Source organism: Pelodiscus sinensis, chromosome 1, assembly GCF_049634645.1.
Source record: "Pelodiscus sinensis isolate JC-2024 chromosome 1, ASM4963464v1, whole genome shotgun sequence".
Lineage (NCBI taxonomy): Eukaryota > Metazoa > Chordata > Testudines > Trionychidae > Pelodiscus > Pelodiscus sinensis.
In genome coordinates, this window is record NC_134711.1 from 291,335,145 (window position 1) to 291,448,940 (window position 113,796).

General features: G+C 42.6%; 1 protein-coding gene across 3 annotated transcripts; it reads left to right on the forward strand.

Annotated features, from left to right (window-relative positions):
* Positions 1-322: 322 nt before the first annotated feature.
* On the forward strand, positions 323-112,662 carry WDFY2 (WD repeat and FYVE domain containing 2). Of its 3 annotated transcripts, none has more exons than XM_014574504.2 (12): positions 448-769; positions 54,789-54,856; positions 66,232-66,305; positions 76,406-76,460; positions 84,643-84,793; positions 87,767-87,879; positions 89,054-89,180; positions 91,765-91,870; positions 96,040-96,141; positions 98,089-98,219; positions 100,795-100,903; positions 102,113-112,662. In XM_014574504.2, the coding sequence occupies exons 1-12, from the start codon at positions 633-635 to the stop codon at positions 102,140-102,142; spliced, it is 1,203 nt and encodes a 400-aa protein (XP_014429990.2). In that variant the 5' UTR covers positions 448-632; the 3' UTR covers positions 102,143-112,662. The 3 variants fall into 3 exon arrangements, with proteins under 3 accessions (XP_075775209.1, XP_014429990.2, XP_075775210.1); XM_075919095.1 differs by lacking the exon at positions 448-769 and adding an exon at positions 47,346-48,059; XM_075919094.1 differs by lacking the exons at positions 84,643-84,793; positions 87,767-87,879 and having other exon boundaries at positions 323-769.
* Positions 112,663-113,796: the final 1,134 nt, after the last annotated feature.

Consider the following 113,796-nt stretch of genomic DNA (forward strand, 5'->3'; position numbering starts at 1 on the left):
CTGCTCCCCGCGCGGGGCGCGCCAATGGAGGGAGGGGGGGGCGGCAACACCCCCACGCCCAAGGCAGCTGCTGCGGCGCTGCAACAGCGGCTCCACCCAGCCCCAGAGGCGGAGACAAGGGGCGCGGCGGCCGTGGAACATGCCCTGGGCTCCCCTCTCCCGCACATCAGGATGGTTCAGCCCCGCGCCGCCCGGGAGCCGTGGCTGGCAGACTGCGGGCATAGCGGCACCTTTACTGCCCCATCTCACTGCGCAGCCGCAAAAAAAGCCGTCGGGACACGCAGAGGTGCCGGCCACCTCGACCGTCCTGCGCAGGCGCCCAAGACAACCCGCTTGCTCTCCCAGCCCCCCTCCCCCGTTCCCGACTTGTGAGCATGCGCAGCGGCCTTGCCGGCTTGCCGCGCGGAGGGAGGGGGCGGGGCTCTCGGAAGTGCCGCTGGCACATTGGCCCGGCGGGGCGGGGCTGGTGTCGTTGCAGGGGCGGGGCTGCCGCGCCAGCTGCTGTTTTGGTTCCTGGTTCTGTGGGATTCCACGGGGCGCGAGCCGCAGAGCCCCTCCCCCTGCTCTTGCTGCAGGCCGGCACCGCCTCCCTCCCTCCCTCCCTCGCTCGCTGCAGGCAGCCGGCGCTGCCCATGGCCGCTGAGATCCAGCCCCAGGCGCTGACCCGCAAGCCCGTGCTGCTCAGCAAGGTGGAGGGCTCCCAGGATGTGGTGAGCATGGCCGCGATCGTGCCCAAGGAGGACGGGGTCATCAGCGTCTCCGAGGACAGGTACTGGCCGGGGGAGGCGGGCCCCTCGGTGCCGGGAGTCGCTAGGGAGCGTGCGTGGCTCGGCGGGGATGCTGCGGGCGTGTTGCGGGCTGGCTGCACTGGTCTGCTGTGCGCTAATGCTGGGGCGGGGATTGCCCCGCGTGCATCGATCCTGCCCTGGGGCTAGCAGGGCGCTCCCCTCCCTTCCCCTCCGTGCCGGGCTGGTCCGTGTCTTGCACGAGGAGGCACGGACGTGCGGCTGGGGCAGAGCACACGCTGCGCAGATGAAATATTGATCAGGCCTATTCGGTGTGCAGGGCACAGCGCTCGCTCTGCAGCGGAGCTCGCCGTGTCGTGTTCTCCCCGTTGCATCTGTGCTTGCATGAGTCAGGCTACGCAGACAGAAGCCAGGCTCCCTTGTGGCTGATGCCTAGTCACAACCCATCCCGTATCTTAACTTTTGTATCAGGTACTTTAAGGGTTTTGTGCTCACACATCTTAAAAGGATCTGTCCTGAAAACTAAAGTGAGTTTTCCCTCATAACACGCCCGTGTTACCGTAGTCCAGAAGTGGTATGCACTTCAAGGTATGACCCTTTATCATAAAATGACCTGGAGGATTTCACAAATGATGCACCTTGAGAAATCATGTCAGTAATATTTACAGAAGCCCAAGCTGGGTTTTTTTCAGGCCAAAGTTGTACTTTTTTTTTAGGAGGCTTTTAAAACAACAGACCTTGCCTGTGTTTGATGTAACTTGCTAAGAAGGAGCTGTTAAATGTTTGTAGCAATTTGTCACTCAAACTACTGTAGTCTCATTCAATTTCTGTTAATATTGTCACTTCAAAAACCAGCATTTAGAAATGTCAAACTCAAAGTTGGTAACAGTGAGCAACAAATTGTAGCACTCAATAACCGTTTGTGCATTTTAGTCTTATTTTCAGTTAAGTAAAACTGCTAGATTGGGGAATCAACCACCCTTTGGCCTTCGATATAAGCAGTTTATATTACTCTTTAAACTGGTTTGAAAAATTCCATATTAAATACACTGATTAATCACATACAGCTTTTGACAAATCCATGTGAGGTCTATTTTACACTGGACAGAAGATGCCAGTGTTGCTAACTAAAACACTACTTTTAGTTTTTACCTAACAAAACATTTCAGTCTAGTTTTCTTTAATAACATATCTAAGTATACGAGAACAGTCGAGTATCTAGTATTGTAAATCTGGTAAAGTGTCTTGTTTCTTTTATAATTTTTAGTAGTTTTACTCCACAATATAAAAGTCATCCAATGATGCTTTTTTCTTTTCTGAAACAGTTCAAATTTTATTTAATTTATTGGCATTTCCCCTTACATCTAGAGTGGTTTCATTCTGTGAACTCTATAGGAATGCTTTCACTTCTAATAAAAATTGCCCTAGGATCCTAACTGGAATCCATAATATAATCATTCTATAATGTAGTTTTATCATCATTCAAGCAAAAGTGACTGACTTATTTGCCCCTAACAGGATGTTTAAAGAAATGTATCCCCTTTTTTTTCAGTGTACCGGAAAAAATCTAAGTCCTACTGTAAGTTAATTTCTGGTTAGCCCTCTGATGAGTGAACTATGCAAAATCTCATTTAAGTTAATCTGTGCAGTGGGTGCCAATAAATCGTAGTGTATATTATGGAAAGAACACACTTATGCTTCTAAGATGCAGAGATATACAGTGGAATTGATAGTAACTGAAAATGTGAAATCTATTTTTTAAAAGTGATTATGACCAAATTTTGCTATGTGAGACACTGAGTAAAGCATGAGTGTAATGGGAGTTGGCTCATAGTGAGGAGCTGGATTGATGTACTTGATGTTTTGAGGTGTTTGAGAAGTGTTTTCTTACATTGTTTACGTCAATAGAATGAATGTACTTGTTGTTTTTCCCCTTAGAGAAAGAATTGTTTATTGCACTACTTTTGACAAGGTACAAAATCCTCTAATTTTGAGGTGCCAGAATAATAGCATGTATTGCACTGTAAGTCAATGTTTCTGCACTCCACTACAAGCTTATTTGAATAGAGACTCTCTCAATGGAGTGAAAATCTGGAGAGTATCACTAAGGAACACGGTACTTCAGAATCTCCTGGTATGATGATTAATCTGCCTGATGGTAAAACTAGTTAAGTGTTTCTTTTGCTATTTACTGTTAGATGTTTGAAGTGCTGTTGGGGGATCTAGCAAAGCTAGAGGCACTTTGCTTGGGCATTCTGGAAACCTCTTCACCCTGCTAGTTGATGGTTTCTTTTATTAACCTTATTTAATTCATTATTTTAGGTAAAAATGGATTTATGCACGTGGATGTTAATTTCTGGGTTAATAGCTGAAGTAGGGATATTAGTAGCTAATTGTTTACTTTATAATAGGGTTGTGAAAGACTAGTCGACTATTGATAAGCAAATGCTTATTGGATAGTTGACACGCTAGTAAGGATGTTAAATACCAGTTAATTTACTAGTTGAGTAGTCGATGGAATTTCCATCGACTGGTCGACAGGCATCCACGTGGAGCCCAGAGTCAGTGGGACTTTTCGCTGGCCCCAGACTGCACGCGGTGTGCCAGCTTTGAAATGTACAAGAGTCCCCAGTGAGGGCTCTTGTGCATTTCGAAGCGGCAGTGCCTGCCCTGCTGACCCCGGGCTCCATGTGGCGCTACTGCTTTGAAATGCCACGTGGAGCCGGGGTCAGCTCAAGACTCCCCAGCTGACCCCAGGCTCTGGGCAGCATTTCCAAGGAACCCAGGACTGTTGCTACACTTCAGAGACGGAGGTGCCCTTATTGACTAATCGAATAGTTATGCAAATTGCATCAACTATTCAATTAGCTGATTAATCTAAATTTAACATCCCTAGCTGGAGTGCCAGCATGGGCTCCCCAGTGCAGTGGGGATCCCTAAGCCTTGGGAGCCAGATTCAGGCAAGTCGGAGGCCAGATGCGGCCCCCGAGCCTGAAATTTCCTACCCCTGGTTTAAGTGACTATGCTAACATCCCTAGCGGCTTACACTCTTCAGTTATGTAATTGCTTTTAGCGATAGTTGGAAATTATAAAAAACTTCCTTGTAATCAATGAGGAGAGTTCATGCCTGTTTCCTAACTTATAGAAGGAAGGTATTGTTTTGGCTGAGGTGGGACCTGTTATGTATAGAGCTCTGCATATTTGAGGATATCTGACTTATATCTGTAGTTATGGACATCAGTGGACCATGTTTGTGGATTGCAGATTGAATGTGGATAGAATTTTTTTTATCTCTATAGGGCTCTAATTACATATATCAGTTGTATGTGGGAAACTCTAGAATTTATTAATCAGCTTCAATCTTGGAAGGACTTGTATCCAATATTTGGAATTAGGAATTTTTTCATGAAGGCTAGCAAGTAGTCAAGTAGCTCTTTGATTATTCCTAACCTCCACAGTGTTAAAGTTTGGCTTTAAGGTGGGTGTGTATTTTGCATCATCTGGCTCTTCATTTCATAAACTATTTACAACAGGGGTTTTGATGTCTTTCTGTATTGTGTGCAATGCCCAGACTCCTGCGTTGGTTCACTGCTTTGTAAACTTCTAAGGATCATTTTAAACAATAACTAACAATACCATCATGAATGATGCAATATGAGAACCTGAACAGCATGTACTTTGTGTAACAACAACATTCTTAAAGTTTATCTTTAAAGTTCTTGAAATTTTTGGTTTTATTTTGGAAAAACTTGTAATCTGATGACCTCTGTACTCTGCAAAACTGGTTTCTGAATTCTGATCATAAAGTGGAAGTATGGAGATTAGACACTCTAAAAGATATTTAGGTTTAGCATAGCCCCTGAAATGTTTGAGTTGATGCTTATCATGGCATAGGATATTGAGCAATGGTACAATATATTATATGGATTGACATAGGAACAAATAATTGTTTAACATTTTATTTGGACTCATTGCTGTAGAAGTGAGTATATGTGTTCAGGCTGGTGAAAGCTAAAACTTATCTGAGAAAGTTTAAATCTGATAAAGTTCTGAGAACAAGATTATAAGATTTCCTCCCTACTGCCCTGCCTACTAACAAACTACTGGAGCTGACTGGTAGCACTTGAATGGCAATACATAGAATTGTGTATCATGTGTGACTTTGTTTTGAAAGTGTGCCAAAGCTTTTACACTTAAGACAACTTTTTGGAGTTTATTTGTCTTACATTTCCACTGCACGCATATTGGCCAAATTCTTACAGGTGCTTAGCATTCCTACATCCCATTGACTTGACAGGAAATCAAAGTGGATAGTATTTAACTTTTTTAAACAATAAAAATTTTTTCCCCTTTACATTTTTTTAACAACCCATTTAAATTGACAGCTAATATTCTGGCCTAAACTTAATATCTATTAAAATAATTATAAAAAATATTAAGCAGTACATGTTGGATGCCATATTTTAAAGAAAGTCAGATCACTGAGCTCATGGTAAGCACTTGGACCTACAGTTTGATGAGGTGCTAATCCAGCTTTTGACAGCAGTAGTCTTTTCTGTAGGTGAGAGAATATTTTCTTTTTAGTTTTCTTTTTTGTGGGTTCATCTAGTTAATAGTTCAAAGTTAAGAAACCAATGAGGGTTGAAAAAGCAGAAAAGTGTGTTCTCCTTTTCCAGTTTATGAATAAAAACAGCTGAGAGGATGAGATTTGCTAGTTCTGATGTGTATTTGATCACTATGCTCTTCAGAAATCAGTTGAATTTTCTAAGCACAACTTTTGTGGTTGTTGAATAAATCCATTCGTTTTAAATGCAGAAGATGTTTTGGAACCATTTATAATAAATGGATTTCTTATATCTAGCCATTTTATTTAACAAAACAATTTTTAAAAGCTGTTTTTAATGCTTTAATTGATTTTGAATTTCTATCCCATAGTTTAAATAGGTGAAGATCCCTGAGAGTTTGCATTCTGAGTTCATATTGTCCTCTTTATTCATTCCACATCCAATGAACTGTAAAATTAACTTGCACAACAGCATCAGAAGTGCAATTTGAGGTTTTAAAATTTAGGTTGGCATAGTTTGTCTTAGCACATCTATCTGTAGACTGTCTTCTGGGCATTTTTGCCATACAAATTCTCCAACAGAATCACTGACTAAGGGTTTTGAGCTATAGAAGGAATTTTAGATTTTTACATGTTAGTTGTATTGCTCAATATGGTTGTAGGGAAAGCACACTTTTCAGGGTAGTTCTTAACTCTCTTGTGAAATACACTGTAAGGCCGTGGTCACCAACAGGTCGATCGTGATCAACTGGTCAATCGTGAGGCCTCGACCAGTCGATCGCGAGTCGTCCTGTCCGCACCACCCCCATTTCCCTCCCACCCCCGAGAAGCCCTACTACCTACCTCCAGTGAAAATGGAGGTAGTGTAGGCTTTCCGGGGATGGACAGAAGTCTCGCATCTTAGCGCCACTTCCGGTGCTTCCGGAAGTAGTGCTAGCTGCTCTGCTGGGTGTACTGCGGGAGGGAGCATCGGCTCCCTGCACCGCATGGGAGGGGTGAGTCAGCCCCAGGGGAGGCGCGCGTGTGGGGTTTCCCTGTGCCGGGGGAGGGGGGGGGTTGGCCCCGGGGCAGGCGTGCGCTGGTTTCCCTCTGGGGGTGGGGGAATCCTGGGAGGAGGCAGATACAGGGGACTCTCTGCCTCCACTGGCACCCCACTCCCTAGCTACAGAACTCTGTCCCCACTCCCTGAATTCTATTCCCACTCCCGTGTCCCCAGCCACAGAAGTCTGTCCCCACTGCCCTGTCCCAGCTGCAGAAACCTGTCCCCACTGGCGCACTGTCCCCTGCTGCAGCACCCTGTTCCCTCTCCCCTGCCCGCAGCCGCAGAACTGTCCCCACAAAATGTATAATTATAAATGCTTCATTTTAGATTTAAATAGCATGAATAAGAAACAGACCATTTATTTCATAACTATAAACACCTGATTTTAATTTTATACATTGCATAATTTAAAAATAAACTGTTTTTCAGAGTGTGTAAGTAAGGGCTGGAGGTAGCAAATGATGGACAGGAGGAGAATAGAAAGGGGCAGGGCTTCAAGAAAGGGGCGGGGCGGAAGATTTTCGCCTGTTCGGAGATTTAAAAAGGGATCTTTGGTCTCCAACCTTTTTACACCACTGCTGTAAGGTATAGAAATTGGGCCATTCAGCTATTAAATACTCAGAAGAAACTCTAGTTCCTTGTAGGGACGTAACCAACTAGTCATCAATAGGGTAAGCATAAGCTTATCGGACAGTTGAGTAGTGACTCGACTAATTGCTTTCCCCTCCTTGCTGCCTCTGATGGACTTAAAAGCCAGTTCCCTTGAGCACCATCCAGGTGCTGGGACCAGGTGCGAGCCGGGACAACTTATTCCCAGCTTGCTTTGATCTCCCCTGCTGCACTTCAGCCTTTTAAATGTAGTAAGAGCCTGCAGGTAATACATTTGAAATGCAGAGGCACAGCGGGGTTAGCTTCTGGGGCCGGGAGCTAACCCCGCTGCAGCTCCACAGTTTCCCTTGCTTATTGACTAGTCAATGGAAATTCCACCAACTAGTCAATTTTTATTTTAAATCCTACCTAGGAAGTATTTTTAGGAAGAGGTGAAAATTCTGTGATCTGAATGCAGCACCCCAAAGAGAGGATGTGGTGGAGTGCGATACTGTGTAGCTTAGTTCCTGAATCCATGAGTACAGTGGGGGTGTTAGTCTCAAGATAGTTGATCATGGGTTCACTGTAGAAGTTGAGGGACTGTGTCATCAGTGCAAGATCTGAGTGTGTTGGCAATGGGTGTTTGAATGTGGAATGTCTACCCTAGAAAACTTCGTATGCATTCTCAAACATAGTTGACTGCAGAAGTAGTTGTTACTTAAACAGTACCATAGCTGTGGATACTACTTTAAACAGTGCCATAGTTGTGGACAAATAGGAAGAGTCCAGAGAAAAGCAACAAATATTCAAGAAATGTGACCTATGAGGAAATGTTAACAAATGGGATGTGTTTAATATTGAGAAAAGAAAACTGAGGAAGGACCTGATAATCTTCAAATACATAAGGGCTTGTTCAAAATAGGGATGTTAAATATCGGTTAATTGAATAGTCGAGTAACTGCATGAATTCTTATCTGTTAGTCGACGATTCTAAAGTTCCCAGGTGCAGCCAGTGCACTCTGGCTTTGCTCCTAAGGAGCCCCCTGTCACTCCGCACAGCTGCCTCTGTGTCAGCTCTGAGCCTCTAACTGAGTGGGGCTAATTAATCACCTGTGAAGCTCTGCTGCCGTGCTTCTCAGAGGGAACACTGTCTGCGAGGGGAGCCAGTTTAAAAACCAGCTCCCCTTGTGGACTGGCTGTCTGTCACCCTGTACTGCTGCTGCTTCTAATAAAGAGGCAGCAGTGCAGGTTGTCAACAGCCCCTTTTCAGGGGGCGGTCTGAGCTCCCAGACTCTGCGCAAGCCGGAACTGAGCTGGGCTGCCTGGCTGCGAATACAATTTAAATGCAGAACTGCAACAGAGGTAGATCCCGGACCCATCACAAGCCAGGACTGCGCCAGGCTGCTGGCCAGCCTGCTAAAAAATGTACTGGCAAGGGTGGGGGATGGAAATGCACGTAGTCTATAGCATTAACCTGTAAGTTTTTGCTTATTGATTAATCAACTACATTTCTACATCCTTAGTACAAAAAGGATGGTTATCAGTTGTTCTGCATGCACAGTGGAATGTGGTAAGAAGCAAGTGGCATAGCTGGCAGCAATAATGTTCAAATACATGCTATAAGATGCCTTCTAGCTAAAAGGATAATTAAACTCTGGGATAGGCTGTGCAATCCGCATCAGTAGAGGTTTTTTAAGAACAAGTTAGACAAGTCAAGGAAAGTCTAGATTTGCATGGTCCTACTCGGATCCAGTCCCTTGTGCTGATGACTTCATTGGTCTTTTCCAGCCCTCCATTTAAATGTTTGTATGAAAATGGGAAACAATGTATAAGTCATCCCTGGATGTGAGAAGGGACTATGGAGAAATTAGGGTTACAGTTACAGGTGTGAGTTAATGAGATACTTATTATTATGGACATAATTGTTTCATTTGGGATTTTTAAGCTTATTGATAAATTAGAACATGGTGAAAAGTATCAGGGGGTAGCTGTAGTAGTATGTATCTGCACAAACAATGAGGATTCTGTGGCACTTTAAAGACTAAGATTTATTTGAGCATGATCTTTTGTGGGCAAAGACCCACTTTGTTGGCTGTGTTGAGGTGGAAATTACAGAAGCAGGCATTAATATACTAGCACATAAAAAGAAGGGAGTTAACTTATGAAGTGGAGGACTAGTACTAACTAGCCCAATTCAGTCAGGATGAATCTGACCCACTCCAAACAGTTGACGAGATGTCAATACCAAGAGAGAGAATTGTTTTTGTAGTGAGCCAGTCATTTCTAATCTCTATTCAAACCCATATTAATAATGTCAAGTTTGCAAATGAATTGCAGCTCTGTGGTTTCTCTTAAAGTCTGTTTTTGAAGTGTTCTTGTTGAGGATGGCAGCTTAAATCCCTGGTTTAAAGGTGAGTAATTAACTACCTGATGACGCAACTAGGCTTAACTACTCTATCAGAGGCAGCAGCATGGGGGGAGGGCCGAGGAGACTGCTGTGAACCAGCTTCTGCCCACAATGGGCCCATGCTGGCCACAAGCAGAAGATGTTCCAGCAGCAGCTCCATCTGTGTCCGCCTGACTCTTACTACTTTTAAACTGCAGAGCTACAACATGGGCAGCTCCCAGACCTGGCGTGAGCTGGGATTGAGTGCCTTTTCCTATTGATAAACATTCTATCGAAATCACAATTAGTTAAATACCCACTTCTTAACATCCCTCTCTTAATTCTGTTACTGAGCTTACAAAGAGATTGAAACATTCTACCATTTTTTGTATGTTACTGATCTTGATGTCTGATTTGTATCCGTTTATTCTTTTGCGTAGAGACTGTCTGGTTTGGCAAATGTATATGGCAGAGGGGCATTGCTGTTAGTACTGTTACAGGTTAGGGGTATAATAAATCTATCTGATCATTAAGAATGACCTTTTCCATTGCTGCGACAAGGATACCTTGCATCTTATTCTTTACTATCAAAAAGGGGCTCTATGCTGAAAACTAGCCTTTTACAACATCTAAAATGGAATTTAGAAATTATGAATTGTGCCTGTATACATTTCCCATTGTGCTCAAATATTCTATATGTTTCTGTAGCTACAAAGAAGACTATTAGACTCGCTGATTCAAGGTCTCTCTCCTTGAAGAGCAAGAATTTGTCTAGTAATTCCCAAGTTTCTGTGGTTCCCTTGCTTTAGGAATTAGGAGTAATATTTCTTTTGCTGAAACAGCTTTTGCTGCTATTAGGTAAGAATCAATATTCTTCACTCTTGCTAGATGATTCTGCCATGTGACAGAAAGATGGGATAGCTCTATGATTAAGCAATCCACTCCCATGGTGGAGGGAGGCCACTGTAATTGTAGCAATATGATTCTATAAGGAGAAACAGTTGCATAACCTAGGGACTGTAAAGTACAGCCCTTAAGTACAGGGAAGTGAATCTGACTTCATACACAATAAATCCTTTCTCTTCTCTCTCTCTCTTTCTCTTTCTCTCTCATTTAATAGAACACTCAGTAAATTAATGGGAACTGATTTATCTATCCTGCTCTAAGATGATGCTCCCAGCCTGTAAATAATCTTACTGGATTTCTGCAGGGATTTTAGCTCAGTTTGTCTGACTATTTAATGTAACCTATCAGCTTCATGTTCTAATTGTTTGGTTTTGATTATTTTAAGCAAAAAGTGGAAGCAATTAAAGACTGGGTTAATTTGTTCACATTTCTGGCAGCTTGACATGTTGACCTATTTTTTTAAAATGGTCGAGCACATTGAGTCTGATCAGCCAATAATGGCGAGGTCACTCTGATGGTACCTGCAGAGATACAGATTCATGCTATTCTCCATTATCCATAGAAGCTGGATGGGAGGGGGAAAATATTGCAGAGCATTAACTTGAATATGCGTGTATCCTATTTCCCAGAGAACCTGGTTTGAGCCCCCCCCCCCCCCCCCTCCTGCATTTCTTCCTCTTGAGGTGAGTTCTTTACTTGAGTGTTCTGTGGTCACTTGACATTTTGGATGAGTATGTGGTCCCCCAGTTGTCAGGAAATCTCCTGGAAACTTTCACCATGTTCCATATTCCAAAAGCTGTAAACCAGAGTACAGCATAAAGAGGCTAAAACTACAAAAGTCAGCTATTTTTAAAAAGGACTGCTTCTCAAATTAACTTCATTCGTATTCCCCTTTTGCTGTCACTTAAAATAAATGCTGCTTTTCTTTGTAAAAGCTTAGGCTATGTCTACACTACACAGATTTTAGCAATAAGTCCATGTTGACACAGCCTAGTCAGACTAACTTTCTGATTCTTTTTGCATAACACAGTATTGCATCATTGGGCTTAGAAAAAAATATTTGCGCAGTATTTGTGTAACTTAGAGAATTTCTTCCTTGGACTGTCGTTAACATGTACCAGTAGGGAAACATTTCACTTGTTGTTTGGTTTCATAAAAGCTTTTTATAGATCCAAATATTAGGTCAATTTATGTCTGATTGTGTTCCTTAAAACTCTTGAGTAAACTATTTGAGTACTTGGGAAAAAAATCTTAAGTGAAACAGAGGTCAAAAGTAGTCTGTTTTGGGGAGGGTAGAACACAATTGCACAATGAAATAATATAAATAGTGTGTTAACTTGCTTGGATTAATATGTAGAGATAAACATCTTCAGTTCTTTAAACCCCACATTAATACCCTGTAAGGATTTCTTGATTGCTTGCATGACATTATATAGAAAGAAGAAATTTTGTAGTGGGTAAAAGACTAGAGACTAATAATTTTAGATGAAGGTTATTGTGCATGAGTCCATGCACCTCCTAGCTGGTGAAAGCCAGCTGAGTACTATGCCTATTACTAATTTAAGCAGTTAATGCCTCCTTCAGAGAAGCAAACGTCTATTTAAAAAAGCCATCGATCATTCAGTCCTGGAAAAAAAATGCCCCAAAGCCCTGTCCAGCTACTCTCGTATTGGAAACATCCTATTCCTAGGCAAAATAATTGAGCAAGTACACCAAGCTTCATCACATGGCAGCCAACATTCTGGGGCTTGAGGGATCAGACTTCCTCACAGATACATGTCTAGAGGGTCTACAACACCAAGGTGTTCTTGCCTGTTTCCATGGCCATAACTTCACGGTTGTGCTTCTGGACCTTTGCAGCCCTTCTGTCAGTATAAATCACATAGTATTACTCATAAGCTTTACCTGACACAGCAGGAGGACGTAGTCTAGCACAAGTGACTCCACATTCCCCAACAGCAGAGCTCAGGGATTGGTGACGGGCAGCTTCTCCTCCTCTTGAAAGGCCTTTACTTGTGGGATCCCACAGGGATCTTCTCTGGAGAGAAGCCAATGGTTCATCTCCCAATAATATGTTGACACTGTTTCTAGGTGATATAGATATACAATTGTTTTCTGCTGATGTAACCACTATCTCTACGCCAACAAAAACATCATTTCTTAAATGGAGAACAACTAAGCTGTTGCTTTGAAGAACTAACAGACCCTGTTTCCATCTTCTTTGGAAGGCACACAACTTGCAATTCATTTGCCAATGTGCAAAGCTTCATGGTACTACCTGACTCCTCACTAAGCTTGAGTGACTAGGTAGCATCAGTTTCCCAAAATCCTTTCTTTCACTTCCAGATTAAGAAACTAGATGCCATCCTCTGGGACAAAGACTTAGCCACAGCGATCCATACATTTGTCATTTCCAGGCAGGATTATCGTAACTGGTTTTCACACTGACCTTCAGATAAAACCAGACACCTACTCCAGCTGTTATAGGATGTTCCTGTCTTTCTCTTTCTCTGTTTTAAGCCATCATTAGCACTGCTTACCTGTGCTCAAGTCCTTCCACTGGCTACCCACCTGCTTCTGATGCTAGTTTAAGGCTTTGGTCTGACTTTTCAAAGCAATTAATGGATCGATACCCAGCTACATTAAATGTTGAATATTAATCTGTGAGTAACAAAGAGAGCTGTATACTTATAGACTCATAGACTTTAAGGTCAGAAGGGACCATTATGTTCATCTAGTCTGACCCCCTGCACAGTGCAGGCCATAGAATCTCACCCACCCCTCCCAGAATAATCCTCTCACCTATATCTCAGATATTGAAGCCTTCAAATACTTTGAAGACCCCAAGATGCAGAGAATCCTCTAGCTGTGATCTGTACCCTATGCTACAGAGGAAGGTGGAAAAACCTCCAGGGCCTCTGCCAATCTGAGACAAAGTAGACTGTAAATTTCCAGGATGAGTTGCTGAAGGTAAAGAACATGCGGTCAAGGTGATTTGGCTATAGAACAAACTCTTGAAGATCAAGTGAAGCTAGAGACTATCTGAGAGAGATTCTACAAAATCTCCCTCTTCAAAAAGGCTTTTCAACCATAAAAATAACACTTCTTTTTCTCCCTAAAACACTAACCGACTTACAAAACCCCTGAAACAATGCAACCTTAAAAAATGAGGGAAAGAAATTCTTAACATCCAATACAAACTGTCTTTCTTCCCCAATGTGGGAGAATTCTAGAAGCTCCATGAAACCCACTAGTGACTTCTAGGCATGTTAGATATCAGGTTATTGAACAGTCGTGTAAACACATCAAAACTTTGTGGTTACATGACTTTTCGATAGTCCCCCGGGGTGGGGCTGGCAGCCAGTGCACTACCGGCCCCACTTCTGAGGAGGCCCTGTTACCTCACGTTGCTATTTCTGTATCTGAGGCAGCAGCGTGGGGTGGTAGACAGGCGCCAGTCTGAGGGGAGTCACTTGAGAGAACCAGATCCCCTTGCAGACTGGCCACCTGTTGTTCCACACTGCTGCCTTTGATATAGAGGTATCAGTGCAGGGTGGCAGGAGGCCCTATCCATGGGGGTTCTTCACTGCCAAAGCCTTTCAGTGTGGTGAAGAAACTGTCTCCACCTGTCAGAGCACAATAGCAGTGAGAAGCACTGGGACACCATATCCCTAAAAATGGCTGTAGATGCAGTTGAGGGTTCAGGCATGTAGGACACTCTGCTGTACTGTACTTGCCTAAGGTGTGCCTCACTGTCTGTCTGTGCTGCTCTTTATACCTGTGTTAGCTGGGCATGCGGTTTCTATATTTTATACACCACCATAGATAGATTGCATCACAAGGTTGCACTGTCTCCATAAGAGGCAGAAGCAAGTGTGCCAGCGATGGAGCAGCTGACCCATAGTGGGTTTGAGAGGGGACCAGTATCCCAGACTGAGGAGACTACGTCAGTCAGGCCTAAAGTCACTCAGGAAAGGATTGCAAGGAACCGACGCTGCCTGCTGCAGAGAGCAGAAAGTTCTGCAGGTCCTCCTGTGGGAACAGGATCATAGGCTTGAAGCCAGAAGGGCTGGGTAGTGGGAGGACAAGATTTGGGAGCAAGAGCAAAGGCCAAAGGTATGCCTGTGGCCACTGTCCTATACAAGGGTCAAGGACCTTGGAAAGACCCAAGAAGGTTGAGAGACTTTTATTATGCCCAGGGAAGATGGACATTTTTTGCATTATTGCGTTGGTGGTTTGAAAATTTCAGTGGGGACTCTGGGTGTGAGTCTGAGAACTCACTAGTCTGAGGGGCAACTGGGGTGAATGAAGACCTGCAGTCTCACAAGGCAGTGGAGCTTGAATGTTTATTTTAAGTTTTCAATTTATTATGAATTCCTCCATGACATGATGTGACATTAATTCAGTCTCATGGTTCAAGAACTATTCTTGAATTGTGAGAAGGGGAACAAAAGGTTGTCCAAGATGGTTATCCTATGACAGACGGATACAAGATAAAGAAACTTGTGTTCTTGGCATTATTACAGAGGAACTGAAAAATGGAAGTAGAGTCAGCTCAAACTTATACCTGAAAAGCCCCAAGTAAACCACCTTCCTTTATCTTCCTCCACTATCAGTTTCCGCCATTATTTTAGTTTTCTGCTGGTGAGTCCACCTGGTGTGTCATGCTGATGGATTTAAAGTTTTCCCTCTATTGTTCTGCTTAATGTTTCTAGAAGACCTTTTTTTCAGGTGGTGTCCTCATTACCACTTGGTTTGGAAATCATGTCGGGAGCATCCTTAAAGCAGTTTAAATGTGTTCATTGTCTTCATTTTACCATATTGGATGCTTATATTCATTTTCTGCTTTAATTAAAAGAATGTCTAATGTTTCAAGAAACTTTTTTTCCAGTAGACACTGGAAGACTAGGCATTTACTTCGAAACAAGTTGATATCTTGATCAGTTTCTGTTGTAGATTTCCATAACTCTGCATCAGAATAAGAAAGTTGTTTATTGCTTTTTATATATATTGTTTGATATCTTGCAATGTGTCCCTATCATTGCACATCTCATTCCTTGGTAGGTAAAATGACTGACTTCTTTTAGTGTGTTTCTTCATCTACTCTAATGATTACTTTTGGAATATTGATAACCATTTTGTCTTCCCCTTGTTGATGAACAAATCAACTTGATTTGTAGTATTTACCAAAAACAGGGTCTTTCTTTCCATTTGAACTGAGCAGGACAATGTCAGCAGCAAAACTGAATCCATCCAATTCTGCTTTCTTACTTGTCCATTCAATTCTTCAGTGGCCTTCTGCAGTTACTTCATTGACTTTTCTGAGGAATACAGCTAATCTTAAAGGATATAGAATTAAGTATGCTTGTCAGTATAATGTGTGTGTTGTATTTGTGGCAGGATGATTAACATCAGTTACCATCTGCCCCTAAAAACCCAGAAGTTATTACATTTCGGACTCCATGTAGTCTGGACAGGTGTAATGGGACTGGTACAATCAATACTGAATAAGCTGCTTTTGTTTGTAATGTGTATAACATTCCACATCAACAATAGTTTATCCTGTATTTATTTTGCTAGTCTTATTATGCCTATCTGGACTATATAGAATCTGATATGTGCTGGTAACTTCTGTTTTCTTAGGGGTATGTGGTAATTAGTGATCATCCCTCTACAAAAGGAATGTCACTTTAATCTCACATGCCTTCTTTTCATGATGGTTCTATGTTTTAGCATCTGTTTCTTATTCATACAAGCTCTGCCACATAATTGTTTTTGTTTTTTCTCTTATTGTGTTTTATTTCAGGCTTACATTCTTTTTTACCAGTCTGAGTATACATAGTTAGCTATATGTGCAAGAAGGATGAACTGAAAGGGTTTGGGGATACTTTTCTTTGAATAAGACTGACTGGGAGGGGAAAAGAAGTGTAAGTAACTTGGTTTTCTGGCTTGTTACAATTTTGTTTAATGCTTGTTTGTTATGAAAAGTCTGGTCTTGGTTCAGCTGTTTGGGGTTTTGCTATTGACTTAATTGTGAGCCTGCTCAGACGTGTTCTTTCTGAAGTGACTTGCTTTTAAACTTCAGCTGTACACAAGTAAAAATTGGTTTTCATTGGTTTCTGTATCAAGATTGCCAACTCCACCTCCCACTTCTGGCTGAGGCAGAAGTGTAAAAGTGCTAAACATTAGCCTAAGTCTGCTTCTAGTGATTAGTGAGATTTTTATCAGTGTATTTTTGTTGTACACTGTGGCTGTGTCTACACTTTCAGTGCTAAAACTTTAGTCATGCAGGGTGTGAAAAAACATCCCTGTGAGGGATAAAGATTTTAGCTCTAACGCACTAGTATAGACATGCTAGTATAGCTGCATTCCTCAGTGATAAAGCTATCTCCCCCCGCCCCCCAACCTCATTCGGGGTGGCTTTTTAAAATCTCTGGGAGAATTCTCCCCCGATGATAAAGTATAACTATGCTGCTTGTGTCATAGTGCTGCAGTGGCCATGCTGTACTGTGTGCAGCATAGAAGACACATCCCGAGTGACTACTTAGCCCCATGTACGCAAAGCCCTTGTTCAAAAGTAAGGTCTTAATTATTGAAAACAATGAAATGCTACAGAAAGACGTCACCCAGCCAAAATCATCCCTGGTTTAACTGCGGAATAATTTGAGCCAAGAACCTAGAGCAGTCAGAGTAATATGACTGTCCTTTCTTAGAATAGATACTAGGAAATTTGGAACAGTGACAAGGAATATCTTGAGAGTTGTGTGTATTTCAAAGTATTGAGAAGACTCGTTTCTACCATAGCTTTGTAACGTGTCTCCCCCCCCCCCCCCCAACCTGTTTTTCATTCTGTAATATAGGGTCATCCTTCTGCCTTACTCCTTGCACAAATGAAAATTATGCTTTGTCTCCACTGCATCAAATCTAAGGAAAGCAAAAGTTTAACCGGCGCAATGATTGAGACAGAACAACAAACATGGCCAAATGCAGAACAAAACCATAATTCCTGTAGGGATGCCAGTTGTCCAGAAATAATGTGAAAATGTACTTCATAGAGGATTTACCTGTTATTGCTCAGGTCCCTAACTGAAATAATTTTTGTCTTTTGTTCACTTAACTCATTGCTCTGGGGTGGGGCTGAGGATGAGGAGCTTACTATATGGGCTGCCCCGTGGAAAGAGGACAACCCTAGCCCTCTCTCCCGTAACAGCACGTAACAGCAGCTTGGGGCCAGATGAGAAGTGCCTGTCCATGGTTGATGCTGCAGTGGGCGCTGCTGGGAGAGAGGTGCATGTCCCCTGGCAGGGGGAGGGACACACACAGACACGCTCTGTCTCTGTCTCTCTGAAATATATAGTAGGTAGTTGTCACTTTCTCCACCCCTGCCCTCCGCTGCCTAAATGGAGCTATAACTGTCCTGGCCCCCATCTCTGGCCCCTTGCTCCGTCTCCTCTGTGGTCATTATACAGAATAACTGTCCCTACTAGCAGACCCCCACCCTTTCCTTTTTATGAGAAACAGTCAAATTCCAGGCATATCCCATTGTCCTGGCACAACCACGCCTTTACCTTCTTTTATGGTAAGAGGAACTGCATATCAAATTTAGTGGTCCTAGCTCTTACAGTTTAGGAAGAATTATTGAACAAACAGACTTACAAGACAGATGGACATACAGACACACAAACCCCCCCTAAGTTTTGCTGCTAATTTGTTTTTTTGGCCCCGGTCAGTTCCTTTTTTGGCTCAACAGGTTTTGCTGCTATGGGGGTGAGGCGTAAGGGTTTCTCAGAAATCAAAAAGGGGGCGTGATGTTTAAAAGTTTGGGAACCACTGGACTAAGGGGTCAGCTACCAGAGACTGCAGCTTGTTTTTCTCTTTTTTTCTCTCAAGCATTTTTGGGGCCACTCTGGGGGTGGGTTCAAGTGTTCACCCCTGGTTTTAGGGATAAAAAATCACTTGATGGTGGTAGCTTGTTTGTTTATTTCTCTGAGCCAGGGAATCTTTGATTCTGGGAAGTTTTGGAAACCAGTGTGTGTAGAGGCAAGGTTTTTAAGCACATTTGCCGGTGCTCACCTTCTGCACTCGGGATGCCAGAGTGGGGAACAGCACTGACAGGGACCATTCAAAGTGGAGTAGTCCATTGTCATGTCTGCTGTCATAGGATGAAAAGAAAGAGTTAATAGGATCCAGGTGTTGAAATAAACCATCAATACAATATCTCTGTTTAGTCCATAACTTTTGTTGCCTGTGTAAAAGATTTAAGACAACTTGGAATCTTTTTTTCTACCAACCTTATTATCTACTATATATTTGAGGGAGTGTCTGTGTCCAAGAACTCCTCCTAATCAGAAAGATAGGAACATCAAATTTGGTAGACAGCTTCCTCTTATCATAACTAAAGCAAGGCAAGGGTCTGGTTGTGCCGGCACATTGGGATGTACCTGGAATGGGGTTGCATCTCTTAACCATTCTGCCTCTCTTCTGTATGGTTTTATCAGGTGAAAGGGGCTGGGTACATCTCCCCTAGTCCCTGCCCTGCATCCAGGACTGCTTCTGTCCCGATCTTGCCTCCCACCTACCAGGTGCCCTTTTGAGAGGGTGGGGGGAGAGCCCCCATCCGCAGATTCTTATGGGGACATTGCTAGCTGCTCCTTTCTCAGAGCGAGGTGAAAGTGCACATAGTTTGTTTCATTCCTCAGTCTGGCTCAGGAAATGCAGGGGGCAGATTAACCTGGATCTGCCCCAGCTGGGGGACATGCACCTCTCCCTTTGCTGTGCCTGCTGGAGCTGCAGTGGCCATGGACAGGTGCTTCTCACATGGCCCCAAGCTGCTATGTTGAGAGGACTGGGGTAGTCCTCTCTCGTTGGGGCAAACTGCATATTGTACCCCTTGTCCCCAGCCCCACCCCAGAGCAATGATTTAAATAAAGTATGTACACTTTCATTCTAGTTTGCCAAAAAAAAAAAACCCAAAAATTAATTGACCCAGGCAACACCAGGTAAACCTTATAGTTATTTCATGTTAAGTTATCTAATTTTTGGTGTGTGTGTGTGTGTGTGTGTGTGTGTGTGTACACTAACTCAGTCACTAAGCTAGTCTGCTGCTATTATAATTACCTCCAATCCCATCAATCTTTGTCTTACAATAAGACCACAATTGGATGCAGCTTTTCAGAATGGATAGGACACTCAGTTTTTTCCAACATTTTAAAATCTAAATGTACCTTAGTGCATAAAGAGGACAAAGCTATGAGGGCGAACACCATTTTCAACAACTGAAATTATTTCCTTGTTAGGTTTTGAATACAGAAGGGTAAAATGACAAAGGCCTGAAAAAGCCTATTTTAAACAAAGAAGTGTCAAAGACAAAAGAAAGTGAAAAGCTGAGATGTCAACAAAGGATACTGCCTCTGCGCTGGTGCGGTACCCTCCGAGCTGCTGCCCACTCTCCGAGCAGTGCTATGTGAAGTGCTTGTTCTGCCCTGTGCTCAATACCCACTCCATCTCCAGCACAAACAGAATCCTCATAACCCTGCCTTGGTGAGCTGGAAATCAAGCAGAAAATGTGCACACAAAATAATGAAGAGGTCACTCATTTGCTATCCACCCCCCTTCCTCCTGCGCACCGCTCCCCCCACAAACATTAATCCCTTCCCACCAAACCATTTCTAGAATCCAATACCTGTAATCACAACTGATCTTCTAATGGGATTGGTTATGTGATTGACTGCATAGGTAGGGGGTCCACTCTTGCAAGCACTGTGGCTATATGATACAGGAGAATCTCTGGGTTACAAACCCTGTTGTTACAAACTGATCTGTCAGTCACATGCACCTCATTTGGAATTGGAGGTATGTCGTCAGTCAGCCGCAGCAGACATATGCATATTAAAGTGCAGGGGGGGTCAAGGGAGGACTATTAGAAGCAGCAATGGAGGGAGGTTCTGTGGCTACCAGGAGACTTACAGATTGTGTGTTCTACTGTGGGAGCCCACTGTGGTATGATTTTTTTTATGTTACTAACTCCTATCTAAGACATAAGAACTAGTCAGCCAATTAGGATCGAGATTCCCAGTATTCAGTGATTTTTCATTAAAGGCTTTGTTGTTTGAGACACAGTTATAGCGCCATAGATCAAGCACTTGATGCCCTTCCATGAAAGTGTTTTTTCCTTCAAAACATTCCATACAACTTAAATCTCTCAGTAGTCCCTCAGCCTATGCTCCTCCTACAAAATAAAAAGTGCTTGTGGCACAACAAATCAAATTGAGATATAGCTAGGCTGATTTAATGTTGACCTAACCCCTGGTGTAAACGCGGCTAGGTTAGGGAAAGAATATTTTGGTTGCCCTAGCCACTGCCTCTCAGAAAGGTGGTGTAATATTGACAGAAAAAGCACTGACACTACAGTGCTGTAGCAGCATGTTCAGCTTTTTGTTCAGCGATTGCATGAATTAAGGATGCATTTACTGCTCCCTGGATAAGCCCTTGAGGATCCATTTGTGGAATGGTTGGGTCAGTATATTCTCAGGCACTATAGCTGGCTCACATTTGTCTTCTACAATAGCAATCATGAGGATTCTTGTGTAGAGACTGAAATAAGTCATTTTTTCCCTTTAGCATTTAGGATGATAATTCAGTCTCCCCCCCCCCCCCCCCCCCAGTCAAATGGAACTTTTTTTACCTTTAGTAACAAACTTGCTGCACTGATTGTCTGCTTTAACGAATACAGACTTTTTTTTTAATAAAAGAACTATCAAGTGCATGTGCCCAACAATGTATTTCACATTTACTTGTATAGCTAGATGTAATTTGCTCATTAGAGTTGGAAAAGACTTGATTCTAGTCTTTCTCTCTGGAGTGCTTCAGTAAAAATTTTTATGCCTAAAACTCTAATGCAGAAAAATGTAAAAATGGAAATAAATAACAAAGCATAATCTTACTGTATATTTTAGAAATGTGCCTCTATCTATCCATTTGTTTATGAACTCTTCCTAAATGGTAAGAGCTAGATACGCAGTTTTCTCTTCTCATAACTTAAAGTAAGGTCAGGGTTTGATTGTGTCAGTATAATGGCATGTGCCTGGAATTCGATCTTCTCATAAAACGAAAAGGGAGGTTTCTAGTAGGAGGGAATTATAATGTAGAATGACCACAAGGGGGCAGCAAGGGGCCAGAGATAAGAACTGGAACAGCTATAACCCCATTGGGCTAGCAGGGGACAGGCGTGTAGAAAGGACAGCTATATACTACATATTTCAGAGAGTTTGTGTGAGACATGCACCCCCCCCCCCCCTTGGCTGTGCCTGCTGGAGCTGCAGCAGCCATGGACAGGTGCTTGTCTCCTGGCCCCAAGCTGCTGCAGTGAGGAGAGGGCTGGGATTGTCCTCTCTCCCTGGGGCAGCCTGCAAACTCAACCCCTCATCCCCAGTTCCACCCCAGAGCAATGATTTAAATGAAGGAAAAACAAAATGTTTAAGTTAAGGACCCAAACAACACTGGGTAAATTTTCTGTTATAAAGTTATATTAAAATAAACTGGGGCTTCTAATCTGTGGGAAGCTAATCTCTTGACCCTGGTAATTGGACCAAATTTGGTATACCTTCTTTTCTTTAGTGACTTAGCTGTCACTATTGGCAGGGTGATCTATGTCTCTCCTCATGCACTTCCCCCTTTTCCCCTGCCACCCTCCAAAAACTTGTACAGTAAAACTCCAATTGTCCGGCATCCAGTGGTCCGGCACTTCCGATAGTCCAGCACCAACTGGAACCCAGAAGTGCTCTGGCCAGCCGGACAATTGGAGCTGCTGGCGGTACCAACCCGGCAGCACCCCAGCTGCTCTGCTCCGCCGCTTGTCAGTTTCAGCAGCGGCAGCAGTGGACTTGGGGAAGTGGCAGAGCAGAGCAGCTGAGGTGCTGCCGGGTGCTGAGCAGCGGGGTTAGGGGTGGCACTGTGGGACCCACCTGGCAGCACCCCAGCTGCTCTACTCTGCCACTTCCCCAAGTCTGCCGCTGCTGAAACTGACAAGCGGTGGAGCAGAGCAGCTGGGTGCTGCTGGGTTGGTCCTGCAGCGCCGTCCCTCACCCCCCTGCTTGGTGATAACTACTGCAGTCTGGGAGGTGGGGAGCCCGCTTCCCTCCCGGAAACTCTCAGCATCATGGGGCTTCCCCCGCCTTCCTGTAAAACGGCGGAGGGTTTGCCCCTTGCTGCACCGTTCCCTGCCCACCCCCTGGACACAGTGCAGGTCCCAGCAAACCCGTCACAGCCCCCTGCCAGAGTACCTCCCGATACTCCGTCATATCCGATAATCCAGCACCACCTAGGTCCCAAAGGTGCTGGATTATCGGAAGTCTACTGTATAAGAAGCAACCCTGTTGTTCTGTGTCAAATGCCACAAGCCATGAAGACTTCAATTCAGTTTTTCCCAACGGATTAATTCAAGAGCCAGTTGAAATATAAAGAACACCCCTTATATCCAACCTCCTTTCCCCACATTTCATGTCCTCCCATTCTCAACAGATACTATGAGCTGTTTTTATGGACAAGGAATTTCTACTCTAGAAGGTGCTTCCTAACTGTGCTGTACTTGAATTAGTGTTTAAAATCTGATGCCAGCTGGGCTCAGCATTTTAATTACAATCTGCCTCTAGTAACTACTGCCAACCTATCGTTTCAACAGACTGTGAAGTAGCAAGATGATTGCATAGGTAGAAGAAAGCTCTTCTCCCGCTCCCCATTCAGTCACTGCCCACAATGAGTGTAGAATGAATGAATGAAGGTTGCAAGCCTCTATCAAGTAATACAGTCCTATATTTAAACTTTGCAAAATGCATCACTCCCACTTCACACAATCCATTGTGAACAGAAGGTCTCAACTCTGACAAAGATCCTCCAAGTAGCTCCTTGAGTAACCTTGTGTTCTCAGCCTTTATAATAAAATAATTGAAGTCATCCTGTTTGTTGGTCTTTTTTTCATCAGACGTTTTGGAGACATTAAAATGTCATGTAGGGAAAATTGTATCTTGGCTAAGAAATAAGAGGTATAATAGCAACCTGATTACAATTACAGATGACTTGGTATATTTACACATCAGCCAATGTGCATCTCAAAGAATTGTATAATGGATAATGTACTTTGCATCTTTGCTTAATACACTGAGGCAATAGTTCAAGCCAACTGTGTAGTACAAGGCATAAAACGGAATTCATCAAATGCCAGCACTTCATACAAATTCTACAAGGCATTTATTGTAATACTCATTCATCGTCTTTATATATTCTTTTAATATATTGGTTCTGAGTTAACCTGTTTGTCCAGAACTAGCTGGGTACAATCCAGCTTGCTTACATGGTAGGTCTCTTGGGTTATTGATACCATCTTACTCCATTCTAGTATGAATTGCCCTAATATGGAAAAATAATCAAGCTAAAACAGAAATATTAAAAACAATCATTTTAAAAGTGTCTCAGCTTGAATTTCTGGCTTTGGATCTATCTGAAATACGAAAACTAAGGCCTTGTCTGCACTAAACCTTCCTGTTGATATACCCCACTCAACTTCAGCTATTCAAATAGTGTAGCTGAGGTCAGCATACCATGGTGTCTTCCACAGGTTATGGCTGGTGGGGACTGCTCTCCCATCAACTCCAGCCAGTCCTTTGTCCTGATGAAGTACCAGAGATGTGAAAAATCCAAGCAGATATGATAGACTACTAGTGGATCAATCACTGCAGCATCAATCCACTGCATAGTGGAGGCAAGGCCTAAAAATAGCCATAGCTAGGTTAAACAAGAAAAAGAGACTGTTAGGACAATTGCTTGCAAGGAAGTAAATGTGGATTGAAGACTTGTTTAAGATAGTTCAAAAGTGTATTACAGTAAAATTCCATTGGTCCGGCATCCAATGCTCCAGCACTCCTGATGGTCCGGCACCATCAGGAACCTGGAAGTGCTCTGGCTGCCGGACAATTGGAGCTGCTCTGCGCCCGGCTTCCCCAATTCAGCTGCTGCTGAAACTGACCAGCAGCTGAATCGGGAAAGCTGGGGGCAGAGCAGCTGGGGTGCTGCTGGGTTGGTCCTGTAGTGCTGCCCCTCGGGGCTACGGGACCAACCCAGTTGCTCTGCCCCAGGCGTCCCCGATTCAGCCGCTGCTGAAACTGATCAGCGGCTGATTCCAGGAAGCCCGGGGCAGAGCAGCTCTGCCTCTGGCTTTCGGGAGTCAGCCACTGATCAGTTTCAGCAGTGGCTGACTTGGGGATGCGTGGGGCAGAGCAGCTGGGGTGCTGCCGGGTTGGTCTCACAGCGCTGAAGGGCGGCACTACCGGACCAACCTGGCAGCACCCCAGCTGCTCTGCCCCAGGCTTCAGCAGCAGCTGAATCGGAGATGCCTGGGGCAGAGCCGGACTATCAGAAGGGGGTTATGAGAGGTCTGGGGTTGCATCTCCCCACCCCACCCCAGATCCCTCATAGCCCCTCCTTCCGATAGTCCGGCATATCTGATAATCCAGCACCCCTGGGTCCTAAAGGTGCCGGATTATCGGAAGTTTACAGTACTAAGATCACTTGGTAAGTGAGGTGCAAAAAACCAATGCGTTTTTAATACATCTAAATGCATGCATGTAGGTCATACTTACAGAGTGGGAGACTCTATCCTGAGAAGCAGTGATTCTTAAAGATTGGTCAGCAGATTATTCACCACAAATATGTGTCCCACTGATCAGTGGGATATTGTGACCAAAAGGGCAAATGGGATCCTTTGGAGGCAGAAACAAGAGAGTGTTGAGTAAGAGTAGAGAAGTTGAATTATCTCTATTTGGCACTGGTGCAATTGCTGTTGGAATATTGCATCCAGTTCTGCTGTCCATAATTGAAGATGTTGATGAATTGGAGAAGGCTCAGAGAAAAGCCATGAGAATGACTAAAGGATTAGAGAACATGCTTTATCTTTGCAGACTCAGAGCTTAACCTCCTCTTTGTTAAGATAAAGCAATTAAGAGGTGACCTGATTATCCCTGTAAGTACCTAAATATTTGTTCCTTATATAATAATAGACTCTTCAGTCGAGCCAAGAAAGGTATAACATATTCCAGTGACTAGAAGTTGAAGTTAGACAAATACATAATGAAAATAAGGAGAGAATAATTAACCAAGCAATCACTGATCATTTAAATCAAGATGTAAGGAATTTGAAGGAACTCATATATGAAAGTGCCAAACCGCTAGATTCGGTATGTAACGTATTGCCTAAATTGGTCTTTTTGCTAAATGGCTGCAGGGTAGCTTATGTGAGGCAGTTTTTCTGTTCTCTTTTGTTTTTAAAGAGGCAATTACAGGTTGATAAGCCTAACTTCAGTACCAGGCAAATTGAATGCTTGAAACTATAGTACAGAATATAATTCTCAGACATGAACATAATACGTTGGGAAAGAGTCAACACTGGTTTTGTAAAGGGAAATCATGCTTCACCAATGTGATATAATTCTCTGAGGAAATCAACAGGCTTTTGGGCAAGAGTTTTCTAGTTGGTAGAAAGCCTTCCACAGGGTTGCATTCCAAAAACTATTAAGCAAATTTAAGCAGTTTGGGATAAGAAGGAAGGTCCTCTTGTAGATAGGTAATTGGTCAAAAAGCAGGGGGGAAAAGATAAGGAGCAAATGGTCCATTTTCACAATGCAGGGTTTCCACAAGGACTTGTACTAGGGATGTCAATGTGTAGTGAGCGGCGAGGAGTCCTGTGGCACCTTATAGACTAACTGAAGTGTAGGAGCATAAGCTTTCGTGGGCAGAGACCCACTTCGTCAGATGCATGTGATGAAGTGGGTCTTTGCCCATGAAAGCTTATGCTCCTACACTTCAGTTAGTCTATAAGGTGCCACAGGACTCCTCGCCGCTTTTGCAGATTCAGACTAACACGGCTACCCCTCTGATACTTGACACAATGTGTAGTGGAGTACATGATTAACCTATAAGACTAGCTTTATCATTTAATTTGATCAACTACGTGCATTCCCCCTCCTCCCCTTGTGCTCCTCTGGGCATGTGTACACTGGGGATTTATTTCAAAAAAACAAGGCGAGCATCCACATTACCAAGCAGTTGTTTCAAAATAATGGGCTTGTGTTTTCTCAAAGTAACTCCTGACTTGTGAAGAGATTTAAGCTTATTTCAAAATAGCTGTTTCAGGAGTTAATATTTTGAAATAACCTTGTAGTGTAGACACAGCCTCTGATATAAAGGGATCTCAAAAAAGTGAATGACAAGACACAAAAATGGGCAAATAAAATTAATTGTTGACAAGTGCAAAGTAAAGCTGAAAAACATAATCCCAACCAGTGGTTTTTTTTGGTGATAGTACTGCCTGGTACACAGTACCGGCACTTCCGGTCATAGCTGAACAACTTTTCCCCTGGAGTACCTGCACTTTTTTTTTTTTTAAACACACAGAAAGCACTGAAACCAATTATACATATAAAATGATTGGGTCTACATTAGCTGTTAGCACTTAATGATTCCAAGATCTTTCTTGTGGATTGTTCTCCAAAAATATCTGCTCAATGTGCAGAAGTAATCAAAGCTTACAGAATTCTAGGAATCATTAGGGAAGAGAGAACATAAAGCAAAATATCATGTTCCCATATAAATCCATAGTATGCCCATACCTTGAATAGTGCATGCAGTTCTGGTCATTCCATCTGAAAAAGAAATATACAGAGCTTGACAAGCGGTGGCGAGCCCCTCTTACCAGCCGCGCAGTTTGGCACACTTCGCATGCACAGACCACACTGCACATGCGCAGATCATGCTGCGGCGCCGTGCCGTCTTAAAATCTTCTCACCCCAGGAGAGTAGATTGACTAATTTGTCAAGCCCTGTGTGTGTGTGTTTGTGTATATGAAATGGAAAAAGTACAGAGATGCACAATGAAAATTATTGGGATTATGGAACATCTTTCAGGTGAGGAGAGCATAAAAAGACCAACTGATCAGCTTAGAAAAGAGGATAACTAAGAGGCAGGGTGACCATATTTCCCCATGCCAGATACGGGATACTAAGGGTAGGGGAACTGCTGGTACTTGGGGCTTCAGCCCTGTAGCGCAAGGAGGGAGGGGGCAGTGTTCGGGACTTCAGCCCTGCAGTGGAGGTGGGGGGGAGGAAGCCACTGGGGTTCAGGGGGAGGGGAGGAGCCACTGGTGCTCAGGGCTCTAGCCCCATGGTGTGGGGAGGAGGGAGCTGCTGGTGCTCGGGGCTTCAGTGACTGAAGCTGGGAGTGCTGATGGCTCCTCCCACCCCCTGCTCAGGAGAAATACGGGACAATGTGTCCATTTAAAAAACAAAAACAAGACACCAGGAACAGCCCTTAAGTACGGGACTGTCCTGGTAAAAACAGGACGGATGGTCACCCTATTAAGAGGGGATATGATAAAGATCTATAACATCACAAATGGCTTGGAGAAAGTGAATAAGGAAGAGTTACTTGCCCCTTCACTACACTAGAAGCAGAGGTTTCCCAATGAAATTAATAGGCAACAGGTTTAAATCAAATGAAAGGGGGGGGGGGAAGGTGTCTAAACTTTTTGGGGGTCAGGGGCTGTTGAAAAATGTCGGGGGAAGGGGACTCCACACAAGTGGGAAGTAAAAAAATCCAGCCAAATAAATCTTCACTGATGCGGCCCCTGACTGGTGAAAGACACTTCCTACATACCGCTTCACATATCAGGCTAGAAAATTGTGTGTACTTCAGCCCCGTGGTGGGATGGAGCACTAGCACAGGCTCTCCGATGTTGGGTGGAGCTCTGAGCCTCAGGGGCCAGATCCAGGCAAACCGGGGGGCTGCATCCGGCCCCCAGGTCTTAGGTTCCCCTCCCCTGAAATAAAAGGAAGTATTTCTTCTCCCAGTGCACAATCAAGCTGTGGAACTCCTTGTTGGTGGGTGATGTTAAGGCCAAAAATATAACTGGATTAAAAAATGATGTTAGATAAAATCAAAGGGAAAATTTGTTTGTGAGTTTCTATGGCTTTGAAATGAGGTGTTATGGGGGGAAAATGTAACAAGAGGCTGAGCATCTCTGTAGGACAGGATAACAGCCTATTTATCTGCCTCTAACCTTACAGTAGGAGGATAGGTCCATTAATAGGTATTAACCAAGATGATCATGAAGACAGAACCATGCACCAGGTATCTGGAAATCTCTGCCTGCCAGAAGCTAGAACTGGATAGATCACTCAATAATTGCCCTATTCTCTTCATTGAAGGAGAGATGGACCATTGGTCTGACCCAATATGGCCATTCCTATGCTCTTAAATCTGTAGATTAGATTAGTAAAACAAGCCAAGATAACTGGGATTTTATTTTGAGGGAGTTCTATGGCCTCCTTTATACAGCAGCTCAGACTAGTTTATCACAAGTGTCTCCTTCTGGACTTTAAAAATGAAAGTAACGTAAAACTTGCCAGCCAAATAGCATAATTAATTTTATTGGGTTTTTTTTTATGTGCCTTTGTAATTGCCATGTAATATTAAACATGCAAGCACAACTTGTTCTGATAGTCAAGTGGTGATGTCTGCATTTCGCAAGTAGTTGGTTCTCACTAAAGTCCTCAAAGAAACTGCTCCTTGCAGGTTGAAAGAGAGAGTTGGCCATCCATCTCCAGTGAACTGAAACTTCAGATCTTTGAGAATTAAAAAAAAAAATTGGAGGCTGTTTATTCATCTCCTCTTCAACGAAACTCCAAACGGAAAGGTGGACAAATGAGACGGAAATACAACACTGAGAAGCTTTAATAAGGTATAATGGATTCACCATGACCTTAAACCCTTGTCTAATCATAAAGTATCTCTTACATGCAACATATCAGGTAGAAAAAACAACCACTGCAGAACTAGCTATTGCTACATAGTTGGTTGATTTGATGGGGGAATAACATCTGGTTTCCAGTCAAAGGAATGTTTCCTAGAGACCATCACAATATTCTAATATACCACCAGGTGGTTAGAACACTTGAAATAACTTCCTACTATGGTATGTGAGGAAAGGTTAATTTTGTATTTGTCTACAATTGCATGTTAAACTTGGATTTTTTCCTATTTATCAGGTCTGGGGAAAGTCTGATAGGTAGTGCAGGTTTTATTATAATGCTGGTGCATAATCACTTCTGTTGCATTTCTATTTTTCTTGTGATTGTGGTGTGTTTTTGTTTTTCTGGACACCTCCAGTACATGAATTCTGGGGTTTCCATTTTATCTATAATTAGTGAAACTTCTCTTCTGCTGGTAAATTCTGGGCCTTTCTTTTGTCCCAATCAGAGGCTAAGATAATGTAAATTAATCAAATCTAGAGATGATTGAGGAGGTGTAGAAAGACCTAATCAAGGTAGGTTAATGGACAACACTTCAGCAGATTAAACTCAGGAAAGTAATGCATACTGGAGGGGGGAAAGTTGATTTGCTCATATACCTTCCAGAATTCTAAATAACTTCCATCAACTTGGAAAAGGAATTATGGGCTCATCATTGTGGAGCTGTGATCACAATAAGAAAACAATCTTAAAATGAATAAGCAATAGAGTGGAGAATAAAATACAAATATTACATAAAGAAATGTTTACCCTCCCATGGCGTACTGTGTTCCGTATGGATCAAGCCATTTCTGAAAGGATACTGAAGAATGAGAGGGGTGTCAGGAACATAAAATGAGAATCACTAGTGGCATGGGAAAGACTTTCCAATGAAGAGAGATTGGAAAGATTGGGATTGTGTACAAATTAGAGGAGAGAGAGTTGAGAATGGAAGTGATATAAACATGTACAAAATAGTGAATTGTGTAGAGAAGGTGGTTGGGGAAGCTTTTGTTCTCCCTATGTCATAGCCTTCTTTTAATTGTTCTTGATAATGGGCTTTTTCACATAGCAGTGAATGCCATGGTATTGTGGGATTTTGTTTAGGGGAAGAATGTAACTAGATTCAAAGAGGGATTTGACACGTACAAAAAGAAAATCCAGAATTGTGGTAAATTGTTTTGTATGAGAGAGATAACTTAAGATCTGAAGTTTGAGTTTTTCCTATTAGGATTGAGGAGACTTCCCCCCCCCCCCACCCGGGGTGGGAGGTGGAGAGGAGCAAGAAAATTCCTCACATGCCTGCTAATGATGAGGAAGTAAACTAGATGAGTCATGGGTCTGCCTTTCGGTCATCTCAATTGAACTAATTCTGGGCTCAGGTTTCATTTCTCTTACTGCCACGTGAGTGGTGGCAGGACTGCAGTGTAGTGGTGGCAGGGCTTCAGTGAAGTTTTTGTTGAAGCGCTAGCTGCTCAGAGAATGCTTTGGTTTGAGCCATCTTTTGCTGTTTTATTTAAAGGAGCTTTGTTATTTGGTCTGCGACCTTCAGAGAGGATGCTGGTTGCTCCCCAGCCTGACTCAGCCTCTTTACCAGGGCACAATTGCTACTTGCCTCAAGTGAATGGGATTTTTCTGAGCCTTTCCGATGTGTTTTGTTTCCTTTAGGGAGAGGGGTTAGTACAAGAGCAGTGGAGGTTTGTTAATCATCTGTTAAGCACAGATGATGAAGACAAGGCTGAGTCATGTCAAATCAATCTCCTTGAAATGAAAGTCAGCAGTAAAGCCAAAGGAATCCTTTCTACTCCAGCTTATTCATTGCTCACATTGAATGGCCAAGTTGAGTGACTAGATATGGGACTGTCCACGAGAAAGCCCTGGTGCCCTAGTTAAGGAGACAAGCACTTTTAACTAGAAGAACGGAGACTTAAAGAGTGTGGTGCGGCTACCGAACAGTCAAATGTGTTAAGCAACTGGCAACGAATACATCCTAAGTTGATCTCATACTTTTTTTTTGTACTAAGGTGCTGTGCCTCTTGCTCGCTATGCTCACCAACCCCCCCGCCCCCCCAGGCATCCCTGGCTCTCCAACCAGCTGCTGGAGAGGGCCAGGCCAAGGCGTGGCAACCCTGGTTTATCCTCTGCCCCTCAAGGGCCAGCTCTTTCCCGTTCCCCAACCTGGCTGGCAGGTCTGAGGCCATGCCAGCCCCGACTCTACCCTCACCCTCTCCCCCACACCTCAGCCACACCAGCCCTGGCCGTCTTCTCACTCTCCACCGCCGCTGAGGAGGACTGAGGCCGTGCCAGCCAGAATCCCCCCCCCCCCCCCATTTGCTGGGGAGTTGGGGTCGGGGAAGGAGGGAGAACCAGGCTGAGGCCTCGTCAAACCCTGCGCTCTTCCCCTCCCCCCCCGAAGGGCAAAGGGGGCTGAGGCCTTGCCAGCCCTGGATTTCCCCCAAGCACCAAGAAGGAGGGAGGCTGCTATTTGGCAGCCCCAACTCCCTAGCACTAGGGAAAGGGGAGGGTGGGAGGAGGCAGGTGGGTCACAGAGTGACCTGATGACCTGACTCTGTTGTCCCTCAGGAACAAATAAATGGAGAGGGAAAGAGCTTTGCAATAGTTTCAGTGAGGCTTCTATATTTTCCATATCAAAGTTCTAGAAAACTGGAAGGTTACAAAATGGTAGTCTATCCTGAAAAGACATTGTGAGGCTGCACCCCCATAATATAATTTGAATATCAATATGCATAACTCAAAGATGCTCTAGTCCAAAATAGGGCATCTGACCTAGCATTCAAGAGCTTGTAATCCCCTGAATGTGTATATTCTGTATGCATGTATCATGTTTTATTTTAAGTTTGAAATGTATAGTATAAATCTATTCATCAATCTAGGTGAGCTAGTGAAAACTATTGGTGGAACTTAAGGAACTTGATGGCCTGTGGCTCCAGACAATAGTCTTGTTTTTCATGTAAGCCTGAACTATGCATGGTCCTACAAAGACATGTGACTATGCCACCTGGTGTTGGACTCCATCCTGAATTTTGTACTTTTCCACAGGGGTGGGGAGAATTGAACAAAGGATTCCTGCCCTGGAGAATTTCTATATAAGGGACTGGAAGCAAATGATTGTTTTCAGCTGGCTTGACAGACTGCTCCCAACCTTGGCAGAATATGTGAGAAGACCTAGGAACAAAAGAACTCTAATGACAAGGGTGGGGATGAGCTACTGGAGCCAGATCAGAAAACAGCTCTGGCTTGAAAAAGTTAGGGTGTGCTTTGTTTTCTTTTAGCTGACTAAGTTACTTTGATCTGTCTGTTATCACTTCCAACCACTTAATTCCTACTTCTTTATACATAATAAAGTCACTCTTGTTTATATTAAAACCAGCGTATACAACTGTTACCTGGAAGAGGAACAATAGCTGTGCATATTTTTCTTTCATTGGTAAAGGGGGTGAGCTTCAGGAACTTCCTTTGTGTAACTTTTTCATAGGATGGATTTATCTGGATTTTGATCCTCTTGGAGTTGTGTGCAGGGTGCTGTGTCAAGTCCCATTGACTGAGCCTTCTACAAGCTGAGCTGTTCTCAGTGTCTCTTGTGGGCTGTAACTATAATTTTGTGCTTTGCTGGGGAAAATCGGAGCTTCTGGCTCAGCAGGACAGGGTGGTGGAGCACCCCAGAGAGCAGGTAAATGGGCTCAGTGGTATGATCAGCCCGTCAAGTGACATTCTCAAGGGGATCTCTGTGAACCAAACCATCACAGACATGTACGCTGCCAGCCATAATCTTAAACTGGGTTGTAACTATCATTTATAATATTCCCAAACAGGTGTGGATGGTGCACAGCATAATCTACAAACACTAAAATGAAAGAAAACCATTTCAGGGTTCTCTTATTAGCATAATAAGTGTTTGCAAGACTTTTGTGGAAGAAGAGTAGATGGCCTTCAGAAGTATAAAAAATTTCTTTTTTCACACAGCTGTTTATGTAAGAGTCCAACCCCAACAAAGCCCTCGTATAACATCTTTGAGTATCCTTCTCTAGTGTCTAACTGTATTAAGAGATGCAATTCTATTTTTCCTGAACCTACAAAACAATCAGAAGATATAGATCACTAGCAAATTTACATGGCGTTGCTTGGTCTTTAACTCAATTTTGTTGCCCAAAAAATAAAGGAACATGTACATGCTTTATTTAAATGATTTATATTTTTTTAAAGTGTTATTTTATTAAACTAGTTTTAATAGAAAAAGATTGTTTAAAATGTATCTGTTGAATTTTTTAGTACTCTTTTAAAAAAATGGGAATTCCATCAAGTGTATTTCAAAAAACAGAGAAATTTGGAGTATTGCTCCATTAACTCTTCTCTGTAAGGTTTATTGAGAAGCAAACCTATTTCAGGTTCGTCCTATTTTTCTGGCTCAGTCTCTTTCAACATTTGCTCAGCTATGTCAATGTTGATTTGATTATTCTTTTTTTTTTCCTGTTTGGTTTTATGAGAAGCAATCCCATTCCAGGAATTTCCCACGTTCCTGGCACAACCAAACGCTTAACTTGCTTTAAGTTCGGATAAGAGGAAATGGCATACCAAATTTGGTGATCCTAGCTCTTACTGTGCAGGAGGAATTATTGATCACAGATAAACAGACAAACTTTCCAAAATATATAGTAGATTAGTTATAGTAATATATTGCATTAAATACTCTATATTCTTTGGTATCTAAAGCAAGAGAAGTAAACTGTTTATCTTTTTAATATAAGTGAATAGATTAACAGACTGTTATCCTGTCCTACAGAGGTATTTAGTCTCTTCGCATTTTTTTTCTTATAACCCCTCTTTTCAAAGCTGTGGAAATACACAAACCATTTTTGCTTTGATTTAAAAAAAAAAAAAAATCTTTGTAACTTGTGTATACATAGATGTTTACTTACCACATATAATTTCAGAATTTTACAAAACATGCATGTTCCTCATTTTTGTTTTGCATTGCAAGACCTTATAAAGACGGTGATCCTTTCTAAAATACTCATCACTCTAAGCTATTCAAAAATATTCATAATAAAGTAGATGCCAGATTTAACATAAGAGTCCCTTCATCAGCCACTTTCAAGAAGTCGTGTGAGATGGTGTAATACTCTGTATAATAACTCTTAGCTATGATATTGCAAATCTTTTGTGCTCATGAACAGAGAGTAGGGACTGAGAAGGGATGTTTCCCATGGTTGTAGCCCAGTGAGTGAGTGTGTAATGTGATTCCTAGTGTTCTGAGAGGAAAATCTAGAAAACTGTGGGATCTGAAGCAGTGTTCCCTCTAAGCTGTGGGGCAGCAGAGTGTCACAGGTGATGAATCAGCCCCGCCCAGTCAGAGGCTAAGGGCAAACTGCTGACTGACTGGGCAGAGCTGATTAATCACCTGTGAAGTTGTGCTGCTGCACTGATCTGAAGGTACATTTGCCTTTGAGATCCAATCTCTTATGCGATGCAAACGTTAACGGGTGATGGTTACCAGGTAACGGTTAACCATTACCCAAAGCTGCCCATGGCCTGCTGCAGACAGAGGGCTGCTCCAGCTCTCCCCCCCCCCCCCCGGGGCTGCTGGCTCTACCCCCTGAGCTCCCATGCATGGGGTTGGAGCAGCTAACTGGTTAACGTATTAAATGGGATTTTATAAGTTTCTTAGTTTCCTTAACTTGCTAACTTTGTGCCTCTGCTCCCACATCTCTTCCAGCATGGTGTGTATCTTCATCATTGTGTCTAAACCAAAAATTGGCTTAAAAGCCAGCTCCTGGGGAGCCGGCTGCTGCCCTGCGTAGCTACCTCTGCATCAGAGGCAGCCATACGGGACAGAAGGTGGCTCCTCAGGAGCAGGACAGCAGGTGGGAGCTGGGTTAGAAGCTTTCTGCTAGTGCACACTGACTCCCTCAGATACAGAGGTAGCAGTGCGGGGCGGCAGCTGGTTCCCCGGGAGTGGGACTGCAGGCAGGAGCTGGCTCCATGTGTGCACTGATTGCAGGCCCCACTCCCAGGGAGCTGGCTATGCTGTGCGTTGTGCAGTCTAAGCTTTATACTGCAGAGCCCACAGTGTGTAAGCGCTAAGATATTTAATGATTACACGGTTACCTAATTAGCTGCTTTTTAACGCCCATAGTACAGACCAGTCTTTGACTTCCCAGTTGTCACATCCTAGAAATTATAATAGAGACTTCCAGACCATTGATTGTGATAGCCTGACTAGCACAGGTATAACTTCAATCTCAGAATAAGTACATCTGATAGTAACTAGCATTTGCCTTTCCATCTTAAAATATTGGCCTCCATCTGGCATGTCTTTTCATTACATAAGAACAGTCATATTGGGTCAGACCAAAGGTCCATCTAGCCCAGTATCCTGTCTTCTGACTATGGCCAATGCCAGGTGCCTCAGAGGGAATGAACAGAACAGGTAAACAAGTGAATCCATCCTGTCAACCATTCCCAGGTTCTGATGACCAGAGGCAAGGGACATCATCCCTGCTTATCCTGGCTAATAGCCATTGATGGATCTACCCTCCATGAACTTATCTAGCTCTTTTTAATATCATGATATAGTCTAATAAGCAAAGGGAGGTTATAGGGTATGATGTGACTAGCTATAACACAGCATTGGTCATGACCAGAAGACAAGACTCCTATTTGTGAAGCATTCCAGGCACATAACTTGACTTGGTGGATCTTTATAATGACACAATCTCTAGAGCATCTTCTAGCTGAGAAATAAGTGAGGGGGCAGTTGCACACTGTCATGGAGTCTAAAATTGTGTACATCTTAATACCAATATATTTAATTTTCCTTCCATTCCCCACTTTGCTACACAGTATCAGAACTGGTCAAGTGCAATCAGTTCTCTGCCACTGTTTCTCCTTCTCCCCCCACCTGCATAATAATGAGTTGAGCTGGAAATCTCAAACCTAGCACAAATAATAGTAGTAGGAAAAATATGGACAACTTTCTCTTCTTGCAAAAGTTAACAGTTACAATGAAATATTATATAGTTCTTAAAAAAAAAAAAAAAAAAAAAAGTGTTTGACCCATGCTGTCTTTGATCAGAGGCTGCTTTTTGAATGTATCTGGATGATATGTGGTGATCTCTAGCCTTGATAGGCAGTGTCTGGTTGCCAATGTAATAGACAAAGAACAATGATCATGATTTACATTTCTCATTTAAATAAAAATTTTTGGCACCAGTTGATTGTTTCAGTGGAGAAACTTGAGTGGAAAAATCAATATTTCATCCTTTTTTGTCTAGCCAGAAGCACATTGTTTAATAAATAACTGAATTGAGGGAGCGTGTCTCTTGTGTTTGCTGGACAAGTAAAAATAGTATTTTGTGATAAGCTGTACTGCAGAACGCAGAATACAGTGGTCAATAATGTTTGTTTGGGATATTCTATAGTCATTTTAAGGAAATTGAGCTTGGAAAAACAACTTGTTGTGAATCCTTTTGTACCCTTCCTGTTTCCTAGAAATGTGATAAAGAAGATAAATACAGACGCCTCACTGAAACTATTGCAAAGCTTTGCACTTTTAACTAAAAAACAAAGTATGAAGGAGATACAGGATGTATTTTGTTGCTAGCCACTTAACACTTTTGATTGCCTCCTTTTGAAGGCAAAACTAACTTTACCACAGCCTTCCTGTTTTGGAATGTGTTTAGCACATGGAATACCAGGGTAATATGCTGTGAATACTTCAGCATCTGAAACTTTTTGTGGCCACCACTTTGCAGGGCTTTACAAGTAGTGGCTCAAAATCTAGACCTCACTCTTGTGCTCTAAGGTAGGTTAACAAGAAAAACTTAAAGTAATGAATAGTTTACCAGCACTTTAGAGATTTAAAAAAACATGAAGATGGTATTATGAGCTCTCATGGGCACAACCCACTTCTTCAGATGAATGGAGTTACGAAAGGTCCAGTTTCTAAATAAATAGCTTATTTATTTTTCTAAATGAATAGGTTAACAATTTATTTTGTCTGCTCTCCAGATTAGGACATGGATGCAGGTGTTTTATAATGTGCTTCAGATTCTATGGGAGGGACTGTATTACAGCCTGATTAAAAAATTGGAAGTTCCCAACTATTGATTCTGTGTCTAAGTAACAAGTGTACCAGACATGCACTTCAAATAGAAGTCCTCCTTTTTGTTCTAGTGATCATCCCAGAAAATCTTCTTCTGTTCTGCATCCCCAGAAAAATAACCAGAGAAACTGAGATTGTTCTATGCAATTTAAAAACTGTCATAGCTGTTGTGGAGGAATGTGCAATTTTTCTGAGCTGTTGTATAACATACATTGTGGGTCAAGTCACTATTTTTGTGTGTTGGCCGCTTTTACTATGGATGTTTGTTTCAAAAGCTGTTTCTTTTCTACATAAAGATTTATTACTTAAATATAGGAATGTCTATTTTTTTTAAATTAATACAGGGAGGAGATGGCCATGCTTGGCAGTAGAAAATTATCAAACTTCCTGGTTCTAGATACTGAAACTTTTCCAAGTCTTGTTTGGCTGTTGTGCAATCTGCAGTTACATTTTAGTGTACAGCAGCATAAATTGGATGAGAAAATATCTTACACAGCAAGACTTGAGTTAGAGTGTTGTGTAAGCTGAATGTGAACTTGCAGCTGCTTCAAAAATAGAATTTGAGCACAACAAAAAATGACAGAACAGCATGTTGCTTTTACAGTGTCTGCTTGGTGAATGTCCTGTTTACATTTAGAATGTTTGTATTAGTAAAACTAATATGAAAACTTCAAATTATATGAAGTAGTTCAACATGACTTAAAAACTAGAATTCTCAGTCCTCATCTTAAGAGTGGACAAAGTAACTTGTTAACCTACCTTAGAGCACAAGTGTGAGGTCTAGATTTTGAGCTGCTACACGTAAAGCCCTGCAAAGTGGTAGCCACAAAGTGTCAGATGCTGAAGTATTTACAGCATATTATTTTTCACATTATTCACAGCATATTTAGTATGTGATATTCCATGTGCTAAACACATTCCAAAACAGGAATGCTGTGGTAAAGTTAGTAAAACTCACTGTCCATACAGCATTGACATTCATCCCTCCCACCACACCATGCCCAATTTAAAATAGATTAAGCAGAATAAAAATGAAGGAAGTAGCAAAGTGCCTACTGTGCAAACAGAATTAATCTCCTTGACCTTAGTCTCAGAGGGGTAGCTGTGTTAGTCTGTAACTTTAAAAACAAGTAGTCCTGGGGCACCTTAGACTAATAATATATGGATAGTATCATGAGCTTTTGTAGGCAAAACCCACTTCTTCAGATGAGCAGATGACCTTAGTTCAAGGATGGGCAAAGATACAGACTAGGAGCTGGATACAGCCTGCCAAGCCTTTCAGTCCACCCTACTGGATCCACAGACAGGGAGCAGCCCCAGGCCTCAGAGCGGCTGGCTGTTCCATCTGTGTCTCTGCACTGGGGGGGCTGAGGGAGAAGCATTGCACGCTGCAAACTGCCTCCTTCACCCAAACTCCATCTCCGTCCCCATAACATCCCCGGTACCTCAGTCCCCTACCCCAAGCTCCCTTCTGCACCCAACTGCTGTCCCAGATCCTCCAACCATAGAAAAGAGTGACCCTTGACCACTTACCAAAATCTTGGAGTGGTCCCCCCAGCAAAAATTATTGCCCACTCCTGTCTTAGTCTGTGTAACTTGACATATTGGGTCCCATCCCCTTTTGTTTCTCCTTCTGTTAAATCATGTTGGTCAGTGACTTCAGTTGGGGCTACTTATGTGTAAAACAAAGTGTGTGTGTATATGTGGCAGACTTGGAGGGCCTTGGTTAAAATCCTTAGGGCAAAGAGACTATCTTCTTATTCTTGAGGCGCTAATCATGCTTCTGATACATAAGTTGCTAGCTCCAGCTATTAAAATTTTTGACTGCTTTTGATAAAACACATTTACACAAGAGCTTCCATTTTTATCCAGGTTTCTTTTTTTTCTTTCTGTGCCACTGGAAGGCACAGCCTAAGACCAGTGTCCAACATTGTAGCTGCTAGCCACGTGACTATTTGGCTGGTTGAGTGTGGCTAATTTCCTATAGCAGTAGCCACTAAAGTAGCTACTGCTTCAGAGCTGATTGGACACCACAGGCCTAAGACAAAGACGGTGCCATTGTCCTTAGCTGACTCACCAGCAATCTCAGGCCTTTTTGCTGCCAGCTGGATCTACAGGATATGTTGCAGGAGAAAGGGTCATCTCCTAAACAAAAAAACACTTGCTGGAATGCGACAGTCAAGCTTTCTGAGGCTGACCGTCTCCTGTACAAACTGCTTCTGGAGAGTGATGTTTCAGGAACAGCTATGCAGGTTCTATCCATCTGAAGTTCCACACTCTAATAATTAATATTAGAGACACCCGTGTTTGAAGGGGTACGCTGACCAGAAAAAGACAGAGGCAACTGTTGTCCTTAACGTTAATTTCCTTTATGAAATAGACTTTTTAGGACCAAAGCCAGACCTATGTCTAGCACACCACCACAGAAGACCACTTACTGTGCTGATCCAGGTTATTTTAGAACCACACAAACTGCTGATACAACATTGTTATTTTCCTCACGTATGCCCTCTGTTCCAGTCTCCCTTCTTGTCTCCTTCCACAAACGGTGAACCACAGCCAGTGGCAGCTGTGAGGTTCCGTGCTATGGATGCTTTAGATCAGCGTTTCCCAAACTATGGTCTGCAGCCCGATACCAGGCCTCAGAAAAAAAATGCCGGGCCTCAGTGTGCCTGGTGGCTGCCGGCCTTTAGGCCGATTCGACCCATTCAGTCGAATTGAGCCCCACGCCCCTGAACCCGGAAGTGCCGGCGAGTTAAGAGCTGGGGCCCTGCTCCACCACTATGTGGAGCTGGGTCTCTCCCCGGCTGTGCCTGGAACGAGCCCGGGACTCCCCCTCCCCTGAGCGTTCCCCTCGGCCCCGGACATCCCTGCCGCGTGCAGCTCCTCCTCGCCGCCCGCCGCCCGTGCGCGGCATTGCATGTGGGCGGGGAGAACGCCCGGGCGTGACATGACGTCACGGCCCAGGGTTTTGAAACCCGCGGGAGGCACGTTGCAGGGCCTGGCGGGCTTCGGGTTTGGCCTCCGGGGCCTGAGTGCGGACTCCAGCCCTGCAATGTGGAAGAAGGTAGGGAACCGACTCGTGTGGCGGCGGAGGCGGGGGGAGGGAGGGAAAGGCACCAAGGGACAGGGGTGCAGGAGAGAGAGACAAATGCCAGGGGGCCAAGTGCAGACCATGAGGAAAAGGGCAGGAGGGGAGGTGTCAGTGGGAGGGGGGACAGGGTGATGCTAGGAGAGGAGAGGGGGAAGGGCATTGGGAGCTGGAGTGGGAGGTGCTGGGAAAAGGCTTGAAAGAAGGGGTGGGCATGAGGAAGGTCAGGATGGAGCAAATTGTGTGTGAGGGCACAGAGGGGCAGGAGGGGAATGGGGCAGAGACTGGTGAGGGGGTGGGTATTAGGGAAAAAGAGGGCAACGGGAGTGTCAAAGTCAGACAGGACTCACAGATTTGTCAGACCGCTCTGTTTATTAGCAAAGCTCTGCTAAATGCACCCAGAAAATGTGAGCACCATACAAGGTTCAAACCCCTTGATTTATACAGTCAAAAGAAAGCCTAGTTAACAGGATTAAAAAGAGGGGCAAAACTTCACATGATTAGTGTGAGACTAGTCAAGTATCTTCATTTCAACATCAAGCACACAGCAATCTCCTGTCCATGTCTCCCTGGTTATCTCAATTGCTTTCTGCCTAACACCTAATGTCTTTTTCCTGTTAACTCAGGCCCACCTGGCTAGCACGCTGATCTGCATACCTACAATCAACATTAACATACTTTTCTTCTTCCTCTTAAAAGACCAACAGTATTCCTTCAACTTATTCAATTATTAAAGCACAATTCATCTTTCTCTTACAGTATAATTCTACTTTCACAGGACGCACCAGGAGGGTGCAGGGCTAAGGGAAGGTGCAGGTGCCAGGGGATTCTGGGGTGAGGAGGAGGGGAGAGCTGGCCACCGGAAGCAGAACTGGACGGGGGAATCAGGGGGTGTGAGGTTGGGGGCAGGGAGCTGGCCGTGGAAGATGTGGGCAGGATGGGAGAAGCGGCCGCTGGAAGCAGGGCTGGACGCAGGCAGCGGGGCTGGCCAAGGGAGATTGAGAGGAGAAGCGGGGGAGAACTGGCTGCCCGGGAGGGGGTTGGGGAAAGTGGGGCTGGCCAGAGACGCAGCAAGGGGAGCAGGGGAGAGGAATGAATCGGCCTGCAGGGAGTGGAACTGACCCGACCCCGTTCCCCCTCTCCCCCTACCCACAAAGCACGAGTTAGTCCGGCACAGGGATTCTACTCCCCCCCCCCCCCCCCCCACGCCCCTTGAGTAGTTGCGAACTATCTAGCTGGTAGACACACTCATGCAGCCTGAGCACATTTACCAGCCAGGCAGTTCGAAACTACAAACTGATACATCTAGTGATAATACAACTTACCTAATGAGAAAATACCAGACATGTTATATGTCTGGTATTTTCTCAGTTTGTTTTTCATGTGTTTATATTTTTGGGCTGCAAAAAGCAGAACTGGAAAAAAAAAAAAAAAAAGGATTCCAATTAAAGTAAAAAGTTTGGGAAACCCTGGTCTAACCAGCTTTCTGTCTGTCTTACAGCCCATTTATCCAATCCATATTCCTTAACTTGCTGGCAAGAATATTGTGGGTGACCATATCAAAAGCTTTGCTTAAAGCTGGCACTGGGAGATTTGGGACGACCAGAAACAACTTATTTGAATATTCATCATTTGATTAATGAATATGCAAATTAGCATTACTAGTCCTACAAAAGTTCGTGAATGGATTTACTGGTCCCTGTGTCAAAAAGTTTGGGAACCCCTGCTTTAGATAAAGTAGCATGGGCCCATCATCGGCTTATGCACGCAGACCTGCAGCCCATTTTTAGAAATACTGTGCTACAGCATTGTTCCCTCTAACTTGTGTTAAAATAGACTAGGTCTCATGCATCAAGGAATGCACTCTACTTGACTTCTGTGTACTCTAATGCGTTGGCATTTCAGATGTTCTGAAAGGATTGCTTATGAACAAAAATGTTATTTTTTTTCCTCAAGAGAGATCAATGATAGTGGGTTTCCTTCGGAAAAGGCTGTTTCTCTAGCTGAGAAACAGCACCTAACATTGAAATTGACATTCAGCAACAAACTTTTCCTTCTGTAATAGGGAACTTCACAGATTAGGGATGTATGTGAGTAGTCAGCTAAGCGATATGCCTAAGCTTATCACAGTGTTTCCCAATTTTATTTGGCTGAGGAACCCTTTTCAGAATTTCAAGGAACCCCTAAGTTTGTCAAGACAAAAAAATCCAAAAAAAAAGGGGGGGGGGACCCACCAATGCATGAAAATCACATTCCTTCCCCAAGACCCCACCCCACTCCCCTTCCTTGAGGCCTCATCCGCTCTGTTCCCCTCCTCTCCATCACTTGCCATCCCCGGCCTTATACACTCTCATTTGGTTGAGACAGGAGGTGTGGGGTGGGAATGAGGGATTTGGGTGTGGGAAGGGGTGAGAAGTACAAGCTCTGGGAGGGAATTTGGATGCAGGAAAAGGGGATGTTGGCTCAGGGAGGGGGCTCCAGGCTCGGGAGTGTTGGGTTCAGGTGGAAGGTTGGGGTGCTGAGCAAGCCATGGGCTTGTGGATGTGAGGGTGCAGGAGTTTGTGCTGGTTATGTGAGGGACTCAGGAAGAAGGTTGCGTATGACTGGCTCAGGACACAGATTTGCAGAGTGTGGATGGTGCAGGAGTGTTGTGGCAGAAGACTGAGGATGTGGGGATACAGGAGTTTGGGAATGTAAGAGGCTCAGGACAGGGGGTTCCAGTGTATGATGGGCTCAGATTTGGGGTCAGGTGGTGCAGGAGTGTTATGATGCTGCAGTGAGATGGGGGTTTGGCCCCAATTGGGGGCTTGTTGGCCAGGCTTCATTTTTAAATAAAATATGTCAAACTCAAAAGGTTTTAGCATTGTCTTCATTTATGAGAGGGGTAAGGAACCTGTTTTGAGTCAAAGGTCACTGACCCACAGGAGAGTCAGTTTGGGTCACACATGTGAGATGCAAAAAAAACCCCTCCAAAAACCCCCAAGCCTCAGTAATGTGGTCCCAAATGTGCTGGTGGAGTCAGGAGACAGAGTGAAAGTGGGTGCTGGGGCTGGAGAGAGAGTGCTGCTGGATGGAAGGATGCTGGCTCAGGTGGCGGGGTGCTGGAGTCAGGGACATGGTCCTGCTGGACACTAGGGTGACTGGCAGGATGCTGGGACAAAGAACAGGGTGCTGCTGGGTGCTAGCGTGGATGGCAGGGTACTAGGGCCAGGGTGGTGCTGAGTCCTGGGGTGTGAGGCAGGGTGCTGGGGCCAGGGACAGGGTGGTGCTAGGGTGGATGGAAGGGCTGCCAAGGAGCGGGATAAGGATGGGGTGCAGGATCTGGGAAGGAGGTGGGGGGCGGAAGGGGGCAAGGTCTGGGTGGGAGGTAGAGTGCAGAAGCAGGCTTGATGTAGGGTGTCTGGCCAGGGGGAGGGAGCAGGAGCAGATTGGAGGTAGGGTGTCTGGCTACGAGGGAGGGTGCAAGGAGGGGACTTGGGTAGGAGTTGGACCTCCCTGATCTGGCACCCTCTGGACTTGACTGGTCCCAGAAGAGGGATTTTTGGACCAGGGGAGGTCATTTCAGGGCTCCTGGTTCCTCCCCCGCCCCTTCACTAGGCTTCTTTGCACCTCTATCCCCTCCAAGCCAACTGAGCTGCCCACCCCTGCTGATTCCCTGCACCTCCCCCCAAACCATCCCCCACAATCCAAGGGAGTGCAGCACCAGTTCTCTGCAGCCCCTCACAGCCCAGCTGAGCTGCCCGTCTGTTCTGTATGCCCTCCTGCATCCACCTCATCCCAGCTGAGCCCTGCACTGGTTCCCTGCATGCCTCCCCCACAGCACAGCTAAGCCCCGTTTCCCTGCACCTCCTCTAAGCCCCGCAAAACTGCTGAGCCAAGCGCTGATTCCCTGTCCGTCCCTCCCCCTTGAGTCTAGCCCCGGTTCCCGGCATCTCCCTCCTCCTGCAGCCAAACTAAGCCGCACGCGCACACACCCTCAGCTCACCTCCCCAGACCTCCCCACTCTGCAACCCAGCTGAGCTCAAGTTCCCTGCACCTTCCCCCTCACCATGCAGACATGCTGAGCCACTGCTGATTGCCTGCTCCTGCCTCCCTCTCTCCCTTTCTTTGGCTGTGTCTACACTGGCGTGATCTTGCACCAAAGCGGCCGCTCTTGCGCATAAACTTGCTTCCTATCTACATTGGCCGTGTGTTCTTGTGCAAGTACACTGACGTTTTCATGTATGAAATCAGGGCTTCTTGCGCAAGAACTAGGATGCTCCCGCTCAGGAATAAGCCCTTTTGCACAACTGTTCTTGCGCAAGAGTCCAGTGTGGACAGGCAACCTGAATTTCTTGCGCAAGAAACTCCTATGGCTAAAATGGCCATCAGAGCCATCTTGCGCAAGAGAGCATCCACACTGCCATAGATGCTCTTGTGAAAAAGCACAGCTCGCACATGACAATATGGACGTGTTCTTGCACAAGAACTCTTGCGCAAGATGATCTTGCACAAGAAACGGCCAGTGTAGACATAGCCTAAGAGTTTCCTCGCATGAGGAAAATGAATTTTGTGTTGTGCACCAGTACTGAGTTTATGGGGCTTGTTTGGATCTGCCACTGTGGCACCCAAGTTATTAATAAATATTTTTAAACCTTTACCTTTTCTCTGCTGCCATGTTTCCTCCCCTTGTTCCATCAGCTCCCCTGGTGTCTGCTGCCTCCCAACTCCTCACTCTCCTCTGCTGTCCTGACTCCTGCCTTTATCACTGTCCTCAGCCCTCCTGCAACCTGCCCCCCCTACATCAGCCCTTCTCTCCCCCCTGTGCCCACTCCTCCAGTAGCCCCACTCTAATCATGTGAGCTACCCCTCCTCGTCCCCTCTTCTAACACCTCCCTCTACACACCTGCCCTGCCTCTCTCCTCTGGTGCTGGTCCCTCCCCTGCCAGGTGTCTGCCCTTCTGCTTAACCCCCAGAATCCCTTGGCACCTGCACCTTCCCTTACCCCTGCACCCTCCTGGTGCCTCCCCCTTCCCTCACTGTTCCAACCCCCTTTGCCCTCTTTCTCCCTGATGCTCACCACCCTCTGCCCCCGTTCCCCTCATGCCCCTCTGTGCCCTCACATATGACTTGCTCCATCCCTGCCTTCCTCATGCCCACCCCTTCTTTCAAGCCTTCTCCCAGCACCTCTCCCTCCCCCCTCAAATCCCCAATACCCTTACCCTCTCCCCTTCCAGCATTACCCTGTCCCCCTCCCACTGACACCTCCCCTCCTGCCTTTTTCCTCATTGTCTGCATTTGACCCCCTGGCATTTGTCTCTTCTCTACCCTGTCCTTTTGGTGTCTTCCCCTCTCCCCTCCCCCTCTGCACAAGCCCCTTCCTCTCCCAGCCCTTTCCCTTCCCCTACCTTCTGCCTTCCACTTTGCGGGGCTGGAGTCTGCGCTCCGGACCCGCAACTCAGCCGCGCGGCGCAATGCAGCATCCAGCAGTTTTAAAATCCTGGGCCGTGACATTACATCAAGCCCTGGGGTCTCCCCGCCTACCGGTTTGAGCATGCCACGCAGAGCAGCAGCAGCGAGCAAGGGGGAGCTCAGTGAAGGTTGCGCATGGCAGGGACAGGATGGGGCTGAGGCCAGGGGAGAGACGCGCTGGGGCCCGGGTAGGAGGATGCACGGGGAGCCATGGCCCGCTCCAGTTTCAAATATTGGTGGAGCATGGACGCCACGAGCCCATACAACTCGCTGGCCATGCCTCTGCTGGCTAGCCAGTTCTCTCTCTCTTTCAGAGGGGGCAGGGGAGTGCTGGCTACTCACGGAACCCCTAGTTTTGCTTTGCAGAACCCCAGGGTTTCCCGGAGCACCAATTGGGAGACACTGGATTATCAGGTAGTTGAGTCAACTACTCATATTTCCCCTCCCCAAGGGGGAAACAGGAGTTGGTGCTGGGGGAATCTGGCTTAGGTCAGTTCCCCCCAGCATTGTCCTTGCATTGCTGGGTGTGGGGGTAGGAGAGGCTGGCCACGAACAGAGGCTGCTCTGGCATCAGCCCCTGTTCGTAGCCGACCACAGACAGGGGCTGTTATGACAGCTGCTCCTGTTCACAGGCTGCTGCCAGAGTAGCTCCTGTCTACATGGGATCCTAGCTCCCTGGTGGAACCAACCATCTGTGGACAAGCAAGCCCGGCTCATTCCCGACTCACACCAGGTCCGGGATCTATCCCTGCTGCTACTCTGCAGTTTACATGTATCAGGAACCCCAGCTCTTACTATATTCAAACTGCAGACCTGTGGGGGAGAGAGGGGGAGGAGGGGTAACTCCAGAGGCTTCCTCCCTTATCAACTAATCCATGTAGTTGATAGCTAATTGTGTAGCTGACAGAGATTGTTTACTGGCTTCTTAACATCCCTATTACAAATCTGATGCAGTGGTAATTAATCAAACACATTCCTCTTTCAGCATGTGAATGATTCTTGGTGTAGAGCTATTTCCTGGCTCATTCTTTTTCTCTGAATTCTTCCTACTCTCCTATCCAGCCCTTCCTCATGTTTATCATCAGGTGTTAGTCTGCCTTCTCTTTCCTAATCTCAGTAGTCTTTTAGCAACTGCTTTGTCCATATTGATTTTTTTAATGTAATAAACTTTGTGACAATTTTGTGATCTAGGAAGGCATTCTCTGGGACAGAGAATCTGAAAGATATTTGATGGTTTCTAGAATTTCCATATGATTCCTGCATTTAGGAATGGTAACAAGTTTCTCAAAGAAACAGCTCTCTGGAGCACTGTTAAAGGATAAGAAGCTTTTTACTTAAGGCTTAAAATCTCCTCCAAAGATGGCAAAAATCCAACCAAAGACTTGTTGGGATTAGGGGGGAGATTTGAATGGATAGACTACAATCAATTGCAGTCAGTTTGTCACTACAACAGTTTAACAAAAGGGAAAAAATGACACGCACTGCAGTTGACAGAATAAGCAATTTTGTAAAGTTTAGATATCCTTTATATTTACAAAGCTGTCTTGCAACAAAATAGCTTGTGGGGTGGCTGTGTTTAAGTTTGTTTAGTTACAAACTTAAACAACAATGGTCCTTTAGTACCTTATAGAGACTGTACAAAAAGTAGATAGATAATATCACGCGCTTTCATCGCCTGAATAAGTGGGTTGTGCCCACAAAAGCTCATGATACTATCTATATATTTTTTTGGTTAGTCTGTAAGGTGCTACAGGACCAGTGTTGTGTTTTAAGGGTGTTTTTTGCAATAAAATAGGAGCTCTGATATTCCTGCAGCTGTTTGAGGAAATATTTCAAGTCTCATCTCCACAGAACTTTAGTCATCAATCCATTGGTAGAGGGCAAGTAGGGGTTACTCATAATTACGTAGTGACTGGAAGTGGTGGTGGGTGGCTCTGTGGTTTAGAACCTTTGTGGGTTGTTTACCTACCTACAATATAGAATCCTGGGTAGTTGCCCTCATACTCCTTTTCCTCATTCCTCTGTTTTCTCCTAGTTTTAAACTGCAGTATAAACTTTCTAGGGCAGATGCTGTGTTAATAAAACATCCAGCACAATGGGATTTTTAATACTGACAGGAGCCTGTGGGTGCTACTAAAATTTAGAAGTTGCATATTTGAATGTGAGGACCAATAACCCTCGAACAGAAATATATGTACATTAATTACTTATATTTATTCCTCAGTGAGTCCCCTCCCTGTTGTTGGGTTAAATCTTTGCAGAAGCCACTGAAACACTTCAGTCCATATTTCTCAGGAGAGAGGGTTGAGATTCATATAATTCTTTTATGGGTAATTTTTTTTCTCAAATTTTTCCATTTTAGTTGCTAAAATATTTGATGAAACAAGAATTTCTCTAATCCATTTATGCAATATCCTTTTTCTAGGGAGGATACTGTAAGTAAAGCAGATAGAACATTACTTTCTGCTGCAGGAGCCTGACAGATATTATTGCAGTCATCCATAATACTTTCCCCAGTGGTTTCTTTGAAACTTTTGCCAACATAAGATGAGTGTATAAAGAATGGCTGACAAGTTTATCGTGTGTGTGTGTATAAATATATATTTTTTTAAAGGAGGATTCACACATTTATCTCCTGGTAAACCTATGACTAGCAATGTTCAATACCTTCTGTCCAAAAAGCTGAAATAGAAGGCATAGGAAGAGTGATCAAACTTTGCAGAGTGTTTTGAGTGTTAAGTTTAAAAAAAAAAACTTATTATTTATTATGTGGAATTGGTCTGAAGTGAATGAAATGAACTCTTCCTTGGCTTGTGGATCATGAACAAATTTGGCAAGACATAGGCCCTCTTTTAGAAAGTGTTATACATAGTTAGCAATAATAAAACTTGGTAAGCTCTTATCTACCATGTAGTTACAGAATCTGACTCTGTAGCAATGCATTCCGAGCACTAATATCTGTAAATTTCCTGATACTGATATCTAAGATAAATAGAGTTGGTTACAGCGAAATTCTGATTGACATATAGAAAACAAAAATTTTCTGTGCAAGAGCATCTAGAAAATCATAGAATAGTAGGATTGGAAGGGACCTTGAGAGGTCACTGAGTCCAGTCCCCTGCCCTCATGGCAGAACCAAATACTGTCTACTAGACCATCTCTGATAGACATTTATCTAACCTACTCACACATTTGAGAATAGTATTTCCCATTTTGCTGGATCTTGAGGATAACTCAGTCACCTATAGGCGGGGCTTTGCATATCTGAGGATGGATACACAGCCTGCTTACCTACCTACCATTCATTGAACTGGCAAGATCTTGCAGGTCAAAATAGAGATGCCCTGATAAAGATAACTAAAGAATTTTGCTTTTTGCCTGTTTGCGCCAGGTTCCAGACATTGCTTTTAGTCCCTTAAATTTACAACCCCCCCCCCCCCCCCACAAATTAGGATCTAACACAGGGGTGGGCAATGATTTTTTGATGGTGGGGCTGACTCCAAGATTTTGGTAAATGGTCCAGGGCTATGCTCTACTCTGGAAGCGGTGTGGGGTATGGGACAGAAGTTGGATGCAGAATGGAGCTTGGAGTAGAGGACTGAAGTGCAGGGTATGGGTTCAGGAAAGGATTCTGGCCTCGGGAGGAGCACAGGAGGGTGTGCAGGATCTGAGAGTTGTGAATGGAGATGCAGAGGGTTTGGGTAGTAACCTGGGGCAGGGAGTTGTGGTGCAGGAAGGGGTGGGGTGCCAAAGGCAGGATCAAGCCAGAGGCACTTACTAGGCAGCTCCTAGCCAGCAGCCCAGGAGGACCCTCAGGCAGGCTCTGTCTCAGCAGCCCAAGGCTCAACACAGCTGGCTGTTCCATGTGGCTCTCTGTATCACACACCAAGGAGGCAAGGGAGAGGCTTTGTTGGTTTCTGGCCAATAGGATCTGAGAGATTGTGGTGGGGATGGGGGAGTAGTTCACGAAGCCGCCTCCACCCCCAGCAAGTAGTGCAGAGAGTCACGTGGAACAGCCAACTGCTTTGAGCAGTGTCGAGCTACTACATGCCAAAGGGTCCTGGTGGGGTGCACCATGGATTAAAAAGCGTGATTAGCTGAATCTTGCCCACCCCAATCTAACATCTGGGAAAAGTGTTTTTGTCAATGGTCCAAAAGTATTAAGTGTAGCTTATTGAGTAACATTATGTAGTAGTTTGTCAAACAGAATAGTTGGACTTGCATGCATGAACACACACACTCCTTGAAGAAACTAGAAGTAGAAGAAGAAAGTAGAAACTGGAACAATTTTGTATTTAAAAAGTGGCAATAAAATAAAGAAGTAATAAGATTATGTACTAAAGGGATACAGAAAGTGCAGTGTCACTCCTTGGGTGGCATAATTGTTCACTTTATGCAGTTTTTCTGTCTCTAGACTGTACAAAGATCTGTTGTGAAAGAACGAGAGAAGTGTCCATTGATTCATGGAGCACGCCCAGAAAAAAGTTTAAGTTGCTTAACTGGGCACAAAATATGACTTCTCTTTCAAAGGGACAGTTCATTTCCATGGTAATGTGACTTGCATTGTAGAGCAGCTGAAGAATGGATTTTCATGTGGGTGGGTGCTGTGTTACACTTCAGTAACTAAGCTACCAGAAGAGATACTCTATGCTTTATTACCATAATAAATCCATTTAAACTACTTTTATTTGTACTTCGCTTATGAGGTTTTAAAAATTCTGGGTTGAATTTCTGGCCAACCATATTGTACCAAGAGATGTAGAAAAATGTGCAGAATGTAGGCTGAAAAAGAGTCACTGTACAGAGGATAGTTGGCTTCTTCCATGCCCTTAAGTTCCTGATGTTAAATGTTTATTCTGCTTCCTGAATTTTGTAAGCAAATTAAATGTCTATGGAAAGATTAAGGGCCCTGCTCAATTTCTGTTCTATTCAGAAATGGCCAGCATCACTATAAATAAAAATAATGTGAATAAACCATCTAATAGAGATGGTTATTACCGAAGTTCTTAATAAGGATCCTGGACTCTTCAGGACTGTATTCATCAAAAAAAATGTAGCCTTTCAGGAAAGTAATGCAGCCTTGAAGATGTGAGAGTTCATTGCATTGTTTTCTGATGGTCTCAGATGGACTGAGTGCGTTCTTCGGTTCAAAGGATATTAAACTATAAACAAGGATTTATCATTATTCAGTAGGTCTCTAAAAACTAATATAATTATTTTCACAATACAAACTTAAGATGTAAAGAAAAAATAAGATTAAATGTGAACTTAGTTTTCTGCTGCCTGATTTGATGCTGGAGGTTGAGAGAGGAAGTTTGGAGCACACCATTCAAATAATCCATCTATTCTAATAATCTAGTACTGTATATTCTAAAATTTTCTATAGAACTTTCCATTTTAAAATCTTCGTGGAATAGAGTATGACAGTCTTCAGCTAGGGTAGCAGTGCTAACAATGGTAATTCTGGATATTTTGGGGACTAGCCAAAAAATTAAAATATTTTGGGAGATGATAAACTCAAAGAAAATTAGGTTAAAAAATTCATCTGAACATAGCCACCTAGTTGCTGGCAGTTAATGAATTTGCAGATGAGGTATTTTTTGGCAGGTTTAGTCTAGACTGCTGCTTGTCTTTCTATTGCTGCAGGCTGGTAAAGGCTTTGTTCCCATACTGTGGTAATAGTACAGCAAAGTGTGTGATGTTCTGGTTGCAAAGAAGCATACAACATTGGAAATTTAACAACAATAGGCCATACTAGTATGATGCAGGGATTGGCTGATTGAATGGATTACAGTGTTGCAGGTCAGATTTTGTGAGGAGATCATGGATTATTTTGCAGGACCCAGAAACAGATAGTTTACTGGCCTTCTGGGAAAGAAGTCTGGAGAATCAAAATTGGAAGTTCTTGGGTCTGGGAGTAGTTTAGCAGCTTAAATGCTATATTACAAAAACTCTGCACCTCAGAGCTAACATTACTACTAAGATCAGTGTTAAGTGAAGACTGAAGACTACTGTTAGTCTGGGTTGTGATGCTGGTCTGTTTGCTGCCTTTGTTTAAAGTCTTCTCTGCTCTGTAGAGGAGGGGAAAGGAAAAACAACAGCATTCACTGCCTGTTTGTGTTTTACATTCACCTTGTTCAGAAGAGGGGAAACCACTGCATCTCTGAGCTCACTTGGAAGCTTTGCTTTAACTCTCTCCTGGAGAAAAGTAAAAAGTTGGTTTGTTAAATAAGAGAGAGCAGTATGCTTAAAGGGCAGAAGTACTTGTGACAGCGGAACAGGTTTGCTTCCCAACTCCAAAGGACAGGGGGATTTTGGAGTTCGCTCACCTCAGTACCGAGAGAGTGCTAGGGGATCACCCTGGGTATGTCTACCCAGAGAAGATCAAAGCTGCTGCTGTCCGTCTTCTAGGGTTCAAATTAGTGGTCTAGTGAAGACCTGCTAATTCGAACTGACGGGGTTCTCCAGTCAATGCTGGTAGTCCTGCTTCTACGAGGAGTAAGGCAAGTCAAAGGGGGAACGTGCTCCCTTTGACTTCTTGCAGTGTGGACCCTGCCAAAAGTCGAATCAAGGTACTTTTGACTTCAGCTACTAGGGTTGCCAGGTGTCTGGTTTTGAACCAGACATTCCAGTATTTGAGCTTTCTGCTCGGAAAACAAATGGAGAAAATATAAATGTCCAGTATTTTGTAGATTATGATGTAATGCCAAGTGTGTCCGGTATTTTTGTTGAAACTATCTAGCAACCCTATCAGCTACACAATTGACATAGCTGAAGTTGCGTATCTTAATTTGACCTTAACCCATAGTGTAGATATACCTCCTGTGACTACTTGGTGAACCATTTATTAGACCTAAGAATTTTATTAAACTAACCAACCTAATTACAGATGAATTTTTGTGGGGGATGCCAGCATGCTGGCATACTGACCTTATTTGTCATTGTCTAAATTTACACTGTCTTAGCGTACCCGTTGGGTTTCTGTACTGGTGCTGTTAATAGTTTCTACTTGGTGGTTTGTTCCCATTTAAGTATACTGAATATTATGTTAGCAGCGCTATTAACATTTTTCATGTAATGTTAATAATTTGTATTACCATAATGCTGAGGAACCCTAGCCATGGATCAGGACCCCATTGTGCTAGACACCGTAATAACACAGGAGAACGGAGTTCTCTGCCACAAGGAGCTTAAATCTAAGACCATGTCAGTGCTACTAAGTTTTACTAGCAGCAGTTTTGCCAGCATGTAGCAGCTGGCACAGCTATTTCGCTGGAGGTGTGTTCACGTTTGGCTGCCTTTGCTGTTGCAGTGAGTCCCCATGATGCCAGGTTGTCTCAATGGCAGCCACATAGCACCGTGAAAAGGCGCCTCATTATCCCCATCACCACCATCTGGCGCATTGCTTTGTGGGAATGTTTTCAGGAATGCTTGGTCATACTTGGGGGGGGGGGGGCGGACTAGTGCTCTCAAAGAGTTAAGGGAATTTGGGGTCAAGGTCCCACAATCCCCTCTGATCAATCTATTTTCTTATGCCAGTTTTCAGTCTTTCCACCTCACTGGCAAACATGCCTGCCAAGGTGATTGGTTGAGCTCTTGTGGCTGCTTCAGAAGCTGGGTGACTGATTTTGTTTTGTGTTTATGAAACCACAGTGTAGCTGCCTGTGCGACGCTACAAATGAAAGTACTAAGGGGAAGCGGATGTTGCGGATACTGAATGAAACTTGGCCAGTTCTGCAATTGGTTACTGGCAATTCTGTGCCCATGGAGCAGGTATTGAATGGTGAGAGCAGATTGTGAGGCAAACGTGGGATGGCCAGCAGTGGCTGCATAACTTTTGGATGCAGAAGGCCATGTTCCCAGAACTGTGCGCTGAGCTCACCCAGCACTGGAGCATCAAAATGGGATCTGCTTTTGCAGTGGAGAGAATGGAATTGAGACAGGAGACAACAGATGGCTATGGTAGAGGGGTGGAGGAGTACAAGGAAATTGTGACTTTTGGCATGCATGATAGACTGCAGTCTCAAAACACAGTTGACGTGTTTTCCTTAAAATCTGCTGAGGGGTATTGAACCTTTCACTTGCTTGTCTGTAAATGGCAATTAAACCTAAAAAGGTGATTGTAACTAACTCTTTCTTTTTGAATAGTGTGAACTGAGTCTCCTAGTGTTGACACTGACAAATCACCTTGGGTTTTGAGTAGCATATATTCCCAAGAGCTACATAAGGAGTGTGTTTTATTAAACCATGAAAGAAGTATATTTCTATAAAGACTCAAGTCCGTAGCTCTATGAATTATCTGACTTTTATGAATCCAAGGTGCACAAGAACACTGTGAAGCATTTCCAACCTTTGAACAAGAAATTCTGAAATTCTGTTTGCATACTACAAAATGTCTAAGTATCTAAAGGATGAATAAGAAATAATTGGATACAAATTCAAATAATATTGGACTATGATCCATGTAACTTCCACCTCCGTACAACATGTTCTGCTTTGCTAAATATGCTCTTCAAATTAATTTTACAGATGGAAAGAGGTGACATTGGCAGTAGTATGGACTGAATTCTGCTTTTTTCTACCACAAGGGTACAGCAGCAGCACTGTAGTCTTTTCCATCTCAGCCACCCAGTCCCATGCCTTATCTATGAGCTGGAGGGAGATTGGTCTTTCTTTGGCCTCTTTTTTTTGGGGGAGCCCATTTGGTTAGAATGCAGTTCATGTTGCTAGTAATTAGTTGTCATTACTAGCTATTATATGAAATGTGTCAGTGGCCTTACTCTATTTTTCAGTGGGAAAAATTCAACATCAAAAATTCTACCACAGATACCAATAGATTCTGTTGTGGCATTCAGCATACATGCCACGGATTGGGATGGTCATAGACAATTAAATTGAACCTTCTCCTTAGGTACTGCTAGTGATTGAGGCAGGCTAGTAGGAAGTCAGAGAGATTCTTGTATTTTCTGGACAAAACATTCTAATTTTAAAGGCTATTTATCTAGTAACTTTCTTTAGCGCTCACTTGAAAATTAATATGACTTACTTTCCCTCTACAGAACTGTCCGTGTGTGGCTGAAGAGAGAGAGTGGACAATACTGGCCTAGCATATACCATGCAATGCCATGTAAGTAGTTTTGGATGTTCTTTGTTTACTGTGTATTCGCCAACTGACTTCTTTGGGCCTGGACATGTACTTCTGAGCTTGTGACCTTTTGGAGAACTCACCATGTGTGCTAGATACTATGCCTGAGCTGAATGTCAGGATTCTCTGAAGCTTATTTACCAAGTTGTGAACTGTTACCAAATCCTCTATCTTTCTAAATGTTAATTATTTGACAATTTGTAAAATTTCTCCTTTGTTTCTGTTACTAGATCAAGTCCTAGTAGTAACAATTTCTTTTCTAAAAAGTAAAAAAACACTATGTCTGTGCCCTGAACAGATGACAGTCTAGTTCAGATACATGTGTATGAGTTGCAGGTGGCACATGGGAGTGCCGCAGATCAAGTGAAATGTCTTTTATTGAGAGATGTTCTGGAAGATGAAGGTTGTCCACTACGTGAGAAGCAGGAGGACATTCCCAAAGAGGTAGTATCAATGAAGAAACAAAAAGGAGAGTAGGAAAGGGGATGCATTAGTTTTGGATTGGAAGGCAATTTGAGATTAGCTTAATCTTCTGGCATGTGGGTTCTGATAGCATAAAGAACTGGGAAAGTGATGTGACCTCTCTCACAGGAGTTGCATCTGCAGATGTCAAGCACATTTGTCTACCGTCAATGAGCTAAATAAAGAATAGAAAGCAGGAGGAAGTGAACAGAAAGTTATAGGCAGGAGCAGAGTTGTCTAAAGCCTTGAAATTAAGAGGAAATCAGAAAAATGAAGTAATATGGTATGAAAAAGGCAGTGACCTGATCAGAGTAGTGGGGAAAAATGCTTATTTTTTAACAGCTTCTTGGAGGGGCAGGAAGGGGGAAGTTCAGAGAAACCAGAAAGGAAAATGTTATAAAAACAAAGGGAGGGGGGAGATGGCTATATCATTTGTCAGAATTAAGCAGTAGTGTGGGTTCCGTAAATGCTGATGTAGAGGAAGATCAGAAAAGAGATCTCAGCATATCCTTGGATACGGGTAATGGAAGGAAGAGAAAAGGGATGAGAGACACTAAGTTTGTGAACTGAGTCAATGGGGGAAGCTGGTGGAATTTGGCTCCATTAGAAGAGAGGGGCAAATTGAGGGTGCAATATCCAGGCATGGAAGTGGTAAAGACAACTGGAGGTGAGTGAAGGATGTGGGAGAAGTTATGAGTAGAGGGGAAGATCTGTGTGCAAGAGAGTGGAGGATGGTGCACAAAGTTCTGAATGCCATTGAGAGTACCAGAGAGGGGAGATTACAGTGCTGCAAGAAGAACCTAGAATCACTCTGTCAGGTGATTTATATATGAATGTGATGCAAATCAACAAAATTCAATCCAGTATAAAACTCTGTCATTAAAGGGAGGGCGGGGTCAGTCAAGGCTAAGGAAGGTCCAGTAAGGACCTTTCAGATAACCTTTAAAATGCTTACTGGGCAAAAATCTGGTATTGCCTACTGCAGGATACTAAACGTCTGAGCCAGTGGTCTTCTCCAGTGTGGCAAGTCTATCTTGTTGAGAAGTGTTGCATTAGTTGTAGAGGGAAGTTTATGAATGATAAACCCAATGGGTGCCATGCACGGTCATTACAGAGAAACCCTGTGCGCGCTTGTCCCGGCGCCAAGCCCCCCCCCCTCCCCCCCCGCACAGGGAAGCCTCGTGTGCAAGCCTGCCCCGGGGCCAACCTTCCCCCCCACGCGCGTGCGCGCTGCGAAACCCCCTGCGTGCCTCCCGCGGGGCTGACTCATCCCTCCTTGATGTAAGTAGTGGGGCTTCTTGGGGGTGGAAGGGAAATGGGGGGCAGGGCAGACAGGACGCCTCGCGAGCGACTGGTCGAGGCCTCGCGATCGACCAGTAGCTCGCGATCGACCTGTTGGTGACCACGGCCTTAGGGGCACCTGGCATTAGCCACTGTTGTAGGACGGGATAGTGGATCTTTGGTCTGACCCTGTATGGCCATTCTTATTTAATCGGCTAGAAGGAATTCTTTCCTGATGCAGCATGTTTAACCCCTGACAGGATGCAGACTCCTTAGCAGAAATGGCTCCTTAAGTCTGTTCATACAGATGTAAACATATGTGGGGAGTAATTTTATATTTTTTTTGAGAGGCTAGTTTCTGCGCAGATATTTTAGGGAGAAAGCTTAAGCCAAGGCCGTTTTGCATTCTGCTTATGTGTTACCAATACAGAAAATCAGGAAGTGTGAGAGGGTTAAGTCTGAGCTGTGTGTGTGAATTCTATTGACAATCCAACCTGCTTATAGTGTACTGAAAATCAGTGGTACTCTGTGAATTGGAGTTACTATCACACAACACTCCTCTCACCTGTCCTTTCCTTCCTGAGGCTTGCTTTCCCAGCATGAGAATATTTTGTACGTTAAAAACAAAGGTTTCTCTGTTTCAGTGTACATTTTAAGACTTGCTTATTGACAGGCCCATCTCCTTACTGGGAAATGTTCTGTACCTACTCAGTATTTAGTGCCACAGCGATTGCTTGTAAGCTTGGGACCTTAGCAAAGCATAGTTGTATTGATGGGTTTTGAACATCCTGCAGCATTTTGAACATACATATCAAATACATGCTCAGCAGGGGAAACAGCCCAATTATCCTATTTGAGAAGGATTCCAGAGGAGAACGTAACTTAAATTTCTTATTGATATTGTTGTATTGCAACCCTTCTCACCCCGGCTTAAAAGCCAGTTCTCCCCAGCACCACCATCTCTAAGGGAGAGGGGGGATGGGGTGGAGGCAATGGAGGAAGAGGCATAGCAGGGGACTGGTTGTGAGCCAGGAATCAACCGAGTCCCGGCTTGCACCCAGTCCCCCACTACCATCTGCCTTTTAAATGTATTAAGAGCCTGGCAGCTAAGGGCTGGGAGCTAATCCTGCTGTGGCTCTGCAGTTCCCCACTTATCGACAAATCAGGTAGTTGATGGAAATTATCGATTACTCGATTATCTGATTAAATGTTATTTAACATCCCTAGTTCAGGAGTCAGGGCAAAGGATTGCAGGGTGTGAGGGGGGCTGAGAGCAGGGGTGAGAAGAGTGCAGTTGATTTGAGTGGGATGGAGGCACAGGACTGGGGGTTGTAGAGTGTGGGGGAACCTGAGGGCTGGAAGTGTGTGGTCTCCACACTTCACAGTCTGCTGGGTCCCCAGTGCTGGAACATCCAGAGCCCCACGCCCAGCTGGCAGTCTCGTAGCTGGTGCACTCTGGAGCAGTGCATGGGTTACTTTCACCTTGGTTTCCAGGTGTCCCTGGCAGGCTGTTTCTTCTTAATCCCATTTAGTGTCCAGGAGTGAGCTTGTGTGTGTGTGTGTGTGTGTGTGTGTGTGTGTGTGTGTGTGTGTTTATTCAGTATGTTGCTCAAAAAAATACTGGGCACATCCTCTGCTGGGGTACAGCTACGAAGCTCCAATGAAGCCAGTGAAGCTGTGACTTCCAGTAGCTGCACTTCTGTTTAATCTCTCCTGAACAGTTGTGTTCCCTTAGCTAATGCAGTGCTGCAACAGATGCCCTAGCAGTATAGCATTCATCTCTCTTTGATATTTTTATACATTTTTGTTTAAGATTTTTGCTCTCATCTCAAATCCTCTATTCCTAATGGGTTTGGGTTTGGGTTTTGTGTCGCTGCAAATGTCAGGTGTCCTGAGAAAATATTAGTTCTCTCACATCAGTTCTGAGCAGGGAAACTTCAGATTTCTTTCTGCCTTCTGATCTTTAAGCCCAATGGACCAGTAGCATCTGAATTGTGCTGCCTACATCACTTGTCACATTGTCTGAAATGGCTCACAGTTGCCACTTTCAGGTCAGACTGTCACATCATACTCACAAAACTGGTTGTATAGTCTACCAATTAGATTTTGCCAAACTAGTAACAAATGTTCACTCCATGATCAGCTGGCCTTTGTTATATTGGTCACTATATCAAATATCATATCTCATTAAGTTACTCCCAACCTCAAAGGGTCCCTCGCTTACTATGGGTCAATGGATATTCTCTACATCACAACAAAAACCATTCTGGCAGCCAATTTCTCTAATAAAGTAAAGATTTATTAATTAAGAAAAGGAAATGAGTTATTGAGAGGTTAAAGTAGGTAAAATACATTTAAGAGCTGAGTCAAAGGTTATAAATCTACAACTCCTAATGTTTTAGTAATTAGTTAAATTACCAAAAGTTCTTCAGGGTTACTCAGAGTAATTCTTTGGATTCCTGTTCACTTGTTCAGTATTCCACCTTATTAGCAAAGAAAACCTTTCAAAGATAAATGTTCGATTGCCTTCCCTGGAAATATATTATTAGAATAGATCCTGCACTCTGGCAGATGCTTTCATTCACAGCATGGGTTCTTCCTTTGATGATTAAATGCAGTCTGTGAATTTCCATTGTCAACTACAATGCATCTTTTGAAGTTGGCAGTCTTGTACATTTCCAATACTCCAATCTCATGAGATGAGTAAACGTAACATGCACACAGTGTGATACTCAGGTGCAGTCCTTCATTAGTTTTCGTCAAGTTTACACATCAAGACAATTCTCATCTTTATACTCTCACATACTTTTAAGTGCATACAAATATTATCAGAAGTGGGGAACCTAAGGCTGGGTGTGGCCCCTGGGTGTGGATCCAGAGCTTCAGGCTCCCCCACAATGAGAGAGTCAGCATTGGTGCGCTAGTCTCTCTCCCCAAACATGCTCCCATGGTGCTGGATAGGGATGTAATAGTGTAGTTGATTAACCAATTGTCAAAAGCTTATAGATTAATGCTGTAGACTACATGCATTCCCTTTTTTTAGCAGGCTGGCCAGCAGCCTCGCTTAGTCCTGGCTTGCGCTGGGTTGGGACCTACCCCCCGCTGCAGCTCTGCATTTAAAGTGCAGCCTGACTTGGTTCTGGTTTGCATTGGGCTGTATCAGAGGCAGTAGCACAGGGCAACAGGCAGTCAGTCCACATGGGGAACTGGTTTTTAAACTGGCTCCCCTCGTGGACCAGCTCCCACCTGGCACCTTTGTGCTGCTGCCTCTGATACAGAGGCAGCAGCGTGGAGTGGCAGGAGGCTCCTTGGGAGTAGCGCCAGAGCACATTGGCTGCTGACCTGCCTGAGTAACCGATAATTCATGAGGTTAATCAACTATTCAATTATCTGATATTTAATATCCCTAATGCTGGATCACATAATCTTCTAGCCTGAGCCTGCCAAGCTTTGGGGTGCGAGGAGAATGTGGGAAGTGTGTTTCTCCTTCTCAGTCAGGGGCCATGTCAGTGACGGTTGGTTTGGGTTTTTTTCCCCAACTGACTTTTCTTTTTTTTTTCTTCTGTGGGTCAGCAGCCCCCAACCCAAAAGCGGTTCTCCATTCCTGTGAACCTTACGGTTCTGGGATATTGGCTGCTGAATTGATACACGTTGTGTCTTTTCTATATCCTGAGTCTGAAAGCTATTGGATAGGACACAAGTGATAACTCCCAATGCCCATGCATCTCTTACACCAGGAGTGACCTTGCTGCCTGAGCATGGAGTGGCATTGCTGTTTTCTTCAATACAGTTGCCCTTCACTTCTCTAGCCAGGAGAAAGCAGCATTACAGCAGCAAGTATCTAAAAAGACTTGTTAGGGGTACAAGTGGTGGAAAAGATGTCTCTTTGGGTATGTCTACACATCAAAGTTCATTCAAAATAGCAGCCGTTATTTTGAATTAACTTTACTGGCATCTACACAGCCAAACCACTATTTCGAAATAAATTTGTAATAGTGGAGCACTTATTTCAAATTTGGTAAACCTTATTCTACGAGGAATAATGCCAAATTCGAAATAGCTAATTCGAAATAAGTGCTGTGTAGACACTTATTTCGAAATAGGGGGCCTCCAGCCTCAAACAAGAACACTCCTATCCCTCCCCAGAGCCCTTAAAGGGATTGACTCTGGCCACAGTGCCTGTGCCAACTCCAAGCCTGCCAGCCCAGAGCCAGCAGTCACTGCCCCTGACCCAATGGCCCCAAAACGTGAGCCAGCAAGCCACTGGCAGCCAGCCCTCCACCGCTCCCCAGGTGCAGTCTCCCAGTTCCCAGGAGCCTACCAGGGCCTGGAGAAGCCTGGTTCAGGATGGAGATCAGGGTGGACCTTACTTAGGTTTGGGGGGATGCTCCCAAGGTCCATGATCTCTGCACTAGACGGAGGAACGTGGCATTCTATGGCAGGATAGCTGCCAGCCTGGCCACCAAAGGCCACATGCGAACCCAGGAGCAGGTTCTCATGAAAATCAAGTTGGTCCGGCAAGACCCCCAACCCTGAGCCTTGAGCTTCCTCTCCCCCTTCTTCCCCTTGCTTCCCCCTTCCTTCTCCCTCCTCCCAGGTTTCCCCCTCCCCTTTTCCACCCTCTTTCCTTCTCTCTCCCACCTCCTTTCTCCAGTCTCACCAGTTTCATTCCCCCCCCCCCCCCAGTTTTGTTAAATAAAGAGAGTTTGTGTTCATGAAAATACATGTATTTTATTTGACATCAGGAAGGGGGGCTGGGAGGGTAAGTGGAACGATGTGGAGGAGGAATGAAGCACAAGCCCCCAGTGGAGCAGACCAGGGAGGCTCTTAGAGCTCCTTAGGGTGGAAGCTCTCCCGCAGGGCCTCCTGGATACTGACAGGCCCTCCTGGATGACAGTTTGCAGAAAGTTCAGCCAGGCTCTCATCAACACAAGAAGCACCAGAGTGCCCAGAGGCAGCTCCGGCTCCATGTCGCAGAGTGCTGTGGTGTCCCGAGTGAGGGCAACCAGAGCACGCAGAGATACAAATGCTTTGCTGTCCCTCATCGAGGTAGGCAAGCAAGCAGGGAAGATTGAGGACTGGCTGCTCGGGGTGGGGGTCCCTTTTAGCACAAGCCTCAGATAGCCTCAGGCAGCAGCCACACAAATAAACTCCTGACCTGATGACCTGCTGGACCTAGTTCCGGCCGGCCTTCAATGCAATTCAGTGTCCACTCAGTGTGGACATGCTATTTCGAAATAGCAAAATGCTATTTTGAAATGCATTTTGTGTGTAGATGTGTTACTTCAAAACAAGCTATTTCAAATTAACTATTTTGAAATAAGGTCTTTCAAAATAACACTGTAGTGTAGACATACCCTTTGCTACCAGAATGTGCTGAAATTCCAGCTCCCAAGCATAGCCATCCCACTGGCATCACTACTCCAAACACAGACATACGGGATTCTTATTGGTGCCTGTTGCTTGTTAATATGCTGGGAGTGGCAATGTGAGGAAAAGGGGAAAGGAGGGTGAACTACAGGACTAAGCCAGATGTCAGCTGTTTGAGTTACTTTTGTACAAGGCCAACAGAAAGTCATTAATACATATTGAAACTATCAGAATATGAAATCAGATATCAGAAGATGCATTGAAAGCAAAATAGAGCTCAGACGTGGAATGAAAACAAAATGCGGGAGAGCATTGGAATGAAATTTTTGAATTGTTTAACGGGGGCATGCTTTCCTAACTTTGCTGTGTGAAGTTTCTTTGAATGGACAAATTGCCTATCAGAGACATTGCTCTCAATCATCAGATGATGGATGTCTGGTAACATGGAGCCAAATAAAGAGCTGTTGATGAGCCTAGCTTTTGGAATGGCACCCTTCTCAAGCTTGATAGATGATTACATCTGAGGAAATAGACAGTGAAAACTCACAAACTTTTAAGGGGGCACTGCTGATGTGTATGGCTAACTGGGGAGAAGTGAAAAACAATATAGTTGTCATGTTCACTACATGTCTTAGCAGCAGCATTCTTTAGCTATCTTTCAGAGGTCCATTGTAAAGGCAGCTGATCCTCCTCCTACACATTCATGAAGACTTTTAGTCCTAAACATTTGAGCACTGTTCAGTTTTACTTTTTCATACAAGTGGTCTTAAAATTATGAAAAGGAAACAGTGTAGTGAAGAGAAATGTTAAGAGTGCGGAATGGGATAGAGCACTTACTTTAATGAAAGAGAGTGGAGTTTCCATTGGGTACAAGGAGGTACAAGGTACAAGGAGGTACAAGGAGGATGTTAGCTTTAAATAAAATCAGTATTGGTTATATCTCATCTCAAAGGATTATTAGGGATTAGTAACAGAGAATATATCATAAGTGGAATATAGAACACATAATTTGTTCATTCCCATAGCATAAGAACTAGGGGTCATCAAATAAAATTAATAGATAGCAGGTTTAAAACAAACAAAAGGAAGCTTTTCTTCACACAGCACAGTTAACCTGTGGAACTCCTTGCCAGAGGATGTGGTGAAGGCTGGAACTTTAACAGGGTTCAAAAAAGAGCTAGATAGATTCATGGAGGTTAGGTCCATTAATGGCTATTAGCCCGGATGGGTAGGAATGGTGTCCCTAGCCTCTGTTTCTCTGGAAGTGGGAGACAAGGGAGGGATCACATGAGGATTACTTGTTGTGATCCCTCCCTCTGGGGCATCTGGTATTGGCCACTGTCAGCAGATAGGATACTGGGATGGATGGACCTTTGGTCTGACTCAGTCTGGCAGTATTTTTCAATTTTATTTGGCCACTGAACCCTTTTAAATTCGAAAGAATTTTGCGGGACCCCTAATAACAGTAATATATGGACATCAGTGCTGAGTAGTGACATCATTGTCCCTGCTCTCTGGCTAAGCTGGCATTACACAGGGACACTTAACGTGGCAAACACAAATGAAAATTGTTTTAATTAAAATCATAATTGCTTAAATATTAATTAATTTTTTAAAATTATAAAATGTTGTAGTGGAATTTTCTCATGGAACCCTTTTGTTTTTGCGGAACACCATTTGGGAAGCACTGCAGCATGGCCATTCTTATGTTCTTAATTTATAGTTTAAGAAGGTGAAAATGAGCACACTAAGTGTGAGTCACTTATATCATATTTATAAGTAAATGGTGTATTTTCTACGGTGGCAGAAAGGTTAATGGATCATTCCTTAATCAGATTAAAGGAGATGGCTTAAAGAAAATGACTGGTCCTGTGGGTAAAAATTTCACTAGCCTATAAATATTTTGCCAGTTTAAGTACTATTTTCAAAGCATTTATGTCAGTGAGACTCAGACAGTTTCCCTGGGAAGCAAGCACTTAAGGGCTTGTCTGTAGACAAGCAGTAGCACTTTCTACTAGTACAGTTGAAGCCGCTCAGTCATCTGTGATTAACATAAATAAACCAATAAAATAAGTGCTTTATGTGGGTAAGGCAGTAAGTTGTTACAGTATCTTTGTAAACAGATATAACTGCATTTACTCTAGGGTGGTAGCAGTATAAGTGTAGTTTTAAAAAAAAACAAAACCAAACCCTGAGAAGTAGTTATACCAAGTCTTATGTTGTTTCAGTGCTTTTGAATAACTTATCCAAAAGCTTTTTTTTAATTGGGGTGGGGGAAAGAGGGCACCAGCTGCATTACTGACACATTATTTAGTCAAGTGTGTATTAGGAAAGAAACACAATTTGAAAAATAAGTATCTTGTAGGACCCCAGCACTTGACTGATTTTCTGTGAACTGTTAATGGTATTTGCAATTGTAGTAAAGGTTCTTTAGGTTAGTCACTATCTAGTGCTGGACCTTAAAATGTAGGGTGTGGGTGGCATTTGTTACCTGGTATGATATAAAAATACAAATGTTTTCCATAATTTTTTTTTAAGAGTAAGCATTTTCTTTACACTGCCCTGCAGTGTTAGAAACCCAGGCATAACAGCATTGTGCCTATGCACCAGTCATGGAAATGACCTCTTACCAGAAGGTCAGACTGACCAGATAAGTTTCACTGCTCTGAAATTGCTTTAAATCCACAGAATAAATGGCAAAATGGTGAAAAGTAAACTTTTCTATTTATTAAAGTGAAATTGGTGATCTCTGATGGAGCTAGTATCATCAACAAAGTACTTTTTTACCGTGACATCTTCCTTTTTTTAACTGAAGCCTTTTTTCCCCTGTTCATTGAACATCAAATTAAACCATTCAAAAATAGAGAAAAAACAGCAGAGCCACTCTTGATCTATTTGATTGTCTGTTGTGCACTTGGAGATTTGTCATAAATTATTCTGAATTCTCCCTTTGATAAATAAATTAATAAACTCATAAACTCATGTAGTGGTGCAGTTTCGGTTAAATGTCCAACAAAAACTGTTTTGTACTGTCTTTCCTTCATCTGATTATACCACAATCTAAAGAACATGTCAGATCCAGTGAACTGATGAATGTTTTGATACCAATCTAGAATGTTTGTTTAAAGCAATTGAGAAAACAAGTTGAAAATATGTAAGGTATTCACTATTTATAAAAGCAAGTGCACATACCTGGCTGGGGATGGCTGTGGTGGGAAGGGGAGGGTTTACAAGAAACAAAATATAATAATCCAGTGTATAGCAAAACTAAAAATCTTTAAGACATTAATTCCATGTTGATCACAAGAATAATAAAAATCAGAGGGAGCAGTAATTCTTAGTCCCTCTGCTAAGATTGTCAGTTGTAATCTTGAACCTGTCCTGCAGAAACTTGAGACTTACGGCCACCAGCTGCAGTATTAAGAGGCAAACAAACAAAACAATCACTGCACACCTCGATTGGATTAAAAAGACTATCTATTAACAGTGAGCAAACATTACTCTAATTCTTAGTAGAAAATTTTGATTGTCTACACCAACATGTTAACATCACCAGATTCTCAAGCAGCATAAGGAATTATTAAAAAGTAAGCTGCGAGATTATAGACAGAAAGCATTTGTAGTGTGGTAATTGCATAGGGTAATGCATTCTAGGGTTTTATATTATTATTTTGATCATGCTTTTAGTCATTGGTTTCAAAATAATCTAATTCTAATAGAAGTGATAGTCCATAATGTAACTACACTTGTCTATCTTTAGTTTTGTTGCAACTCCGTGACATTTCAGTCCATAGGAGTTTAGTCCATTCAGGAATTTTAAATGATGGGATGTAAACCTGAGAAATGCTATTATATTACTTTATAGCTGAAGATCAGAAAATGTAGAAAATTAACTTCAGCCATTCTGTTAAATTCAGACCTTTAAAACTGAAATGTGGTGTTAAAAACCTCTCAAATAATATTAAAGACAACTGCTTTCGTATAACATTTTTCTGTTTTAATATCTTCATGGTGTGGGGAGGGGGAATCGTGAAGTAAGGAATAGTTGTATAGCTTCTCATTTATTTCCTGATGTAACAGGGTTTAATGAATAGCATTACAGGAAGAGTATATTTATGCTTTTCTGTCTTAAGTAAAATAAAGAATAGCACCATAAGTGTGTTAGCTAGATAGGTGTTCCAGAGATTCAAGATCAATGAGAATCATGGTTTTGTTAACTTCATCAACATGTTCATTTTTTTCAGCTCCATGTTCATGCATGTCTTTTAACCCGGAAACAAGAAGGCTGTCCGTAGGTCTAGACAATGGTTCAATCTCAGTAAGTACATGTAAATAAGATTTCCCGTTGAAATACTTCCCTTTTGAGAAGTATGTATACATTATTGTGATGAGGAATTTCAATTAGCATTGGCTAAATGACGGAGATTAACATTGACCCTAGCTATTAATGAAACTGACAGCTTAATTGCTGAAAACAGTCAACCATAACAAATTTCAAACTGCTATCTAAACTTGAGCTGGGTTTAGAGGAATTAGGCAACTAAACAAATTGTATGGGTTTACTTGTCCAGAAACAAGTTCTTAATTTGCCAACTTTGATCAAATTATTAATCGCCTGTGCTAAGTAGGGATGTAAAAAAAGTAGCTGATTGTCAACTACTTACATTCTCCCTCCTTTCCTCCCCTCCCCTCCCATGCTGCCTCTGTATCAAATTGTATCAAGTACACAATTAGTCATTTACTTGCTACTTAACCTCCTGGGTGCTAAGCTGGTTTCTGAACACAACAAATAAACATAGTGTTACTTCCAGATCCATATGATGTGTGGAACTGAAAGTACATACATTTTAGCTCTTTATACACAATTTATAGCGCTGTTCCAGAGCACTGTACACAAAGACTGGTTTTGGTTATTCTCTTGTTAACACAATGTGACTCGGGTGTAATTTTCCCTATGAGGAACAACTTCCTTCTATGGAATCCATTCTGATTTATAGCGGTGTGAATGGACCCATTCTCCTTTCAGTAACATCCGAGATATCCCCGTGTATGTAAAAGAGCAGAACACTGAAGCAGAGATCTGCCATGTAGCTCAGGGGGGCCCTGTAATTATTATGTAAATTCTTACTTGGGGGGCTGACAGAGAGCTGTGTTCAGAGGACAAGCACAGTGTCCTACAGAGAGCACATGGGGGGCTCCCTGGGCTTTGCCCTGCTTACCTGTGAGCTCTCTGATAGGTTTTAAGGTGCTGGCTTTGACTTCTAAAGCCTGCCTGAAATGAACTGGGAACATCCTGTCTGAAATTTTGTCTCCCTTTTTTATTTTGCTACAGCTGCAGGTGTTAAAATCCTCATTGATATAATACATAAGTGGGAGCTATAAGGGCTTGAGGGAAGCCTTCCCTCTAGTGTGATTTCTGCCTTTGTTGTCTTTCAGCACACACTGCACTTGTTTTGCCTGTCCTTTGAGGAGAGAGACAGGATTGAGATAAAGGGTGTCCCCCCGCTATAAATTGCCCTGGTATACATCCGTTGTGCTCTAAAGTCGTTGATGCTTGTGGTAACTAATGCACTAAAAGTCCTCCCATTCCCCACTCTTAAGTCACACAAAAAAAAACCCCAATTTGTGCAAATGAAAGCCAGCTGCATGGAAACAAATCCCCACTTTAAGTTGTTTTGCTGTAAGTCTGAGTTTTTTGGAACATATCTTGGACTTAGAGCAAGGACGGCCTGTACTAGTCAGGATATAGAGTGTTGGTATTTTTTGCTCTTGCTTATGGGAAAGGGAAAACTGATTGAACCGTGTCTTGAGTTTGTAATTCTAAATAGTTGACAAGAGACTTGGATCCTCTCTGAGGGCACGTTATTTATTCTGAAGAAAGTAAATTGAGGAAAAAGATGCTGGTTGCATGTTGTTAGATTTGTTGGTATAGGGCAGGGGTCTCCAAACTTTTCAGCCCGAGGGCCGCATTAACTATCAAACAGCAGTTCGGGGGCCGACTACACACTTGAGGTCCAAATAAAAAACAATCAAAATATGGATGTTGTTTTTAATTATTTATTTAATATTATTTTATTCAGTTATTATTTAATAACACATTGATACACTACTAAAAAGTAAGCAGCGAATAAGGTTTTGCAATGTAATGATCGGTTGGAAAACATAACGCACTACTGCGTGCCTCTATTTTAATTCGGTAAAAACATAACATCCACGTAAGCGGCGGCTGATCTTGGCAGGATACACGTAAATTTCCGTAATTTTTTTTCCGTAGACAAAAAGGTCTCCACGGGCCGGATGAGAGGGCCTCGCGGGCCGCATCCGGCCCGCGGGCCGTAGTTTGGAGACCCCTGGTATAGGGCTACATCGGCATACAGATTCTGTCCTACCAGGCTGTTTTCCCTTGTTTAGCCCTTTAAATGCTCTGAAAGTATCAGCATGGAACAGGAAAAATCACACAGCATACAGATGTTTTAGCATACAGATGTTTTGTTATATTCCTCCAACTTCTGAATCAAAGGAATATCTGATTACTAATAGTTCAGAAAGCTGCAGTTATTCTCTAAAATACTTGAAGATACAGAACAAAATTTTTGGAAATATTCCAAGAGAGTCAAAGCTTAGAGTGAAAAGTTGGTTATTTCAAATGCATCAGCACAGGACAAGGAAGAAATGTGTTTGAAATACTCTCTCTACATGCACTTGTAAAATAAGACTGATTCTAGTAATATGTCTGGCATTTTGGTGAATGGAGTTTTAGTATTGTAAGAAGCAGGATGTTTGTATCTAAAGAGGCTGACAATCAGTAGAGAGACATATGTTCCACCAGAGCTGGGGGGAGAGAGCTGGTGGCTGAGATGAATTACTGTTGTTTCAATTTAGCTTAACCTCTAACTAAAAGTTAATTAGAACAGTTCATCCATTTGTCACTGAGTAAAATCGAGTGGATGATGAACTTCTCTCCTTTTGCTCCTAGAAGTGTCAGAAGTGATTATTCTCAACCGTTATAACTTGTCAGCTTGGAAGCTTAAATTTATAAGCAGAACATGCAGACAAGATGACCGAGTGTGCCTTGCAATGATTGATTTTAATCTCCACTGCCAGATTTCATATGTCCCTAGGAAATGGTGGCACTTAAAACAAAATCATGTTGTTGGGGGTTTTTTTCTTGTGCTCCCACTCTGCAACACCTTCCCCTAAACCTGGCCTGAAGTTTGGGAAGCTGTCTTTCAAGAGTCCCTCTTGTTCCATTGCTTACTCCAAATCTTCAGGGCTTTTTCAGGTCCCTTAGAAGCCAAGGGACTCTTTCCTCAAAATCAAACTCTGTTCCAACATGAAGAAAAAATAAGCTTTGTAGAAGATGTCAGTGTCCCACTCAAGTGGCTGTGAAGAAGAAACCTCCCTTTCTATGAAGGTATCTTAAAAGCTCTGCCTCCATTAATTGTAAGGACATTTATACACTATCACTATTCTTCTGTTGTTGTAAGCAAAATTTTTGCACATCCCAGAACTTGTCTTCATGAGCACCTAATGCATGGCACGCTAACGTGTGGTAGACTTCCACTCCAGCTTGATGCAAACTGGGTGCCAAACCCATTGAGTTGGGTCTCAAGAAAAAGATCCATCCCATCAAACACCCCATTCAGAGCAATGACACTTCACTATCAGGAAAAATTGATTTTTCTCATCTAGCAAGAGCAAGTGCTAGAATTTAGTCTGTCATATACAATGTCTGTAACTGAGGTTGGCCTGCTCACCCAGATTGTGGCCATTAAACTGTCTTTTCCCTAGAGATAAGAAGATTAAATGAAAGTTTACGTCATCCTCCTAGCCTCTTGATCTGATTCATATTCTGTACAGAATGAGTTGCTTCAGAACTTGAAGAGCTCAACTTTGTTTTGCTTCTAGGGTATGCCCTGTGAAGTCTGCTCTGCAAGCTAGATAGAGGAGACTGGTTTAAGCCCACAATGAAAATCTTACTTGAAATCCAAACTCCATGCAGTGGTCCCAACTTTTTCTGCACTTTTTTTTTAAATATTTTAATCCTTAATAGCTTTAATCCTGAGTAATATTTCCCAGGTTATGAAAGATGATCAAACTTTTTTTAAATGCCTCTTGGGAAATAAACAAAACCTTACTGTTGACTATGTAACTGCAATTATCTTTTAAAGAGCCTTTTTTTTCTGATCCTGAAGCTAATCTGTTCTCTTCTGGGGTATGTACTCACTAACGCACTCCAATAAGGATTTGTCAGCCACCCTTTCACATAAGAGCCCAAGATTGTATCTATCTTTGGATTTCTTAGTATTCAAACTATGTAATCTGGTCCAGAAGGATTGTAAAATCCTTCGGCCAAAGGCATTTTTTTTCTGCCTCATCTACAAGGCTGAGCACTGTGTTAGCAGTTAACGTAAATAGTGTGCAAAGATAGTAGACTTAGTCTGCTCAATAGTTGTCAAGAGAGTACTGGAAGAATGCCTGTGTGGCCAAATTTAATATTTTCAGGTGGGAAAAGATTAAAATGAAATTCCCAAAGGATGTTACTTGAATTTTTTTTGAGGGAGAATATTTGTCTGTCTCAATTATTATCTGGAGGTCTATACACAGCAATCTTTATCCCCAAATAAGACATTCTTGCTTACTCGAGATTCACCTCGCCTGTTCGTAAAGGCTTTTGTGGTGAATCCAACACTGGAATAGGCTCCCAAGGGAGGTTGTAGCTCTCCATCATTAGAAGCTTTTAAAAACATGTTGGGTAAACTTCTTATCAGGGATTGTCTAGGGCAGTGGTTCCCAAACTTTTTGGCATCACACCCCCTTTTCGATTTTTGAGAGACCCTCATTCTCTTCCCCCCCCCCCTCCAAGAAAAAGCAGTAAAACTTGTTGAGCAAAAACAAACACACACACACACACACACACACACACACACACACACAACTGACCAGGGCCGAAAAACAGTCATCCCCTTTAATTCTCGGGACCAGTGTTTATTTAAAAAAAAAAAAAAAAAAAGTGCCGGTGCTCCAGGGGAAAAGTTGTTTACCAAAAAAAATTGCTCTTTTAAGAGCAGAGCAGGCATTACCCTTTTAAGGTGGCCATTTTAAAATCTGTCCTGGGACGCTCCATCCTCCCCACCCCCCCCCAATCTCCACCAGCCCAAGCTGCCAGCGGATGCCCAAGCAAGGAAAAAAGGAAAATATCGGACGTGTCACATGGTATTTTCTGAATATATATTTATATTTATATTTATATTTATTTAACCGGAGGGACTGGGCGCTTTCTTGGAAGGATGGGGGGGGGGGGGGAAATTAATGGGGGAGGGGGCTGGGTCGCCTTGCGCCCCCCTTGGAATTTCTTCACACACCCCGGGGGCGCGCCCTCAGTTTGGGAACCTATGGTCTAGGGTTCCATGGTCTTTCTTTAGTGCAGGGGGTTGGACCTCATGACTTCTCAAGGTCACTTCCAGCCCTACATTTTTATCATTCGGTCACTGACTAAATGTAGTGGTTGAACTTCTGGCACTTTATGGTCTGGCAACATCTGGGGTCTGGCATGATTTTAGTTAGCTGGATGTCCATTTACCATGGGTGTGGCCGTGTTTTCCGTGGACCCATAAAATTTGTTTAGTCACCAGTCCTGGTTCCCAATGTTCTGGACTGTTGTTTGGCTCTAATGTACCCCAAAATGTCTTATAAGAGCCCAATAGTAATAGAGAGGTAGTCGTGTTAGTCTGATTTTGCTAAAACAAAAGGAAAAACTATGTAGCACTTTAAAGACTAACAAGATGGTTTAATAGATGATGAGCTTTCATGGGCCAGACCCACTTCCTCAGATCATAACTTTTTTTCATTTGTATTCTTTTGATATATATGGTCATGCCAATTCTCTTCCAGAATATGATCTGAGGAAGTGGGTTTGGCCTATGAAAGCTCATCACCTACTAAACCATCTTGTTAGTCTTTAAAGTGCTACATAGTTTTTCCTTTTATTTTTTCTAAGAGCCCAGTAAGCAGTGGAAGTGTTGGTAATGTTGCTAGACGCTATTGAAATCTTGTGGTCCAACAAATTCTCCCGTTTGACACCAGTCAGGTCCTGAGGATGCTGGACTAGAGAGGTTCAGTCTATATCTAGAAACAAATCAGACTGAGGCTTGATCATTGTAGCTAAAATGTAAATAAGTAGAGTCTTAACAGACTTCTGAAGAGCCCATACTACCTTGCCAACCAAAAATTTGATTCCGATAGCAATTTCCATCTTGATAGGCAGTGTGTTTAATCAGATTCATTCAGAATCAAAAGTCTACCTCGGAATCCTCTTGGACATCCTGGCAGTTTTTATACTATGAAAAGTACTAAGTAGTTTAATTAAAAAAAAAAAAAACCTTTTGTTTACAACCCATTATTGCTAGCCACAGAAGAGCAGCTGGCAGCTATCTTAGGATCCATCTTTGCCAGAGGTGTCCACCTCCAATTTAAGTAGTGATCGGTTCAATCCAAATGCATCTCCCAGCCTACACACATACTCCCCGAGTGGTCTGCTAATTCAGCAATCTTACCAATGTAGTCACTTTCCAATCCCTCCCCCCCCCCCCCCCCCCCGTAAATCCAAAACTCCTCCTAATTTCAATTCCTGGGAAAAAGTACTGTGGAAATAGCCTTTCCAGTTTGTAACAGATGTGTTCTGATCTTTGTGGGTGACCTCTGCATTTGTGATGGATAGAGCCAAAAAGTTGCCTAATAAGAACTGGAAAGAAGTTGCTTTCACAGTGGAACCATATTCCATGATCCAAGGTTATCAAAGTGGAAACTAAACAAAACACATAGGTGCAGAAGGTGTGAACTTCCTGAGCATAGTATCGTTATATTAAAATACCTGTGCCCTGGAGCAACCAGTTCAATCATTTTTGACAAGGACAGGGTAATGAGAACCCAGTAAAAGAAAACAATGGTCAAAAGGGGGAAGGGGAATCAGAAAAATTATAAAAAATGTTGGGGGAAACAGCCAAGAATGTATAAAAAGGAGAGAATACAAAGCAAGCATGAGATGTAGCTGTGGAAAGGAAGAAAAGATTGGAGGTGGGGGGGACATGCAGATGAAAATATGGATTGTGTTCAGGTTAATGGAACATTCTTCCTTATACATTCCATCTCCTTTTTTTAAAGAAAGGTAAAAGGGGTTGACATTTGTGTATATAGATGTCAGTTTTATATCTCTGTTACACACTGGGTAGATGTTTGCTAGTATTAAATCATAACTATGATGCATTCATAATTCTTACTCCAATTTCACCTTTGCTAGACAGCAACCTTAGTATTCCCTATTCAATAAGGTGTGATAGTCTGTTACAAAAGCACTTGAAAAGTCTGTCGTTGAAGACTAGTGATTAACAAGATGGTTACATAATTATCAAGGTAAAATTAGAACTAGCTAGGAGTGTCCACTGTATTTATAGTATCTTACTTTCTTCTAGAAAAATGGCTCAGGTTTATTTAATATGGGTGGAGACAGTGTTGAGACAAGTTCATGAGTTGTTGATGGTTACTGTTAGGTAGGTGACTGGAGTCATAGTTGCCACACTAATGTAGCTACTTCTGGTTCTAGAATCCATGCATCACGGCAGTGTCATATGGGGTCTTAAAGGTTAATAAGGTAGGAATGTTTAACTGTTACACATTGAAACAAGTAAAACTAAGTTATTTTTTTCAGGTAACATCAGGAAAGTTAAATAATACTTCACATCAAGGAATCTTGGTCTAAATTAACATTAATGTAAAGCACTTGATGCTGTGGTTGAATTGCTGGGATCTTTAAGGCAGTAACTAATTAAAACCTACCCTCAGTGGTGGAGCAGTTTCTTCCTGCTCTGAGAGTGAAGGTGTCAGAGTGACCTTGGACTAGAAATTCAGCTTGCTTAATAGATTTGTTACCGCTGTTAAAACTGAGCTCTATTGTAGTTTGTTGGTGCCAGGGGATGGCTAATGTGAAATGATTTAGAATAAGAGAACAGCAGGATGAAGTAGGGCAATTCAAGAGAACACAATTATAATTAACTTGCCAAGGAAACTTACAAACATCAGACACTTGCTTTTGTACTCTGTTGCTGCATGAACTGGTAAGACAAACAAGTCACATTTGATTTCACAGTCCAGTGTTCCTAACCTTTGACTGACAGGCTGATATTCATTAGTCTGACCTCAATTTTAGTGGGTCGTATCCACTGTCTTGGTATAATGGCCTCTTTTTAGAGAGAGTGTTCTGTTACTGTAAAATGTGCAGATGTCAGAGTAATTTTATTGTAGGCTGATTTTTGGATTAAAGTGGCCACAATTTTAAAGAATTAACATGTAGGCCTACAAAAACAATGAGAAGTCCTGTGGCACCTTAAAGGCTAAGAGATTTATTTGGGCATAAGCTTTCATGGGTCAAAGCCACTTTATCAGATGCATGGAGTGGGAAAAGGTACGGACCTATAGTTACTTCACAGTAAGATCTGAGAATACGCTGGTTATTCCCCTAAAGATGGAGCTATAGAGAAACATTGTCTTTTTAAAATAACTACCAAGTCTCTAGTCAAAAAATGGCTTTTCCTATTTTATATACAATGCACTTTGCTTTATAAATCAATTATAGTACTTCTCTGCCTTTCATTACCCACATACTTTTATTGTGGCTTTTAAAACTTTATTTTGAACATTTTTACTTGATTTCATTCCTTCCCTTCTTATTCTGTGCAACCTTTGTGATTTCCCCCCCCTACCAGTGTCACTGTTGCTCTTTTCATCTTGTGAAGTCTCTCAACACTTACTGTCTTGTGCACTTTCAGTTTTTCTCTTATTTACTCCAGAGTGTCAAGTAAGCCTGTACCCATTCCATGCACCTATTTCCCCATGAAAGGACTCGTTGAGCTCTCGCCCCAACGTTATGCCATGCTACTTAAATATGTCACCTTCGCTTATTTTTTTGTTTAGTCCATTATAAGTATTTTCTAGTGTCTGTGCCCACTATGAATTTGAGAATGAATTTATGCAATCCTACCATAGAGCACAAAATCTGAGATCTAGGTATTTGGTCATTGCAATCTAGTATCACCAGACTTCTATCAAATTCTTTTCATTGGGGCCAGTTAATTTCAGGTGTTTTGATCTGTTGTTTCTCAGAAGTCAGACAGATGAAGGATGCCTCTACTCGCAGTAAAAACTAACTTGTATTATGATGTTTGTGGTTCTGTGTTCCAAAGTCTGGAAATGGTCCCATGTGTCGTCTTGTGTGCTGATACATTAATAGTTTAATAACTATGAAAATAACTGCTGCTTTTTCAAAATGAGCACAAACCTAAGCAGCACTGGGAGGCTGACAACCTCCTCTGATATGAATGTTTCTGTAAGTGACAAAAACAAGTGCTTGAGACCAAGAATCCAAACTACACCTCTTTTCCCATTGAGAGAGCTTGCAATAATTCATAGCATCCCACACATTGCTATAGCTGTTCACCAGGCTCACATCAGCACTAGAGAAGGAAAAATATTGTGTTTTTAGGATTGTGTGATTATAAAGGGCATAGATTCACCATGGACTGAAATAAAGCAATAGGAAACATGGCCTAGATATCTATGAAAACTTCCCAAAACGCAAATTTGTTGAGATTTAAAGCTCGATGGAACACAATGAGGAATAATTCTGCATTGTTAAGGGGTTGGATAGGATGCTTTTGTGCTTCTAAATTGAATGTCAGGTACTCGGGCTCTGATTTGTTTTTAACCAGGAGAGGGCAGTAGTACACAGACACACACACACACACATTGAATTGAAGCCCCAGCTGGCTTGAGAAACTAAAGTACTTGAGATGCATTTGAGCTCAGGTTTCCCATTGTGTGGCTTGTGTTTGGCTAATAGCTAAATGATAGAAATGTAGCCCTGTTAGTCTGGTGTAGCTGAAACAAAAAACAGGACTAACAAGATAGTTTATTAGGTGATGAGCTTTCGTGGGCCAGACCCACTTCCTATTTGATCTGAGGAAGTGGATCTGGCCCACGAAAGCTCATCACCTAATAAACGATCTTGTTAGTCTTTAAAGTGCTACATAGTCCTGTTTTTTGTTTCAGCTAATAGCTAAGTGATTAATGTGGCACAGTTCACTCTAAATTTGTTGGTTGCTGCTTTTTCCATCTCCGTTTTGTTCAGTCATTATTGTGAAATCACTTGTTGGGCAGATTGCTAAGGTGAAGCACTCTGGTAGGAGAGGAGTTTACTAGTCATTTATTTAAAAGGAAACTTTTTATTGTATTGGAGAATAAAATTCTAGCCAGTGTTTGATTTTTAACATGGGAGAAATTTTACATTTTCTGTACAGTACATTCAAATAGAGCACCGACTTATTTGTTAATATTTCACTCTAAACATTGTTTTTATTTTTACAGGAGTTTATTTTATCAGAAGATTACAACAAGATGACACCAGTCAAAAGTTACCAGGGTGAGAAATTTAATCTGTGTTAGCAGAGTTATATATTTGCATTTGTTTTAATATCATTGATTGGGTCTGAAAAAACCCCACAATTTTTCTCTTTTGCAGTAGGAGTAAAGTAGTATTTCCCATAATTAATTTACTAATATAAAAATTTAATTTGTCATTTCATTAATACTATACTGTGTTATTGCGAGATTACAAGACTGAAAAAGCAATGAGTTGTTTAAAATGTTTGAGTCATACTGTGTTTTTTCTGGGTAAATTCCTTAAAATCTGGTCTTTCTATTTGAATCTTTGGCAGCCCAGCATATCTAATGAAGATATAAAAATCCTGTCCCCTTTTATCTTAAATGCCCACATCTATTTAAAGAGACCAGATACTCATTACATTTCAAATTAGATATATTACTACAAGATTAAATACTAATTCATACCTTCCACCTAATAACATTCTAATGTTCACTAATGAGCTCTTCTAAAAGACCTAGCTGTCCCTACTTTTGCTTGTGAGATCACAAAGGTGTTCATACCAGTATTCATCATAAATTCAGTTTCAACTGATGACTAGTGTGTAGTCCTTCTCCCCCCCTCCCCCTTTGTAATCTACATGCCTGAAAGGAAGAGAGATACACTATACTGAATGGTATAAGTATGGTGTTTCCACATAGAAACCTTGAGCACTGATTGATGTTCAAAAGATGAATGTGAATTATTTCAAAAGTTCTATGCTGAGGTTCTAAATGTGACCACTGTACTTTCAAGAGATGATGCCTGGGGGTCATACCCTTGAAAGCTTAAAGAATCTTGATCTTCACGAATGAAAATGAAACACATTTTTGCTTTTAAAAGTCTTACTTTAGATCACTTTCACTTAAGCTGCCTGGTATGTTATAATATCAAGCAAGAAACAATAAGTAAGTTTGTGTTAATATGTACTCTCCAGAAATAGACTTAAAGTAAAATGTACGTGCATATCTTAAAACTCTAGATTGGTTTTAAATATACAAAAACAAAAAAACCCTTTACTATGTCAGAGTTTCTGACTGATGTGCTGGAAGGCCCTGATCCTCTTACACACGTCTTAGTAGATTTGGGGGGGGGGGAGTCTCATTGAGTTTTACATGCATGCATTGGAGGCTGCAGGATCAGAGCCTAAATGAAATTCATTAGTGGGAGGAATGAAAAATGGACTAAAACCTTCCTTGTCTTTTTACCCTACCACTTTTCTCAATGCTTGTAGGTGTGTTTAATATGTACACACAGATTTCTTGCTGTTGCTGAATTAGTATTTGAGTACTGCCAATGCTTGAGAATTCTGCAATATGATGCAGGGTAACCAATGAATGACTCTGATTTTCACCCCACCCATTGTAGCAGGCTTACCAGAGGGGGACCACTCTCTGTAGTTCAATGAGATCCTAGATAAAAGCTGGCTGTTATGCTTATAAGAAGCACATAGGACCTTTTTCAGGGGAAAAGGCAATAACTATGTTTATTGAAAATATATCCTGAAAAGCAGAGTATTCATATGCATACATGCTCACACATACGTCCTGCAGATGGTCTTTTATAGTTACCAATCTGTAGTGCCTTGAGTCTGTCAAGGCTAGTTAGGTTGAACAGGAATGAGGAGCTGGGCTCTGTTGGTCATGATCTGATGCTGCAAGGCTATCACCTGTGGGGGAAGAGGTGTTTCCTGTCATTATCCTTCATCAGCATTTTGAGGATTCTCCCACATCTGGTTTTACCTTTCTCTATTAGGTGCTTACTGGATAACAGTTAACAGGTACCTGAGAAGTACCCCCCCCACCCCCCTTGCAGCCCTGCCATGGGAGCTGGGAGTCAGCAGCCCCACATGGGGCCAGAAGCAGCCAGGCTGAAGTAGCACCCGTTAATCAGTTAACCAGTTGTACTTAATGTTTAACCAGTTAACCAATTAAATGGAATTTTACATCCCTATTATCTGTTACCTTGCCTTCAGGGGTATATACTTATGCTTTAGGGACATGGATCTGCTTGCTTGTTTAGCAAAACCCTGGTACCTCCAATTCTCTCATTCCTTCTTGACCATCTGGACATTTGTGATGGCTTTCACACTTACCTTATCCACTGTGCACACATCCTTCACTCTCACCAAACAATTCTACAGAGAATTTCAGACAAGATTACATTTTAGACAGGATTATAGCGTTATTAAAGAAATTACCAAAAAAACCACCTTACACAACTTAATTTGTATTGCAGACAAAGACGCACGACTTAATTTGGACGCACGACTTAATTTGTAATACAATCAAGTAGTAAAACTTTATAGCAAACACTGTAAAACGAAAAAAAGTCCTAAGATAAAAGAAATGGCTATAAAAAGCTATAATCTCTCTTCCTGCCTTAACATCAGGATATGCACGTATCAGCTTACCCGATACATATCTACCAACGGCTCAAGCCATTCCTTCTCGCTAACCATAAAGGGTGGCTAGCAGGGTGCAACAAAAGCATGCAGAACTTATACACAAATATATAGGACTTGTTGCCTTCATTATACTTATGCAAACGGTAAGAAGCTACATTTTGGGTATATAGTGCTTCTGACCAATTAAGTACAGCACAGATTGGCTTTAAAATAATCAGTAGTTTTGTGTGCTATCAATCCCACTTCCATGGTTATAAAACAGGGTTTGGAGTAGGGATGTGAACGTTTAACCAATTAACCAGGCCTCACCCCTTAATGAGTGAAGCTTACCGACTAAGATTAACTGGTGCGGGCTGGAGCAGCTCCCAGTCTGCTGTTGGCAGAGAGCTACTCTGGCCCCATGAGGTGCTGCTATGGACGGGCCTGTCCCATCATCTGGAGCAGCTAGACTCTAGTGGCCTCCCCGCCTACCCTCTCTTTAATATGTTAACCAGTTAAACAATATGGTGAACTGGTTAACCAATTAAATGGGAACTTACATCCCTAGCTTGGAGGTGTGTAGGAACAGGAGTGTTGCAACCTGTTTTGCAGATTAGCACATATGCAGCTGGATGAGATATGTACCTGGCACAACTTAAATTTTAGTCTAGTAAACTGGCTTGTTTACTGTAGGGACACATCTATACAGCAGGGCAAAAGTTGAATTAAGCTATGCAACTTAAGCTACACAATTAATATAGCTCAAATTGAAATGGCTTAATTCAGCTTTTGGCACTACCTCCACAGAAGGAAGTTGAAGGAAGAACACCCTTCTTTAGAACATAAGAACATTAGAATGGCCGTACTGGGTCAGACCAAAGATCCATCTAGCCCAGTAGCCTGTCTGCTGACAGTGGCCAGCACCAGGTGGACCGAAGACAATGATCAAGCAATTTGTCTCCTGCTATCCTTCTCCTGCCTCTGACAAACAGAGGCTAGGGACACCATTTCTATCCCCTGGCTAGGGACACCATTTCTATCCCCTGGCCTTTTATGGACCTGACCTCCATGAAATTATCTAGCTTCTCTTTAAACTCTGTTTTAGTCTTAGACTTCACAGCCTCCTCTGGCAAGGAGTTCCACGGGTTGACTACATGCTGTGTGAAAAAGAACTTTCTTTTATTAGTTTTAAACCTGTTACCCATTAACTTCATTTGGTGTCCTCTAGTTTTTCTGTTATGGGGACTAATAAATAACTTTTCTTTATTCACCCTCTCCATAACACTCATGATTTTATATACCTCTATCATATCCCCCCTCAGTCTCCTCTTTTCTAAACTGAAAAGTCCCAGTCGCTTTAACCTCTCCTCATATGGGACCCGTTCCAAACCCCTAATCATTTTAGTTGCCCTTTTCTGAACCCTTTCTAAGGCCAAAATATCTTTTTTGAGGTGAGGAGACCACATCTGTACACAGTATTCAAGATGTGGGCATGCCATAGTTTTATACAGGAGCAGTAAGATATTCTGTGTCTTATTTTCTATCCCTTTCTTAATAATTCCTAACATCCTGTTTGCCTTTTTGACCACCGCTGCACACTGTGTGGAAGTTTTCAGAGAACTATCCACGATAACTCCAAGATCTCTTTCCTGATTTGTCGTAGCCAAATTAGCCCCATCATACTGTATGTATAGTTGGGGTTATTTTTTCCAACGTGCATTACTTTACACTTATCCACATTACATTTCAGTTGCCATTTTGTTGCCCAATCACTGTTTGGTGAGATCTTTTTGAAGTTCTTCACTGTCAAGACAGAAGCAGATGGTCTTAAACAGTTTAGTATCATCTGCAAACTTTACCACTTCACTGCTTACCCCTTTCTCCAGATCATTTATGAGTAAGTTGAACAGGATTGGTCCCAGGACTGACCCTTGGGGGACACCACTAGTTACCCCTCTCTATTCTGAAAATTTACCAGACCTTTGTTTCCTGTCTTTTAACCAGTTCTCAATCCATGAAAGGACCTTCCCTCTTATCCCATGACAATGTAATTTACACAAGAGCCTTTGGTGAGGGATCTTGTCAAAGGCTTTCTGAAAATCTAAGTATACTATATCTACTGGATTCCCCCTTGTCTGCATGTTTAACACCTTCAAAGAACGCTAATAGATTAGTAAGACATGATTTCCCTTTACAGAAACCATGTTGACTTTTGTCCAACAAATGATGTTCTTCTATGTGCCTGACAATTTTATTCTTTACTATTGTTTCGACTAATTTGCCCAGTACTGAAGTTAGGTCTGTAATTGCCAGTATCACCTCTAGGGCCCTTTTTAAATATTGGTGTCACGTTAGCTACCTTCCAGTCATTAGGTACGAAAGCCGATTTAAAGGATAGGTTACAAACCACAGATAATAGCTCAGCAATTTCCCATTTGAGTTCTTTTAGAACCCTTTCAACTTCCCTTACTCCTCATAAAATGAGGATTGCAGGAGTTGGAGTAAGAAGTCCTTCATCTTACCATTATTTCAAAATAATGGCTTTCAGCATAGACACTCTTTGTTATTTCAGAATAACATCAGTGGACATATTCATGAAGTTTGGATGCCACTGTGAGAGCCACGTGTATGTGTTGAGTTACCATGGCATGAAGAAACTGATACTGAAAAGAGGGGGCTCTAATAACAGATGTGTATGCAAATTTTACACCATTAATTAGAACTAATTCCTCTATAAGATTCAATAGACAGTATACATATATTTGTATGGCCAATGCAGCAACAAAAATATACCAGTCTTCATTTTAGCATTGTGTTCTGAGTAATTTTGCTTTTTAAAAAAATATCAGAATACTGCTGCAAAGGTATTAGATCTCTTTCCAGTGTTGGGTTTCACATAAACCGATGAAAGCAGTCTACTTTGCATAACATATGTCTCAAGGTCCCAGAACTATAATAAAACAGTAGGTTTGTGTATTGCAGAATATAGCATTTACTGTTATGAAGCAGTTGGGAATAATTCTGTAAGCTATTTTTCAAACCTCTTTATTTAAAACCATTCAATCAGAACTTCACAGTTCAGCCTAGAGGCTACTGACTCAAAGAGCTAGTGGAAGATAGGGCTCCATTTCTTACGTTAAAAGCTCTTTGTAGATTTTATTTATGTAGAAGTAGAAGTCTATTTGTTCAGATGTTTTATTGATATTGACCAGGTGTGATCTTTATATAGCATTTTTTCATCATCCTGTTTCCAATAAGTTATCTGTGTGCAAATACACACATACAACATCAAATGATTGGACAGATTACCTAACATTGGCGTCCTGGACCAGCCCCTGCATTACTACCTTTGAGTTTGCAATCATAGCGGGGCAACTTGGCTGGACTGGTAACCTTGCATATTCAGACGATACAAACTCCCCAAAGCCATGTTTTGTAGACATTTGAAAATGGGACAGCTTGTGCTAGGAGGCTGATGAAAGCAATATAAACACAGGCTCAAAGCTCATCTAAAGGCAGACCAGGTCAGCCTAAATTCAGTAGAAACTGCTGCTGTCAATAGATCATTGGTCCTCAATAAAGCCATCGAATAGCAGACCAGAAAAAGCCGAAGAGAGGTGTCATCAAACAAAGCAGACTCTGGCAAAACCATGCAGCCATGTCTGTCCAATGTGCATGTGCATCTGGAGATTGCTCATAATTTTCCATTCACTCAAGGAGATGCACTGAAACAATCGGACTCTGATACGTTATCTGTGATTTAAGTCTCCAACAATGTGTGTTCAGTGCTAAAACTCAGGTTTAAGACAGTTTATGCTAACTCTGCAGGAAATCTGACTGCAGTTTGACCTACTAATAACAGTAATTGTGGGAGTGGAAATGTAGACAGGGCATGATATTTGTACCAGCCTGCTCATTAGATCTAAAAATCACAGCCTTGAGCCCTGCCCATAGAATGCTAGATCTGAAAGGGGCCTTGAGAGGTCATTGAGCCCAGTCCCTGCCTTCATGGCAGAACCAAACACCATCTTGATCATCCCTGATAGATGTCTGTCTAACCTGCTCTTAAATATCTCCAATGATGGAGATTCCACAACCTCCCTAGGCAATTTATTCCAGTGCTTAAGCCCCCAGATATTTAGGAGGTCTTTCCTAAAGTCCAACCTAAACTTCCTCTGCTGCAATTTAAGCCCATTGCTTCTTATCCTATCAGAGATTAAGGAGAATAATTTTTCTTCTTCCTTGTAACACTTGAAAGCTGCTATCATAGCCCCTCTCAGTCTTTCTCTTTTCCAAACAGCCGCTTTTTTCAGTCTTCCCTCATAGGTCATGTTTTCTAGACCTGTAAGTATTTTTGTTGCTCATCTCTGGACCTTCTCCAGTTTCTTCACCTCTTTCCTAAAATGTGGTGCCCAGAACTAGACACAGTACCCCAGTTGAGGTCTAATCAGTGCAAAATAGAGGGGAAGAATTACATCTTGTGTCTTGCTAACACTCCTGCTAATGCATCCCAGAATATTTGGGGTGTTTTTTTTTCCCCAACAGTGTCACACTGCTGATTCCTATTTAGTTTGTGGCCCACTATGACCCCTACATCCCTTCCTGCAGTACTCCTTCCTAGATAGTCACTTCCCATTCTATTCTGTATGTGTGAATCTGATCATTCCTCCCGAAGTGGAGTACTTTGCATTTGTCCTTTTTGACCTTATCCTGTTTACCTCAGACCATTTCTCCAGTTTGTCCAGATCACTTGCAACCCCTCCCAGGTTAGCATCATATGCAGACTTAAAAAGAGTACTCTGTATGCCAAATCTATACTATACTAAATATACTGTACTAAATTTTTGTTCAGTATCTTCGTCAGAACTGGACCCAGAACTGATCCCTGCGGAACACCATTTATGTCCTGCCAGCATGACTGTGAACCATTAATAACTACTCTGAGAATGGTTATCCAGCCAGTTGTACACCCTCCTTTATAATAGCCTCATCTATGTTGTGTTTCTCTAATTTATTATCATGCGAGACTGTATCAAATACTTTATTAGAGTTTAGGTAGATCGCATCTAACACTTCCCCCTTATGCACAAGACCTCGTTTATCCTGTGAAAGGTAATACTAACATTACCAGTGCTGATATTGCAGTGATGGGCATTTTTCTGAAAAATGCAAGTGTAAGCAAAAGTATATCTTAGTAGAATTTCAGAGCTATGAATGCTTCTGGAATAGAGTTAACTCTGAACAAACTGTTACACTGTTTACAATTGAACATGGACTTAATGCCGCTTTGGAACTAGTATGAAGAAATTACTGTCCCTCTCCCCACCCCCCAACCCCACCCCTCTTTTTTTTTTTTTTTTTTTAAATGGTTTATATTTAACACCGTACTCTATTTGTGTTTCTCTGCTGGTGCTTGGTTGCATACTTCTGATTACAAAGGAGGTGCATGTGATTGGTCAGTTTGTAACTGCGGCGTTTGAAACCTTGAGGTTCTCCTGTATCATGTGGACAAAAGGCTTCCAAGATTGGATGCATGTAGTCAGTCACATGACCAAACCTATTAGAACTTTAGTTGGGATTATGGGCGGGGATAAAGTCTTGCAGAATTGGACATTAGAAGCTGTTTGGTACGAAGGGATTAATGGTTGTGGATTTTTTTTTTTATAGCAAATGAGTGACCTCTTCTTTATTGAAACAAAAAACAGGACTATGTAGCACTTTAAAGACTAACAAGATGGTTACATTTCTATCGCTTTTCTTTATTGTGTGTGTGTGCATTTTCTGCTTGATTTCCAGCTCACCAAGGCAGAGTTATGATGATTCTGTTTGTGCTGGAGATGGAGTGGGTATTGAGCACAGGACAGGACAAGCACTTCACATGGCACTGCTCGGAGAGTGGGCAGCGACTCGGAGGGTACCGCACCAGCGCAGGGGCCTGTGGCCTGCAGTATCCTTTGTTGATATCTCAGCTTTTCACTTTCTTTTCTTTGGCACTTCTTTGTTTAAAACAGGCTTTTTCAAGCCTTTGTCATTTTACCCTTCTGTATTAAAACCTGGCTAGGCTGGAGTAGCTCCCGCTGCCCACCACGGCTTGGCTGGAGCCTCATAGATTTCTCCTTTTTATACATTGAGGTATATTTAGATTTAAACACTTTTGTAAACTCAGTGACCTGTCCATTCTTAAAAGCTGCATCTGATTGTGGTCTTACTGTAAGAGAGAGATTGACCTTCATTTAAAAAAATGGGACCTTAAATGGGACCTTCATTTAAAAAAATGCTTCTTTTGGGGGAATTCTAATAGCAGCTAACTAGGTTAGTGATTAAGTTAGTGTGCTCATGCACTAGGCAAAAATTAAATGACTTAATATGAAATATCTAGATGATTTACTTAGTGATGCTCAGGTCCTTAACTCAGTTTTTTAAAAATAAAATGAAAATGCACGTGCTTTATTTAAATCATTGCTCTGGAGTGGGGCTGAGGATGAGTGTGCAGTTTGCAGGCTGCCCCAGGGAGAGAGGACAAACCCAGCCCTCTTTCACCACAGCAGCATGGGGTCAGGTGAGAAGCTCCTCTTCATGGCTGCTGCAGTGCTTGTCCCCTGTCTGGGCCAGGTCCAGGTTCATCTGCCCCCCAACATTCCCTGAGCTAGAGTGGGAGATGCAGCAAATGATGCACTTCCTCTTGCTCCTTGGTGAAGAGGAACAGCCAGCAATATTCCTCCATACAAATCTGTTCCCTCTCCCCCAACTCCCCAGGAAAAAAGCACTTTTGGGGGGGAGGCTAGAGGCTAAGGCAGTCCCCAATCCCAGCGGGGGTTGGGGAGCATGCCCCCAGCCAGTCCCTTTCACCTGCCCGCTGATTCTGTCTCTTTTCTGTATGGTTTTGAGATTCAGTCCCATCCCAACAATATCCCAGGCTACACTACCATTTTTTTGAGGAAGAGGATATGCAAATCGTGCTCACATTTGCATATCTTCTTCCTATTCTTTTTGCGGAAGAGGTATTGCCAATAAGCCCCATGTAGACGGGGTCATTTGTCGGGGAAAAAAAACTCCTCTTTCACAAGATCCCTTATTCTTCAAAAATCGAGGTTTACAGGATCTTGTGAAAGAGGGTTTTTTTCAGATAAATAGCCTCATCTACATGGGACTTTTTATAGGCAAAACCTCTTCCACAAAAAGAATCAGAAGAAGATATGCAAATGCGAGCATGATTTGTATATTCTCTTCCTCAAAAAAGTGACAGTGTTGCTGTAGCCCCATTTTCCTGGTATAACCAAAACCTTGCCTTGATTTAGGTTATGATAAGAAGAAGCTTTATCCTGACTTTGCTGGTCCTCGTTCTTTCCAATTTGGAGGGGCTCTTGAATAAACAAACAAACTCTTTCAAATATTTAGTAGTTCATATCCTCTACCTTGTACTTGTGAAATATGGGCTCAGCTGGAGTGTAAATTATTCCTAAAATGTTACTCAAACAGGTTCATTTTCCAAGATCTGCCCCTAGATGCTTCACGCAAGAAATTTCGACTCTTGTTTGATCTGTGATAAATTGTGAGTTTAAAAATAATCTTTCCTAAAAATTAAGACAATGGAGAATTCAATGCGTTGTTAAAGTTTCTGCAGCACAATCAATTTCCATTTTACTAGTTCATCATAACCTAAAGATCGAATCGGCAGGAAACCAACTTCTGTACAAACAAGTGAAAATTGACAAGCTTGTGCACCCTGTCCAGGCTGAGTGAAGTGTGAAAACAAGTGTAAACAGTGTAAGTAGTATCAGAGGGGTAGCCGTGTTAGTCTGAATCTGCAAAAGTGCCACAGGACTCCTCGCCGCTAGTGTAAATAGTGAATAACTTCTACTTCTAAAATATTTACCATGGTTAGTATAAAGTATTGAGTAACACAGGATCCTGTTGTCCTTTCCGCTGCCTAGTTCCCTTGAGGGTTTCAGGATTCTTTCTCTACCACATGGTGACCATTTGAACCGGACCTTTACATCATGTCAGAATGGCAGCTCCTGTGTTTCTGTTAACCCAAACAAATCAAGTAATAGAGTGGCAGTGCTAACAACCTTATTACCTTGTTAATTTCTGACTGTGTTCCCTGCAGTGCTTCTTGAGTTCAGAGTCCATAGTTCTTCGGTTATGTCTACGTTGTTTAACACACAGACACCGTTTCAGACCATGGCTCTATAGACTCAGGTGTGTAAGGCTTGCTCTGTGGTGTGCTAAAATAGCCATGCAGACATGGTCATGCTCAGGCTGAGGTTTAACTCTGAAATCCATATATCCCTCTTCTCCCCCATTCTTCACAACCACACCGCAGAACCCTAGCAGAAAGGTGTATGCAGCCAAGTTTAGCACCATAGCACGAGCCCAGGTCCGTACCCAGCTCTGAGACTCATTGTAATGTGTTTGCCATGTGAAGGTTCCCTTTGATTACAGAAGACTTTAGTGCAATGCAGCCTCAGTGCCAGTATCCCATTCCTCAAATATATAAGGTGCAACTAAAATTAGATGGAAGAGCTATAACCTGTCAGAATTGATTATTCCAGTAATTGGTTGTAATCTCAGCATATTTGGACCACACTTCAGGAAGCACCTATTCAAACTGGCATTTCCTCCAAATATGTCATGAGACACTAACAGCCACGTACTAGAAACTATTTTAAAAGGTGGGAGGAGTCATGCATCTTTAATCACAGAGAGCACGGTGTTACTGTGAGGGGAATGTCATAAATGCATAATAGTAGTTGCTGCAACCGGGACTGCAGTGCAATACAATAATTACTCCGCTTTTTGTTTAAATATGAACTGCTGTGTAACTGTTCATAAAAATGTCACATGTTCTTATAAACATCCCCGTAGTTCAGAGCATCTGTTGAGCCTTTCCAGAAAATTCCTCAATGCTGTCAATCAGATTTGATGTTGAGACCCGACATGTGTTTATAGGTGACCATTCAGGGCAGGTAACCATTCTCAAACTAGAGCAAGAGAACTGCAGCCTTGTCACCACGTTTAAGGGACATACAGGTAAAGTTTAAGGTTAAATAATCCCCTCTTGTTCTTCATATAGCCTCTGCGTTACCATGGGATGATGCTTTAAAATTTTAAAGTAGCTGTGGTGATTTGAAATGTCTGTATTTTCGGGGGCACAGTAGTTGAGCTTGAACTGTCAGCAAGGGGAAGGGGGTAATTTGGTCTCATTATACACAGGAGGGGAGCCAGATTTAAATGATGAATGTTCTGCACTTTAATTACATTACTTGGGTAGGAAAGTGCTACAACTAATGCCCAGGTAGATAAGACCCCAATCCTGCATCTGACATGTGCATCTAGTAGCCATATTTGTAGTCAGTTGAACTGCTCAGGGTAGGCCATACTCTGTGCTGCATTTCCAGGATATAACAAAAAGCATGTAAGGAGTTGAAGTTTAAAAGTGCATACCCATTGCAGGAGCTGACGGGTCACTTCGCAGCTGGAGCTATCTTACAATAAATATACTTTAAAGCATTACCTTATGGTTGGTGTGTGAGTCCACCATTACAACCTGTGCTTATGGAGGGGGAGAATGATGGCTCATTCTTTATTGATCAATTTCTTTTTCCCCTGTGGCAATTCACTGGCCTCAGTGGACCTCCACGTTATCCTACCGCTCTAAGTCAAACCAGTCATCTGATGCTGAGTGTGGAAAGTGTTTTGACAACCCACTGACATACTAGCCCTTTGAGGCAAGGCTGCTCAATCCGCATGCTGCAATTTTTATGGTGACATCACTTCTCGTTATTCCCTGATGTCTCCGCGATCCGTCACAAACTCTACCTCTAGGATGTGGAGCTGGGTGGCTACATAACAGCAATTTGACTACTCATGAGGTGACTTCCTATCCTGAGATATGTTCACCATTCTCTGGGCTCAGTCTCATGAGCTAGAGAGCTGGGATTAGACTCTGCGCCAACAGAAAATCAGGATTTGAAATTGGCTCTGGTTTCTGAGATTTTTCAGTGAGGCTCATTCTGTGCCAGCCAGAAAGTCAGCATTGTGGGCAGTGCACATGCAGGGTGTGTTGGGTGCGTTTAAACTAAAGTCTCATCTCTTTAAAAAAAAAAAAAAAAAAAAAAAGTGAGTCTCAATGATTTTATTACGTTCTTCCCTTTGCCCTTTTAGTGGTAATAAAAGAACTATAATGTTGTTCTTCTGTTTTTAGGTGGTGTCACTGCTCTTTGTTGGGACCCAGCGCAGCGAGTTTTGTTCTCAGGCAGTTCAGATCATTCTATTATTATGTGGGACATAGGAGGAAGAAAAGGAACAGCCATTGAATTACAAGGACACAAGTACGTTTGAAGAGTTTTTCCTTCTCCCGTGTTCAGGGGAGAAAAACTAAAAGCAGCAGTCACACTTGGAAGCTGAACCAAAGGGTTATATTCTAATGTCTGCATGGGATGTATGTGGGACTCCCTGTATCTTGAGTATTACTGAAGGTGGTTTTCCCTCATAGGGTTCAATCTCCTTTTTTTGGCATCAGAATTTTTCTTTTCCCCCTTTCAGGGAGCACAGTGTACCAGACACTTTAACTCCACACTCAGTATATTTTAAATGTGAATAGATGTAGAACCCAGGCTGTACTGAAGTGCTCTAATTAGCCAACCTTTTTCAGCATGTTAAATGTATGTTCATAAATATCAGCAACTGAGCAAGGCAGAACAGATGTCTGCTGTTGTAAAGGGAAGTACTGTACTGAAGAGGCCTATAGAGGAAGGAATGAGTTGGTGTTAGACCATTAATAAAGACTAATGAATGTTTTTCCAGTCACTGAATTACTATGACCGTGCATACTGACAGTTCAGAGGGACCTTCTGTTTGACTGTTTGGTCTTCCTTGATTTCATGGTTCTGTACCACTTCAGCTGTGCATGCTTGGGACTTCCTAACTGATAGTCAATCTTTATGCCTATTTATATTAAAACCTACTGCTGCATGCCCTGCTGACACTCACTGCTGTACCATCAGAGCATCTACCGTGCAGGCAAACCTCTGGATCTTATTTGCATTATGTTGATATTGGAGAACGTGCTGGTTCAGTGATATAATGCATTAAATTAGGTAGAACCACAGTAATGATAACATTTCCACAGTGTCCTGCCTTTGGAGTTGGCAAACCATAGACACACAATAGTCTGGAGCTGTTCTAAATTGCTTTCTAACAGCATTGCTACAGAGAGAAACATCTGTATACAAGGTAATGGACCAGTATTAAAGCACTTCTGAATATGAGCCTGGCTTGGTGTCACGCAGTGCTGGTGCCAAAGTTAGGGATGTTAAAAATCATGTCATAGAGAAAGTGTAACTGCTGAAAATCTCAGCGATTGAATGCACTGCTGGCTTTACTTTATACTAAGGATGTTAAATTGCGGTTAATTTATGAGTCGAGTAGTCGATAGGCATTTCCGCATTCCTCCTTTAAAATGTACATGAGCCCTTGCTGGCGCTCTTGTACATTTCAGAGGAGGAATGTGGAAAACCATGGGCAGTCCAGGACCAGCGGGCAGTCCCGATGACTCCGGGCTGCATGCAGGCGTGCCAGCTTTGAAATGTGCAAGCTCTTGCACATTTCAAAGCAGAAGCGCACTTGTGGAGCTCGGGGTCAGCTGGGGACTCCCCAGCTGATCCCGGGATCTGTGCAGCATTTCTTCAGAACCTGGGATCAGCTGGGGAGTCCCCAGCTGATCCCAGGCTCCAGGCAGCACTGCTGCTTTGAAACGCCACCTTGGTGTTTCAAAGGGGCACTGCCGCACAGCTGAGCTGGGCTCAACTATGCAGCGCCGCCTTTTGAAGTTCTCTTCTCTCTCCTTCTCCCCCCGCCCCTCGCTGTCTCGATCTGAGGGACTTGACTAGTAGCTAGTCTTCAACATTCTTACTTTATACTGCAGAGCCCACAGTGAAGCCACCCAGGAACCGGGCCACCAGGCCTGGTCCACCCAGCTCCAGCGGAGGTGGCTTTGCTGCCCTGCTGCAGTGAAGCAGCCTCCCCAGGAGGCTGAATGCAACTGACACCATTAACATCCACTTATCATTTAGTCATGTATATGCTAACATTTCTAGTCAAAGACTGGGGTGAAGTCCTGACCTAATCTGAGTGCTAAACCACCCCTGTTTTTGAAGATCCATTTTTTCTAGAGCCTCTTCTCTCTCCCCTCCCACCCCCGAAGACCAGTGCAAGAAAACAAAGTAAGCTCAAGTAATTCCTTCCCCTTGATATTTCTCTTGTGTAGAGCTGAGCACATTCCTTTTGTGCTTAACAAAGAATAATAAAAGGAGGAAGTGTCCATTTTTCTAAAAACCTTTAATCTTAAAATGTTAAGATGGTCTGGGGCAGCCTTATCAGTTCTATATTCTATTTGAAATTCTTCCCATTTGTTAGTGTTAAATTCGAAGACTCACAGCAGCAGCTTAAGTATTTTTCTCTTCAAGCTGCCAGATAACATTGGGTTTTTCATTGCTTCATTCCCAGGCACAGAGATTTAACAAATTAACCAATAACTGATAGATTTGTTCTTGGAGTGAGAGCTTACAGATATTTGGGACTATGTTTTTAGAGGTCATTCAATTACAATGCAACCGTGGCTTTCAAGAAAGCTAGGTCTCCAACCTAATTAACTAGGCAAGCAGTAGTTAGGTCTGGAAACTAATTTAAGTGGTATGATACCCAATGGGGACCAAATTCATAGCACATGGTACAGTACATAATATGTAATCTACTAATTGGAATTGTAGGATTATGGAACTTTATACATATGAATGAGCTGAGAGAGAAAAATATGACAAACCAGTTACTTTGCCTTGGGACATATATATCTCTAAACCTTTGACTAATTCTAAATGGTTTGTTACTAACTGATGCTGTATGTTTCTTTTGTAGTGATAAAGTTCAGTGTCTCTCCTATGCTCACCACACAAGACAGCTCATCTCCTGTGGTGCAGATGGTGGAATTGTTGTCTGGAATATGGATGTTGAGAGACAGGAGGTAGCTATCTCTTGTTCATCCTTTAAACATCTGGGGCTTTTCTAAAGTGTGTAATTTGAGTCTGATCAGTAACGTTTTAAAGGTTAGAAAATAAAACTAGTGTGTTAGGAATGCTCTAGTTACACCTGTGAAGTTGTATGTGTGTGTGTGTGTGTGTGTGTGTGTGAGAGAGAGATCTTGTGGTACAGGGTACTTATGTGGCAGGGAGTTTGTGTTTTATACACATTGCTAAATAGTTTGTGCTCTGAAAAGTGACTCTGAAGAGGGCATCACAGTATGTTCCGCCTGTGTTTTTCAGTAACTCCATAGGATACAGTTATGAGTGTGCAAATAAGATTTCTGTTCTCTTACATATCAGAATGATTGTTCACGTTTCAATCAGTGACATCTGTACAAAACTTAAGAGGAAATTGGTTTATACCAATGGCCTAATTTAATATTTAGCAATGATGGCAAGGAGGAAACACTGACTTAAATCTCAGTTTTCAAGGATGTCAATCTACCATGTAAAAGATGGATGTTTGCTTTTTAAAAAAAAAAAAAAATCTGGAAACTCAGATTGCCATTTGATCCGCTTTTTTTTTTCTCCCTTCCTATTCTTACCAAAAATTGCTAAGGCTGTCCACATTAGGAATGTTTGGCCACTGAAGTGCTATTAACAAAAGTGAAAACCACTCAAACCAGTTTCTCTGCCTCCTACTGTTGATGTTTCATGGCCACATTGCTAGCACCCTGTCGACAGATAAATTGTTGTCGGTAAGCATCCCTCAGTGTAGTGTTGTGGGAAGGCAGATTTGATTCCTGCGCGTCTTGGGATTCCTTCGTAGCTCTGAGTTCTCCATGCAAAGGAATGTCAAAGCAGCACTGCAGTCTCTCTAGCCCTCCCCTTGTAGCAGCAGTCTGTGTGCTGCTGTGTTTCTAGCAGGCAGAACAGGAGCATTCCAAAGATTTGTTCTTTGTTCCTCCAAACCGAGCAGCTCGTTCAGATGTCAGATACTTCCCAGAGCTGTGAAAGGGGAGGAGTGTGTGCCTGTAGGGCAGGAGAGATCACAAAACACTGAGCACAGCCATCAGGGCAGGTATTTTGGGTTACTGGTGGAAGCTGGTTTTCTCAACAAGACAGAGTCCACGCTGGCTCTTTGTTGACAATAAAGGGAGGGGGGAAGAAAAAAGTCTCTCGCAGAGGTGGAAGTTTTTTTTCGCCAAAACTGGGTGTTTTTTCTGGACAAAAGTCACATTGTCGTGTGGTCACTTTCACTGTTTTGTTGGCAAAAGGCAGATCTTGGTGACAAAATGTGCCAGTGTAGAGAAGGCCCGAATAGGCCCTGGGTTACAACTGTAATGCCACTACTGCTAATAGTTAGGACGAATGTAACAGATTAGCAGTTAATGAACAATTACTTTGATACATGACAGAACAGAATCCTACTTGCACACTCATAAGGTATTGCTTGCTATGGCTAATAACAAAAACAGTAGTAAAAATGACCTCTGTGCCTCTCGCATGTTTGGAGTAGCCTCAGTTTTGTAGTCTCTGTAGCTGAACCAGAGCTGAACCTTAGGTGTAGACAAGCACATGCAGGGCTTGCGCTCTCTGAGCTCAAGCTTTTCACTTCCTTGTAACTGATTAAACTCAAGCAGTAATGAACTTACTTATTCATTGCAGACTTCGATTTGTCCTTGAAAATGTTCTGGTTATTGCCTGGTGGCATTTTTCACTGATCAGATTTTTCCATTTAATATGTGTGTAGTATTCACTTCAATATTGCCGTTTCTACTGTGGAATTGCATGAGGAAAGCATTGAGCCATTTTTATATTTTAATCCTTTTAAAATTATTTTCTCTCTCAATCTTAAAAGACCATAAGAAAGGAACACTTGAAAGAAGATAGAAGTTGTTTCCATTTTACCAGTGAGCCATTATTGTCACAAGTAAAAGTGACATTTTCAAATGTAGGATTTCAGTGCTTGAGAAAACAAGGCTTTCATCTCTTAGCACTCACATCTAATTAAAGACTTGGTTACTTTTAGAAAAATAGTGCGAACTGAGGACTACCTCTAAAGCACCTGCACGTCTGAGATAACCTAACAAAGAAGGCTGAGGTTCAGTTCCTTTAAGACTCCTTCCATTGTAGGGGGCTGGAGTGGAGGTTTGCGTTTAAAGATTTCATCAGCCTTACGTTGCTTTTTGCTTTTGCTAAACTCCGTCATCTACACCTAATTAATTACAGTGTTGTACATTTCATTCCTTAATATTCGATACCTGTAAGCAGCTAGTGTGTCTTCTGAAGCCATTCCTGTAACTTGGGTGTGTACTTAATGAGGCAGTCTTCTAAAGAATCCCCTTCTGTGCCCCATAGTGAGAACTGGATGTGGATTAAGGTGCATTTATATTAGAGCAACCTTGCAAAAGATGCGGGTGAAGGTGGTTGAGAGAGTGCAGCAGCTGATTCAAAGAGGAGTGTGACTTGTGGTAAGGCAGGCGAAAGACAAAGGCTAGAGGAAGGAAAATGCAGGAAAAAGATAAAAGCTAGAAGGAGGGAAACACAAGGGGGAAGAGTATTTAGAATATTAACACAAGGGGGAGGAATGTTTAGCATATTAAAGAGGAGTGTCCCTGCTTCCCAACAAGTGGCAAGGAGGTGGTAGCTCAGACCGCTGCCAATACAGCTGCTATCACTGAGTTGTTTCCCTGTTTCATGCCAGCAGGGTCATGATAGCAAAACAGGGCCAAGGGAATAATCCGTTTTCCCTCCCTGTAGAGGCTTGAGTTGTCCAGCATCACTCCTTCTATTGGTGCTTGGGTTGGAGTGACGAGGCATGTAGGCATTGATAGCCTTTGTTGAGGCTTCTTCTTTCTTGACCCCGAGGGAATGCTGCAGCAAAAAAAATGAAAATATCTGCACATTTTATTTGTCAAATTGCACTGTATAATCACGCCAATTTATTTCAAAATACATGTCAGCAGGTATGTTGGTAACAACACAGACACAGACGAAAATTTCCTGGGGAGCAGACAATTCAAGAAACCCCCATAACAACCCATTTCTGTTTGTTTGTTTTTTTCTGTCCCCTCCTCCTAGAGCCCAGCATGGGAGCGAGACACCCACACCCCATCTCCAGCAGAGCCCAATCGGGGTGCTTCCCCAGCCCAGACACACTGACTCCCAATCTCTCAGAGCCTAGCTGTGGGGTCCTCTGGCCCAGATACCCTCATTCTCTATCTTCCTAGAGCCCAAGGATCAAGAGGGAGAAACAGCTGATGCTGGCTCCCAGGCTTGCACAGTTTCCTGAACTCCTGCTCCTTCCTTCAGAGCATATCGGGAACTGCAGCTACTGGGAACCCTCCAGTTCCTTCATACAGCTTGAATGTCTGCAAAATTCTTGCGTTGTTCAGTGATGCAGAATTCACCCAGGAGTAACACTTACCCACTTCACTCAAAGTATGAAGGGCATGGCAATAAATCAAACTGTATTAGAAAACAGTGGGTTTTTTACTACAAATAAAGGCTAGCAACATGAATTACCTGGTTCGAAGTGGTGCTGAGCACCCACAAGTGGGTCCAGGCAAGGTTGCAGGAGCCTTGGCCTAAGTCTCAGATGTGCCGAGTATCTGAAGCTCTCATTGGAGCCAGTTGCAAGTGCTCAGCATTGCTCCAAAATGCACCATTCATTTCAGGCATCTAATTTTATGCTTCTATGTTTCCAGCAAATGTCCTTCCTTTCACAGTAGAATCTTGCATTATGAGTAGGGTGAGAAATCTTCCTCCCATGTGAACTTTCAGAACACAGCAAAATAAATCCCAGGAAACACCTTGATATTTTTTTTAAGCTGCTGGAGTTGAAGCTGACTGTTGTGCATGGCTCAGAGTGCCAGGGTGTACCTCAGCCCAGAGCTGCTGTGAACGGCCCAGCTTCAGCTCCAGCAGCCGCTGTGGCCCTGAAGCTAGTGGTTTGTGGCCTAGCACGGGTCCGCAGACCAGGGACTGGGAACCTCTGTTTTAAACTACCTTTAGCTGAAGAAGTGTTTTTCTGGAAAAGTTTGTCTCAACTCTGTTTTATTATTGAAGCAAAAGCCACACTGCTTGTTTTGCTGTTGGATTTGTACTGGAAGCTTTTCTGCCTCTTTTTTTTTTTTTTTTAAAATCATAACTTTTTTATGTGTTACAGACACCAGAGTGGTTGGACAGTGACTCCTGTCAAAAATGTGACCAGCCTTTCTTTTGGAATTTTAAACAGATGTGGGACTGTAAGAAAATAGGCCTTAGACAGGTTTGTTCTGTTCTGTATTGATGGAGTAATTTAATGAGAACAGGATATCTGATAGTTCTATGAAATATTTTAACACTTTTCAAATGTATAAGAACTTGTTAAATCTTTCTGTTGCCTGTTAGGTGATTAAAGGCATTTGGCTACCCCTCATGCCAAGATGGGTGGGTATAGGCAGGCAAAGGCCTGAGGATGGTTAAATGTCTTGGCCCTCACAAACAGAAGCACTTTTTATAATCCATTTCTGTATAAACTACACACTGTACATTGGCTTGCATAAAACTGGAGATGCATGTGGCCTTAGCCACATGAATCTCATTTAATTTCAGCAGGAGTACTCTGTACAAACCACAAATGTGGCCCGAAGCTCACTTCTGAAGATTCTAATGGAACCAGTAGTCTATGTTAAGTTATTGCTTTCCATGTCCATATTGTTATTCCAATTGCCCAGTTATTAGTAATACTGGCATACAGTTTGTGGTGTGATAAAATGGACAGGTTTAGGTAGCAATTGTCATAATAACAAAGGCCTGTTTTTAAGAATAAGGATTGTAAAAAGCTGAGGAGAATATGCCCACGTGACTGACTTTAGTTGGGTAATGTCAGGCACTCAGTTAACAATAAACTGTTATCTGGCCCTCCAGCAGTAACCAGTGCAGCCGAATTCCCGTATTGCTCTTCCCTGCTGGTTTTGTAAGTTGCTGTCTCATGTAATCCTAATACACCGTCCTAGAGCCCAGCTCACGGTGCGTGAGCCTACTGTAGTTTGCTTTGTTTGAAGTATTGCTGGACGGGGCTTCAGAAAAGAGTGCGTCTTCTGCAAAAATTGTCAGAAGAGCAGACGCATTCCCTGGAGGTGTAGCCTAGACGTTGTCTTGATTAAGACTGAAAAAGTAGCAAAAGGAAACATGTTCAGTTGCCTGTCAGGGCAGGGCTGGATTAAGGGGGGGGGCTAGCCAGGCAGGTGCCCGGCGTGCCAACCTATGGGGGCTGCGTGGCGCCCCTTATTGCTGCCATCAGGTGCCGCGCACCCGGTTGTAGCTATAAGGTGCGCAGCGTGCCGTGCGCCTGGGGACGGAGCCACACATGCGTCATGCACCCGCTGCCCAGGTCGCAGGAATGGCTCAAGCCAGCCCTGCTTCAGGGATGTAGGTTTATATGTGTATTCATATCAGAGATCATATTTGAGGAAGGAGAGGTATTGCCCCAGTGTCCTGAATGTAACGGCAGAATACTAATTAAAAAGAGAGCAGTTCTCCCACTGATACTGTAGTTGTTTCTTGTACCATGAATGTAGGTTGCATGCATTGATTTACCACACGCTATCCTCAGTACACACATGCACAAAAGAGAATATCCAGTCAAATAGCATTTTTGCTTGATCAAAGCACCAGGCTGATAAAAAGTTTCCAAAGCTCTTTATTTTAGCTAGTTATAGACTGGTAATTGTTACGCAAAATAGCTATGATCTAAATTCACCACATAATAATGCAACTAGCTCTTAGGTAGCTCTTCTCATCCGTGTCTCTGTGCCTCGCTTCCCTTATCTGTGAAATGGGTATAGAGAACGTGATTTCACCTAGGTTACCCAAAAGCAGAGCCAGGAACAGAACCCAGCTCTCAAGTCCTAGTCCAGCGTTCTACCCACTAGGCTACATTGTCTCCATTTGGTCATTGGTGGCTGGCTTACTCCAGATGCTCAGCTAGATGGGGTTGTTAATGAAACGTAATGAAATGCAGAATTGAGACTAGGTCCCCTCTTTCTCCTCCCCTCCCCCTCCCCCCGGTTATTCAGCTTTTTTTTTCCTTTTGCCCTGAATTGGGGGTTCAAAGAATTTGCTGTGTCCCAAGGTGAGTTCTGCTTAGGAGAATAGGTGACGATGAGAAGAAATCACCACTATTCTTTGTTTTTTCTATTCTGACCAATCCTTTTTGGCTTGCCTCTGTCAGCATCACTGCCGGAAGTGTGGAAAAGCAGTGTGTGGCAAATGCAGCTCTAAGCGCTCCTCCATACCACTGATGGGATTTGAGTTTGAAGTGAGAGTCTGCGATAGCTGTCATGAATCAATTACAGATGAGGAGTAAGTATAAATGACGAACCTTGTTACCTCAGATTCAGAACTCTTCCAGTATTCTGAGGCGCTCAGCTCTTGGCCAGCTGGATGGGAGTATCATAGAGCTATCTTAAAGTGCTTTCTCCATTAACAGGGCAGGCCATCAACCTCCATAGCTCTGTGTAGCGTAGGAAATTATTCTCCTCCTTTATAACTTTAGCATTCTTGTGCCTCTGTTCCTGTGTTCATTTCTGGGTTCCTCAATACTAGAAAGTTTGTAGGGAACTTAGGAAAAAGCAACAGAATTGTTCTGGTGGCCAGAGGAATTCATTTAATTAACTAGGGTGGGTGTGTGGGAAGAGGGTGGAGTGGGGAGGTAATATGGGAATTTTTATGCAAAATAAAGGATTAATTTTACTTGAAGCTAAAACTGGTTTTTGCCAAGACTGTAGGACGTAGTTGGACATAATTAACAAAAAACGGAATATGAAGAAACCTTTTTAAAGAGGTGGTGCAAAGTAGAATTCTCCAGCCACGGATTTTAAAGAGCTGTTGTTTCTTCCTACATGTTTATTTCCTAATATGCTCTTGCTGAATATAAAAGAGAAGCGGTTTTTCATGTTTTGCCTTGCCACAAATCTCCCTGTGAAGAGTGAGTCTGAACTACTTCCCCCACCCTGTTTTCCCACGGACATACAAAGTTGGCCATCATGAATGGACTTCACTTCCCACCTTAACATGTCATTGCAAGGTTAACAGAGATGTCCATTACAGAATACTGGGCTGTCTCTTGTGAGATGATGGAGTTTCAGCCTGTCCTGCTTCAGCCTGGGGCCTTAGACCCAGGGACAGCAAGATGAACTTCTGTCATAGCACCATGCTGCTCCACCGAGGTCACTGGCTTTCTCTTCAACCAGTGCCAGTCCCATTTGCTTGAGTGACAGCTAAGTGGCTATGGGAAAAACAGCAGTCTATAAGTATACCAAAGGCAGAGGCTATTAGAGTTCTGGTTACTGTTTAAATATTTTTTACTTACTACATAACAGTTAGTTATGGGAAATTAATTTGTTGATAGTGATGTGGAGGTTTAACTGGTTAACCGCTGGGGGTTAGAGTAGCTTTCTGCCTGCCAGGATGGGGGGTGCTCCAGCCCTGTGGGGCCTGCTGCGGACAGTGGGGTGGGAGGTGGGGAGTGTCCCAGCCCAGTGGTGGGCAGGGGGCGGCTCTAGCCAGCCTGGAGTGCCCCTCACACTAACCCCCCCCCTTTAATCGGTTAACTGGTTAGCCAATTCAATGAGATTTTATATCTCTGCTTAATGGTATTTGTTGCATTTAGTGTGGTAAAACAAGGCATAAGTAGGAGCAGTGGGATGGAATTAAAGTGAACATTTTTAGGCTAACTTAAAAGAAAAACTTCCTGTAAATAGAATCTATTGTGACTAGTCTGTGGAATAATCTCCTTAGGTAAGTGCCTTTGGGGGCCATTTTGCCTGGACATGGAGATGAGCTAGATTATTTCATAAGGTTTTTTTCCAGATTTATTGACTGTGGTTTACTGAAGCTCAGATAACCCTGAGGAAGTGCACAGTGATATGCAATATTGATCACAGAAGTATCACGGTATCTCTGTTGTCCACACGAGAGCAGGTACACTCAGGCTTTCAGTATTGCATCTGAAAGTTTCCTGCACGGTAACTCCCTGGGAAATAGAAAAGTCAATCTCTGAAGGAAAACCTGTGGTTCCAAGGAGCTACAGGTCATCCTTCAGAGGGTGTGTCTATATGGCACAGTCTTTACAGCGCCCCTTATAGTACATACGCCGCACAGGTATAAATAGCAGTATAGATGGGGAGGCCCTGCTTTGATGAGTAGGACTCCTGAACCCTATGGATATGTACCCAGCACAGTTCTCTATATGGCTACGCAGTGTCTGCCCACTCTACACCGCTAAAAATAGCAGTATAGTGTCCTGCTGCTAGAGCCTTTCCTTAGCGCTAGGGGAAACTCACAGCAAGAAAATGATCTGGCTGAGGAGAGGCAGCTGAGAGAGACTCCAGTTGCAGGGAGCTTCTAGAGCCTTTTTCCCCCTGCCTCTCCTCGGCAAGAGCCTTTCACTGTAGCATGTGGCATCACACTGCATGAGAGCAGCCTACTTTTCACTGCAGCATGTGTGCCATGTAGACATAGCCACAGAGAGATGACAGAGCCTTCTCTTGCTCAGTAATTAAGTTGAATCACTGACCGAAATCACTTACTTAGCCCAGATCTACAGTAAAAGGGAACATTAAATCAAGATACATAACTCCAGCTATGTTAATTACATAGCTGGAGTTGCTCCACCTTGTTTTGAGTTTTCTCACTGTCCCCACAATGGGAGACTACCGGCCACTGCAGGGATTCCCTTTGAGTTCTACTTAGTGAGTCTTAACTAGACCTGCTAAATCAAACTCTGGAAGATCAATCGTGGCAGCATTGCTCTTCCATTTAGTGAAGACATAGCCTTACATTAGTGATCAAATTGTCATTTCCTCCTTTTGTGACTAGATCAGGGCAACACCAAAGTTGCTGTCTCCTTGACTCTTGATATTTGATCTTTCCTTAGACGTGCTCCCACAGCCACTTTCCATGACAGTAAGCACAACATTGTTCATGTACACTTTGATGCAACCAGGGGATGGTTATTGACTTCTGGGACAGACAAAGTTATTAAGGTAAGAGAAAGGTGACTGCTTTAGTTCATTTTCAGTCCTTGTCTATGTCCCTTCCTCCTGCCACATCTTTTCAGGTCTGAATCTCCCTTTCCGCTCCCATGGTCTGGGGAATCTCTGTGCTTTCATCATGCATTGCTGTTTCTCACTGGGTATTTTTCACAGCCATTCAGAGATTTTTTTTTTTTTTTTTTTATAACCCAGTGGTGATCATCAGTGTAATTCCATTAGGAGCTGCTCTATCCTTTGGTAAGCAGGTGTGTTCTACAGTGGAATTGTTCATTTAGGGAGTTGGTACAAAAATGCCCTTGAAAGTCGCCCTGTCAATCAGAAAGTTGTTTTGGTGCAACATGTTGTCTTTCATAAGCGTCTGGCTTTGTCTTGCTGCCAGCATGGCAGGAAATGAGAAGACTAATTCAAATTAAATTGGTCATTCTGTGTGTGGTATCCAAGGCTGGCTGGGACACTGTTTTTCACTGACTAATTCTACACCTGAGTCAGTCAGCTCCTTTGCACCTTTGCATATGAACAAGGACACTATTACTCAAACGTGCTAGCTATTGTAGTATTAGTACCAACAAGGGAATTGGTAAGAGAGAAGTCTGCAAAACTAATCTGAAATGCTAGTTTATTCTGACAAATCCTGATTCAGGACAGGAGCCATCTATGAGCAAGAAGTTAATAAAATGCAGTCACTTCACTGAGCTTCAGACATGGAGCTCTGATGTGGCAGGAATGGAAGAAATAAAACAGTAATTTCTTAAATAAAATAATCAAAACAGCTAAAGAATTGAAGACATTTTCTATATGCATGTGACTGAAAAACTAAAAATATATTAAGTGATATGTAATCTCTGTAGATTACAAGTGGCATTTTTTTCTTAAGCAGATATCTCAAATCTCATTTAAAAATCCACTTTAAAGTTCTCATCACACACACACACACACACACACAAACATGGTACAAATTCAGTTTTCCCCCCTACGCTGTCTTACAGATTAAAACCACTTTATATTTAACACCATTATAAATGCTCGAGGTGAAGTGGGTTTGGGTTGGAAACTAAGAAACTTGTGACAGCCCCCTCCCCTTCATGATAATCTTGCCAACCTCCTGCGGGATTATGACTCTGTTTTGAGAACCTCTGCTTTATCAGAATATCACAATACTTTCCCCTATGTTATTACATTCATTCTTATTATTGTTAACAGTTGTGGGATATGACACCTGTAGTGTCTTGATACATCAGTGGAACTTAAAAGGCGTTATCTGCTGAGGAAATGGATTGCCTACACCTAAGCATATTGCAAAGATAAAACGCTGTGTGTATATGGCAGATAAGGAAGGAGCTAATGCATCTGTGATGATTTTTCAAGACATCGTCTAGATCATGGTTGAACATTTGCACGAAGACTCTATTTCAACTTGTTCTCAAAATATCAGAAAAGGTATTTTTTTAACTAACAGTTTGTACGATCTGGCTATGTTCAGTTATTGTGAGTGTATCTGGAAAAATCTGTGTGTGCAATTGAGTTTTTATACTTCATTATGTTGCTATATTTGTTGCTTTGTGTGGAAGGGTTCTTTATTTTGAATCTGGACTTGTAAGAAAGTGTCCAATCTCAATGTACTGTACAAAGGAATCAGAGTTCCCCAGAGAGAGTACCTATTTATTTGTGATGTTTCTGCTGCTGATGGCCTCTTCAGTGGAGACATTTTGAGCAAGACCTTGCATCTTTGCTTACTACACCATAAAAGATCTCTGGACCCTATTGCATGCTTCCAAAAAAAAGGGGGGGGCTCTTCTATTTACTTTTTCTAACAAATATCACCTTGAGATAGTATTTTATTGTTGCATAATATGAAATTCAGTTCCTTATGCCCTCTCCTATGTCACACAGGTTTCAAAATCAAGGGGCTGGGTTGCTTAGCAACTAATCTTACAGTAGCTGACACAATTTTCCAGCCGAGAGCATTTTCAAGAAGTGTCCAAACCAGTTTATTTTCTGAGGCTGCGCAGGCTTGTTCAAATTAAAGTAGCAGCAGCTTCTAGAACTGTGGAATTTTATAAAAAGGAGTCTAAACAGGCTTCGTTGGGCCCAGACAAGCCTGTTTCTTCCTCATGAAGCATCATGTCAGTGTTTACATCTGTCTCTCTTGCTGGAGAGAATTTTAACTTTCCCATTGCTGTTCCCCCACCCAGTTACTCATATTTATTTTAAAATTGCTGATGGTTTTTATTAATTGTGTATGTCATCCTGAAACAAACATTGCTGACTCACACCCATTGTCCTATTCGGTAGTTTCTTTTTAATAATAAAAAGTCATTTTAAAAAAATCACACTGGCACAAATGACCTTTATAAAGGGATATTGTCGAGGTTAATAGGCAGGAAAATTGCCCTCTTTTCACGGGCGTTCTATCAGGAAGGCCCATGCTTTCTGGATTATTTGACCGTTTCATTTATAAATTATTGTGGCTGCACTTGCAAGGAACTAAGTGGAAAGACTGTAGCAGGTACTGCAAGACCTTTCATATGGAGTTATTGTTGAGTTAGGCACTGTGACTTGGGGACTTGGATACACAACTAATAATCAGCAAGTCAGTGGCACAAGCAAAATCTTTTTGGTCATGATGAAGTGACTTGCCCCTGTCTGTGCCTCATGGAGCATAATGATACATACCCACCTTTGTAAAGCAGATTGTAGTCTGCAGCTGTCAAGTACTGTATAGTGCTAAGTGTGCTGTTAGAGCCCTGGAAACACCTACTCTTGCCCCTTGCCTGCAAAAATTAAAAAAAAAAAAGGGGGGGGGGAGAATTAATTATATTTTATCATCAGTTGTCATTATAAAGGGTAAGTGAGTAGGTGTGTGCACATGCCAGGGCTGGTAAATCTTCCTGACAGTTCTCTGTTTTGCAGTATTTATGTACATTTATAGGTTACCAGTCCTCATTCTCCTGTTTAAAATAACCCACTCTTGGTTTATTGGGCATGCAGCTCATAATCTGCTTTTCCTCTAAGCAGCCCTCATGTATATTTTCAAACATGATGATAAGCTTAGCTAAAAAAATAGTTTCCAGTGTAAATGTTAGTTCTTTTGCAAGCTAACCTGCATTCTCTGATGGTAGCTGGCTGCTGTTTTTATCCTCCCACTGTAAAACCTTTCAAAGGTGGGTCATTATACCTGTTCCATATTTTAGGATTACTGAAATTTCTTCTGCTGTAAAAGCTGGGCAAGATAATTTTGTTTTTTGCCAATATCCAAACGCTTGTTGCTGCTAGATTATGCTAGTCCACAATACCTTGGAAGGACTGGACTACTTTTCTAAAAAAAGATCCACTTTGCTGCTGTTCTGACCAAGTACATAGTAATATGGGTGAAATATTAGGCTAAACAATTTGTACTCTGCAGAGTTATGTCGACGTAAAACAGCGTATGTTAACCTAACTTTGTAAACCGCTACACTGAAATATAGCTCCCGCCTATGTAACTTGCCTACTACACTGACTTAAGTCTACTGCCACAGGAGATGTAGTACATCAGTCAACATAATTAGTTAGATTGATGCGGTGTCAGTGTAGATACTGAATTGCTTACATTGACTGTTGCTGCCTTATCAGAAGCCATCCCACAATGCCCCACATTGACAGTTTAATTGGTACAAACTCTCATGGAGAGGACTTGCACTGCTGACACAAGGAGCGTAGCATGGGCTTGCAAGAGTGATTTAATTTTTGTGGTGATGGTTTTGTTGACATTGCTTAGAGCATCTTTGGACATATCTAAGCTTCACAGCTAAGATAAATGCTAAGAGGGTAGCCCAACATTTGGGGTAAATTATCGAACTTCCACTGAAGTCAAAGAAGCTAACAATTTGTATCATCTGAGGATTAGCCTTTCCTCATAAGCTGTGTAAGTACAAATCCATTAGCAAGCAAAAAATAACTCAGAGTTTTGACCCCTAAAATGGAGAACCAGACTCCAACATCCCACACACCCAGTTGCCTGAAAAAGGGTTTGACTGTACTTACTTCATTACACTTTGCATAGGCGTCATCGTCTTAATCATTACAATTTAAATGCTGTGGCTGGAAGCCTGAGAGAACCATTCCACAGGTTGGTTTAGATTTTTGCTTCTACTTGTGCCTAGAAAAATGTTTGATGTATTGGGCAATTCAGAGTTCAGTCTTGTAACAAAGATTTGTCTTGACTGGAGGACACGTGAGCTAAAGGGGATCTGTTCTCCACTTGATGTAATCTTATAGCTTTCATTGGAGCTACGACTTGTGTACATGAAAAGAAAATAGACCTGTCTTGTTCGAACTGCAGCTCCTTTATCTCCCACATAAAAGTACAAGGATTCGACACTGGGAGAGTTAAGCAGAATGTCCAATCTCTGTGATGAGTATCCGTTTCTTTCAGTCCTTTGATCAGCATGGATCCCAGAATTCTTGTTCTCTGATCCATTCTCACTGACCCTCAAGGCAATTAATAAATTTAACCTTTTTCCTTATACCTGAAGGTAATGAAAGGGCATATTTCAACAAGGATGTTAAATTACACCATAAGAAGTACAAGTGAGAATCCTCCACTTTCTTGGGGTAGTTGATTACAGTGGCATTTTATTTCATTTGTGATTTTTTTTTTCTACTGCATTGAAAGACTATAGAAAACACTTGCCTTCATCCACTCTTGATTTAAAATGTAACAGATTTTCATCTATCCACTTTGCTCATTTCCCCCCCCCCCCTTTTAGGAAGTCTATGCAGTCTGTGTGGTTTAAAAAACAATTATTACTGCAATGCTTACAGAAAATAAGTCCCACCATTATAGTACCCTGCACTGACAGTAAATGAGTGTGTTGGCAATTGATCTTAGGCAAGATATTACTATAACTGCATATGTTCATGCTGGGTAATTGATGACTAAAGGAAGATGTTACTCAGGATTGGGGTTGCAAGAGAAGAGGGTATTTTTTTAAGGTAGGAACTAAAAATGAGAGAAAATTAGGGAAAGGAAAAATGTATGCTGACTACTAGCAGCAGTTTTTTTAGATAACAGCAATAGTCTCCTGAGGATAGAATAAACAAACTCGTTGCATGGGCCATCTCATACTGGACTGACAGAGGGGCTAACAAACTGTATTGCAGTGCCAACAAGAGACTAGAAGATCCATTAAGGGTGTGTCTCTTTTCTGTGACCTGATAGTGTTCCTGTGGCTTGGTGATCCTGTGGCTTTCACAGCAAGAAAGAAGAGTAGACCTGAATACCAGATGGTGTGATACTTAAAGTGGTGTCCAAGGGATAACTGTTGAAGTTTAGCCCTGCCAGGGTTGCTTAAATATATCCAGTATTAGGCCAGGGAGTGGGGACATATTTCCTCAGTATTGGGTCGGTTGCTGCTGAGAAGATAAAATGTCAGACATTGGAAAAGGACAACAAATGGTCTGGTAGCACTTTAAAGACTAACAAAACATGTAGATGGCATCATGAGCTTTTGTGGGCACAGCCCACTTCTTCAGATGATGGGAGTGTTAGAAGTACTTCTAACACTCCGGTCATCTGAAGATATGGGCTGTGCCCACAAAAGCTCATGATCCCATCTACATGTTTTGTTAGTCTTTAAAGTGCTACCAGACTATTTGTTTTGTTTTAAGTTTTTCCTGTTACAGACTAACTTGGCTACCCCTCTGAAACTATTGGAAAAGGACTCCATGTAGCTCAGTTTAGTGGCAGAAAGAAAGCGCTAGGTTAAGCAAATTAAAGGAAATTGTTGTATGGTTTCATAAACAGATTACTTCATTTCATCAGACTTAGGTGTAAGTAAAAATACTGAGATTATCAATCCTAAACATTAGGGCTGCTGTTAGTTGAGAATGATGTGCATGAATGTCCTTACTGTTTACAACAAGAGCTTGGGAAAAGGGACCAGATTAATTAATATTTAAATGTATTTTGTAGTATGTAAGAATTAACTCAGCAATGAATGTGTACTTATTTATTCCATGTGAGTATCTTGATCCTTTAACCAGCATCAGCAAATGATGGGGTTTTTTTTCCAATTAAGCCTTCCTCATCTTTTCAATATATGCTGTGCATACACATTTCAGTGTGTTTTTAAAAACAAACAAACCTTAACTACAGTTCTAGGAAGACTGAGTTGCTGACTGCTCTGAACTTGAAGAGATTTGGGCATGAGAGACAAGTATTACTTTATTATGTGTGAGTTTGTTGGTTTGGGGTAAGCCAGAAGTCTGGCAAAATACTGTGAGAACAGGTATATTACAGAATCACTTACATGTAGTATTAATGGAAAAAATGGGGCTAGATTTTTTCCACATGATCTTACATATGAATAGCAGTGGGAATTCTGCATACATCTGAGGGAAACACTTTGCCTCCAGCTTTGGACCAATAAAGACCCACAATTCTAAATTTCCAGATTCAGTGGCTCTCCCTTTAATTCTGCGTGGCCACTTCAGTGTCTTTTGCAGTTCTTTGTTTGTTGCATTGTTACACTTTTTCTTAAATTAAATTCGTGTTCAGTGAGACTGAAATCTTTTCCTGTTGGGGACAGAGCACAGAGAATTAGTGGCAAAATAATTCAAAAGAAAACAGTGCTGAAAGTATTCCTTCAACATCAGAAGAGGGTACTAAGAACACAGGGTGGCCATTCAAAGATCTGGGATGGGCAAGATTGGTGTGCTTTCACAGACAAAACTGACTTTTTTCTTCCTACTCAATTTTATCACACCATTTGCTGAAGCTCACAATTTTCGTGTTCTTTCAGTTTGTGCAGTAAAGGTCAACAATTTGAGAATGAAATACTCTTTATTCCCATCATGGAAGTTTGTGGGAAGGGGAAGATACAGGAAACTGCTGCAGTGGGGAGAAAATGGGATGTGAAGGCACAGTGCAGAAAAATGATGCTCAATATTGTGATTGAAATGGGTTTTCAAAGCCTCACAGACACACTGAACTCCTTGCTGGGCTCTTCTTACTTTGAGCAGTCACATACCAGGACAATTAGCTGCCAACCTATCCACCTTCATGCCCTATCCCTTTGCCTCACAAATATTATGGAAACCACCGCATGCAGCAATAATCATGGAGATTTTGCTTTCATTGATGTCTAACCTAGTAAGCATAGAATCATAGAATATCATAGAACCATAGAACTGGAAGAGACCTCAGAAGGCATCAAGTCCAGCCCCCTGCTCTAGGCAGGACCAATTCCAGCTAAATCAACCCGGCCAGGGCTTTGTCAAGCCAAGACTTAAACACCTCTAGGGATGGAGACTCCACTACTTCCCTAGGTAACCCATTCCAGTGCTTCACCACCCTCCTAGTGAAGTAGTCTTTCCTAATATCCAACCTGGACCTCTCCCACCACAACTTGAGACCATTGCTCCTTGTTCTGCCATCTGTCACTACTGAGAACAGCCTCTCTCCATCCTCTTGGGAACCTCCCTTCAGGAATAAAGCAGACTTCACCAGTAACACTTGAAATGTCCAAAGGCACGTTCTAACATCATTCTGCACTTGTTCAGCCTATTATTGAACTGCTCCTTACTGTTGTCCAGGTGGCTGTGGAATAAAGGGTTTGGCTGGGTCTCCTAGGATCGCTCTTGGCATTTCAGCATTGGCAGTGGTTATTGTGTTATCTGAAAGAGAATCGCTGATTGCATCTTCCTGATCAGAGCTGTGTTCCTAAAGATGCGTATGTCCATGCACCTTTCTTGGCCATCCCACATTGGTAGAGGTGAACTGCCTCTTGTGATCCACCAGTGCTTGCAACACCATGGAAAATTATCCCTTCTGGTTTGTGTACTCTCTGGCGAAACAGTCTGCTGCCAAGGTATGTGTTCTATTGCTACAGCTAGGAACCCCCCACTGCGGCAAAGCTATCCACTATGCCAGGCTTATTACCCTTCTTAACAGAAGTCAGTTAATGGCCCTGCACATTTTGATCACAGCCGCTCCCACGGTGGATTTACCAAATCCGGGTGGATTCCCCCTGACCATTAGCAGTCTGACATTGCAAGCTTTCAAAGAGACATTGCCACTTGCTTCTCCACTGTCAGAGCAGGTCTCCTTTTAGTTTTGCTGCTCTTCAAAGCTGGGGAATGCTGCACAAAGTTCCTGAACTGTGGTCTTCCGCATTCAAAAGGTCTGCAGCCACTGCTAGTAATCCCATAGCTGCATAGCAATGTGATCCCACCAGTTCAGCTGCTGTGCGACCGCCAAGAGCAACTGGGAATTGTGCTGTGGCTTGCAGCAGGGCTGCTTGAATAACATTAATGTGGCAGATCATGGCTTGGGTCTGGAAATACTTCAGAGTAAGGTGTGAGGTGATTGTAATGCTCAACAAGAGTGCACAGCTGAGTAGGGTCCATGGTTCTTGGGCTGTGGTAGATGCACAGCTCAATCAGGCTTTTGAAAAAGATGCAAGAGAGCATGGGTGATTTACTGTTAATACCGGGAGGGAGGAAGGAAACCGCATCATGGGAGACCGAATCCATGTTCCCATTCCCCCTGCAATGTTTTGGTCCCAGGCGGCATTGCTGCAAGTCGACCTCCCGGCTGACCCGCAATTAGTTGTTCTGCAGAATAGCTACCCCCTGTTGCTCTGTTCTCAGCATCAATGCATTCCACCGGCACAATGTGCAGTGTGGACATGCACAACTGACCGAATTACGGGTGTGGCTGGATGTCAACTTTGTAGTGTAGACATGTTCTAGGATTCCTTTGAGACTCTTTCCTTTGGAGAGAATTTTTGATAATCCTTAAAATCCAACAATAGTTACAGGCATGTGGGGGCTGATGAAGGTTTAATTTTTCCAAACTTCACTACCCTCAGCCCAGAAGAAGAACTCTGCAGAACCTAAAGTGTTCAGCATTCCCTTTTTCACTAAGCTCTGCAAAAACATAACTAGTCTGGTTGGGACTCATCCTATTAGGAAAAAGTGCCACCTTCTGGACTGACCTATAATGTCTCCTGATCAGCTGCTGCTTGTTTTCCAATTTCTTGGGATGCTATAGAACTATAGTCCGAATACTTGGCTTTCTACTACTGCAACCTTTGGCGGGTATATCCTCACATCTTTTCTAAAGCCTAATATATGTATGTGTCTGTGAATGGCACGTTCTTTCTCTGAACAAGGGTATCCCACTTGGATAGACAACAGAGACTGGTTAGGGGAAAGGATTTTGGGATGTGAATAAAAGTGTCTCTAAAAACATTGTATGCATTGCAAAATTCTTTTCCCTAGTCAATCTCAGATGTCCATCCAAGTCAGATATTTGAAAATCCATCAAAATAAACCTCACCTGCCAAAAGTGGAATTATAAAGTAGTGTTAGAGCAAGGTGGTTGAAAAACGGGAAATACTCTCAGGTTTAGAAGCCTCTCCAATTTTCATCTAAATTTAGAATCTTGTGAAATAGTATAGAAAACTGGTATTTCAGAAGCAGGCACATAACTATAGATGGTACTTTGTTTCCTTCAGGTAATTATAATGAAATTTAGCTGCACTGTAAAATGTTTTCCAGTTCAATGGTACATTCTACAAAAATGTGTGGTGCACACAGACTTGCTGGCTGCGCTTTGCACCTGCTTTTGAGAATAAGAGCACCAAATGTGATAGTGCTCTACAGTTACTAGCAGAGCTCTGGCGCTAGAAGGCAGACTTTGTTTACAATTGTTGCTTACAGGTATTTGTATTTAGCCATATTCTTATGGAACAAGTTTTCTCCACATGCAGAAATCAGGACAGGGGCACTGTCAACTTGAAAAATCACCTGAACCTTATTAGTAACTCTTGGCATTAGAGTAACACCACATAATCAGTTCTATTGTAGTGCTGATGGTGCACACCTGTCTTTGGAGCCCACAAGGGGCTGGATACCATCTGAACAAAAACATGTCATAATGAGAAAGTCCAAGGGAATTAATGATGTTACTCTGTCCTGTGCAAAAAGCTATTTACATAAACAGGAACGCACAGCTGTTTTAAGTATTGATCAAGAGTTCTTAAGAGTCATGAAAAATATAAGGGCTTGATGAGGATTTTTTTAAATAAGCCCATTAAAAATAAGTTTGCAGTAAATTGAGGAAGCTAGCATCAAAGCTTTAGTCTGTAGTAAAGAAGGTGAGGTGAGGGAGAAAGTCTGTGTTGATATTACAGACTCAGTCTGAGTTACATATCGTGGAAAAATAATTTCACCAGTTCACTAACTGTTTGTTGCTTTCCTGGGGTCTGGTTGTTTTGGTTTTATTTTTAAAGTATTGAAAGTGCACTGCTTAAAGTTCTGGTCCTCTGTCTAGTTGGATAGTCTCTCTCTAGTGTCTCTTGCCACTAGAATTTAAGATGACAGGGAATGTATTTGCTTACATGACATGTATAACCTAATGTGCATTATATTTTAAAATAAAGCATCTCCCTTGCTTCATTATTACATACCTCAGTCAACCTCCCAGTGAGGAAAAAGGAATGTTTTTAAAGGGAAGAATGGTGTTCAAATATTGCACCAAATAGTGAAGTATAAGGCCCATGTTATGAGAAACAATGTATTTGGCTTTGAATTTATGCCCTGGATTTAATTGTAGATCACGAATGTACTTCACAAAATATGTGGTTGGCTTTTTTCCTACACTGTGACTAAGTTTTACACAAACATGTTTTTGCTCATGTTACCCTCCTTTCCAATTTCAGACCATCAATGGAAAGTTATGATGGGGTATTTAAATATGCCAGTATGGAATATGGACCAAAGTACATAAGTGCACTTTTTATTCTTTTATGCAGTTTCATAGGTAGCTTATACCAAACTCACTTCTGCACATGTGCAAACTTACTTGAGCAAAGGGCTTGTCTCCACTACATTGGGGAGCGACACTGCAGCTGTTGATTTATCGTGTCTGCTTAGATGCGATAAATTGCTCTCCAAGCACACACCCATCAACGCTGGTACTCTACCATTACGAGAAGAGTAGCCAGCATCAACAGGAGGGCAGCCCCTGCCAAACTTACCCCACACAAGATGCTGCGGTAAGTACGTTGACTTCAGCTACACTATTTGTGTAGCTGAAGTCCCGTAGATTAGATAGACTGTTGGGGTTAGTGTAGACTAGGCCTAAGAAACCCTGAAGAGAACACAAACATCAGCCTAATAAGCTTTGTGGCCTGCTGGATTAGGAAATGTAGTTATTGCACATGCTTTCTGTTTCCACTGTTTGGACAAGAGTTTAATAAATTGAAACACATTACCTGGTACATGTAACTTCATCTCCATTGTTAAATAAAAGTTCCTCTGTTGTCTCTTGTTGTTTACTGTGCATTTTGGAATCTTTTTTTTTAAATTTCCCCTTCAACCAGAACAAAGATGGTAGGTGAGCAGCATAGTGTTCAAACGCAGCAAATTGACAAAAGTATCTGGTTCACTAAGAATATTGACTCCCATTTGCTGTTAGTCAGGGTATAACAGAAGGGAAGGGTTAGTATATTTTTATATTTGTAGTAGGACATTCCAGTAGCACAGAATTTGGCTTACTAATACGATTATTCAGTAATGAGAAACTTACTTAAAAGTTGTAATTAATATACCATGAACATGGGCTAAATGTGACGGTTTCTCTTTGTCTATAATTTTCCCTCCATTTCTTGCCATATTTTCAATAATTATTTAACTGTTCAAACAATGTAATACATTAATAATGTAAAACCTGAACATTTGGGAAATAAATGTCTGTGCAAGCCTCCCTCTTGTACTGTTTCACTGTCACTGGTATGTGAGTGGAAATGCAATTCTCAAAACATTGTCTATTTAGTTTTCATAAGATTGCTTTGTAGATTATTCTTTACCAGTCTCCTCTTGAACACTGTAATAGCCTTGTTTATCTACTACCCTGTATCTTGCTAGCAGCTTGTTATAAATACTGCTACCACAGTTAAGATCTTGTTTTTGTTTGACTGTATTCCATATATATATATATATATATATATGAGGGAGAGGGGAGAGAGAGAGAGACTGGAAACACAAGTTTCTTTAAATGAATCCATTTTCAGTCCTAATGTGGATACTTTAAAACACAAATGTAAAAGGCTTTAGGTCAGAGTCCTTTTTTTAAACTATGTGCACTTCACACAGCTGGGACACCTATGTGCAAGTCTCCTTAAGCTGTTAAAATCTAGATGTAATTATTTTTCCTTTATGCTGCAGCATGGTCTCAATTTTTGTATAGCCCAGCAAGCATACACCCTCAAGACCTGACCAGCGCTGAACCAGAGAATTTGCTAGACTACGGGAGGTCAATATTGCCTAGCAGCATTACCAACACTTCACTGCTTACTGGACTCTTTCAGAAGACATTTAGGGGTAAATTAGGGGCTAAATCATAGCACAGCACCCTGAGAGCCTGGACTGGTGGCTGTAAACAAACTTTATGGGACTACAGGAAACTTGGCCATGCCCATGATAAATGGACATCTGGCTAACATGCTGGACCACTGATGTTGCTGGACCAAAGAGGTTTGACCTGGGCTAGGACATTTACCCAGTGTAGCTTGGGTCCTTAAAGGAGGGGCTCTGGGCAGGGGATTGGGAAAGTACAGGAGTCAGGATTGGAGGGAGGCAGGGCTTTGGGCAGGGGGACTGTGTGTGTGTGTAGGGGGGCATGTAGAGAGCTGAAATCCTGCCTTCTCTGAGATTCACAGAAGGGCTGTTCCCCCATCAGGGAGTGAGCGCCAAGTGCTCTGTTTCTCTGGAGGTGAGTGATGGGAGGGATCATGTGAGGATTACCTGTTGTGATCTCTCCCTCTGGGGCATGAGGGCTACATCCACACTGGCATGACTTTCCGCAAATGCTTTTAACAGAAAAGTTTTTCCGTTAA

Bases quoted from the DNA above. Each gene is read 5' to 3' on its own strand.
- WDFY2 (XM_014574504.2), top strand. From the start codon at position 633: ATGGCCGCTGAGATCCAGCCCCAGGCGCTGACCCGCAAGCCCGTGCTG. The intron at 54,857-66,231 runs GTAAGTAGTTTT...CATTTTTTTCAG, and splicing joins CATATACCATGCAATGCCAT to CTCCATGTTCATGCATGTCT. The intron at 98,220-100,794 runs GTAAGTATAAAT...ATCTTTCCTTAG, and splicing joins GAATCAATTACAGATGAGGA to ACGTGCTCCCACAGCCACTT.